Source organism: Hermetia illucens, chromosome 4, assembly GCF_905115235.1.
Source record: "Hermetia illucens chromosome 4, iHerIll2.2.curated.20191125, whole genome shotgun sequence".
Lineage (NCBI taxonomy): Eukaryota > Metazoa > Arthropoda > Insecta > Diptera > Stratiomyidae > Hermetia > Hermetia illucens.
Window position 1 is genome coordinate 29,994,957 of NC_051852.1, and position 144,179 is coordinate 30,139,135.

The following is a 144,179-nucleotide window of genomic DNA, read 5'->3' on the forward strand; positions in this document are numbered from 1 at the left end:
CAAGTTAAGGGTGAGCACTTTTTTACTTTTACTACAATTTTCCATTAGTAACTACAAATTGGGAGAAAGTGTTTGTTCACGCACAACTGCATACATATATTAGTTCCTCACTGCAACTAATCTAATTACTAATTGCTTGCTAGTTGAATAATTACTCAATTAACCAAGTGATTAATTTCGGTACAACACTGACCATGACTTCGGTGATTATATATGATTGCGTGATTATGATTATAGTAGTTGCAATTATATGATTCCGTCCGTGAGAACATTGAACGGTAAATTGCAGTTATTGCAGTTCAGGTTGGAAAAGTTGAAGGAAGCTTGGATCAAAAACAAACATCTCACAGCACTTAACAAATTGGCAAACGAAATGGAACCTCTCAGGAAGTATACTGAGGAGCATGAGATATTTGAAAGTATAGTGCTCGGCTATTCGACGATATTCTGGGAAAAGATGGGCATTTTTCGATCTGGAGCCACATCAATAGTCATCGTGCAAGAAATCAAAGCGGGCCGATTAAACAGTTGGTTCTCAGTCCGCTAATTCCAAGATTCCTTACGACACCATTATATGATTATCATTTACCCCTTGGTAGGATATAGTGTGTCAATCACAACAACCCGTCATCGTTCGTTGTTATCTGAAATGCGTTTCAGCTCCCTAAGATTTCCTCAGGCGTGTGTATGAGTGCCAGGCCTGTGCGCCAACTAAATTCTTGGTTTGTGATAGTATCAGACCAGCGTACTCCGATCATACGATCTAAACAAGGATTCACGAAGGATTGCAGCTTTTGAGTAATAGTGATGGTCACGTTCCACGTGGTACTTACTACCATATAGTAACACAACAAGAGCACTAGCACAGAACAGTCTCAACTTGATTTTGGTTTTGAAGTAACTGCATTTCCAGATTTTAGATAGTGCAGCCAAAGCGGATCTAGCGCTGTTAATGCATCGCCACACTTCTTAGGTATACAAATTGATCCAAACCTTCGATGCTCTGCCCATTAATGTCTATCTTCATCTCATCTCATCTACAGAGAGGGCGGTGACTCGTCAGATTAATAATATTGATTTTGACTGTATTTATCTTCAGTCCGACTCTACTTGCCTCTCTTTCCAAATCCAGAGCCATTGGCAAAGATCCGTGATCCGGTGAGAAAACAAACAGTTGCCAGTGTAGTGTAGTCGAGCTATTTCAGGAAAAATGTCATCATCTATTGAACTCCTCTGCCTCCTGCGGACAAGGCAGCACGAAGAACGCCACCGATAACAAAAAGTAATAGTATCGGAAGAAATAATATTGGTGACAAGATGCAACCGGAACTCCGCTTTGAACCTCAAAATCCTCTAAGATTTTACCACGGTGCAGCACATGAAATTTTTCATCATATGTCGTTTTGTTAATGACCATTCGTATCTTCCAAATGTCTCTCCTACGTTCAGCACTCCAGATATACTCTCTATTCGCACTATCCAAAACTTTCTCAGAATTGATGAAGAACAGATGCAACGAAGACCTAAGCTCCGCCCAGTGTTACAAAATGATCCGTAGGTTGTTGATCTGGTCATTGCAGGTTCCGAAGCGGAAACTAGCCTGCTCTCTGTTGATCAAGCCTTCAAATTGTTCTTTATTGCGTTCCAGAATTGTTATAGTTATTATTTTTCCGAAGGTAGGGAGCACGTAGATACACTTCCAATTGTCACATTCAAGACGAATGCCCTTCTTTGGAATCTCTCACCATCATCCTCTTCTTTCATTCTTCGTTTCGGATTCATAAGATTTCCGTACGAGTGAAAGTAGCAAATTTATAATAACTGCCGGTGCAGCGATAAATAACTCTGCGGAGAGACCGCCAAGCCCAGCGGATCTACTCCGTTTGAGTGCATTGATGGCTGAAATAGTTTCTCTTCTGATTGCAGGAACAGTCCGCGCCCTCAAGTTACGGTGAGTAGCCATTTCATCCGGATGTGATACGGTTAACAACCGTGTTGAAGTGTTCTTTCCACCTCTTCATTTGCTTGTCATCGTGGATGAGAAGTCTATCATTAACATCTTTAGCAGGACCATCGAAAGATTTGCGATCAAATGCAAACTTTTTCGTGATACGGTATACACTTCTGAAGTAATTGTGTTCTGCAGCATCGTCTGTTTCCTTGACGCGCGCAATAGTAAATTTCCTTTTGTCACGGCGTTCACTACGCTAACCTCAGAATTTTGCTCGGTATCGGAGATCAAGCACCTTAGAGCGATAGAGCCTTCAACCCCTTCCGTTTATATAATAAATCCGCTTCCACAATTTCACAGTCAGCCAGATCTTATGACCCTCGATTGGGTAGTGGCCGATGACCTGTGTATTACCCGAGAAAAGATCATTTTTTATGGCAGCTCAATTCTCATCGACGTTCTCAGGCGGGTTACTCAGTGTCTCACTGTCGTCCGATCAGCGAGATAGTTTTCCTGCTATCTGACGATAGCTGGTTTATACAAGCGGTCGATGTTGAATTTAGGCAACTCCTAAATCCATTGTTGATTGCAAAGTGATCAACCTAATTTGCTCATATGGTGACGGTCATCAATGTAGTCAAATTTGAAGCTGCAAAAATCCACAAACAGCCCTTCATTATCCATACGCTCGGCAAGACCGTGCTTCCCTATCACATGACCGAGCAAAGTGTTGTCAGAGCCCACCTTGGCACTTAGCTCACCCAATCACAATGTCACTTTTATTAAGGCTCTCGTGAATTGTGTGAAATGGCTTATAGAGAACATCAGCAAATGCAATGCAATAAATTCACATGAAATAAGAAAGTTTGACCTCTTGTAACTTTGTTAATGGCAGTTGTATTTCCTCCAAACTTTCCTGAATCGTGCCTTATATTATCAATTATAATGACTTTGTACCGCTAAGAGGGGTTTTCGTATAAATTTCTAAAATATGATAATTTGGAATGATTAACTTGATTTGAGAAGATGAAGGAATGAGGTATACTTTGAGGCCTAGATTTTGTATAATGGATGGGTTAGCACATTACTATGAATTGTATTTTATAAAGAACAGGTGAACGCGGCCCGAAAAGATGAGGAAATTCCACCTTGCATTTGACTGCAGAAAATATATTAGGCGATTTGACAGCAATATCCTATTTCAAAGCCATGGTGCCACGGGTACAATACGGAAATGAAGCAACAATGAATAAAGTTTTTCACTTCATTCGGGATTTATGTTGTATACAAAGGAAAAATGAGAATGCCATGAGCCAATATCAAAATACATTAAAAAGGATCAAATAACAAAATCCATAAACGGAGGTGGTTGCACTTATTCGAAAGAATATCTTCTGAGAAAATGCTGTTAATTCAGAAAATTATTTACTTTTCGTAGAATTGGAAAGGACGAATTGCACATGGTAGATTTGATAGTAGATGGAATAACACTTATTCAACGGATTGAGAGTCGATAAAAATATGAGGAGTGATCCAACACACACAACTGCAAAGAGAAAGCAACTCCTATATTAAATTATTGTCCGAAATAGAAGGTATATAAGAGAATGAGGATTACGTCAAAGGCAGCTATGATGCCCAAAATTTATGGATTTCCAAAGATTCATAAGACAGATTGCCCGCTAAGATCGATTGTGTCAAGCATATAAATCCTCAACAGTTCTAGCGCATACACTCTAATTTTAATGCCAAGAACCCCGTGGAATTCCTAGAGAAGATTAAAAAAAGTTTACGATGGATGGGGCTGAGGAGTCTACATTCTGCTTCTAGTAGCATAAAGAGAACATTAGCGCAGAATAACCACAAATGGATGTTGGTATTGCTGTACTTGCATTTTAAGGTTTTGAACAGAGTCGGGTTGATACAGTTAATGCATAGACATTGTTGTTTGTTGTTTCCCCCAATGTAAAGTACCTGGGTGTGACCCTCGATTCTAAGTTGGAAATTGAACATAAAACTGAGGGTTAGGAAGGTTTGTATAGCCTTCTATGCAACGCAAGGAAGTGAGGTCTCTGGCCGAGGATGGTTCTTTGAATGTACATAGCCGCGGTTCGTCCCATCCTAAAGTAGGATTTTATTGTGTGAATGCAGGCGTTGAGCAAAAGTACAATAGAACGAAGCATAGCAGTATTAAAAAAATCGCATGCGCGCGTGCTATAGGACCTCTGAAGTCCTGCCTTCTCCCTCTAGACCTCCACATTAAATACACTGTAGCGACTACGTAAGTTCGGATGTTGGACAGTGAAGTTATACGGCTGGGGAAATCTTAGACGACGAACTTCGAAAATTCAACGTGTCGCAAAGCTATGACACGGTATTTTCCACCGACGGAAGAAAGATATGGTGCCGGCGCAGGAGTTTTCTTGGAATTGTGCAACGCAGCAAGACGTAACGTCTCCCAGCGCCAGTGTATTCCAACCGAAGTACTGGCGATTCTGGAAGGTTGGTGTCGATTGGGAAATAATCCGAACCTCAAGCGTAACATAGCCGTTCTCACCCACAGCCAACGGTTACTAAGGCGTTGTACTCAGTGGGAAGATTCTTCAGGCTGGTGTGACAGTGCAGAAACGCGCTGAACAATCTGGAGAGTACACTCCACTGCGTTCTAAGACATAGGAACCTAGAGGGAAATGAGCGGGATGATGGGCTGTCCAGGCTATGCTCTTGCCAATCCCTCGGGAGGCACAGTTTGTGTTCCGCTGGTGACTATTAAAGGTGGAAATTACTCGCACTACTTAGTAGCCGTTGACTTTGGATGGCGTAGGCTAAACGCCGGCGCCAAGTCAATGAGAATACGGCCCGCCTTTGTGATTGCCTAGCTCTAGCTAGAGCCACGCTACGGACACTAGTTAAACCATTCTTTGAGGACCTTAGAGAAATCTCTAGTTGCAGGGTGGGAGAGCTGCTTTCCTTCGTGAATGCTAAGGGCTGGCTCTCTAGGTCTATCATCCTACAAATACAGGTTGGGTTTTCCAAACCTCATGGCTCTTGCAGCAAGGAGGACAATACTCTACGCTTGTTTCACTTTTCACAATATTAGCGATGGTGATAAAGCTCATGTTCGTACAAAGGTCGAGATGGTTGAACGCAAATCTCTCGATCTCGTTACTCTAAGTTCCAGTTGCTATAGCCTTATCATTTATACAGTATAAAGTGTGATGATAATGAAACTGAAATATAGTCTCGTTGGAAAAACTGAAACTCTAAAACTCATTAAGTGTCCACTATTCTTTAGACCGTTCTAAATTTTCCTTGACGCAAAATTCAACAAAGTTCTCCTTAACATCATAATGTTTCTAAGTATAAGGAAGAAAAATGAATGAGATCAAACATTTCCAATAATTTACTAAAACTAATTCTGCATATTATAAATGTGTAAATAAATTAATGGATTCTGGAAACTTTTTGATCAAGGTAATATTTTGGATGTATATATTATGTTCGAAAACTAACTGCCACGTTGCCCCGAGCGAGCGGTGATCTGCCCGTAAGTTCCGTGATCAGCTACGCGTAGGTCAGGCTTCAGCGAACTGGGATAGAGATTTTGTCCCGAAAGGCACAGCCGTTCCTGACTATTGCGGCCGCCTCCTTTGCGTACGATGCGCTGGTGAAATTCCCATGGAGAACAAAAACAAAACAATTCCAAAAATCAATGAAATAGCAGTGAAGGAGGAAGAATTTACTGTTTGGGCGCCGTATGAAAATGCATCGCTCACCGCAACGCCCAGTGGAAGAGACAACGATGCCTGAAACACTCGGTGTCACACCAGGACGCCCAAATAGAGAATAAGCCTTGAAAATTTACGCGACTGCTGGTGAGGGGAGGGTAACTCCAATACCCAGCAGTGTTCCTATTCCGGAAAAAGCACAGTCAGAAGCGAGTGGAAATGCAGTCGACTGTCCTAGCTCGAGCTGAAGAGAAAAGGCCCGTTAGGAAATGCGCGACAGTGGTGAAGTCTCTGCGGTCGGCAACGTTCTTCCAGAAGAACGTCATCAAAGGCCTTAAAAACGGGCTGACGGAACTGGAGGAAATACTGGACCGCATTTACTTCTATAGACGAACATGAACATGATTCCGATGATAATACTTTAAGCGCCAAGCGAATCGCACAGTACACTGCAAAGCGAACAGGAAAAAAGCGAAAAGAGGAAGACCCGCCTGAAGGAGAATTTATTCAAGTAGTTCCCATGGCCCTAAAAAAAAAAATAAAGAAGACTAAAAGGAAACAACACGCTGTGCCGTTGGAAACTCGTATGCCCAAGGACAAGGAGATTACGAACAGAAAAGATGTGGAAGACGGTCTATGTTAAAACGTCAGTTCTGGTCATCAAACTGACAGAAGGCGAGACAATTGTGAAAGTTCTCAGTGAAATCCGCTACAATATGAAACATAGGCTGAGCTGAAATCAGGGTGAGGTTGACTTTTTCTTTACACAACTTCTAAGTGGACATGGAAGTTTTTAGTCTCCCCTGCAGAAGATCGAAAAGGCAGAGTTTCGTCCGCAACTTTAAGCAAACAACGTCAGAGAGATGTTGAGGAGCGCTGGGAGATGCAGTCGTGTTGCGCATTACGTCCGGGTTCTTTTTTTGCAAAGAAGATTGACCTCGACCGGAGGAGAAACCGGATGGGGGGTTCCTGGAAATAACAACTCTCTTCCTCCTCTTCCTTTCCGTTGGTGAAAGAATTTCCCTGATTTGAAGGTTCTCTAAACCGGGAGAGCGGGAATGCTAGCCCGAAAGATGTGTCAAACGATTCCTGGCTAGTACTCTCAAACGGCGTGGCGTTGCAGGACTCCAATAGTTTGTGCGTAACCGCATTCACCTATCCTACTCCAAAAACAAAAACAAAACTATTTTTATTGTCCTGTGTTCTAAGGAGCTTGCAACCACGGTATTCTCACTCATGCTGAACTCTAATAATAGCTTTGAGGAGTAGAACAGAGATATGTCGGATGGGGGAGAGCATCAAACTGCTCACTTTATAGTTGCAAAATTCAGATGACGCAGTGTAGTCCGACTGAAAATGATCAGATTTAGTCATCTTTGTTGCTTTTTAATGAGAGTTGACGTGTTTCTTTCCTCATATTTCAGTATTTTGCATCATCAAATTCACCGGGGGTTAATGGCTGTTGCATCCTAATCCTGATAAGTTGCTTTTAGATTCTGACTGACCTTGTAAGAAATCTGATTTCTTGAATTGTTCACAATTTATTCGTAGAAAAAAAGCAAGAGTCCAATGCACTAAATCTTGGTCACACGTGTCGATAACCATCTACCATACTACAGAGTAATTCATTCTGCGCCGATTTTTACCTTCTCGGGGATCTCGATAGCTTCTTACTCTGTAACTGTATTCAGTTCAGATTGAAGATTTGAAAGTTCTTCTTAATTAAACTCTGCTTATTAACTTACTTTAACTTGAAATAGTTTGAATTTTAGTATTCAAATGATGTTTCTACGCTTAACAGTATATGGTCTGATTTGTATGTCTTTATTGACTATTCTGTTAGAATATGCTTTCGAAATGTTTTAGTAAAATTAATTTATCTTAACATTTACTTATACCGTGAAAAAAAAACAACAAAAAACATGCCCATCTGATGCTGGCTCAAATATTTCAATTTGTCTAAAATTGCATTAATAATTTGCTCAATATTGAAAATGATCGTAATGTTTCGAACCGTTTGTTTAAGCCAACGTCGTAAAGGGCTTCATCGCTGTGCATGTTTATTTAAAAAAAAAAAGAAAAAAAAAGTCACTTACCTTAAATGGACTCTCTCATGCATCAGCGGGATCTAGAAAAAAAAACACTCACGGACGGTTTCTACCAGTTATTGGGGTGTAGGGTTAATAACGACCGTAGGTGATTCGATTATTTGTTCCGCAGAAAGGATTGCAGTATGATTGACTTCTTAGCCCGAATTTAATGCGCAAAACAACGATTGCGAAAGTGCGAGAAGCAGATATATAAAATGTGGATCACCGAGTCCTCCTTAACTGGCTTAGTCAACGCCGAAAGGTTGCATATGCATGTGTAAACGTCATGTCTACGGTGTGGGCGGCCCCTAATCATCCTGAATTAGGGTGAAACTGCAACAAAACAAGTCATTGCAACAGCTTTATGGGAAAGATATTTACTTGGCCTTTATGTTACCAGATCATAATTTTTTATGGGATTTATGTAGCCCTAATGAGTATTTAGATCTCAGTTTGCTGCAGGCAAGATTAATAGAGGTGTCACGTCTACACATTCAGACCAATAGGCGACGAAACCCTAAGCACATAATCCGATTAAAGGCGACAAAAGATCGGTGAAACGGATAAGGACTCAGTGATCTTGATAAGAGAATAAAATAGGGAGTTCTACTGGCGATCTGATAGTCCGACGCAAGGACAAAGTATTGGTGATGACAGTAAGGACAGGTAAATCTAAATCCCACCAGGAACACAGTTGATCACACCACATTAATTTTGCCCAAAGCCTTTTGCCAGATATCGTAAGCTCCTATACATTTCTTGACGACAAAACCACCTCCAAAATGAAACTTTTCCACTGTTGGCGAATACTCCATTAGAAGTGTGCGGCCTACTGGAAGGTTTGTGTAACCGGTCAAGGGTTCTCTGAATCCTATTACGTTCACATTCGGAGGAGTCTCCGCCCGTGCACAAAAATGTATAACGTGTGTCGTTTTCAGCTTAACGGTAACATAATGCATGATTTAGCTGCAGATGATGTCGGTTGAAAACCTACGTTTGGGTAAGGTAGTAGTGAGTGGTTAGAAGATGAAACTGCAGTGAAGAGAATCTGACTATATCGATTCACATTTTGTATTTTGGTCAGAAAAGGCAAACAATAAATAGAAATGAAGATGTTAAGAAACATACACTGATTACTTGAATTTGGTGAAGAGAGAGAAAAGAACCACGATATAGGGCTTCCTATGCTCGACAAATATGTATTTTATTCTCAATGACTCTATTCAATTTTTTAGGATCTCACAGTATCTTACAGCGTTGATGGTCTCTCCCTTAGCCAGACAAACAATCAAAATTATGCTTTTACGGACTAAAACACGGATGCAATGATTTTCTGTTGAAATTGAAATTTTGAATTTTTTGACGGAAGGTGAAAAGATGTGACGCTATTGTTGGACAAACCACATAAACACGTTTAACCTCATTAAAAATCTCAGTGAGGTCGTGGATGACGGCGCAGATTTCGAACTTGGTGGGAAATTGAATCGAACGGGTTAAGATTTTTCAGCATAATCTCTAGTTGGTTTCAGTATGGATGGGAGACGTCAGGTTTTTCGGCAGCGTTGCCAATATGTCGAAAGTCATTCCCTACGATCGTAGAAGCCCCAATACACTTAGTTCCTGGACGTGCCTCGTACCTCACCAGTTCTTCTGTATGTATAGATCAAGGAGAATTCAATAAAAGGCATGTACTCGATAGGCGTTACTACTAAATTACATGACCAACAGTTTGTGTGAGCGAATTGAGAGCAATCGTAGCCGCCAGTGACTGAATGCGTATCGGCGTACGTTTTGTTAATGAGTAAAATAACGTTTTTTGCCTGCTCTTTTGTCACGAAATAGTTAGTTTAGTGCTTAAATAGAAAATTTTGCTGACTTTTCTGTTGTTAAAAATTCTTTATAACGGGAACAGTGTTGGCGCCAGCGTGCGGAAAACATTAAACTATCTCGGCCTGTTAAAATTACTAAGTCAAAGACAACCACGTGAAAAAAACTGGGCCCGTGTAAGAAGAAAATTAATAATCAAAATAAAAGAATAGCTTTCCCGCCCTCAATTGGGGGCGCCTTCCAAATCGTAACGCGTAACGCGCATGGTCGAAGGCGGGGCAACGGACGTCAACTATGAATTAGCTTCCCTCAGGAAGCAGAATGAAGGTCTATTGGGTAAGTGGAGACCCTAAGTAAGAACAAGTCCTGAGAAGACTTAATCAGAACCTTGCAATCGACAATTACTTCGCATGAGGTAACAACTAAATCATCGTATGGTGGTTCTAGCCTTAAATAAAGCAACTGGGCTTACGCAGACTAGAATCTCCAATGCCGTCACCACAGTTGGAAGGCTCCAACCATCAAATATTCTTTAAATCCAAAGAGGGCTACACTGCCACGAAAAACCGTCTCATGGAAAATAAGGCGAAGTTCTTTACGTATACCTTCCCTTCAGAGAAAACTACGTCACTCCTTATTCCTGGGCTGGATCATATATACTTCGCACAGGAGGTTACTGAGAATAGGAAAACCCAAGGCATCTCCAGCGTGCTGTGCGTCAAACCTTTCCTCACCTCGAAAGCGAAACAAGAAGGCCGTAAATTGAGCCTATGGCTAGTGACCCTTGACGCCTCTCACGAGATCGATGATATCGCTCCAGTTAATCGATCGATGATCTCACTGCAGTTAGGGCACTTTGGTTCGCTTCGCACCGAACTGCTAACTTCAGCATCGCTGTGTCAAATGTGACGGCACGAACGGGGCAGGTGAGTGTCCTAAGACGCCTGACGAAATTCTCAAGTGCGTAAACAGTGGGACCAGCACACACATTCATTTGGCCACTGCTCTCCACAGCCCCGGATTTTAGAAACGCCAACAGGAGGGACAAATTTTCCTAGTTCCAACTTCCACAGAATCAGAAAGTTTCCAACGAGACCATTGACCGTGCGGTTCATCAATATACTGAAGCAATTCAGAAGGTGTGTGACAAATTAACATCCCCTACATCAATAAGATAAGAGCCCAGGAAAGGCAAATCTTCAGCCACTCTACCGTCATATTCAAAAATGACGATGGTACGAAGTATATATCTAAGCAAATCCTCTATGACACCTCCAAAACACCACGAATCGATGCCTTCTTGGCGAGACGCGCGGTGAAATTCTTTGAGAAGTGCCCACCACACCCTAACCCCTTAGTATCTGGGGAGTGAAGTCAGCGAAGAAAGTCTCCTGGGCTCGAACCAATTTCCACAACTTCCCCTTTCCTATAAAAGTGACAACAGTCTTTTCGACAGGAAAGGTAGATCAGTTTTCTGCACAGGTCGTTTCCATATTTATTAATAAAAATGTTTCATAAAAAAAATGAGAACAGAATTTTTGAATAGTTGTGTCTAATTCGCTTGGTTTGCAGCAAGTATGCACTAGTGAACAGAACAGACTGAACAAATGCAAAAAGCATGGAGAAGGGTGGCAACCTGGGAATGATTGTAAATGAAACTTCCTAACACATACTATAAGGAGGAATACATCCCAGTAAAAGTGAGGTAATGAAATATAATTTTCATTTTTACTGAAAGGACCACAAAGTTCTTCAGTTGATAAAATTTCGAAAGCTCCTATGAGCCGTCCACGTTTAACGACTCTAGAATATCCAAAAAGATATTTAAAGGGAATAATTGATTTTTCCAAACGGGTAGGGTAGCCGAAAAGAAAACAATGAGATGACTTAGTTTACGTCCACCACCCTTCATTATTAGATATACGGAACTGGTCATCAAACTGAGAGAATTACAGATAATGCTTCCGAAAAATTAAGCCTGAAAACGGTCTATAGCGTTAGCCCAAGAGCCCCTCGTTTTGCGTTGCCTTCCCAAGCCCAGTGATTTTACTTCGCTTGAGCACGTTTATGGGAGAGATGATTTCGCTTTTATTTGGAGCTGCACTCAAGATAAACCCCACCAAAACCAAGGTACCCAGTTTGAAGGGCCATCGTACTCTCCTCCAATCTGCATTATCTAGGAAGCATGGTTTTGCCGACGACGCCACCGAACTGGGTGTTACCCGACGTATTAAAAGCGCTAGATCTCCCTTCGCTGCACTGCCCAAAATCTGGAAATCAAATTATCTCAACACCAAAGTTAAGTTGAGACTGTTTGGTGCTAGTGTTCCTTCTGTGTTGCTATATGGGAGTAGCACATAGAAAATGATGCCTCACTGTTCACCCTCTCAAAAGTTCCAAGCTTCCGTCAACGCTTACCTGCGACGTATCATTGGAGTATGCTGGCCTGACACTATTTCAAACGAAGAACTTGGTCGGCGGCACTCGTACGCCATGTGATCGAAAGATGGAGCTAGAAGTGGATAAGTCACACATTAAGAGGAGGCGAAAATTTCATTTACCTTGAAACCGATAAAGTCAGATTTGATTTCGGAAATTAAGAAAAAATTGAAGGACGGATATTCTCACCGTCAAATTTCTGTACAGCTTGGTATATCAACTAGTACGATCAGTAAATATCGGGCAACCATCATAAGTGAAAACTTGGATACAATACCACAAGCACGAAATGAGCCGCCACCCAAATTATCCGACGTAAGGCTGTGTAAAATTATGTGAGTGATAAGGGCTGGAGAAGAAAAAAACATCTTCATAATGCACCAGAGTCAGACATCAGACCGGTAATATTAATATTAGTGTAAAAGCAGTGGATAAAGTTTGATACAAGAGTCGTTTACAGAGTCCCGTAAAGGTTAAAAAATCGATGTTGATCCAACGCCTTAGGAAACTAAGGCATAGCTTCGCAAACCAGTACAGGCATTTTACTATAGAGGACTGAGAGAGTGTTGTTTTTTGAGACGAAATGCATAGCGCATTGTGGGAGGAAAATCGACACCACATATTAAGTTCAGTGGGGGTAATGTGATGATGTGCTTGACGGTCGGTATGTGCGTATATGGGAACGGATAACTGCGCAGGGCGATATTGCAATCTTTTGGGGGTCTTCGGAAATAGAGGAAAAAGTGCTTCATATTCCAAACATGGTTACAAAGTTAGGCCTTTGAATTGTCCGACTGGGCACCACAATCGCCGGATTTAAATCTGGTAAGTCCGTTTGGTAACGGCGAAGGCGAAAAATGTTTGCAAGACCTTAAAAGAATGCTACAGCCGTTTTAAAGGCAAATGGCGGATATGCAAAATATTAATACAGTATTACACTAAATTTAAGGAAAGTCACAAGATCATTTTTTAGATATTATTTTTTCATATTTTTCTTCAATGAAACTGAATTATGTTTTTTGTTTGTATACTTTCCAATGCATTTAAAATTAAAATATAAAAAAACCTTGAGTGAAACTAAGATTTTTTCATCTACTTTCTTAATCGCAAACATTCGATCGGACCTCTGAGTCACTGTGTGCTACGATGATTTGTCATATTATCCATGGAAGGTGGAATTTCACTGGAAGTTATATGATTGATAGAGGCAGACCGACGAGCCTAAGAATACTATATTCCCCGCGTTAAAATACGAAAAAGGCAGTGTAGTGCACATTTTCGGAATTTCACTATCCTGTTGCTCGGGAAGTATTATACAAGCTGCGGGAAATAACGTGAGGATGAACAGATGAATCAATCATTTTGAAACAATGTTAAAACCAAGGCTTGACTTAATAAACATTATTCGAACTTGGTACCAGAAAAATCAATCGTTCAGAAGTGGTTTGCTAAGTTAAAACAAGGCGAAATGAGCACCGAGAACGATGCACGCGTTGAACGCACCAAAGAGGCTGTTATCGACGTAAACACCAAAAAATTTCACAAAATAATTTTGCGCGACCGCAAACTGAAGCTGATCGAGATAGCTAAGGCTCTAAAGAGCATGCATATTTGGGTATGCGAAAGATCTGATCAAAGTGGGTGCCGTGCGAGTTCACAATCGACCGAAAACAACAACGTGTTGACGATTCTGAGCAGTGTTTAAGGCTCTTCCTCCTTAAAAAATCCCGAATTTATGCGTCAATATGCGACAATGAACGAAACATGGCTCTACTATTTCACACCACAATAAAAACGATCGTCATCTGAGTGGACTGCACGTGGTGAATCGACTCCAAAGCGTGCAAAGACGCAAGAGTCGGCTTGCAAGGCTATGCCTTCGATATTTTGGGAAGCGCATGGTATAATATTCATCGACTATCTTGAGAAGGGGAAAACCATCAATAGCGGCTATTATACAGATATATCTCGACTTATTACACTTCGACTTAATTTTTGACTTGATAACACTCGAAAAATTAAGAATGCTTGGCAAAACGCTGGATAAGGTTCCGTTGCATGTAAGCAATCTGTCCAAATAAAGTCTGAAAGGGTCGGACGTTGCAAATATTGAAATCCACCCATGCTATGTGTATCTGACACATAAATAAAAGAATCCTCGTTAGTTTTAATTCAATCTTGGTAGCAGAATAAGACTAAAGGACGCCTAATACCATATTGGTTTGATTTCGAATAAGAAATTAACGACTAAAACTTGGTAAGAAACTTTCTTTTTAAACGAACTTTCATATTCTAAGCGACAAAATTGTTTTAACAGAAACAGGATCAAAAACCCACATAGCAGTATGGATAAAGGATACAGCCCCTCTAACAAGAAGAGGCAGAGGCAAGTTATTAATTTAAAAACAAGATAAAACAGAGATAAACGTTTGAACGAAGGAGAGAGGGCCGAGCAAATTGCTGTTTCCTTATGATTGAAGGCATGTGATATCAGACAGAAAAAAAGGAATGCGGAAAAAAATTCGCGAGCATATTAAGGTGGACATTTCTTCACCAGGACGTACCATAATACCGAAACACCGACCCTTTGTATGTATAGGAGAAGACGGAAAAACTGCTATATGACTGGATTCTCGACATGAACCAGAGAAACATACCAATTTCAACTGCAGTCATCCAAGTAAAGGCGAAGAGTTAGTTCAATATCATCAGAAGGGAAAACGAAGCCTTCGAATTTAAAGCAAGTCGAGGTTGGTTCGGCAAGTTCAAATCAAGATTTGGTCTGCATAATTTAAAATTGACTGGAGAAGCGAAAAAAAATCCCGACTTGCTTAAAAGTATTATTGATGAAGGCGGTTACAGCCCGAGACAAGTTTTTAATATCGATGAGGCACGATTTTCCTGGAAGCGTTTACCATCACGTACATTTATTTCTAAGGAAGAAGCTACAACACTAGGCTTCAAAGTCTGTGAAGACAGGTTTACACTTGTTTTGGGAGGAAATGCCGCTGGTGATTTCTAACTGAAGCCTCTATTGGTGTACCATTCGGAAAATCCAAGGGCCTTAAAAAATATTTAGAAAATCACGCTGCCAGTTATTTGAAGACATAATAAAAAGGCTTGGGTTACTTAAATAAATTAGTTTAAATAAATTATATGTTAGAATGATTAAGTGAATCCTGCGTGAGGAAGTTATTGTGCCGTTAAATTTAGTGTGGTGTTAAGTTGCAATTGGAAAATCCTGCCTAGCTGAAAAGCGTAAATATTGAACAAGGTGTTCGCGGAAGTAAGGAATTGAATAAATACGAAAGAAGGAAAAGTGTCAGTGACTGACGTCACTTTATCGAAAACGCGCGCAAGTCAGGTACAGACTAGGTCCAGAAACAAAATTACCAAAATGGCTTCGGTAGGGAATGATATCTATGATAAGGTCATGGATATGGTGATAAAGATCACCGTTCCTCGTTCCGGAGCTATCTAAATTTGTAGACTGCGTGACGGAGCTTTATGAGCGATTACCAGAGGACCATGAGGTTGTTCTGTTTAGTTGCATCAAATACAGGGCGGACTGTATAACAATGAGAGATTTGGAATTGACTCTAAGCAATGCGTACGTCCCAAAGAGATCACTAGATGGCTTTCGAGATGAACTTAGAATATGCAAACAGCGGCCCGGAGAGGAATTGGAGGAATATATGCAGCGGGTTAGCTTATTGCTAAAACGGACGCAGGATGCCATTAGCGTGAAGTTTCCCGGCGGTGACGAAGGTCTTAGAAAAGAATTTGAGTGCGATTGTATTGGTGGTGGTAAGTGTATTGAATGATGATACAAGAGAGCATCTGGTGGGTAGAAGTTTCACAGCATTAGAACAATCTAAAGCAGATGCCATTTGTTATGAGGACGACTGCCGGAGGCTTTTAGGTTATTCGCGTTACAGCGATCGCCCCTTCGGACAGTTTCCAGGAAGTAGCTTTGAAGATACCAGCAGGGTTCCTTTCGGGAGTATGTCATATACGACCGGGTCTACTATAAGCCACCTTCGGAATCTGAACAGTACCCTCCGGTCTCTAATAATGTCAGTAGTCACAATAATAATTTTTCTTGCTCGGCTGGACAAGATCCCCGACAATGTCCTTCACCGAGTTCAGGACCGCCTCTTGACAGGAAAGGGAAAAATGTAGATTGTTTCAATTGTGGGAAATTCACGCACCGGGCGAGGGAGTGTAGAATGAGACAGGTTGAGTCTTTTTGCGTTCACTGCCGGAAGTACTGATATACCTCGGGACAATGCTCTCGACAGAAATCTCCCCGGTCGTCCCAGCAGGATCAACGCAGCGTCAACTTTGTAGGTTTACAGGATGATGAGTGGGCGTCACATGTTAGCGAGCAGGGGTTGCAACAGTATTGCGACTTTCGCGCTACGCTGGATCACGGCCCTTCGAATTACTTGCCCAAGTACCTGGCGGAATAGAGCCAATCAAAAAACGAGTAGAAGCCGTCCTTGGGGGTGATGAGACGAAGAGTGAGGTTCAGGAAGGAGCATTTTCAGGAGTTGAAGTGGACTGTGATGGAGTGGTTGAGGTTGCCGTTTATATAGGAATTAGAACAAAACTATCATTACTTGTAGACAGGGCGCCGTGTAACTTAATAAAAAGTTGAGTAGTGAGAAAAGGAGCAGTTTTAGATATAACCGAACAAATTAAGATAAGCGGACTGTTTGGGGAAGAAATGAAAACACTTGGCAGATGTAAAGGTCGGGTGAAACTGGGTTAGGAATGGAACAATTGTGATTTTAATGTGGTTGAGAGACCCTCTTATATGATGAAATTTTGGGGAGGGACTTCTTGCAGGGGCGCGCCATCATTGATTGTATTTCAGGAATTTTAGTGGTATCAAGGAAGATTTACGGACAGGTTAATAAGCATCGTGGAGTATGTGATTCTTCTCAGAGGATGGAGAAAGATACTGAAGAAACCGACGAGGACGAACTGGACGGGAGAGTATTTCGGTCATTGTTTGGCGAAGGCTGTGAAAGGAATTTTGAAAAGTGTCGAAATAAGGAATGAGGACGTTCGAGTAGGCTCGAAGCAGCTGCACGGTAGGAGTCCGGAAGCCGTGACTGAAGATACACGAATAACAATAGAAGAGCTGCATAGAGATAATGCACCGTGCATCACAAATCAATGAAAACGATGGCAAAATTTTATGAATTGGGCTTCGAATTGCTTCTGCATCCTCATATTCTCCAGATCTGGCCCCCAGCAACTTCTTCCTGTTCTCAGACCTCAAGAGAATGGTCGCTGGAAAGAAATATAATCGTTGAAACTGAGCCCTATTTTGAGGCTAAAGTCAAATCGTACTATAAAAATGGTATCTAAAAATTGTATGATCGCCATAATCGTTGTATCGCACAAAGGCAACTATATTGAATAATAAAACCAAATTTTATCGAAATTTCCTTTCCTATGCCTACGAATTTTTTAGCCTACCTCGTATATGGAAAAATCACGACATGAAATATCCTTTGATTGTTGTTGAAAATTATATTAACGGGAAAGGAAAAGTTATGTTCACATTAGAACGAGACTTGGAGGGCCATTGGAAGTGGAACCGGCGATGTGCAAAAGTTTAGTAAGAATGATCTGAATTGAAAAATTATCAGATGAAGGAACATACACAATTTAACTGAATAAGAACAATGGGATATTTTGACGTTATCAACCCGTGCAGATAAGATCTACTCACGGATGTTGTTGTTGCAGCACACGATATAGTGTTTGTGATTGCAATAATCGTAGACACCGAGCAAAAATTCATAAAGGTAGTAAGACCAGTAGACATGAATTATTACAGAGGATAAGAGATTTATTTAACGCCAAGGCGGGGGAATTCTTCGATACAAAGATTGAATGTGAAAATAATGAAAGTAATTAACAGATACTATAGAAGGGACGCGATTCTCTGGCAAAATTCAAACCATGGGAGCCAGGCGATTGTAACAGGGACAACAGGAATATGTTGCCCACTCGCATAGGGGATAGTAGTCAATGGCAAACTCCCTCTTATCTTTCATGTTTGATATACTGAATTTAAATTGAATTATTGAATAAATATTTTTATCAGCAACTATGGGCATGTCTTAGCTCTCGAAAAAAAAAATATTCCATAGAACTATTTTAATTAAGATTATATTTCTATATAAAGCATATTCATATGATGGAGCCTTATATGAGTAACTTCATAATATTTTTCTTGTTCCGGGTATATGTGTATGTGTTATATCTTATGCTATTTTTTTAAATCCATATTCTCTTTGCGATAACTGGCAATTATGATTTTTGCGTCATTGAAAAAAAAACTGTTAATATTCCAAAAATCTTTCAAATTTTTGCTAAATCTAATCATAATATCGTTTGCATACGTAATTTATATAGTTGATGGTTATGTTTTAAAGAACGTGTATATATTGATTATCTTCCAGTGAATCTAACATTTCTACTGTAATCTACTGCATCTTTAAAAAAATCATATTCATTTGAAGAGAAAAAAAAAACAACAGCGCTGAGTTGACGCTGACTTGACTGGAATTTTGTGGGCGCTATTCACCGATCTCCTTTCAGATATTTGTAAATATTTCGATATAAACTATGAAGAAATTGAATAAGATAAAAAGTCAATCTACAGCCATTCCCGAAAACCAAGGGAATTGTAGACGTGCATTTTTAAGATTCACTACAACCCTCCATTGCACCAAGTGTTTTGCAAAAGAAGCTACAAAGCAAAATTTCCTGTTTGTGGAAAGTCTGCACCCCATCACCTTATATCTGTTTATTATTCGGTATCAGACTTTAAGGGTCCTTTTTTATCCCAATGTTCGACGCATATCGGAACGCAATCTTGTTGACCCAAAAGCTTCACACTCGAAGAAATTTACAAACAATAAGAAAACAATAAAAGAACAAAAAGGGGAAATAGTCGGAACTAGACTGGTTTTCCACTTCGAAATAATTAAATTGTATATAAGGACGAAGATTGTATTTTTATCATAATCTGCTATGGTGAAATATGGAACTAACTATTTTCATAATCACATAATTTGAAACAAAAAAAAAAATCGCTTCGGATTGTATCCTTTTTATGTAGCATATTTTAGCATAAATATCATTTTTTCTAGGATATTTCCAACACTTTAAAACTAAGAAAAAACTGATCAGCAAAGTAATAGTAGTTTCTGATCGGTCTATAAATTATCGCGATATAATAATAATATATATTCTTGTCCTCTTTTTTCTAATATTCTTGAAATTCTCTGCTCATCCCTATTTTTTTCAAATTGTAATATGGACTCTTCCGATAATAACTTTTATTATGTGCCTGCGATTTTTGATCTTCGTGAAAACTGAAATCTTATCATCGTTTTTTTGACCGTTTTATTCCGTGTGGTGGATTCTTTTTTTTCATGTTGTATTTTTCATTTTACTTGTTAATCATTTTATTGGGATGACCATAAGGATGATTTTGAAAACGAAATTTTTGTCTACCTCTGTGCATTACGTTGTTGTAAACGGCAGTACCAGGTGGCATTGGGAATTGATGAGGGACAGCATTCGCTCTCTGTTTTCCATGCTCTTCGGCAACACGTACCGTTAAGGGTTGATTACCACCTTCTGGTATAACGTTATTCAACGCCGAAATGGCTTCTTGCGCTTCTTCACGTTTATTGAATCTGAAAAGAGAACACAAATATCATTTAGTAACTTTTACAGAGAAAACAAAACAAAAACCATTTCGGATTTTTAAAAAATGCGAAAAAATTTTTCAAGAAATAATGAAAGCCTCTTCCTGGACAATACTCACCTAACAAAAGCTACACCACGTGGTTTGCCAGTCATTTTATCTCTTAAAATATTTTTTTGTACAATAGTTCCATATTTTCCAAATATTATATCTAGTTGATCTTCCGTTATTGTTCGTGGAAGATTTGTTACGTACAAATTCGTGTCTTTAAGATGATCTCCGCCGGGACGGGCGTATGAAACCTATGAAAAGAAAATTTCATTACAATTATAGTTTGCTGGAGTCTATAATTGAAACAAAAATGGTAGAATTTCAGTGTTTCATATATTCAAAAGATACCAAATATGATATAAAAATAAGATGGTCTGCACTTTGTAGTGTATAATGGAGAAAAGCTGCGGCAACGACGTTGGCAGAATATACAATTATCCTTTATAAAATAGTAAAAAATCCAGCTGAGACCAAAGTTAAGTTAATTTTATTTGATTTCACATTTCCGCGTCTTATCAGATAGACGGACAATCCTGGGAGAAGTTACCAGGCCTCCCAACAGACACAAGCTTAGATTCCTGATGTGTAAATCAAAATGGTTATTATGGCTAAATCAAAGTGGAAGACGAAGGAAGAAATGTACTGTTCAGGATGATGTGAAAGGAGAAAGTTGGCCGAAGAAGGGCGGCTCTTGACATATACCGTATTTATTCAAGAAGGGGGGCCACAGCAGAGGTACTCTAGGAGTGGGAAATAGACCCATTCAGAAAAAGCTCGTTAATTCTAAGATTTCTTTTAACGCAGACGATGGCAAAAGGTAAAGCTCTGGGAAGGAGGTGGGTAGGTATCAATTGCCGGTCCGGAGTATTGCTAGTACCTCCGCTTGAAATATATTGGCGAATCCTGAAAAACCGTACGACTCGGTTACTCTGTGTGTACCATAATTTGACATACACTACCGGTTTCAACTCTGAAGCTCGGCTTGCGTATGGCGCAATCCCGGAATGCCCAGAGCTCCTTAGTAACTTCGTCCTGTTTGGAAAGTTCACAGCAAAGTTTCTCGTGAAGTTCAGATTGCGTGTAGTCTAGTCCTTGCGGAATGCACAGATTTCCAGAGGTACTTCGTTTAGGATGTTACTATGGCCATAGGGTTTCGCTCTTTCAATTCTAGTAAGCCTGGTTCGATTGCACTTCTTGTTCAGCGCCTGCGATCACACAAAGAACTGCATGTTAGGATAGGGCGAACTAGGGATGTGAAAATCTAGAGAACTATTCTCAAGGAAGCTCCGTGAGCACCATTAAAGTACAGTATGTTCATTAAGATCGTATGCACCATAATTTCCCTATTTTAAAAAGATAGTGAAGAGGTAATTAGGATTTGAATCCTCTAGCATAAAAACAAGGTCGTAACTGTTTCAGTCCGTGTTAAATTCGGAAGTAGCTAGCTATTTAAAGAGAATGAGCGTCAGGTGCAAGAAACGCTTCGAAACGCTATTTTTTGTCAGTCATAAATTAAGCCCAAAAATGAGCCAAGAGCAGGTAGCTAGCAACCTAAAAGTTTCAAGGATGTCGATAATCTACCTACAAAGGGACCACGTGGCGGAATCACTAAAGCCCAGAGCAAAGGCATTATCGCTTTGTTGACGAAGTTTCCAAAATTATCTTTGCGTACAGCCAGAGAAAAATGACGGAAAAAGAACATTAAGTGTCATTAAACGCAATCAGACAAAGACTTCGAGAATCCGATATTCCTCACAAAAGTACCACGAGAAAACCTGCACTGTCAGCGAGGCACATCGAAAAACGTGTAAATTGGTCCAAAGAAAATATCGACTGTAATTCGAGCAATGTAATATTATATTTACAGACGAATCAACTATTACAATTAGTAATTGCTGGAAGCGAATTTGGTCAAAAAAAGGAAAAATGACTTTGCAGGACGATTTTGCAGGACGTTTAAACATCAAGAAAAGGCCCATATTTACGGAGGCTTCTATCAGCAAGGATTCAGTACACTTCATAATTTCATCAGAAATCTGCAGAGCTTATGGTGAAGTTATACCAGTGAAGTTAGAGTTTGCTGGATCGTTGTATGAAACAGATTCGAGCGAATTGATTTTGCAAGGGGATAACGATCCCAAACATTGCAGTTGTGTATCCGCTGGAAAGAGGAAAATGGCACCATCACATTAGATTCACCTGTTCAAAGCCCAGACGCCGATTCGATTGAAAACGTTTGAGCGTTGATGAACGTTTTTCTTGATGAAAATAAAAAAGCAAAGTAACGTTAAAACGAATTTGGAGACAGTTTAGTTATAACGATGCAGAAAGTTAGTGCAAAATATGGGGGAAAGGTGTGAAGGCATTATTCGTAGCTAAGGAGATTGGACACCAAACTCCGCCATGCTATTAACACAGCATGCTGGCCCCAAGCTCAGGTAAAGGAAGAGGGTTTAGGCAACGTACTTTGTACTATCCTCAGTAAAACAAAAATAAAATGTTGATATCAAGGAAAGACATAAATAAAATTTAGTTAGAATTATTCCACTATGCTAAATTCTACCTGATCTCCAGCGACAGGCCGACCAAAAAATGCATCCAATGTCGTTAGAAACAACACAATCGGATCGAGTAATACGCCTCAGAAAAATGCTAGGACGATCTCAGTCGACGCGACAGGACGGGCACCGGTCTTGTCGAGATGCATGGACGGCGTCACGACGTAAGTAAGTTAGTCCGAGCAAAGCAAATACGTGTCTGCACGGTAAATGTTGCCACCCTAACTGGAAAGACCGAGGAACTCGGTTTCCGTGATGCCATTAAAGAGGTCGAACGATTTGATGATCGGCTAATGAAGCTCATCATTATATCAGCTGATCGCACTATTTACTTCTTCCCCGCGTACCCACCACAGATAGGTCGACCTGATGCCGAGGAAGATGTTTTCTGGTAACTTCTCGATGAACAAAGCTGCAACGTGCCTGCTGATGACTGGGGGTGGGTGAAAAGGCAGACGATAACAGGTGTCATGGGAGAAAGGGATTTGGAGCGTGCAATGAGGGTGGCGAGCGTATAATCAATTTTGCGGCCCCCCATGACTTGTATTTATGAATACATGGCTCATCAGACGATTGTCTTATCTTCCTACATTTTATAGTGGTAATAGTAAAACGCGAATCTATTATATTCTCAGAAGACACCGACATTTTACCACTGTCCCTGATTGCCAAGCCGTTTCATATGAGACCATCGTACTTCAACATCGGCCGTTGATTGCCGTCCTGCGAATCAAGCCATCGATAAAACAGCGTAAGGAACGCATTGGCCGGCGAGCATTAAATGGTGTCGATTCCGTGAGAGGAAAGAAGAAATGATTTCGCTTACGCGATCACCAACCATTACGAATGTGGAAGAATCATGGAACCAAATTAAAGACACAATCCACAAACCTGCCTCTGCAACTCTCGGGGTCGCCAAGCCAGGTAAGCGCTACATCAACCGAGATACTTGGCTTTGGAATAACGATTTTGAAGTGAAGGTCTGCGAAAAGAAACGCCTTTACCACAAGTTTCTCGACGATAAAACGCTCGCCAATTGGTAAATTTATAAGAATGCCAAACGGGAAGCAAAGAAAGCAATTGCTGTCACCCGAGCATCGGAATCGGGATCATCGGGATGGCGAGAGAGATCTATATCGACTTGCAAAAAGCCAAGACGAACGCACACATGATATTGAACACTTCTGTTGCGTTAATGACAAGAACGATTCTTTGCTTACCGACCGTCGAGTTTCAACTGAAGAATTGGCTCATCCCCCACTTCCACAATCATTGCCGACATTTGGAGCAGTTCCACCTGTCAGCGTAATTACGTACTCGAGAAGGGCGATCAGGCTAGAGTCTGCAAAGAACTACTCTGAAGTGGCTCTTGTCACGAAGCATCATCGGAGATTATCTGGTACCATGGGAACTGAGATGGCCCCCTGAGAGCATATGCTTCAGGAGAATTCCTGGAGGATGCGTTCTCGGCCCGGTTATTTGCGATTGGTAGATAGGTCTTGCATCCACGGGAATGAACGCTGAGTCTGCACTCAGCATAAACCAGTACCAGTATACCCCACATGATCATATTCTGTGAAAAAAATTAGACCTATATTTTGCATGTGGGGTAGCCTTCCTTAGCCCCAAAGTGAAATGATGCTACTCGTTGTATATCGAGACTCACAGAACACATATTTCCACCAAATTTCGTGGCAATAGGGCCAGCCGTTTCCAAATAAATCGAGTGTGACGGACATACGGACTTACAAACAGACATAAGAGAGATCCGTGTTTTGCCGCAACTGCGGAAAAAAGGTCACATTGCTAAGGATTGCGATGAAAACGCAACTTTTTGCTCTGCAAGCAAATGAATAACATCAATAGCGCCCACATCACGGGCAGCAGCACGTATCCGATGTTTAGAAAAGCGATCACCACTATGCACAAATGATGCAAACGACCAAAACTCTAACATCATAGCTGGTGATTTTAACGCATACACCAAAGAATGGGGTAGCTGAGAAACCAACGCGTATTACTTGAAGCTCTTTCTGATCCGAATCTTGTTCTAGCAAACATTGGATGGGTCGAGAACTTCCGAAAAAGGGAAATAGGATCGGTGTTAGATGTCACATTTGTTAGTGACACTTTAGCTAAGGAGCTCTAAGTGAAAGTTGCACTCACAGTGATAATCAGGCCATAATTTTTGAAATCAAGCAACAACTTACAAAAATAAACTGGTACTGGAAGACAGCTGTAAAATAGGCAGTCAACAGATTTGAGGAGGAAACTTTCAATGAGATCCTGCCGCCAGATCGCGAAAAGTTACGACCATCATGTCAAGGCATATTGGTTTCCAGAAACAAAAACTGAATTTCTGGTAGAACCCTGAAATCAAGAAGTACGGCAAGAACGCAGTGAACGAAACAAAAAGCGATCTGGATACGAGTAGCTACATGAACAATTCGAAGAGGCGCGGAGAAAATTGCATGGGGCTATAGTAAAAGCGAACACTTCAAGTGGCTGCGTAAGGATTAGCACCTCTGGGGTGGCGCCTACAAAATAACAAACAAAGGCAGACGCTCTCCACCGATTAGCTCCCTATCTTGCTATACGAGATAGTGACTTTTTCCATAAAATGTGAACATCGCTTGCATTCTTATTGCCCAAGTGCATCCTGTCGAAATTCCAATGGCAAACGAGCAAGAAATCCTGGAAGTTGCAAAGAAAATAGCAGAGAATAAGGCTCCTTGGCTTGGGTAGTATTCCTAAAGCTCTTAAGGCAGCAATGAATATAACGCCAAATATCATAGTTTTCCGAAGTATTTACCATATATTTCAAGGAAGGAGCATTTACAAAGAGTGGAAAAATTAGAGGGTAATTCTTATTTCCAACCAGACAAACCTCTGGGTGAACCTTCGTCCTATAGACCGATGTGCCTTCTAAATAATACTGGCAAATTATTTGAAGGAATAATCTACAACAAATTACTTCAGAATACTGAAAAGGAAGGTGGTCCCTCTCAGAACCAATTAGGATTTTGAAAAGCCTACGGTGGCTAACATGGCGGAAGCCGCTCTGGAAGAGGACAAATGCTGTGCAGCGATAACATTTGACGTGAAGTATGCCCTCAATTCCGTGATATGGAACATAATGTCAGAGGCACTAATTAACAAACAACATGTGAAGTTCCCCAGGGGTCCGTTCTAGGACTACTTTGCGGATAATTATGTATAACAGGGTGCTGGCGTTAGATCTTCTTAACGACATTGCCAACATCGTTTTCGCGAAGGACAGTGAGCTGACGGTTATTACACGCCTCCTTTACGACAAAGAAACAATTTACGACATTAAGACCTGACTACATATCTGCCAGCAGTGAGATTTGCAACGTTACCTTCCACTACGGCAACCTGGTCTAGACGAAAAGGCAAGTTGCCTGTTTTTTATGAAAAAGGAGCAAGAAGCAAGGCCAAATGGAAAGAGGGGAATGAGGAAAAGAAGTGATCGAAAATTTATTTGAAATCGCGAGAATTCATATAGTTGAACCAATTGGAGCGCTGCGGTGATGAAAAAATACCACTCCTTTACATTTCTGGCGTTCCTCCTCCTCGTCCTAACAACACCAAACGGATTCCTTGCAGCTGAGAGATCCCGTTCAAAGGATAACGCCCCCATAGGCATCTTATTCAGTGGATGTTGGATACCACTCGACACAACTGTGAATGAATATCATAGTCAAATCGCGGTAATAATCTCTGACAAGCGTAAAGGTGAGCACATTGTTTCCTACAGTGTACTGTAGTCTACCCTTACGATTTTGAATGAAGTGCTTCTACATGCTCCAAGGCTCTAAATCCAATTAATTATCGCGCCCATGACTATTATTATTAACTATAGTATGTCGTTTAAGCCTATAATTGACAGGAACTTTATTTTATTCTATTCTTTCAAGTGTTTCAACCTGGTAGCTGGTATTAAATACTCTCCCAGTTGCCTCAATCTACTTTGCACAAATGCATTCCACTGCCCCCGAACATGTGTGGAGATTCATCACTTTTCTCACCAAGTCTACAGGCTGTGTCCGTAGATATCCCTAGCTTCTCCAGGTGATAATTTAGCCTGCAGTGACCAGTGAGTATTCCTACTATGATCCACAGACTCTGGTCCGTGAAATTTTAACAATCTTTTTTGTCCAGTTCAACCGACACCTCATTGGCTTCTAACTCGATGTGGCCTGGAATCCGGAGTATTCAAAACTAAATAACTTGGCTGGGTCGAAATAGCTGTCGGTTAGAATAGAAATGCTCTGCCCTGTATGGTTACTTTCGAGGTTGAAAGTGGCATATTTATCTATGGCATATATTTCCGCCTGGAATATACTACCATTGGTTAAAAATAAGTTTTCTTTGGATCAACGACCACGGTGCCAGCTCCCTCTGCTGCGAAGGATCCACCAGTGTACCAGGTAATTATTTGGTGGTCTAAACCGAAGGTCCCTGTCTCCTTGTTTGCCCTTATCGAAATCTTTGGAAGGGATAAGATGCCTTGATATCAGTAGTTCAGTATACCTCCTAGAAAGAATAAGAATGTCTTCCTCGATTTAGGCAGCTCCTTTCCTCACTAATACTTTGGACTTTTAGGCAGCTGCCTTCCTCACTAATACTTTGGACATTGTGAAGATCACCTCCCTTATCTGCATCGTATATTTTCAGAGGGAGACGAGTCAATTCCAAAAAGGACCCCAGGGACAGAGGATTCCAAAAGGACCCCAGGGACAGGGGATTCCAAAAGGACCCCTGACACACATGCAAGACAGGCCTTGGAAGTTTGTGTAATTCCCTGGCTATTCTGCTGAGTTCAGCTTGGCCTGCCCAGATTAACGTCTCATAGGTTATCTTTGGCAGTGTAAATCCAGTAAAGCATTTTTGATATGAATCCGCATTTTTTCCATTTTCAGAATAGTTTTTGGTTTGCTGTGATTCCCAAATGTTTGAGCTCTGTTATTTGTTTCACATCTATGCCATATGATTTAATGGGTCTCAGGTGATTCGAGCTTGGAATGAGAATGGCTTGGCTGGATCAATGTGCAGTCCCACCTTCTTGCACAAAGTACTAGTGATCCGTAGTCTAATTTAGATTCTACCACATGGGTTATCTTCATACGCCTTATAGATTAACACAATGCCATGATTTATGTATATAGTAAGGTCTTTGAAATGAAAACTTGATTTGAGTGCTTTACAGCAGGATGAAGATCTAATAATTGATGTAGAAACTAGTTTGAAAGGTGCAGGTTTCGTAAGAAACGTGCACTTCCTGGAAAACGGCGTTTAGAGTCCCCCGAGTGCTTACTATTTCCAACATAAATCCTGTAACGGTTTCCAAACCGATACTTCAAAATAATGGCTAAAGTTAGCACCTGTACAATGTTTTACATCAAGGGATATGTTTAGGAAAATCAAACTAAAAATCGTAATAGGGGATTTTAAATGGTGAATCAGCATGCTCGACGGTAATCGTCCTAGAGCTACTTGTCGCAGAACAGTCGAGTCAAGGTGCAAACGTGACTCCAGATACTCTGGAAATTTATTGGAAACCGACACCTACTAATATTCGATGTTGTAAATGCTATTAGTCATGATGATGATTAGCCACAATCCCAAATTATCCCATCTTTTGAATTACTATTGCAGAGGCTAGTTCCAATTTTTTTTTTAAATTTTATATTTTTGACCGTGAGGTTTCTTAAGAACCTGATAATTGATTGCCTGGTCATATCAACCAACTGAAATAAAGTGCGGTTTTCATCAAAGACAAAACCTTCCTCCCCACGGAACGTTACCTATTAAAAATAGGCTAATTTACACGACAACCATCATTAAATATTACATCCTACATTTTTCCTCACAACGGTGATATCTCCTTCATAAATTTCAAGAGCTCTGTGTTTAATTGCAAAATGTCAACACCACAATATACACACTCCTCCTCGGCTTTAAAAAGCACTTTTTCGCCCTCCAGGCTATTTACACGCTACACGTTATTTGGCCATGGTATCAGGATGTTGAAGATATCTCATGTAAGGTCATCTTTGAGAATTGTTTTCTGTCTCCTCGACATTCTGGGTACCATTTCAACGTGGTTGTTGCGTGTTGTCACTGTATGCATTTCTGTGCGGAACGAATAGCTTGTGCACAGCCCCACCCCCTCCGACTAAAAGGAAACCTAACTAACCGAACAACCTACTTTCTCCGCAATTGGAATGCAACTTCACAACTCGTTCTTTTGGAATAATTTTTGAATTTTAATTGTTGTCGTGGTTGTTGCCATCGCTGTCGACGCCTTGAGATCCTAGGGAGAAAGAGGTTTATACGGTACACGTGAAGAAAGTTGTGGTGGAGGAGAAAGTGTGTTTCTGTCGTTGAGATGTTGCCTAGAATAGATGATGATTACAGAGTTCTAGGGCAAAGTGAAGGAAGGTACTTGTGTGCTAGGAGATTACTTACGCTTGCCTTAGAGCTTGCTTTCTGCTGGTTTTCTTTTTCTAGGAGTTAAAATATGATGTGACATACTTTCACGTTTCTTCGTTGTTCTGCTCGAAGAGGGGTTATTTATAGGGAAATGGAAGCATTTATTTTAATGTGGATGGTTTGTATATTTAGGCATTTACTGACAGCTTATCTTTCGAAAGGAAAGATTTTAAATTTATCCGCTCGTCCTAGAAGATCCTACTTACCTTTAATCGCTTGTTACGAACTGTGACACCGTTGAGGCTTTTTATCGCTCGGGCTGCATCGTCATCCGAACAAAAATTTATAAAACCGTACCCATAACTGTAACCAGTCTGAAAATGAATGAGAAAGCAATTCCTTTATCGATTACAACTTGAAAACGGATTAGGGACTTACCTTAAAATCCCTCATTATTCGGCAGGTATCGATAGGTCCCATTATCCGAAAGAGAGCGTATAGCTCACGATCAGTCATATCTTGTGGAAGATAATTTATGATTAGATTACTTCCTCCGCCAGGACCCGCTAATGAACTTGTACTCGACGATCCCATATGACCAACTGTTGCTAGGGTATTACTCGTTGGGAAATCATTATATGTTCGTCTTGCTGTCGGATACGATGATGTAAAATCTGTGTCCTGCGGTGAAAACGCATAACGTGACTGCAATTTTCAAAGAATTTGAAATTTGGACGCGATGCTTTTTTTGAGATAAGGCGGGGATGGGATGCACTAGAGATTCTGATCCATCTGATACACACATACAACAAATATTCTGTTTGACTCTATAATAAGAAAGCAGCAGCAACTACATCTAAATTCTAAATAGACAAAATATTTACATACATTACGCGACAACAGAGGGGCACATAAAAAAGTTGAGTCTAGAGTTACTTTGTCTTTTGGGTTGTGTTACGGTTTTCAACTAAACAAAACTCGTACTTACGAAAAACTTAAGAAAAAGCTTCTTGAAAATAGCCATACGAGCTCGGAAATAAATAAATAATATACAATCCCTACTGTTGCCTTAAAAAACAATTAATGGATGACTATTGACTAGGTAAGTATTAGTCAGCTCTGCAAACACGATGGGAGTATATTAACCAAAATAAACAATAATTTAAAAAAACATCTGATTTAAATAAAACGAAAAACAACAGCGCCTAAAATAATTTGATCTTTTCAATCTAAAAGGTGACATAAATATAAAATATCCAAATTATTTCGTTGCCCAGGGTGCTGGGATTGACGTTTGATAGGCCTAGTAGGAGAAACGTAGAGTGTATAACCAAGTGCAGACTTTGCAGGGACTCATCGGAGAGCTCGCATGCGGGACGATTGCGTTTACTATCTTATTTGAATGATGACCAAATGGAGCCGTGATTGCACTTCCATTCTAAATATGCTTGTCAGAGCTTTCACTCTAATCATGGAAACGTTCATAGCAAGAAAAAATTCTTTTTCCATTTTTGGCATGTTTGGTGGCATCCGACAAACTATCACTTAAAGATCTTCAATCGTTGCATTCATCTTTTAGGCTAAGGCCAAGGGCAACGTAAAATAAACTTATTCAAGTATAGTCTTGCTTCAAACAGGCAAATTGGAAACTCTGAAATTTAAACATTTTTTTATTAATTTCGGAGACGAATCTGTTAATCATTCAACGATTTTAAGAGAAGAAAAATGAAGCCTTCTTCAGACTTTAGCCAATACGATACTAAGAAGTCTATTAGATAGACTTCGTTTTTAGATAAGAGCCTAGAACTTGTATCTATGTAGCTTGATAAATATGTGGTTATCATTTTACCCTTTGGTATGGTATAGCGCGTCAACAACACCGATGACCTTCAGCTCCTCTCACGATTTCCTGAGACGCCCGCACTCCTTATTTAATATTCAGCGTCAAATTCTCTGGGGGCAACCCATTCGTTCGTCATCTTGTGAAAATATATTCCACTGCGTGGCATAGCCAATAATGCAATTCTTGCCCGTCCTCAATATGTGGTCAACTGCCACTCGGTCTTCCGATTACGCCAACCAAGTTCTTCGTTTATGATAGTATCAGGCCAGGGAGGCCAATGATACGATGCAAACAGGTATTCATGAAAGTGAAGCTTTCAAATAACAGTGGAGTTCACATTCCATGTGCTATTACCATATAGCAACACTGAAAGAATACTAGCCCAAAACAATTTCAACTTGATGTTGGTGTTGAGATAACTCCATTTCCAGTTGAGGATGTTGGGAGTCCGCACCCACTTGGTGACGGACCGAACCACTTGGGAAGCAACTTACATCTTCTTTTGTAGTCCACGGACTCCTATTTTTTGGGTTAAACAACTAAGTTTTCAAAAAAGAACGAAAAAATTGACTGACGGTTTTGTCCAGGGCAGAGGCAACTCATCAGACGCTGCCTCACCTCTGCCCTGGGAGCAGCATGACTGAAAATAACGACAGATGGTAATCGCTCCACTTAAATATAATCGCAAACACGTAATAAGTACGAATAATATTCAAGTGAAATCCGTCATAAGTCCCAGCATTCTCAACAAAAAATGTATTTCGGCCTGGCTTAGGTTTGAACTTATGACGAATTTTACTTGAATATAACTCGTACCTATTACGTGTTTGCGATTATATTTAAGTGAAGCGATTACTATCTGTCGTTACTTTCGGTCACGCTGCTCCCAGGGCGGAGGTGAGGCAGGGTCTAATGAGTTGTCTCTGTCCTGGACAAAACCGTCACTCAACTTTTTCGTTCTCCATTTCCAGATTTTAAACAGGCAGCGAAAGTGGATGATAGTGATGTTGATGCCTCGGGCAACATTCAGTTCTCCGGCAGAAACCACACTTCCTAGATGTACAAAGTGATCGACGCTTTCGTTCGTCGGCAGAAACCACACTTCCTAGATATACAAAGTGATCGACGCTTTCAATGCTCTGCCCATTAATGCAGATAAAATGCCATGATCCGTCAGACAGAGAACGTTGATTTGGTTGGTGTTTATGTTCTGTCTAACTTTCCAAACCCGGAGCTATTTAGGCAAGGCCCATGAGCTGGTGAGCGGCCAAGCAAATGTCACCAGGGTAGTCGAGGTGTTGAGGAAAGATGTCATCGTCGGACAAAGCAGCATGAAGAACGTCACCGATAACAAAAATAAATAAAATCAGTGACAATGAGTCCGCCTTGGACCTTTGAGATTTTACCTCGGTGCAGCAAGTGATCAATGCAGGAGGATCTAGAACGGAAACCAGTCTGCTTTCTGTCGTTCAAGCTTTCGAGGTGTTTTTAACGCGTTTCAAGATTATTTTCACTATTATCTTTGCGATGGCAAGGAGCATGGAGATACTCTTCAAATTGCCACACTCCAAACGGGTGCCCTTCTTTGGAATCTTAAAAATCGTTTCCATCTTCCACTCTTTGGGAAAGGTCTTCCGTACCAGGTGCAGCAATACAAAACTCCACGGGAAGATCGTCAAGTCCATCGGCTTTACTCTGTTTGAGTGCATATAAGAACAGTCCGTATCCGCAATTGACGGTGACTAGCCATTTCATTCATAAGAGGAGGAGCTTCACCGGATGATACAGTTGAGAACCATGGTGAAGTGTTCTTTCCATCTCCTCAGTTGCTCGTCATCATAGATGAGAAGTTTACCATTAGCGTCCTTCACAGGACCATCGAAAGATTTACAACCATATGCAAGCTCTTTCGTGATGATAAATTTATGAAATAATTGCTTTCTGTGGCATCTTTCACTTGCCTGACTTGCATAATAGCAAATTCCCTTTTGTCACGGCGCACACTACGCTGAACTTCTCGGGATTTCTCTTGGTATCGCGCCACGCCTGCCATCACTCGCAGCGGTAAACAGAACCTTCAATCTCTTCTGTTCATCGATCCGCCTCCGTGCTTCTGCAGGCAGGATCTTATGACACTCCTTTGGGACGTGCTGACGACGTGCGCAGCGCTCGGGAAAAGAGCATTTTAGATGGTGGCTCAATACTCTTCGATATTCTCAGGTGGCTTACTCAGTGTATCTGCCACCCGATCAGCAAGATAGCTCTTCCACTGTCGAGAGTTGTATCATTCAAGCAGTCGATGTTGAACTTGGGAGGTCGCAGCTCACCAAACCTTCAAGAACATCAGCGACCATCAGATGGTGATCCATTTCGAGGCCGATGTCAGCGTCCCTCTTGTTACGCACATCCAGGAGACAACTTCCAAATCTACTACTTATCGCGAAGTGGTCAATCTGATTGGTCGTAGGGTGCCGGTCAATTGAAATCCAAGTGACTTTATGGCATCTACCAATAACTAATGAAGCTGCAGAAATTGACAAACTTCCCACATTATTGTTACCGTCATCAAGACCATGTTTCCTCATCACATGTCCGAGCAGGATGTATTCAGACCACCTTAGCTTTTCATCATGACCACAATGTCACCTTTAAGAAGCCTTCCCTGAATTGCATCGTTGGCATGGATTAACTGCAAACCTTGTGACTCAACCCAGAAGATACGTTTCTAGATCATCTGTCTTTAAACAATAGACCATGTCCTAGTGATTAGGGATATTTCAGGCAGAGCCTAGGCGGTCAAATATATTTTCTCTTCACTCTTTCAAGAGTATAATGTATTCGCACAGTCTCTCTGCTGGTAATATTCAAATTCCTACTTCATTGTTAATTTGACAAGTAAAATCAACGGTGTTAAGTCCCCATGACAAACAAAAATGTCTATGACTGGAACGAATATTCGAAGAGGGGATACTGTTTTAAGCAGTATAAATCTACCTCATGTCACCAAGCAGAAAATGGTATAGTTTATGTATAGTTGTTATAAACGCCTTGCTTATGACGAAAATTTGGGGACTGGCCAGCAGACAAACAATTTACTGCATTCATCCAAATCGAGCAGGCAGGACGAGATCTTGGGCTGCACATCAATCAAGGCAAGACAAAATATATGATGGTAATGACAGCACTAAAAGCCAACTAACCAACAACATCAGATCACACTGGTCAAATGAGAGGAATAAAGACAGAAGACTAACATTTTGAGACCGTTGATAATTTCGAATTTAAGGTCGAAAATCACAACCGTTAAGAGCTATGACGATGATCCGCGTACGGTTGTTGGCAGCAAACAGCGCCTATTTCAGCTTACAAAAACTGTTTTTACTGTATGAGACAATGATCTTGCCAGTCCTCATGTACTCCTCGGAAACGTGCAAGAAAAATTGCGAACTCTTGGCCCCGTTCGAGACAAGAATCCTCCGAAGAATCTTTGGCCCCCTACATGAGGATGAACGATACCATGACCGTCTGGTTGTGGATAAAATCCGGTTCAATAGATTGCGGTGGGCGGCTCACTTAATCCGTATGAATGAAGATGATCCAACTCAAAAAGTCTGTAAGGGCAATATCTATGGTAGAAAAAGAAGACGAGGCTGATCCTGCCTGACACGGAGTGGTGGCCAGACAGCTTTTAGGGATATCGAATTGGTGGACCTTTGCACCGAGGTCGGGATGTCTGCAGTCCCTTATTGAAGGCTGCAGCGGCTTCCGGACAGCATCCGTCCTGACTAGGACGTGCGTGCACGTGTCCAGTTCATTGGGCGCACAGACAGATGCGGACGAGTGTCGGGTGGGAAGTGTAGCTTTGATGCGTCGGAGATTGTCTCTCAGCAGACGCACCAACCCCGACTCTGTGAGACCCGATCTCTTGTCGAAGACCGGATCACTTGGGAGTCCTGGGTTCTTCCCGTATACCAGCTCCGCGGGGCTGGCAGCAAATTCCTCTCGGCGGGTTGTTCGTTGGCCGAGTAGGACGAGAGGCAAGACTTGAGTCCAGGACGGATCGTCGCGCGTCATAATGGCGGCTTTCAGCGTCCAGTGCCAACGTTCTAGCATTCCATTGGATTGCGGGTGGTATGCAGTAGTCCGCTGGCGTTTAAATCCCAGGAGTTTGCCTAACTCCGAGAAAAGGGTGGACTCAAATTGCATTCCCTGGATAGTGATGACCATTGCAGGGACGTCAAAGCGAGGTATCCACTCTCGGCAGAGGGCTTCGGCACAAGATTGCGCTGTAATATCTTTCAGAGGTACTGCCTCAGGGCACCGCGTAAACCTGTCGATGATTGTGAGGCGATACTTCTAACCGTGCGAGTCTCGCGAAGGTCCTTCTATGTCGAGGTGTATTGTGTGGAACCGCTTGGTAGTGCGGGGGAATGAGCCCACTTCTTTCCTTACATGCCTGGCGACTTTACCCTTCTGGCATGCGATGCACTCTCTGGCCCAGGAGTTGGCATCCCTGTTCATGGAGGGCCAGAAGTATTTCTCGGTGACTAACCGATTTGTTGTCCTGATGCGCTAAGTCGTGAACCGCGTTAAACACTTCCGTGCGAAAGGTAGCCGGGGTCCCATTTCCGAGTATTCGCAGCAGAGAGAGAGGTTCGAGCCGAAGATGGGCAACTCCCGAAATTTGTATTTGAGGCTCTGAAGTACTGCGTCATCCTCCTGCGCCTTGACCGAGAAGTCGAGTGAGGTGGGTATGTTAACTTCGCAGACACGAGACAAAGCGTCAGCAACTATGTTGTCCTTGCCGGACACGTGCTGGATGTTTGACGTAAACTGGCTCATAAAGCTCAGGTGTCCAAGCTGACGAGGGAACGCTTTTTCGGGTTTTTGTTTCAAAGCATACGTGAGAGGCTTATGGTCCGTGAACATTGTGAACGGCCTGCCTTCTAGGGAGAAGTGGAAGTATTTTATGCTCAAGTACACCGCGAGCAGTTCGCGATCGTAGGTACTGTAGTTCCGCTGAGCGGAGTTCAACTGCTTAGAGAAGAAGCTCAACGGCTGCCAGACCTGATTCACCTTGTGGTGAAGAGCAGCACCTACTGCAATGTCAGAGGCATCAACAAAAACGGCTAGGGGTGCATCTTGCAGAGGGAATGCCAAGAGTCGACCAGTTGTTGACGGGATTTGTCAAACGCGAGGACAGCCTCTTCAGACCACACGATCTCTCGTGTGTCCTTTGTTTTTGGGGCCAGACAAGTACGCGTTCAAAACGGGAAATGACGATAGAAGTTTAGCATACCCAAAAGCCTCCTCAACTCCTGCACTGTCTTCGGACGCGGGAGACTTGTAATCGCTTGCACCTTGTCTGGGTGGGGCTGTATTCCTTCAGGGTAAATGGAGTGGCCGAGGAATCTCACCTGTTTTTGAAGGAATTTGCATTTCTCAACGTTTAGGACTAACCCGGCCTCAAAGAGACGTTGAAAAATGCACTCGAGATGGGCTAAGTGCTCAGACTCAGTGGAAGAAGCGACCAAAACATCAGCAAAGTATCATCATCACCATCAACGGCGCAACAACCAGGATCCGGTCTAGGCCTGCCTTAATAAGGAACTCCAGACATCCCGGTTTTGCGCCGAGGTACACCAATTTGATATCCCTACAAGCTGTCTGGCGTCCTGACCTACGCCATCGCTCCATCTTAGGCAGGGTCTGCCTCGTTTTCTTTTTTTATCATAGATATTGGCCTTATAGACTTTCCGGGCTGGATCATCCTCATCCATACGGATTAAGCGACCCGTTCACCGTAACATATTCAGCCGGATTTTATCCACAACCGGGCGGTCATGGCATCGCTCATAGATTTCGTCGCTATGTAGGCTACGGAATCGTCTATCGTCATCATCCAAGTATACGAAAGAGAAATTGAGGTTTCGCAGGACTGAGTGAATGAACCTTTCCGGGTGAACTCGAAGAGTCCAAAGAGTGTGCATATTGCCGTCTTTGGTATGTCTTCTGGAGCTACAGGGATCTGATAATAAGCCTTGGCTAAGTCCAAGGTCGAAAAGATGCGGCAATTCGCAAGGTGATGCGCAAAGTCGTGGATGAGTGGAATTAGATATCGGTCAGAAACAGTCTGTGCATTTAGCCTTCTGTAATCCCCACAGGGGCGCCATTCACCGTTTGGCTTAGGGACCATATGGAGTCGGGAAGACCAACAGCTGTTTGAAGGTCTACAGATACCCTGTTGAACAAGTTGTCCAAATTCTTTCCGCGCAATAGCCAGTTTCTGGGGTGGTAGAGGACGCACCTTCGATAAGATCAAGGAACCAGTGGTGTTAATGTGGTGCTACATATTGTGCTTTATTGGTTTAGAAAGACTACACTCGGTAGTAATCTAGCTGAACTTTTGGAGAAGTGCCCGAACACGAGAGTCGGTAATGTCTTCTAAAAGTACGGAAAGATTGTTACCTGGATGAGATCGCATTTGCCCCGACGAATTAAGGTTCGTCGTGGGATCTATGGGAGACTTGTTTTGCAAATCCACCAGCAACTCATAGTGATACAAGAAGTCTGCGCCTAGTATGGGGAAGCTGACATCCGCCAGGATGAAACGCCACGAAAACGTCCTACGCAAGCCACTTGCCTATACCCGTAAGTGGTGATATTGGAGGAATTTGCTGCCGCCAATTTTAGTGGTTGTGGAAATAGCCGATGGTGCCTGGGTACGGGAAGAACCGAAACTTCCGCCCTAGTATCCACGAGGTAGTTGCGCCAGCTGAGGGGGTCAAAAATCGTTAGGCGACGTGGCGCTACGTTCTGGGTGGCCGTCGCCAGGACCCCCCGCGGTCCTAGTTTTTTGCGGTAGGCACGAGTTTACACGGGAGCATAGATCTGGTCGCTTTATCGCCGAATCTACGATGGTACCAGCAAATGCCTCGGTCCGTAGGCTGTCCTGACGACCTGCTACCCGATCGCCCTTTTCGAGTGGCAGACTGCGAGCGAGCTCGAGACCTGGCGTCCAGCGTCGCCCGCATTTCGGCCATACTGGCTGTTAAGGTTAAGGTGTCTCACGCTTTAAGTCGCCGACCTCGTTCGACGGCTGTTGAACGGCCGCTATGACCGGGCGTGCGTGCACTTTTTCTGTCGCAGCTGCCAGTGCTTCCAAAGAACCAGAGGCACACGCGAGGACCGCCTGGATGCCTTTCGGGAGCCGACGCAACCAGAGCGATTTTATTAGGTCATCGTCGATCTTGCTTCTACCCAATTGCCTCATTTCGCGCAGCAATTAGCTGGGAGTTCGATCACCCAATGTTAAACCCGCCAGTAAGTGATCCAATTTTGCTGACTCCCTTACCGACAGGCGCCTGATCAACTTGATTTTTAGGGTCGTATACGATACCGATTTTACAACGTCGGACACCAGTGGGATAGACTCCTCATCTAGGCCGACCACCGCGTAATTGAAGCGAGTCGCGTCCGCCGTTCTATTGTTGGTGCCCTATTTTTCTATAAATTTTCAACATAATTTAAAGAAATAAGAAGACTCAAATTATCTATACTATTTCTCAATGGAGTGTTGGAATTAAATTTTTTACTGTAGCCCTAAGAGGAACTGAGGGTTGTTCTTCCACTAAAAAACAATTAAATTTAACATAAAAGATTTATAATAAACAACTAACATTGACATACTAGCGGGGATTATAGCACCGAAGTATCAATTTATATCAGTTTATCTACATACGATAAAATTCACTAAACAATTCTGCGACAAAAACTTTTAAGGAGCGATAAAACTTATAGAACAATAAACAAATCTAAATCCTAAAAAAAAAAAATTATACATCAACTTTTTCTGTGTTTCTGCGTGGAAGTTTATCGGGTATATTTTGTATCTGATTTTCAAAGTGGTATTTCTACGGTGTCCTGTTCTGTATTCATGTGAAGTGTGTATGCCCCGCATTGTCACGAAAAAAGATAAGCGCTATATTTTTTCTTGTAACTCTACCCACAATAAGGAAAGATACATGTTATATTCAAATAAAATAGAATGAAACCACATCGAAATATAATGTACAAACCATTCCCGAGGGTAATGAATGAGACATCCCCCACATACGTCCACCGCTACTGAAAAGATAAAATCGGGAAAAATGGCATATATTAAAGAGTCTTTAAAATAATGTTTGGATAATTCAATTAATCTATGCAGTACGCATGAGTTAACGTGGGTTTATGAAAGGTTACAAAAGGGATGAGTTGTGTTGTATCCAAGCGACTGAGAGATTGATTTTTTATTGAATATTTAGACTTTTCTCAATCAAATCAAATTTGTATACTCCAGTGAGTTCAAAATGATTGAATATGACATCAGATGGCCTTTTCGGATTGTTTTTGGAATATCTTATGGTTTTTTTTCTGGGTGGGCTTGACCTATGTGAAGAATATTGGCGAGGAGCAGATTAAAAATAGGATATACCGCCATACAAATTTGGAGAACTGTAACGTCATGAATGGCAACAAAGCTCCTACTTATAAATCTGTAGGATGAATTCACACTGACATTACTTTAACTCACCAATTGGTAAATAATTGGACACAAGTCCTTCGAGTGGAAGTGGCAGGTGGATAATACTCCAATCGTTTGTGGGATGCAAAGAAACTCCGAAGCCGATTCATGAAGGGATTATTTCCACACTGAGTGGGACTTTCGTTGTTTCTATGGGTCAATGAATGCAGATGTTGCATAGCAAACTACGTATAGACAACTCCTACCTTACTTTGAAGTTCGCTATATAACCAGAGAATGTTTTGCAAGCCTACAACAAGCAAAGAAATTAGGTATCTTTATTGAGCAATTACGGTCCCAATTTGCATAAGTTGCGGATTAAGGGGCGTTGCGATAGGTGATTTCGTGTTTACTTAGATCCCAACTAATTCTCTTATGAATTTCTAATGAATGCTCCAAGATATCGGAACAAAAATTAGAAGACTGGAGGAATCACTATAATCTGGCGTCACGTAATATTTAAGCTCCTCAGGAAGCAGGAGGAATCTCTCATAGTAAACGGCGACTAAAAGATATTGCAATTTGTGGGCTAGTAAATTTCCAAACTAAGTCGGCAGGTTATTGATGTTTGACTAGCAAATACTGATTTAGATGGATTATTGGAAGGTATGCAAAATGTTTGCCATTTTTAAGTTATGCGAGAATTTCAGCAATATCGGTTGCTCCTTTTCATTCTAAGAGAACACTGGACAGTATTCCTTTCTGGGGCTCTGCAGTCCTGTCCGCCAGATACTCTCAATGCACTCCTGCATTTCCTCCCCCTAAATCTCCACATTAAATACGTTGCAGCGTGCAGTGCCGTCAAACTACGTGAGTTCGGATGCTAAGCAGCGAAATCCTACGGCATCAGCAGCACCCTCGATGAAGTACCTCGGGAAATCTGGGCATTCCCCACGGACTACGCCACACGCAAACTGAACTTTACGAGAAACTTTGCTGTGGACTTTCCAACCAGGGCAAAGTTAAAGACCGGCGGCGTGTTGCAAGGATTTGACTCATAATTCTTTATCGACGGATCAAAGATGGTCTGTCGATTCGGCGCGGGGTTTTCTCGAATACCCACAGTGTATCCAAGTCTTATGGTTTCCCAGGTTTCGCCAGTGTATTCCAGGCCGAAGTACTTGCGATATTGGAAGTCTGTCGATGGCTGGAGCGAGATTCAAGCCCCAAGCGTAACATAGCCATTTTGACCAACAGCCAAGTGGCCATCAAGGCTTTGTACTCAGCGACGACATCTTCCAGGCTGGTGGGGCAGTGTAGAGACACGCTGAACCGTCTTGGCGACACGCTCAAGGTTACTGTTCTCTGGGTTCCCGGGCATAGGAACATAGAGGGGAATGAGCGGACTGACGGATTGGCCAGGCGAGGCTCCGCTCTTGGCAGCCCTTCGGTGAATACAGTCGGTGTTCTGCTGGCGGCTGTCGGGGGTCGAGTCTACTCGCACTACCTAGCAACCGCAGGCCTAAGATGGCGAAGGCTTATCAGCTGTGGCAAGTCAAGGAGAATTTGGCCCGCTTATAACGTAGCCCGATCATGAGAGCTCCTGTGCCAGACGCGTGCAAATGCATTCAAATGGCGGTCTGCACGAGGCGCTGGCATATAGGGGACCATGCCGCCAGGCTCGACCCACCCTACAATTCGCCTACATTGCTGCAACTAAAGGGGGGTTTTCCTGCCAATTATTATAGTAATGTGCTATTATTAACTTTATTTATTTTGGGGCCTAGGCACCATACAGTGGCAGCCTCTTGACTTTTTCAGATTTTTCAGTTAAGTAGTTTCTGAGAATGGGTCCGTTAAAGATATTATCACTTTCCAACAAATGTCAAAATTAAGGCCGGCTTTGAAAAGTACTAACCGAGACCTTTAATTTGACACCCCAAATGGCTATATTTGATGAGAAAAAAATTGCAAATGGGGGTGTTGTATGTATGGGGAACCCCCTTAAATTTGACGTAAAAGGATATAGCTCACTATATGCGTGAGCGTTCACAGTTCCCACCTTTCTACCAAATTTGGTGTCAATCGCTACAACCATCTCCGAGAAAAATGCCTGTGACAGACAGGAGGACAGACAGTAAACCGATTTTAATAAGTTTGTGTTTACACAAAACCTTAAAAAGCTGTGGATGATAAAGCGAGTAACTCGTAAAGTGGCATTTAGTGTCAGCTCTTCCACGGAGCACCAGCGCTCTAAAGTGACTAAATTGGATTGCAAAAGAGCGCAGTCTAGCAGAGACAAAACAGAGGCAAATAATTTATGTTCGCTTGAGGCACGCTCGGGAGGAGAATTAAGGAAGGTCATTGATAAAAAATAGAAGTAGTAAGGGAGCTAATATAGAGCCTTGTGGAACTTCAGAGGAAGGACAGAAGAAATAGAATGAATAACTATGGAGGGAAGCTCTGCAGGAACGGCTACAAAAGTAGGAGGTGTATTATGAGGTAATTGAGGAGGAGTAGTAGAGTAAAGAGATTGTGGAGAGGAGTATGTTGTGGTGGTCGGAAACAAAGTTTTTAGAGAAATCGGTATAAATGATGTGTACCTCCTGCCGTAAATTAAGACATTTAGCGACGAAGTAAATGAAGTCGAGAAAATTAGAAGGTTTCATAAAGCTATGTTGCTGTTTCGCTATGAGGTGACCAAAGTGCGCAAACAATCCGTAATTGATACATCTCTAAAGAGAAGTTTGGGAACAGTAGGAATGAAGTACGGTAGTTTGAAGGATATTCCTTCTTGATAGTAAGGATAATAAGGTCCGCTTTCTAGAGGTGTGAAAGTATCATTCTACGAGACTTATGTTAATAATTGTGCATAAAAAATTGAACCAGAAAAGGGGAAGTGTGAGCGATTCAGAACAGTTTTCACGTAGAACATGCGTAGAGGAGACACGAGGGCGAAAAGGATGTGAAAGAGTTCAATGAATCATGAAATATAAAATAATCGGGTTGAGTTATATAAATGCCAATAAAACCCACGCTAATCACCCTTTTCTTTATCAGCATCAATGTATTTTGTCAAAAAATTATAAATGTATTATCTGAATATATATTTTGGCTGACTAAAAAACTACAAGGAATACCTAAAGTGGACGGATGAAAGAGATATTCACATGTCTCTGCTCAAAGGCAAGGTGGAAGGCAAATAACTACGTGGAAAACTACGGAGCAAATGAGAGCACAACATGAGCCATGCACTGCTCGGCCTCGTTGTTTGAAGGACACCATCGCTTGGTTAAGAAGAAGAGAGGAGAATACGTGGGAAGCTTCGGAGATTTTCCGGTGAGTTGCCTATTTGGGTATGCGGGGGTATTTCACTTGAGACGTTTGAGATTGTCACACAAGCACTTATGTCTCTTCTCTTTCGGAAAAGAGGTTTCACTTTCTATCCTTGATTTGATTCAAGCCATGATGTTAAATGATATTAATGGCTATGAAATGCTGTGGATTATTCAGTTAGCAGTATCGCACGAAATGGTTGTTGGAAGTACCTGGTTTGCACGGAAAGCGATCCACAAACATACATGGGTCTCTCCAGACGGGACCACTTTTAATGAAATTGACTACGTGCTAATCGAACGCCGCCACCTCTCAGCTTTGATGAATGACAGATCATATGGGGGCCAATATAGACTCGAATCATTTTGTTGACAAGATGCTCCGGTCTCGAGCTACATCATCGCCTAAAATCCCCTCTGACAATCGGGTGAGAGTGAATACTGAGCCATCCACAACGAAGCCCTCTGCAACACCTATAGGGGGGAAATGGATGCCGCAATTACCGTAGTTGACAGATGCCCCGGACATGAAGTATCAATAAATGATCTTCACAACCACATCAGGAGGGTATCAATGATACGGCCACAAACGTACTTGGCTGCAGCTGCCAAAAAATTCGGAATGGCTGGTTCTACGATGAATGTAAGCTAGCAACGGAACGGAAGAATGCTGGTATACCGGGAAATGCTACCCTCTCAAAGAACGTGGGCACGCGCAAAGGGGTATCATAAACTCCGTCGAATGGACAAGTGACTTTACAGACGGAAAAAAGAAACCTGGAATAACCAACAGGTCTGCGAACTTGAGAACTACAGGGAGCAACCGCGCCAGGCGTGAAAGTTTTACCAACAAGTCAGCATGATGAAGTTCTACACACCTCGATGCTCATTCTACTGAGATAACGAGGGAAATTTGATTTCCGACAGTATGGGCATATTGCCTAGAACATCATCGTCCCATACAAAAGAGTCTTCACTCCAGGCAAAGCAGCATAAGATCAAATTTTCTTTCTGTGACAAGCGATGAAAAAACTGGTGGAATATGGCCATCAGTTGCCTGTCAGTCGATGAAACTTCAAGGCCGCCTATGATAGCATAACCAGGGTAAAACTGAACACGAATATGCGTGAATTCAGTATCCCAGCCCAAATTGATAAGACTTACTAACCTTACTCTGACCAATGTGCGAGGCCAAATAAAAGCCGCAGGATCACTTTCGAGACCATACAACATCAACAACAGTCATAAGGGGATGTCTTATTATGTATCCTCTTTAACCTGGCTTTCGTGAAAGGGATTCGCGATGCAGATGTCAATGCAAGAGATATCCTATTTACGTCCATCCAACTATTGGCCTATGCTGACTATATTGACATTATGGGAAGAACAATCTGAGATGTGCAGATCGAGCAGGCGGCGATTGGCGCAAGATTTTGGGTTGCACTTTGATAAACGAAGTACATGATGGCAACTTCAGCGCCAAAAACCAAAGAACCAACAACATCAAATCGTACTAGTTAAATGAGAACAATAAAGATACTAGACTACAACTTTGAGACCGTTGAGAACTTCTCCAATCTATGGTCGAAAATCGCAACCGACAATAGCTATGATGATGAAATCCGTGCACGGTTGCTGACTGCCAACAGAGATTATTTTAGCTCGAAAAACTGTTTCGCTCGAAACGTCCCACTGCAGGATCGAACCTCCTTCTGAACAAGACAATGATCTTGCTAGTCCTTATGTATTCCTCGGAGACTTGGGTTCTTGGCAAGAAAAAATGTAAACTCTTGGCCGCGTTCGAGAGAAGAATCCTCCGAAGAATTATTGGCCCCTTACATGAAGGTGGACGATTCCCATCATATCTATGAGCGATACCACGACCGTCTGGTTGTGGATAAAATCCGGTTCAACAGGTTGCGATGGGCGGGTCACCTAATCCGTACGGGTGAAGATGATCCGGCCCGGAAAGTCTACAAGGGCATTATCTATGGTAGAAAAAGAAGACGAGGCAGACCCTGCTTCAGATGGAACGATAGCGTAGGTCAGGACGCCAGGCAGCTTTTAGGGATATCGAATTGTTGGACCTCGGCGTAAAACCGCGATGTCTCCAGTTCCTTACTACGGCAGACCGAATACCGCGCAATAAGCAAAGGTTCTTGACCGGCGATATATATCAGTGTTTGCACGGTAAATGCTAGTGCTTCCACTTGTAAGATGGAGGAATTCACAAGAGCCTTTTGGAGGAGGGGCGGTGATATTTGTGCATTGCAAGAAATTTGATGGTGTAGTGACAAAAGCTACAAAATAGAACGCTGGCGCTGCCCAATATGGTGTGGGTATTGCCGTCTTTGAGGGCTTTCATGACGCCTATAAAGTTCACTCAGCTGATCGTATGATTCAATACCGAAAAAGATGCTTTCTGGCAACTAGTTGGCACAGGTTTTTTTATGTAACGTGGATGCTGACGACTATATCGTTATTGCAGGTGATGTTAATGGTCATGTCAACGAAAAGGCGGACAGTAACCTGTGGCTTTGGAAAACACACACATTGTGGATTTTGCCAAGACTTCTTGCACTTGTTAAACACATCATTTATTAAACGGTTCATCTTCCTATATTTTATAGTGGGAATAGTAAGAGGCAAATCGACTATATCAGCATAGAATACCGTAATTTTCTCGCTTTACTGACAGCAAAGCCGTTCTCTATCAGACTATTGCACCTCAACATCGGTCGTTGATTGTTGTCTGCCGAATCAAGCCATCTGTGAAACAACATGAGAACCCGAAAAGCCAACTGTTGACGTTTTCTAATTCTATTTTCCTCCCGCATCTTGTGGATGAGGAGCAGAGATTTAAGGGAAAACTGGACCATAAGCAGTTTAGACGAAAACTCACTGAGGAAGAGGAACTGGTTCTCGAAATACCAGTATATGAGGAATAAAAAACTCACTATTCATCATTTAAAAAATTAAATTTTTCTTTTTTTTCATTATAAGCTGAAAAAACGACACACACAACCGAAAAAATAAAATAATAATAATAAATAAATAAAAATAATAAATAAAAAAAAAAGCCATTTTGCGAAAAAGGGGAGAAATCATTTCACTTGAGCGACTGTCGAAATGTAGAATCAAGCTAAAAACCCGGTCACCAGTCCTGATGAGCGGTCCATCAACCTGGCTGTCTACTTGGCTTTGGAATGACGATGTCCAAATGACGGTCCATGAGAAGAAACACCACTATCATTGGCTTCCCGTGCATAAATCGCCGACCAACGAACAAAGTTATAAGAATGCCAATCGGGAAGCAAAGAAAGCGCTCGCTGCTACCCGAGTCGCCCATTAGAAGGATCTTTATAATAAACTAGACACTCAGGAGGGCGAAATAAATCTATACCGACTTGCCAAAAGTTGACACCAACAAGCACAAATATTGAAAAATTAATAACAAGAACGGTATATTATTTACCGACTGGGGAGCCGCGACGGACAAATGGGGGAAACACTTCGAACAGATTTCGGCGAAAGAATTTTCTTATTTACCACGTCGACAAATAATGCCAGCATTTGGAGAAATTCCATCTGTCTATGCGGCCGACGCTGAAGAGGCGATCAAACGAATGGGATCGGGGAAAACAGAATAACCTCACTTCGCTGCAATTGATCTTTGGAAAGCAAATACCTGGGACCCACTTCTGATTCAGTGAATTCTTCCATCGTGTTATTGAGGAGGGTAGAGTACCATCTAACTGGCAAGAAAGCACGATCGATTCATTGTAGAAAAGAAAAGGAGTCCAGGAGAGCATTCAAATTACTGTTCCTTTCCGTTGTTATCAGATATAATAAAGATTTTGGAAGCATCCTCGACAGTCACAGTCGCTTCATCTTTTAGCACCCTCTCGCCACTTGTATTAATTCAGGCGCTGCACCTCAAACACTGATGTACGCAAATGATGTTTTCCTAGTATCTTACAATAAAGTGGAATGGAATCCGAGGAAAACAGAACTTTTGAAGACCGATCCTAATGAAACAGGCACAAGGAAAAATGGCTTAGTATCCTGGATCAACGCTATTATCCCTCGGTGAAGTTTGCTATGAATTTTGTTCACGCATCAGCGCAACTTGAATGCATCAAGAGACGCTCTTTGTGATGACCAATTACCAATAGCAATGAACTGCGCCTCGCAATAATGGATACAAAGATGTTCTATTAAATCACTGACATGGTTTATTTATGATCACATCTGAAATAAGAACATTCGCTATTGGTATGAGGGTGCGTCGAAAATTTGTGAGAGAGGTATATTCAATAGTATGGACGTGTACTTCGCGCTGACGAGAACTTATTTGATAAGATTAGTCTGAGCATTGAAGTCGATGGGAAACGGCCAAACCGCAGACCGAAATAACAATGGCGCTAGATGGAGATTTGAGATCATCTCAACTCCACCCAGATCAGGGCTACGACTGAGGAAAATGGCGTAATCGAGCGAGGCCGAGACAAAAGTTAGAGAAAAAGAAGAAATGTTGGGTGCATATCATTTTTAGAGTATCAACATACAACAGTTGTGGAGATGTTTGTGATAATATTACGTATCCATTAGATATCAAAAGGATGGAACCCTAGACTTTAATCTCCGTGGAGCTATAGAGTATTCAGTCTTCCAACGTTTTCCCGCAGGCAATCATTCTTCGATCAAAATAAATCCATTGGAAACTTTAGTGGAAAATTCTATAGCCCTGACCTATATCTTCATTAACTCTATCCCAAAGAACTTTCCCGCAATGTAGAACGCATAGTAGTGACGCTTTGTTGCTTTTATATTTAGATGATAAATTTTAGATAATAACTAGGCCATGTACTACAAAAACAATAAAACGTGCAACCATATGTATCCCCATAGTCCTGAATGCCACGTGTGACCTATACCATAAATTTCCCCACAAGATATAATGATATTATTTTGAATACTATAGTTTCAAGCTGTTGTTTATTGTGTTTAGAATGAACATTCATATTAGCAAAAACCATGCAGAGCAACTCTATGTGCGTATGTGTTCAAGGTTCTGGTCGTTCCATGGAAGATGGCAGTTTACCAGATAATATCTCCCAAAATGATTGCTATCTGACTCCCCTCCTAACTTTTTCATAATTTATTTGATAAAAACTAAACCATCTATGAACCCCCAGTGGAAACCATGTCATCGATTTAGTATATCATTCATAATGCACATACACGCATATCTATATAATCATTTTGATTAAAAACGGAATGGCAAGAAAATAATTATGGCAAGTTTGGTAGCTCACTGGAAACATTCAGATGATTTATGATGTGACAAACTCAAACTCTAAACCAGATCTGAATAGGCGCCAGTGTGAATCTGATGGTCAGACTCAATAAGGACAAATGAGTCCTGGCTCTTGTTGTCGTTGCTTTTTAGTTTTTCTTGGCAATCATAAGCACACGCGTAAAGTTCATTCAGGGAAGACTAAAAAGTGATGAATGGGAAATGGGCAGGGATCAATTAATTCCCGAGAAGTCAGTTGGTAATCTAGAGCTTTCGTCGAGCAATTTCTTGGATTATCTTAGAATTGGTGGTAAATGTTGTCCGCTTTAAACCCATCAATGGAACACGCATTTCTAGCACAAGGGCACGCTTGACAACCCTTTCTCATTAGGGCCAGAAAAAAACCAACATCTTGAACACTTTTTGTAAGAGCAAATGGTAACAAAAAAAGAAAACGGAAGGACGTTTCCCAATATAAAACTCTTTCGCTTTTGCTTGTTACCAACACAAACGCTAATTAGAAAGTTCTACATTTCTTTTATCCATGCCTCAAGTCCGGAACTACAAGTGTTTCTCTACAGTCCAATCTCTTATGAGCTTCCCAGCATTATTAGCCGCTGTAACATGTTGACGGAATTTTTGTTGTTTTCTTTTACAGAAAGAAAGTTCTCATCAGAAAATTAGGATAATGCCGGTTCCACAAGTAGACTCTGGCTTGACTATTCTGAGAGGATTTCTTGGAATGGCCGTGGGAGTTAATTTGATGGAATTTTTGGGTTCGTATTTCTGTTTTTTTTTGTGTATTTTGAGTTTTTCATGTGATGATGACTTTGGAGCTTTCTGGCATGTGAAGAATGTTGGGGTTAATGAGAGTTAGGGATTCTACCGTGGAGTGAGGAATATAATTGCCTATGTTGTGCGTAGGACAAGATAGACTCACTATGATTCATACCGAAGGGTGCCTCTGGGCTTATACTTCAGGAAATGTTACTCCAGCCGTCGTGTGTACATAAAATCTCCTTAATTTGATATTGACTAATGTTTCTTATAGATACCCGCGCCGTCGTCGAGGCATTACAGCTGCCCGGGCCTTGACATTCAGAATGTCCTTCCTCTAACCACATCGATCCATCGATTGCGCCCTCCAATTTTGAAGTCCGAACAGTAATGCGTTGTCTTCGTCAATAGAATCTGTCCAGCGTTTTTGGGGTCTTCCGGTCTTCGTCCTTCTGCCCTCCCTTCGAATATCCCTTTAAGTATCCGAATTTCGCCCAAAAGCTGAACGTGGCCAGCTCATTGCGTCCTCCGAAGTTTTATTAATTTGGAAACTTCAGGGTCGTCAAATATTTAGTAGAACTCATGGTTGTATCTGGTTCGCCATTAGTCGTCCTCTCGTTTAACTCCTTTTATTCTCCTCAGGACCATCATCACGAAGGTATTGACCAGTTTTTCTGAATTTGTGTTAGGCCAGTTTGGTATGCTCGCAGCTTCGCTTGGCTTCTAAAATCGGTAGGAACAAGCAAACGGTTCTGTTTGCGAGCTGGACTCGCCGTTTTATTTCGTCAAGTTCATTTCCACTTTTTGTCAGTTGTACGCATGAGTATATAAAGTTGGCGGTCAAAGGGTAGTATAGGTCCCAAGGAGAAGCGTGGATTGGTACCCACGATGGAGCATAAAACCTGGGAAACGCCTGCTCAACCAACACCAACAGCTCTACTATCAAACCCTATCTCCAGCTTCATGTGGTGATCGCTGGAAGTTCTTTATTCATGAAAAACTGCAGACGGAGAAGAATGAAGGTAAGTTTTCCCGCCTAAAAACGGGACAAAATGTACCAATTGATCCTCCAGGTTGGTGGTTGGGTAAGGCTGACAACCTTACACGGAAAACCGAAGTTACGAAACCACGGACAGAATAGATTTCAAAACGACGAACCGGCAATGACAACGGAATAACGATTTGTGCATTTTCTCATGGAACGTGCGTTCCCTGTTCAGACCGAATGCTGCGGAGCAGCTAGCCGATACCCTGTCTCAATATAAGGCTGATGTCATAGCATTGCAAGAGATCCGCTGGACAGGAACCGGTGTCCTGGAGAAGAGTCGCTGCACTATATATTATAGCGACCATCCAGTAAACCACGTGCTGGAAGTAGGTTTCTTAGTCAGCCAAAAAGTGAAACCTGCTGTTATCGACTTTGAAAATATAAGCGAAATGCTATGTACTCCGCGTTTGCGAGGCAAACTTAGAAATATAAGCCTCATAAACGGTCACACTCCCATAGAGGAGCCTGCAGAGTCGGAGAAGGGTACCTTCTACGAGGCAGTTGAGGGGACCCTCGAAGCCTGTCCCAAGTAAGATCATACTTGGAGATTTCAACATTCAAGTAGGGACGGAGGCCGTATTCAGGCGATACGTTAGCCCCCATAGTTTACATAGGGATATCAAGGATAACGAACTGTGGATTATTCAGTTAGCAGTATCGCACGAAATGGTTGTTGGAAGTACCTGGTTTGCTCGGAAAGCGATCCACAAACATACGTGGGCCTCTCCAGATGGGATCGCTTTCAACCAAATTGTCCACATGCTGATCGAACGCCGCCATCTATCAGCTTTGATGAATGTCACAATATATAGGGGGCAAACGGGGCAACGAATATTATCTGTCTCATACATAATAAGGGAGATATCACGCAGTGCACCAATTTTAGAGATATTACATGCTGAGTACCATCTATAAGATATTCTCAGCTATCTTGCTAGGTCGGATAGCCCCATACGCCCGAACCTAATTGGTCCATACCAAAGAGGCTTTACTCCAGGCATATCAGCAACAGATCAGATTTTCTCTCTGCGACAGCGATGGAAAAACCGTTGAAATATGGACATCAGTTGCACCATCTTTTCATCGACTTTAAAGCCGCCTATGACATAGGAGAAACTGTACACGATCATGAGAGAACTCGATATCCCAACAAAATTGATAAGACTGACTAGGCTGACCCTGACCAACGTCCAAGGCCAGATTAAAGCCGCAGGATCACTCTCGAGATCATTCAACATCAACAACGGTTTAAGACAAGGGAATGCCCTATCATGCGTCCTCTTTAACCTGGCTCTGGAGAAAGTGATTCGCGATGCAGATGTAAATGCGAGAGGCACCTCCATTTCAAGTTCACCCAACTATTGGCCTATGCTGACGATATCCACATCATGGGAAGAACAACCCGAGATGTACAGTCTACTTTTATCCAGATCGGGCAAGCGGCGCGAGATCTTGGACTGCACATTAATGAAAGGAAGACGAATTACTTGGTGCCAACGTGAGCGCCAAAACCGAAAGGACGAACAACATCGAGTCGCACTGGTCAAACGAAAACAATGAAGATAGAAGACTACAACTTTGAGACCGTTGAAAATTTCTCCTATCTAGGGTCGAAAATCACAACCGATAACAGCTATGACGATGAAATCGGCACTCGGTTATTGGCTGCCAACAGAGCCTGGAAAGAGCTGTATCCATAATAGTCAACTTTATACGCTTCAAACTAGGAGTTCAACATTATTAGCGAGTTCGTAGTAGTTTACCTAAAACTGCTACATGAAGCTCGTCGCCTCAGGTATAACAGGCTTTGTTAATTCTTTATGTGGGAAAATTTTTTGTACCTGATTACGCCATTTCATTTATACATTGCTCGTGATGTATATACGTTGAATATACAACATATTCAATTCAATGTGATACTGACATTCTATCTCTTAGAGAATAATAATTTGGCACGAAAGGAACAACTTTGACCTACCATAACTTTGATAATAATAGTAGGATTTCCACCAAACTTTCCAATCTGATGCTTCATATCAGAACCTATAATACTGAAACGGACCTGGACTGAGCTCAGGCGATTTCGTAGTAAATTTTCAAAATATAATAATATAATTATTAACTTTATTTGATACCATAGATACCATGCACATAGCCACCATCTTTTTTTTTTTACATTTTTCGACTAGATAGTTTTTCAGAATGGATCCCTGAAGTAATTGACACTTTCCGAATTTCTTTCGGCACTCCTTCCTTTTGCCAAAAAGTTTTGAACTTCAGCACTTATTTCTATGGTTTTAGATGCAATAAACTCTCAGGGAATTGATGATTTTGTGTACTGTAAATTCGAGCATTCCTTCCGCTTACTCCCCTATTTTGTGATTTACGTCGAAACTAAAATCTGCTTCGGAACGTATTAATTGAGATCTTCTATTTGATACCCAACACGGCCACCAGAAAAAAAATGTAGATCCTGCAAGGAACAATTAATCGCCAAGGCCAGGAATAAAAATATGATATCAACTATATGAGGTACACATTATTGAATTGTCGCAGTAACCACAGAGGAAACAGTCCCTGTGAAACAGGGAAGAAGAACTGAAGATGAGAAGATCCAATCCCTAGTCAGTGTGGGGAGGGTTGAGTTATGACGGAGGTAAAAATGCAACCCTTGGTGGTATATAGCACGTCAACGACACCTATGACATCGCTTGGGGTTATCCGGAACGCGTTTCAGCACCCAGACCACTACCCGACCGCACTCCCTGTCTACTATTCTGCGCCAAGTACAATTCGGGCGACTCTCCCGTCAGGTATATTGGGAGAGTGCATTCCAATCTATGGCGTCGCGTGACTTAACCGCTGTAGACATGTGCGCCGACCAAGTTCCTCATTAGAAGTATCAGGCCAGTGTACTCCGATACTATGACGCAGACAGATGTTCACGGACCTTTCCAGTGACAGTGGAAGTCACTTTCCATGTGCTACTCTCATATAGGAAAGAACATTAGCAGGGAACAGTTTCCACCTGATTTTGGGGATGAGAAAAAGCGGATCTAGTGCTGTTAATGTGTAGGAAACCATCTAGTTCGGTGTCACCGTCGGCAAAAACCACGCTTCCTAGATATACAGATTGATCGACGCCTTCAACGTTTTCCCCATTAATGCGATGACCCGATAGGCTGAGAATGTTGGTTTGCTTGGTGTTTATCTTCAGTCGAACTCTACTTGCCTCTCTGTTCAAATCCAGAGCCACTTGGCCAATGTCCATGATTTGGTGAGAGAGCCAACAGGCGTCATCAGCGTAGTTGACGTAATTGAAGAACGACGTCATAGTCCATTAAACTCATTTGCGTCTTCCGGACAAGGCAGCGTGAAGAATGTCACCGATAGCAAGATGGCGGACTTCGCTTTATTTACCGTGACATTTGGTTGATTTCGATGATAATATTTATTTATATTTATTTACACGCTAGATACACTCCCTGTTCAAGCTGTCGAAAGCTTTCTTGAAGTCGATGAAGTCCAATGCTTAGCGATATTCTCAGGCGGGCTACTCAGCGAAGCTCCTACTGTCGAATGACAGCAGGATTATACAAGCGGTCGATGTGCACCCTGCGAGACGTGGCAGATGCAACAAGCAAGCGAATGTAAGCAACCATTAGACGGTGATCCCTTTAGAGGCCGATGTTTCCTGTTTCGTACATCCATGTGACAACTCCTAAAACTGCTGTTAATTGCAAAGTGGTCAATCTGTTGCTCCTTTGGGGATGATCAATTGAAACCTAACTGCCCTTATGGCAAACTCTGTGCTCGAACAATGTGCCACTAATGACGAGGCGGTGGAAACTGCAGAAATCCATAAACGGTCGCCAAAGCCGTGTTTCCCCACTACATGTCCGAACCCATCTTGGCATTCGGATCACCCATTACGGTCACAATGTCACCTTTAGGAAGCCTTTCCTGAACTGCGTTTATTTGCTCGTAGAAAGAATCTTTCTCCACTACACAGGATGTCTCTATTGGTGCGTAGCGTTGTAGAATTGTGATGCTTCCTAACCTAGACTGGAATCTTGTTGTCAGAATCCTATCAGAAAACGGCTCCCAGGACAAGAAAGCACTCCCTGCAATCTTCTTGTTCTTCAGCCTTTGTCCCGTTCACAAGTGGGACTGACTCGTCATGCTCGGTCTCGCTATTTGGTTCTATCAAATGCTTGATTTGGATGCAATCAGGAGGCTTTCAAATCCCCCTCCAGCGTATCAAGTTACCGTTATTTCGGGTGGCCTTTTGGTCGCTTACCATCGACTTCGATGTTCAGACTAATCTTGGTAATAGCCGTCAGTAACAACGCGACTCCGGATTCGCGTCTGCTATCACTTAGCTTTTTAGAGTGCAAAAGCGCATTGCCATAAGTATGACAAGAGGAAGAGGAGCACCATCTTTCCTCGCTTAGGCCCAGTTTATTTCTTTGGAATTCGAATTGGAGCGGAGAAAGCGAGCATTCTCAGGACCCTTGCTATTGTTGTCGAGAAGCGTGTGCACGTTCCAGAAACCAGTCGTAGTACGTTTTCGGTAGACAAAGGTCGTAGCCTTCAGGTCAGTCCTTATCCGAGGCGTTGTGGTCCTCTTAGGACAAACAGGGAAGGTCGTAGCCTTCAGGTCAGTCCTTATCCGAGGCGTTGTGGTCCTCTTAGGACAAACAGGGAAGACTATGGGTGTATTCCTAAGCCACAAAACAGATAAAAACCGTTGGGGGGAAACTATAATTTTCTAGTTGAACTAAATCTGATGGAAAGACAGAGATGGCTAGGGCCAAGGGTAAGCTCATTCGGCAACTGCTTTACAACCAACGTTATGAACGGGTTTAATTTTTTCTATGTAACTATGTAAGCGAGCAGTTTGAGAAAGACTACTGTTATCTCAAAGAACTCCATCACACTACAATTTTAAGCAGTTCCTCAAAGAATATAGAGACTATTATATCACTTTTAATTTGATGATTCTGCGAATTGTTCTAGATGTGGTAGTACGGCGGAGAACCTAGAACACGTGTTGATATATTGTTCCACATTCGATACTGAGAGAAAGAAGGTGAACCTATGACTCAAGTATGTATTTGAACAGAAGCTTAAGTCAAAGGAAAGGTGATTATCTTTGCACGGGCGAACTATCTTCACAACCACCTGAAGAACGTTATCATGGATACGGTCACAAGCATACTTGGCCCCAGCCGCAAAAGGAGTCGGAACGGCTGGTTTGACGATGAATGTAAGCTAGCAACGGAACGGAAGAATGCCTCATACCGAGTAATGTTGCATTCTCAAAGAACGCGGGCACGCGCAGAGACTTATCACGAACTCCGTCGAGTGGAGAAGCGACTTCACAGACGGAAAAAGGAAGCCTGGGAGAACCAACAAGTCTGTGAACTAGAAAAGTACAGGGAGCAACCGCACCAGGCGCGAAAGTTTTACCAACAAGTCAGCAGGATGAAGCCTTATACACCTCGATGCTCATCCTGCCGAGACAAAGAGGGAAATCTGATTTCCGACAGAATGGGCATATTAGAGCGATGGGGTGAGTACTTCGATGAGCTGCTGAACAACCAGAACATCGGCGAATTGGAGGTCCCGCCAACTGAAGACGACGGACAAATACTGCCACCACCAAGTTTAGGAGAAACAGTCCGTGCAATTCATCGGTTAAAAAATCATAAGTCGCCAGGAGCCGATGGAATTACAGCCGAATTGGTTAAATATCTCCGCGACCAGTTACACCAAGTGGTTCATCAACTTGTGCTCAAGGTATGGGACAGCGAATCAATGCCTGACGATTGGCAACGAGACATAATCTGTCTCATACATAAAAAGGGAGGTATCACACAGTGCAGCAATTATAGAGCACGTTGCTGAGTACCATCTATAAGATATTCTCCACTATCTTGCTAGGCCGGATAGCCCCATACGCCCAGAACATCATTGGCCCATACCAAAGAAGCTTCACTCCAGGCAAATCAGCAACAGATCAGATTTTCTCTCTGCGGCAGGCGATGGAAAAACTATTGGAATATGGACAACAGTTGCACCATCTGTTCATCGACTTTAAAGCCGCCTATGATAGCATAGCCAGGGTAAAACTGTACACGGCCATGAGAGTATTCGGTATCCCGACTAAGACTGACTAGGCTGACCCTGACCAATGTGCGAGGCCAGATAAAAGCAGCAGGATCACTCACAAGACCATTCGACATCAACAACGGTCTACGACAAGGGGATGCGCTATCATGCGTCCTCTTTAACATGGCCCTCGAGAAAGTGATCCGTGATGCTGAGGTGAATGCAAGAGGTACGATCCTTTACAAGTCCAGCCAACTACTGGCCTATGCTGACGATATCGACATCATGGGAAGAACCACCCGAGACGTACAAACTGCCTTCATCCAGATCGAGCAGGCGGCGCGAGATCTTGGGCTGCACATCAATGAAGGCAAGACAAAATATATGGTGGCAACGTCAGCACCGAAGACGAATCAACCAATAACATCAAACCGCACTGGTCAAACACAAACACGAACAAGAATAAGGATAGGAGAATACAACTTTGAGACCGTTGACAATTTCTCCTATCTAGGGTCGAAAATCACAACCGATAACAACTATGAAATCCGCGCACGGTTGTTGTCAGCCAACAGAGCCTATTTCAGCTTACAAAGACTGTTCCGCTCGAAACGTCTCACCATAGGGTCAAAGCTCTTACTGTACAAGACTATGATCTTGCCAGTCCTCATGTATTCCTCGGAAACTTGGGTTCTTAGCAAGAAAAATTGCGAACTCTTGGCCGCGTTCGAGAGAAGAATCCTCCGAAGAATTTTTGGCCCCCTACATGAGGATGGACGATTCCGTAGCCTATACAATGACGAAATCTATGAGCGATACCATGACCGTCCGTTTGTGGATAAAATCCGGCTCAATAGGTTACGGTGGGCGGGTCACTTAATCCGTATGGATGAAGATGATCCCACCCGGAAAGTCTATAAGGGCAATATCTATGGTAGGAAAAGAAGACGAGGCAGACCCTGTCTAAGATGGAGCGATGGCGTGGGCCAGGACGCCAGACAGCTTTTAGGGATATCGAATTGGTGGACCTCGGCGCAAAACCGGGATGTCTGGAGTTCCTTATTAAGGCAGGCCTAGACCGGATACCGGTTGTTGCACCGTTGATGATGATGATGGGCGAACTATTGAAGGGGATAAAAGCCACAAAAGCTCAAGGGTCCAAATGATGAGACCCTAAGATCAACCTCATCGTAGAGAGTAATTTAAATACCGTCACGTGGGGTAAGGTCAGAGAAGCTATTTAATGGATGAGGATCCCACAAACGTCCGTTCCAACCCCGGTGGCGCCTCTAGGTCCTGGAACTGAAGTAGATGTGACTTCTTCAGTTTTTGACACCTGCATAACAGTGTAGACTTCATGGAATTCTGTTTACTTCCTCTGGCCCTTAGCATGCATGTGTTATTTCGCAGCAAGTTAACTAGGCTTTTAACTTGTGCGTTAGTAGTAAAGGGGATGAAATCCTGCATCAGTATATTCGAAATTTATGTCAGAAGGTGATACATATTCTTAAAACAAGGAAACCCGCCCACCTGCTCGCGAAGTTTCCGACCGTACTTCCCTTCTACTAAAGGGACTGGGACCAATACTAGATCGTCACTTTATTATAGGCAGCAGGCTTTTTCAAAGGGGCAAATCCAGGGATACTACAAGATCAGGAGGCTAATGGAGAGTTTCGTTTGTTTTGATGTACGGTTGTATCGTCGAATAACGGAGGCTAAACTTTGGTAACACCAGGAAATTGCTCGCAACAAAACCAAGGACTGATTTGTTGTTTAACGTATCATTCAAAAAGAAGAAAAGTTACCACAGGGCCATATGCCTTTCGAGGTGAAGGGAATAGTAATACCTAGCAGGCAAGGACAGCTATAAATAGGGAATCACCCTTATGATATAATAATATTTTTAGAAAACCTGAGAATTGAATGGAGCCAATATATCTAAGTTTAATCGGCTAAAGGAAGCGTTGACGCTAGATACTCTAACAGGGATTGCCAAATTCTCACGCCAAGGGTTTCGTTCTACAGTAATGGGGCTAGACCCGACTTTTGACATCATTCCTTCCGATATTAGGGCCCTTTTGGAAAATGAGCTCGCAACTATTCACATAACCATCCGAGTAATTTGAACTCCTGCTAACAGGTGAACATTTTTGTTTAGTAACCTTAAGCCACTAAACTGACTGCCTCTCAAGAGGGTCATGAAGATCATGGTAGATCTCCTAATGGAAGACTGCTCCTTAAACTATCATCTAGACAAAACGGACTGGTAAGTTCTGTAGCCAATGTTGGGAAGAGGAGAACACAACTCTGTGCTTCATAAGCAACTGACCAAGATCAATATAGCCTAGTAGGGTCCTTCTCAATAACAAGTCCGCATGATATCTGCCTTTAGATAATTTATACAAGGCTACCTTCTAGCGATTTAACAATGTGCGTATCGTGACCTGGGTACTTAGAAGTACTTATTATTTTTTTTATAAGCTAATCTTAAGTCAAAACTAAGCCAGAACGAAGGCGGAGGATTATGCGAACATTTTCTTCGAGCTGCAGATATAAAATTGCTTTTTAATTAAGTCTGATTGTAAGTTCCCAATAATGTAGGAAGAATGAGAGGAGAGAGGGTATTGAATAGAGCGGTTACGACTTACATCTCCACAGCTGGTCAAGGTACCCTGGGTTTTCTTGCGGCATATTCAAGAGAACTTTTGAACAATTAAAACTATTTCAAATATCCTGTTAGCGTACGGGTTGGAATTATCGATTATTATTATTATTTAATAATGAATGGCATATAAATCAGTAGGGAATAATACTGGAAATCGATTCCAGTGAAAATTCTCTTTCACAATATCGGATGACTGCTAAGTTGGCAAACCCAGTATGGTTCCCAAATAAAGATCCTGTGTTGTTTCGTAATAAAGGACAAATTTGCGATTAAAAACACAGCTATGCGACATCGCTCGCGGTCCGCTGAAATGCGCTTCAGCTCCCCTAGGACTTCCCGAGGTGTCCGCACCCCTCCTCTACTGCTCTGCGTCAAATTCTCTTAGGGCGGCCCACTTGTCCGCCATCTTGGGAAAATAGGTTCCCCTGCAAATGCAAATGTTGCCTTTCCTTATTATGTGACCTATTCACCGCAACTTCCGCCTTCTGATCACATCGCGTACGGATGATAGGCCTGTGTGTCGAACATGTTCTTCGATTGAAATAGTATCAGGCCTGAGGAAATATACGCTACAACCTAGTTTCATTACGAACCCTGAACAATATATATATATTGGACCATTGCGCTAAGTTGTCCGGATAGCTGAGTGGTTAGAGCACAAGGCTATCGTACGAAAGGCCGCGGTTCAAATCTCACTGGTGGCAGTGGTATTTGGCCGTCGGATACCAGTCGACTCAGCTGTGAATGAGTACCTGAGTCAAATCAGGGTAATAATCTCGGGCGAGCGCAATGCTGACCACATTGTCTCCTGCAGACTATTCTGTAGTGTACCGTTACGGTCCTGAATGAAGTGCTCTAACACACTTCAAGGCCCTGATCCAATTGGATTGTTGCGCTAACGATTATTATTATTATTATTGCACTAACAATGGTATCCTGCTTATAAAATGCTGTTACGGACGAATCAAGAGGGTCAGCATCATGTCACCTGCATTCAAGATCTGCAACCAATCAATCTCAAACTTATCACCAGCAGCAACCAACCCTAGCAGATATCCTTCATACTTCTTTCAGCACTCTCTGATTCCTATATCAACATAGTGCCTTACAATGCTTTTTTATCTTAAATCGAAAAAAATCTAATTATTGGCACCGTGGAGCTGAATAAATATATAGATTGGATTCGTAAGATAAAACACCATCCTCATCTCCTTTCGAATCAAGTATAAAACTTCAATGGCTAAGGTAATTAACTCAAGCAATTGTGAGGAAACAAATGCTGAATAGCATTCAAAAAATCTTATCCAGCATTTTATTCAGGTTTTAAGAACAAATTGAGAGCCATAAACATTCTCAGCGCAAGATCCGAACTGAACTTTAGCCCGAAATTTATGACGCGAGACATGGCAAACGTTCAGGGTTCATTAATATGGAAAGCGCTTGGAACGATATTGCGACACCATTGACATACTTCATGGAAGACGGGAACTATACACAAGCTGGATGAATGTAATTAGAGGCAGCTGTTTAGAGTTGACGGGGATGTGAATGTCAACAAAGGCGCAGCACTTGAAGTCATGTGAAATATTCATTAAAATCTTGACTTAGTTGTTTAGATGGTTACTTTCGATACTAGAGTCAACGAGGGTGTGTTTTGGGGTTGAAAGGAGCTGGTTTTGCATAAGTTCACATTATCCCGAGAATGTTTCAGTATATACATTGCTAGAAGGACGCTATTTGAATTTTGTACCTTTTGTTTAGTTAAGATTTTAAGGCTCCCACCAAATGTCACTTTCGTTAAAATTCTTGTTCGAGATATAGATATACTGACACATCAGATTGGAGATGTTCTCGCCTAAATCCAGGCATTTAATACTGTCAATGATATGTATATTAGATTGACCGCCATTCCCAGCCCCACCGTTTTTACTATTGACAGGTAGTTAGTTCTCCCATCAGCTGTGTTTCCGGAGAGCACCACCTGGAAAGTTATTAATACTGTTACGGGAAACTCCAAGTTTATGTTAACATGGCCCGACACAATCTAGACCGAAAAACTGCATCGTTGTTCGGGTCAGGTACCGGTAGACGTGTTGATCAGAAGTGGGAGTGGATAGATCACACTTTAAGAAATGGCGGATAGGTCTATTGTTAGCTGTGACATGCAGTGGAAACCATTATTTCAGAGTGATTGACGAGTGGATCAACCCAGAAACAAGTGGCATAGGATAGTATAGGAGTGTAGGCTTTCCGTAAAGACTGAAGCTAATCCCCAAAAGCCAATCGTGATGGCGTGTAGGTGTGGTTAAGGCAATTTGCTCCATTAAGCGGACATTGCCAACCATATACAGAAGAAAAGCTAGGATTGCTACCAACATGGGGCGATGGCTAACAACATTCAAAGTATCCCCCAGAGTGGAAGAATTGGAGAATGCAATGGAAATTATAAGAGTCCGAAATATAATGAGCAGGACATCATGACCGATCGGAAGCAGAATTTGTTTGTGTGCAGTACTGATTGGGTCGTCAAGTGATGTATGATGTATGCTCACAGTATGTTATTAAAATATGGTTGGAGGAATACTGCAGAACTGCGGACCGCACATTTTCATGCAAAACAGCTTTAGTAACAATTTAAAGAACAGTCCTATCATTTTGATTGATAAATCTCTACATTGCGAACGGACGGAAGCTTGTCAGCATCTGCGACTTGACCTGTAAAAAACCATGAGGACGAACAAAAGAAACCACTTTAAGGAACAAGAGAATATAGGAGAGCGGAATTACCCTCTGGAGAATACTTTACAGAGTAATACCAGTTCTCTTTCAACGAAAACAGTGCGCAGTGGTCCTATTCAATGACTGTGCGCATGCGTTTTTCTGCAAAACTTTTTAGATATGTAGCGGCCATTTTGAGCACTATGAGGTGAATCAATAGCCCTCCTCATTTGCCTAGAGCACCTTGTTGTGACCAATCTTTAGAAATCGCACTTTTTGCAAACCAATTATTATATATCGTCACAAAATGGAGTATTCTAAAAGCATTTCTATCAAGGTTTTAATATCCTGTCCAAGAAAATTACGAGGCTTTCCACTGCGCCAATGGTTTACCTATAAAGTTCTGGTAAGAAATCGATCGTGGCGAGAGCTGTCATTATTAAAAATCGGGAAAAATTGAAAGAACCTAAATAGGCGGCTCAAAATTATATTGAACACAATAAAATATAAATGGAAAGTAGTCGACTCTATGGAAAACTAGCTTTCAATCATCTCCACGCAGATTGAGATGATTAGAAGGCTTAAAGCGAGGAGACTTCAAACAATTTGAAACAGAAGAAATACCACTCAAAACAGTTGAATTGGAATTGGAGATGACTACTGTTGACTATCAAGATAACTATTTTGCAAGTCCAATTTAAAAGGAGAAACATTTCTAATATCCCTGCGTTATCTTCAGGAGATTTTGAAAACATCTTATCCTGGTAACCACTCGCAAAATATGTTTTTAGATATATTAAGGTTAGTTTGGCCTGTCATCTGACCTACAATGAGTATCGCCGCACTTGGCATTATTGAACCCTAATTTAACTTAATTGATCTTTAAACGGGACATAGCGCATCGTCACTGTAAGGTCCTGGCAATGAATTTCAGTTCCTCCTAGGAGTTTCCGAGCAGCTTGCATTCTTCTTCCATTGCCCTGCGCCACATAGCTCAAGTGCAACCCAGTTTTTCCACAATGGAGATGTGATCTATCTCCATAACTTCCTACCTCTGATTAACACGTCTACTTATATTTGGCCCATATATCACCTAGAGCTATTTCTCAATCTGATAAGGTTTTTAAAGGGCAAGAACAAAACACGCGCACAAAGGATCTGTCCTTCAAGTATAATTATTTCTGTTGCCTAGCTTGAACGAAGATCCAGGTGCCATACACTTCGTCACTAACTAACTTCTTCAGGTGATCTCTTTTACGCTGGCTCTACCAACCTATAGACAAAATTGTGTACAGAGCTATGAAATTGACAGTCTTAATAGAATATGTAAGGCCGCACATTTATTACAAACGTTTGGCCGAAGCTGCGTCGAATTCAAGTAAGCCAGTTCGTATTATAGTTCCCACCACGCCAATTCTAGCGCCTTCATTTCAATTCTTCTAAGTCTTGTTCCAGTGTAATACGTTACTACCTTTTGAATATTGATATTTTTTTATATCCACTCATACGCCCGCAGAAATTAAATTAATCCAACAAAGGTCATTTTGGGGTAAAGTCTATAAGCTAAGTTAAGAGATTGAAAGCAGAGAACCACAACGTCACAGGCAAGGTAAAGATACGTTGGGCCATGTGCAGATTCAGCTTTTTTAAAGAAATTCTTTAGAAACTTAAAATTTGGCCACTTAGCAGTAGACAGTTTAATTTTAAGTAACCTCAATCAAATTGAAGTAGTTCAGGTCCTGATATTGTACAGCTTTCGTCGAACATTAAAGTGCAGGAGATGCATGGTGTAACACCACGATACGGTTATATGCAAAAAGCCCATTCGAGAAACCGTTCCCGGCAGTTGAGTTTTAGCTTTCATATCTACAATTGCCACTCCCTTCCTCGAGAAATTCGAGGGTATGCTGGCCAGTTTTCTGTTTGATGATACAACTTACAACCCTGAAATAATTCCTAGCGGTTGGATTGTGTGACCGCAGAATGGGATAGCCCGTTCGCCAATACGAATACTATGGGCAGATCCCAAATAGTATTGTACGTTAGGGAACAGTGCTCACTGAACCCCTACTTACCGTGACTATCAGGGAATGGAAGACGTTCTCTCAAACACCTGATCGCAAGAGCTATTGTGCTCGACACATACTATGTTAATGCTTACAAGATCACTGTGGTCTGCACAGGACCCGGGCCAAACTTGGTGTACCTTACAATTCGTATCGCCGAAGCTGCGAAGAAGATTGAGAAATCCTCAAGCAGTTCCTTTGCAATTGCCCAGCTCTAAAGCCAGGTTACGGGGACTAGGTAAACCATTCTTTGAGGATCTTAGGAAGATCTCTAACTGCAAGGCGGGAGAGCTGTTTTCCTTTGTGAATGCTACGGGCTGGTTCTGAAGATCCTCACATAGCAGTCATGGGGTTAGGAGTTTATGGCATTAAAACGGCGTCCCACTGCGCTAATTGGGTTCTTCGAAGCGGCCCAAAAGACAACCTTCAAAAGAAATCAAACGATAAAGACTTTTATACCCAGATATCTGTAACAGGCAGGCTTTATGGGTGAGGAAGTTAAAATGCTACTGGAAATTGTCTGTGTGAGCGAATACGAAGACATGAGGTAATGTGCACGTATCCAAAAATCGTAATAAGTGATCTATGTGTATAACGACCACTTTTCCACAGCAGGAGAAAGATAAAGCTTATTTCTCAGCTCAATGGGAAATCATCTTTATTCGTAGTTATGGAGAAGGAACTATGAGAGATCAGCTAACCTATGGGGGAAGCCAAGATTTTTGAATTTAAAGATAGAGAGCTCTCAATCTAGCTGTCACTGCCAGACTCATTTGGTTCATTAGAATTTTTGAGCCACGAACGATAGAAAGAAAATTTTCTGCTTAGTGGAAAGGACACAAATTCGCTTTACTAGTAAAACGCCCAGAAACAATGGGCATACCCTATTCAGATCAGTCTAGATCTCTTTTTGCCAACATGGAAAAGATGTTTGAGAGGATAATAAACATTGGCCGTTCCTATTCATTAAGAAAATCGACGATCTATAATAGTTGAAGGATCTTGACAGGTGGTGCGTTATAAGATGACGTCAGACAAAAAAATGCCTTTAACTTGACGAAGTGAGTCATGTGTGGCCAAGATGATGCATAGAGATACAACCACCAGCTATGCATGTAGCCAAAGTGATGCAATCCATCCTGATATATGCGGCTCTTATTTCAGGAAGAGCACTAGACAGCGCCCCAGAGAAAAAATGCATTTGACGTATCAGCTAATTGCACGAAATCGAGTAAGACGGTGTGACTTATTGCGACAATGATTCTACAGAGCTTCTAGCAATTGATCACTTCCTTTAGGCAGGAAAAAAAAAAAAAAAAACAATCCGGTGTGACTACGGTGGGCTGAAGTGGGTGTCGATCTAACAACGGAAAAAATAAAACGCTGCGCCCAAGAAGATATGCTCTGGCAACTTCTGTGGAGTATGCTGATCGACTCACAACTATGCGTGGGTGTGCTTACTGTTCTCAGGACGATGTAGAAATATACAACGATGTTTGCTTATACAGTCGTCGTGTGGTGAGACAAAAAAGTTTTTATTGTAAATTAGTGCGACTAAAAAATTGTGTTTCAGGGTATTACCGATGTCATGAGCACAACATCGGGCACAGCTCCAAATGCATTACTCGCTTCGCAGCCTAGGACATATTTATTCAGAGCATTGCAATCAGAGCAGCTCATAGACTAATGGGGGACACAAAGCATTCAAACAATTATTTCCAGCACTGAATCCTGTTCTTCTCTTAACTTCGCCATAGCTTGTCCCAAGCCAAGATTTAGAAAAGAGAAGGGGGACAGCTGAAGCCTGAATGGCTGAGTTACACCTAAGCGTCTTAGGTGAGTAGGGTGTCACGAACTATGTAGCAAGACCTGCAACATAGTTGTGTGAGTTCTGGCACGTTTCGAACTACCTGAAGGATTGGACGATAAACGACGACTAATGAACTATTCTTTCGGAGCCTGGAATGTACGCTCCCTGTACTAACCAAGGGCCGTCAAGGCCCTCCTTCAACTGGTCGAAATTTACAAATTCAGTATGATTGTAGTTTAGCTTGGCTCATCGACTTCATCAACCAAAGGTTGTGTGCGATTCGCATCAGGGCTCGTTTTTTCAATCTCTAGCTCATCAACCTACACATCCCGACTGAAGTCAAGGAAGATGCAGTGAAAGATGAGTTTTATGCACGCCTGGAGACACTGTTTCCCAATGTCCCCGATGTCAAAATACTGTTGGTGGATTTTAATTCGAAAATCGGAAATGAAAACTGGCATCGAGGAGTCACTAGAGGACACAGTCTTAATGAGGAATGCAACCTGACGGTTGTCGTTTAATTGACTTCGCCAACAGTAGAAATTTCGTCGTAAGCTCCATATGCTTCCCGCACCGACGCATTCGTTAAACTAATCCTGCAAATCTGCTGGGAATATAACGTTGACGTATATCAAATCTTTGTCGACTTTAAGCAAGCATACGACATTATAGATCGTGGAATACTGTACATAATGCTACAATTTGGTATACCAGCTAAACTAGTACGACTGACGAAGATGACTATGACCAACTCCATCTCACAGGTCAGGATCCAGAACAGGTTGACTGATCCTTTTAAAACACGTACTGGTTTGAAGTAGGGCGATGGATTGGGGCAGACGCTCTTCAATCTAGCACTCGAATACGCTAGCAATTGATACCACACCAGCGGGACGCTACTCATTAAGCCGACACAATTGTTAGCGTACGCAAATGACATCAAGATCATGCTTCGAAAACTGACCGACGCAGAGGAACTTCTGCATACTCTGGATACTGCTGCGAAAGAAGTTGAACGCATCAATAAGGACAAAACAAAAATAATGAGGCAATCAAAAAGTAGCTCATCAGCTCATTCGAACATCAACGTAGGGGACCTGAATATCGAATTAGTAGACAGTTTTATATATTTGGATAGCAACCTAAAAAGGTTATGAACGGACGACGTGTCGATGGAGCGAGATTACGAGGAAGATCGAAAGCACAGTATATACGGACGCCGAGCAACTACTGGGCTTCCAAGATTGGAGGATGAGGTCACGTGATCGAGATAATTGGAGCACAACGATCCAGGTGGCCAGGCCCAGACATCGGGTTGCAATGCCACGATGATTATGATGAATCCAGTTCTTGTAATCCCTTCTGATTCTCGGGTCCTTGTACATCTGTTTGGTGGAAAATATGAAGTTATCCTGAAACGTGAACAGAAAAGAGTTCCAGAGGAATGCGTGGTGGGATACACGGAGGTTGTCTACATCAATGAAAACAGAAACGGGGTTCTGGAGACGGACTCTACCTCTCGAATAAAAGCGAGAAGTGGGCTTTTCCTTCGGCACGATATGCAACGATTTTTCTCGTCGAAGTATTTGCGATTCTAAGGGCGGCTACTTGGGTGACTGACGAGCCTTTAAAAGGCAGGCACATCACAATCTGCAGCGAAAGGGAGGCTGGACTGAGGCATTGCTCAAGATTGCAGAAACCGTTTGAAACCTATTTCTAGATTCAATACGGGGGAGCCACTCTGGGTATCTGGTGACTGTGTTATAGAGTGAAATGAAATATCGGATGTTTAGCAAAAGAGGGTTCAATCTCCCCATGGAGTGACCACTAACAATTGGAGTATTAGTAGCATTGGCTAAAGCTCTTTTCATAAACTGGGAGCAAGCTTCCCATTATGATAGGTGGCAGAGCCTAAAGGCTGTTAGACACACCAAACTTTTTTTGTTACAAAATAAACCAGTATAACGCAAACTTTATCCTGTTCAAAAGCAAGAAGTCTTGCAGGAGAATTGTGGGCATTCTGACAGGCCATAATTCATTAGTTGGGCCGCTGTAATGAGAGAGCGGAATCTACGAAGCATTTTCTGTGTGAATGCACATCAGATCTTTGATGCTGATGTGGTCCAGTTGCAACGGGTAGCACCAAATCCACTAACAGAAATCCTGTGATACATAAACGAATCCGGGAGATTCCGTTGGAAGGGCTAGTCGCCACGGTCTGAGTGCTCAGAGGCTATGCTTCTCCCCCACCATAAACACATGTTACCATCCGACAATTCTTAATGGAAAACCTGAATTATAGCTAGTGTTTGCATTGCTTGGGTTGGGTGAATCTCCCGACTCTTTTGAATGCGCCGCTACAACTGGGGACTCGGAGTATATAATCTTCTATTGTCCGTTCATAGAGGGGAAGATGAACGTCATAAATATGTACATAAAACCTCGTCTCGCGGCGATAGAGGCAGGAGAAGACTGAGAGTATGAATCACACACTGCAACCTGTAGAAACAGTATCATTCTAGGATTTCTACTTCCATTGGTTTGTTGGAATGATTGCAGATGATAAACTAGGAAATCGTTGAAGGGTTCAAATTACACTTTAATCTGCAGCCTTAGGTTGAAAAAAATCTCCAGGTCCCTATCTGCTGTTATTTTCAGATTTGTGGACCGGGCTTAGAAACCAAGACGATTGAAGGTGATTTATCTTGGAGGTTAGAATTTGAACGGAGCGAGCGAGATAGCATGAAAGCTTAAAAGCTCTATCGTGCTATCTCAATCTAACACACAGAACCTATTGGGAGAGTATCCCACTTACTACTGAGGTTCAGTCTTTTGCTGTCACGCCACTGATAATAATCTAACCAAAGTGATATCCATGCAGATATATTTTAGAAAACTAGGGGTCCTTGATATAAATATCCTTGTGCTCGTGATCACATATTTTGATTGATATTATTATAAAATAGATATGACATGTCGTGAATTTCGCCACTATTAAAACGACAAAAAAGTTGGAAAACTACAACCAGCACATTGCAAGTCCTTTCTCAGCAAGGACATTACCATATAAACTCTGCAGTAGCAACGAATAATTGCATCCTACTTCGATAAAATTTGGAGATTGCATGATTCAAAACATGTCATTAACCCAATTCCTCCACAGCCCTTTCGAGGTCACAGCACTCACTTTCCCGAACCTCTACTTAAAAATCGCTTAAAATGGAAGCGGAAAATTCTGTGAAAAACAAGACAATGAGGAATTAAAAATCTAGAATTGAACCTCTACATGTATACCAATATCCGCATGTATGTACATACAAGATAAAGTACAAGAAGTTGTAAAAAGATAAATAGCCCAGCAGATTGCTTTCTTCGGTCGAAAAGTTTTATCGATGTTCAAGTACGTACGATACATATCCTCGGATGGGCATTGTCTTTATCTTCGAGCCTATTGCCAACGTTGTTCGAGCCTAGCATAGGATGGAGCGGGGAAAAAGGCGGCGGGTAGTCGGAACTAACGCTACACAAATCCGTAGGAAGCTACGAAGCCCATGTGGCTCTGTCAGAAATAGGAGCATGGAACGGATTTCAAGCCCACAAAAAGTCTTTCTCGCAACGAGAGGTACACGGTCGTCTTGGAAGCATAAATTTAATCCACCTTTCACTATGTGTAATCGATTTGGCTAGAAGCGGTCTTGGCCTTCGAGTGGGCGACTAATGCCACATGCAGTCGGCCCCACCCCCTAGTTCACATCGTTCGAGTACTGATATTCCATGGCATTTTCAATAGCATCAATTCGAGGTGTATAAAATGGAAAGGGAGCTCCGAGGGAGCAGGAAAGTCTTGCGGCTTTGACATACATAACTACCCGATAAGCCTACTTTACTGTTAAGCTTACATACAGAGGGTCTGTGACAACTATCACTACTTCTGAGACTTTGCTGTTTGCACAACAAGTGAAGTAGCAGCTAAAGATTGCCGCGAAGTATCTGAAAAGTCTGGGTGGGCAGATGGTGCGGTTAACACGAGTGTATGCACTAACAAATGGGGACACTGTGTCAAGGTCGTGTCATGCTCTTCACCGCCACTGGTTGGTGGTGAATTCTTTCCTTTACGGTACACATCTATTGGGTGGCTTCCCCTCTCCTCCGGGCGAGGAGTCTAAAACCACAAACGGCAATGGAGCGCGCATGGTGGTAGTACGAGCAACATCAGCATCAGTTTAATTCCCAACATTCTTCTTTTGCAAATACGTTCGTTCTCTCTTTTGTTCTAAGGATTGCACATTATGCGGTGATAGTACAGTTGTGCCTGCTCTTCCGGTGTTGGCTGTAAAAAAGGAATTTTTGACTAAGAATTCCTATTCTAGGGATACTGAAAAGCTGATGTTCATTTGTTTCCTGTTATTCTTTCTCGGACAATTTATTATGTGAGATTTGTGTTGTAGTTATCCTCGTACTGTTCTGGATTTCATGGAATGAATTCCACTGTTTGAAATCTCGGCAAGGATATGCGGTTGATGTGATGCCACAATATAAGGTTATCGCAGTAATGGAACAATTTGGATTTTCAGGTTTTAAATTTAGGAAATTGTGGGATGAGTTGATTTTGTGGTTGTCTTTTTTCCACTTTCGTTTTACGAAGATAATTTTTGGAAGAGCCAACCGAGGAGAGGAGACTGGGATTGAAATTTTGAGCAGGAATTTAAAGACAGAAGCTTCAGAAACTTCAGTGATTATGAAAAAGGAAATGTCATGTTGGAAAATGATAAAAAGGCAAAAAGTGCTTTGTGGACGAAGCGCTACATCAGATCAACTAGAAAACCCAGCAACGAAACAATTGCAGGAATATATATATAATGTGACAGGTGACCTTGCCAAATTACTTACAGTTCCGGAGCAACTAGATGACTCTAAATCAAAACTGACATTTATTCAGACAAGCGACTAGCTTGGAGCTGACGGCATAAGCAGATTTGACAATCACAACGTAAAAAGTGGAAATAGGATGTGACCCAGCTTTCTCATTTGAAAATATAAGCAGGAACTCCGTTTTGATTTTTACATCTGCAGGAGGCGAGTAGAAATCGCATTTAGAGAGAAAAACATCAAATTAAGGCCACGTGTTCATATTAAGGAAGAAGTAAAAGATTGAGACAATGTAGGGAACGAAAACTAATGGAAAGTTATATGTCAAATGACTTAGTAATAAGATGGTTCCTTTGCAAGGGAGGGAAGTAAAATGTCATTAATCTGACTAAAGTTTGAATTCAGTTTTATGCAAGAGGTGAAGACAAACTCTGCGACCCCGAGGCAACTGTTAGAGCGAATCTACCAGGTTAACTAGACAACAAGATATTGCCTAAATTGAACTATCTTCCTCGAGCTGTTGCCCCTTTCATTTTGCGGCGACTAGTCTTGCTCGAAGTAGGTCCTTTTATTCGTAATATCATGAGTTATTCGGATTTTATCCAGTATTTGACTTTGTGATTTCGATTTTCTCAAAAAAAGTCGCGATGTCCTCTTGAAAGAAGGACCAATCTGTATTGATTGCCGTTGAAAATCCCGTCACCACTGAATTTATTCCTTTCTTATTAAACTTTAACTAATATCTCATCATTTTGGTCACCCGCTTCTAGCTTAGCTCATTGTATGCTTTTTATACTCTTCTCACTTTTATGAACTGCCCAAATAGGCTCGTCTACGGATATTGTCGAGCAGGTGGATGCGTGTAAGTGCATGCTAAATCGGAAAGAGGCCATACGGAAGTGCAGAAGATATTTTAAGCAGCTGTGTGGGAAAATTGACATAAACTCATAGGCGATAGAAGGGAAAGGCACTGAACAGGGAGCTAGGGAAATGATCACCATGTAACACGGTCTACGGATCAATCCGAAAAAAGCAAAAACAAGGTTCTAACGGGGTATGATCGCTGATAGTGAAAGCTAATCTTCCTAGACCTAATTACCCTAAGTATCCTGGAGCAATATTCTCAGCTGATGAAGAACGACGTCCCTTTGCATTTCTGGAAAATATGTTGCGCTCGATAAATGGCGTAACGCGTAACACATCCCAAACAAGGACTTCAGCGACATCACACATATCGTTGAAAAATTATCAGAGGCGAATGGTTACAATAACTTGTTGATTAAAATTGGCTTCAATAACTTAGTTAATCGAAACCGGCCCACAGGTTACCTGAAAACTGAATCCAGAGCTAAATTACAACTGGGAGCAGTTGCTATCTCGATTGGAGAAAGTGACCCGTCAGAAATGGATTACGTGGCGACCAGAATCAGATGACGACTGAACAAGCTGGGAATTCTGTCGTGGTTGGCACCGACCTTCTCAATTCGAGAAAACACCGAAATAGCAGATGTATGCCAGAGCTCAGTAGGTAATTAGAACATTTGTCGAAAAGGAGCCGTTCGTACATATGATCAACTTGGGGACGTCGGAATTAATGTGAGACAACCTAACCGAGGCCAATATTGAAATAGCTCTGCAAAAATGATAAAAACACCGCTCGCCCGAGAACCCTGAGTGAGAAAATATAAACCTTTATGATTTTAAATAAGGACCTTCTCACCCTACCAATTAACCACCAACACAACACTTCACTAGCACATGGCAATCGACGAGTGCAGCCGACATGACGCTTCAGAGCATCATGATCGTGGAAGCTTACCCCTGGGGGTAGGGAAAACAATGTCAACGTAAACAGGCTCTCAGCAGATTAAAACATTAATATATTTTTAGATAAAACAGGGAACTATGATTACTGTTTTGAATCTGAACACTGGAACTGCGGCTTCTAGAATAGAATTGCTCCAAACAAAAGATATGTTGAAGGGTGTGGAGAATCAGTGAAGCTTTATCTAGAGCCTAGGAACACGGCAACGAGGATAACAACGCTTATCTGATAGATTCTCTGGCCACTAACCGTATGACTATCCACCTGGATACAACTCGAACAGATTTGCAGATTGGAAAACTTATCTATACCCCTGAAAGACTTAACAGTGACATTGAGGTTCACAACGAAGACAGATGAATCAGGAGACTTTTCAACGTACCTGAATTACTACTCACGGTTAGAGCTTTACCCATACTCAGAGAGTAAGGCATATTACGAGCAAAAAAGGCAGTGAAAAAAGCAGAGATTTCGTTTGAAGACCGAGAGATCCCCTGTGAACAATGTGCTGACGGAAAAATGCTTATGAACGCTGTGGTATAACCATCTGCACCAATATCTCCGGCCATGATATAATTCTGAAGGGAATCGCTTTCCTTCTAAAAGAATACTTAGCTGAGGGTCCTTAAACCACAAGAGTGGAAGTAAGTTGCTTCGCAGTTGGTCCGGCCCGTATTCAAGGACTCAAGACTTCCTCAATTTCCAAAAAAAAATAACACTGCGGCCTAGTTCAGGCTTGAACACGAGGCGATTTTCAATTGAATATAATTCGCACTCGTGTCGTGCTTGTGATTATATATAAATGGAGCGATTACCGCCAGTAACCGCTATCGGTCACGCTTCTCCCGTCGCTGAGAGAATAAGTCAAAGAATTCTAGGGATGTGGATCAAGAGCTTGAGTGGTGGTTCAAATTTCCTGCATCAAGAAACCCATACAAAATGAATCATAAGCCGGTTCAAAGTGGAGGAACCGGCAAACTGTACGGGGTTAGTCAACAGCCTAATGTATCTCTCAGTGGCGACATGACCGGAGGTCACACACGCTGTAAACCAGAATGGAGAATCCATTAGAAGGCAGGAAGAAGGTTTCTCAAATACCTAAAGGGGACCACGTAGGTGGGTCTAGTTTTCCCAGTCAGAAGTACTGATCACTTGCTCATCTACGGTTATTGTTACGTCCTTAGTTGTTGCTGCCTGACGGATTGACGTTAAATAGTGAGACTTGAGTTTTAGCTTAACACTCTTCAGGATAATCCTATCGCCTGGGTTTGCAACACACGGAATCCTTTCAAAAGAAAAAAACAAATGTTCTAATTGTTACATCGTGTTAAGTGGTTTCCGCAAGAAATTAAGGGTTTTTAAGGCTTTGTTTGTAAAATAAAACCTAATTAAAATCGGTTCAATATCTATCTGTCTGCCACACGCATTTTTCTCAGAAACGGCTATACCGATTGATACGAAATTTGGTGAGAAGGCAGAAACTGTGAACTGCCACAAATGCAGCATGCGAAAGGGGGGTAACTTTTTTTACAGAATATGGTGATGTTGGCAATCCAATGGAAGGTCTCAATCAGTACTTTTCGAAGGCAGTTTTAGTTTTGACATTTGTTCGAAAGGCGGGGAGAGTGCTGAGTGTCGACAATAATGATTTCTTTAACGGACTCATTTTCAGAAACTACTTAAAGGAAAAATCTGAAAAAAATCATGAAGGTGCCTCTATATGGTGTCCATGCCTCAAAATACTGCCTTCATATCGACATCTGTTCAAATTAAGGCAACAATAGTATATTACTGTTGGGAAATCAACTAGAAACCTCCACCCCTTTAATTTATCCTGAGTTACAAAAATTAGTAGTAGAAGCATGATATTCCCAAGTTTCATCAAAATCGTACTATTCCTGATAAAGTTAAAATAGCTCAAAGTTGTCTTTTCCGTGTAAATTTACTGCAACCCAATATCAATATCGTATACCACTGCCGTCAGAACAGGGATAGTAAGAACCCTTCATAGTGCATATATACTGAAATCATGAACCACATAAGTTCTTCGTCAAAACGGATACAGAAAAGGATTCCAGTTGCTGCGCTTGGAAATCACTGGGGGAATGGAAGTACGCTGGAGTCTTTCTAAACTAGAAGACCACCCATATCATGAACAAGATTGCAAAGAATAAGGGGGCTGGAACTCTTGGTTTTCCAGGCATTTGTTTTTATGTTCAGTAACAACCGCCTGGTACTTAACCTTGTCCCTTTCATCAAGGGACGAGGTTATGTGACAGGCGGTTGTTATAAATGCATTGATGCACTGGAAAAGACGGACTATCAAATACGGATTGAAGTTAGAAACATAAAGGTAAACTTCCTTTCCTCCTCGAAATCAAATGATTACTTAAACCGCCAACGAGATGCTGGAATAAATGGAATTCTCAGAAAATTCTCGATTCACGACAATCGACACTACTAAAGGAGCTACTGCATTTAATGACCAGTACCATATTAAAGAAAGCTATCTTGTCATAAGACTAGACGGAAATCAATAAGCGAGGTGAGTTTGTTATGGATTTTGTTATTAGTATCAATCTACCTACGTGTACCAATTATTGTTTTCATAGCTCGGGGTTGAGAGAAGGTTCTTGATACAACCTTACTAATTGAAATGGGTCCTTCGTTTTAAAGAACTGGAGAGTGTTCAATTCAACATTTTTTCGGATCATGGAGCTCCCAAACCATTCAAAGATTCTAGGAGAGCCAACTTGAGAAAGTTTGGTGATGATAATTGAATTGAATTCGCTAGAGCTGCTAGCGGTAGCACACATGCTATACATAAAATCGGACCATAGTTCAGAGTTTAACGAAAGGCTTTCTATCGCCTCTATGGTTAGAATCTCGTGTTTTGCAAAATACAACAAAATGACACTAATACCGTGGGAGAATGAAGATCTGTCTAAACTGAGGAAGATGACTCGGGTGGTTGTCGATATACGCTCCAAGTGTAAAGGCCAACAGCCAGTCAGACTATTTGAAAATATACAAGAGCACCTTTAGGACTGCATTCCCTTCAAACGGAGGGGTGTGTGCTGGAATTCTGTTTGAAGTTATCTAGTCGCAGTCATCAGAGAAAATTGGATCGGTTGGATGGTTGTTCCGAGTCTGGTGTAAATTTATCAAAGCTGTGTTTCACTCGGATATGTATCATAAACTTGGTAACGGTGGTACGGACGGGTATACGAAATGAAAGACTTTAGGCCAATAAGTCATACCTTCTTTGTACAAAAAACGTTAGTGGGTGTCCTAGACATCGATTTAAGGGGGTCATCCCGTGTGAAGGCCGTTTTTTTTGCCTTTTTTTGAAAAATTATTTTGAAGGACTGGATAACGATAGAAACGTGATAAATTTTTCAGCTTGATTTCGTAGCTAATTTACGGAATAGGTGTTAATTTATGCACCCATCTCCAAAAAAAGGTGTTTTTCTGCTGCCACGCTGGAGGGCGCTGTGTTCCTCTGAGGGAAAAAAACTAAACGGCATTTTAATGTGGACAATATTCCACGGTCCGCAAACTAGGATAATTAGAAAATATTAAAAGGTAAATTTTTGGTGGGCTTTTAAACTTAATTTTTTGGATTTTGGTGTTTTTTACGGCTTTTCTTATGAATAAAAAAAAAACTACCAGTCCGATTGCAATTATCCTAGCTTGCGGACCGTAGAAATATGTACTAAAGAAGTCGTGAAAATTTCAAAGAATTTGGTTGGATAGATTTTGAGCTATGGTGGCAGCCGATTTTCAAGATGCAGTTTCGAGAAAAACGCATTTGAAAATTTAAATGTGATTATCAACAGTAAAATTTTAGCTCACCATTAATCTGCTATACCTGTTCCATAGAGAGCACCCTCCGTTTCTTCAAAAAAGTCTTGTAAGGCCGATTGTTGCTCTCTGGTGTCAATTGTGGCTCTTTTAGCGGGGTCAGTCGATCGTCGTTCGGACCGCCAAATTCGCGCTTCATTACGGTGGTCGGCATAAACCTGACATATGTGACCAACTTGACATCCCATTGTCACTAGGATTTTGAGAATGCCATTGAATCCTTCATTGAAAATAATTACAGCCAGAAAAGTGGTTATTTCTACGACCTTGGCCCCAGAATGAAGGTGTTTAGGACCGAAAGTTGAGATCAATGCATTTAACGACCCATTGTTATTCTGGGTCTCTGCTCCTAAACATCTGTTCAAGAGATAATCTCGTGACAAATCTTCGTAGATTGGTTTGATGACTGTTTGAACTTCTTCAGTCAAAGGTGCCTTCTCGTGGTGAAAACTATCCAGTTCTCCTTTAGCTTCCGCTTTGCGCCATTTGCACCAACTGTCCTCGCCTGCTGGACAATTTTGATGCTGAAGATTTTCGTCTGTAGAACATTTATGGAAGAAAGTTTCCCAAATTTCTTGCTTCATTCCTTCTATCGAATTTGCTTGTCGACGAATAGCCAGCCCAGGAAATGTAATGAGGTCCTTATCGGTAAGTTTTCCAGCCCCTTTTCCACCAATGCCTTTGTGATTCTTCTTTGCATTTCTAAGCCGCGTTCCCATTCTTTTCTCGACATGTCCTACGTATTCCTTTTTTACTACTACGTATATTTTATTATTTGCAGAAATTTGCAGAAATACCGAAGAAAACTCCAGCAAAATCCAATATACAATATACAAAACTTGTCGCAATTGGAACATCCATGTTCATGCTTGCTAAAAGTTTCTTTGCTGATGTTGATGCGAAGTCCTTTTTCTTCTCTGATAACTATCGATTCCCATGAAATATTCGTTTGTTAGTGCGAGCATGACGTTGAACGTTAAAGCGATCTCCTTTCGTACGATCCATTTAAAAAAATCACTGAACACACAAACAGCACAATACTTAAAACAAAATATAACTGATTATAACTTGAACGTCTTTCAGTGCTCACTCTAGACTGGATTATCCTTTTTATTCCAAACAGCAAATAAGTTTAGACAATTGATTGGTTTTCCATCTTTTTATATTTATACCTGTGTTCGAATTTGTAAGGCTCAGGTAAAAAACTAACAGGGAAAAAAAGATTCGATGCTCTTTCTCATCGAGTACTCTAGCCGCGGCTGCAAACTCCTTACCTGTTTAACCCTGTAATTTCTGAAGGACTCGGAATATCGGAAAATCCCTTTGCCCACATATTCTCCACTATATATAGATACAATTCATGCAAAAAAAAAAAATCGATTTCTCCAACCCGACACACGGGATGACCCCCTTAAGGATGATTACGAAAATATTTTTCTCACCTTTAGCATCAAAGGTAAATCTAGAGAGACTACAGGAACTGAGCACGATTGAGCGGACGTTATACCAGAAGCGTTTTAGCTTTAGTAATCTAATGAGACATGGGAGGCGGTCAATTTGAAAGAATCGCGAGCAAAGACATGTCTCAATATGACCTTTTCCAGAGTATTGTTCATGGATGAAGTCCTCAGAAAACTGTTCAGAGACGGGAGGATGATATGCCGACAACATGGTGATATCAGGAATCTTTTCGCAGTTGTTAGTGAGATTAAGGAGGCCTGTGGGTAGGATGCGGATCTAGAGTAAATAAAACCTATCGGGCGGTAATCTGGGCAAATAGAACTGAACTCAGCAAAACAGCTAGGAAATTACACAAACTTCAAATACTCTGCTCCATCTGCATACACAGATGCAGGGAAAGAGGGTGTCATCAGAATATCCAGGAGTATTAGTGACGAGGGAAGCTGCCGAAATCGAAAGAAGATTAATATTCTTTCTATAGGGTATTCCGAACTACTTTGATAGGAAATTCGAAACATACTGGGGCAGCGTCGCAGTGATCTAGCGGTTCAATCAGCAACTGATTACCTGGTACACTGATGAATCTCACAAAGCAGGAAGAGCTTTCATCGGGGTCATTGATTCAAGGAAAAATTATTGTGAACCAATGGGAAAGCACACTAGTATATTTCAGTGGAAAATATACACCCAAAATAGATGTGCCCGAAAGGAATGATAGGTGATAGAACCCATCCAGGTGAATTTTAAACTAGGTATGACAGACTGAATGTGTTCGGCACTCTCAATGTTCCAGGCCAGGAAAGGAGCATGGACGCCACTACACAGGACCGGAAATGATTTCATGGCAACGATGCTGAAAAACGAAGAAGAACGGTTGGGACCTGTACTGGACGAACCTACTAGAAATGGAACAGTCCAGGGTGTCCATGAGGGGATACGAGCTCAAGTGGTCGAAAGAATATCTAAATTTCGACAAGAAGAGCCTGGGGATCATAGTAGGAATGCTCACTAATCACTACAGGATAAATTATCAGCTGGGAAAGGTAGGGATATCAATGAACACAGTCTGCATATTCTGCATTTCACAAAAGTTCTGGAATAATGTCTGTAGGTTAAGCAGCTTAAGGAATCTAAGAGAATACTTAATACCAGATGTCAGGTTGAAACATTTGGAAGTAGGGAACATAATAAACATTCCCCTCTTAGCCCTGAATTTTACTAGGCGGTTTTTGTCTTGGTTATAATTCATATACATGTCAAGTTTTTTAATTTATATAAGGGAGCAAATACCTCGTAACCATTTTATTGACGTTGTACCCAAGGCAAAGATGAGGCACCGTGTGTTGAGTTGCCTCGGGCCTGGACACCGTAGTAAAGGGCACAATAGGTCTTCTAGGGCGCAATGCGACTTTCCTTGACAATATTATTTAGGGAAATTTTAGAGGCGAAGCTAAATTGGAAACTAAATATAAACTACGGATTAAGAAAAACGGTATAGCTTTCTACATTTGGATTGGAGTGAAGCTCCGTCTAAAAATGGTTCTATAGATTTGCACAGTTGTATTTTCATCATAAGGGAGTCATGCCGCCAGACTCGGCAAGATTGCGCAGAATACCAGAAATCATAAACAGCCTTTTTGATTGTCCAGCTCTTGCTAGAATCCAATGGCAGACACTGGATGGATCGTTTTTTGGCGACCCCAAGTAGTTTTATAACTGCAGCGTCAGACAGTTGATATCTTCTGTGAATCTAGGAATTAGAATCTGGCGGATTCTACTTCCCTTGCCACTCTACAATAGTTGGTTTTGGGAGTTATGCAGTAAAGCACCGCACCGTAGCGCTAATTGCGCTCTGCTTATAGCTGCATAGCAAAAAATTGAAGAGCAGGTGGGGAATTTACTAACAGAACATGTTGGAGAAAATCCTCTCGCCTCCCATGCTAGCTACCCGTGCCGCTGGTGTAGGATTGTGGCATTTGCGCATCGATATTCGTTTCCAGTTTTGTAACAGTTCAACACTCGATTTTTGAGCTCATCCTAAGGAAATGAAAGAGAGAGAAGGTTGAAAACTGAAAAACTGTCAATAAAAACAAACATTGACACAACATGCAAACTGAATCTTTCACAAAATAATAAAGATAAGATAGAAGAACAAGTAATATAAGACGACATACAGGACTAAACACTTGAAGGAGAGGCTTCCATAAGGCTAGATTAATGATCTTCCTGCATTGATACAAGGCAGAATGATTTCTTGTGTTCCAATGTATTTAAAGAGAAGATGAAATCCTGAATGTTAATTGTAATTGGTTTTATTCTCTATTTGGAAACGAAAAAGTCCTTGCACGAGATCAATATCCCGATCCCTGAAGGGGCCCAAAAATCCTTGTTCACACAACTTCCACGTTTATCTTTTCATTTCAAAAATAATATAGAATTTTTCCGTAGTGGTGAGACAAACAACTGATATCTCCATTCATACCCAATTTCCCAAAATACAAAGCATAAACCATCACTTTATTCGGGAATTTACGTGTTGAACGATTCTGATTGTTCGAAATATGCCCTTTCCATTAATTAGTAATGTGCCAAGTTGGCTCGGCGAAAGTTCCCATTTGACAACATTACAAATTCAGTCATGCATGAAGTTCCATCGTAAATCCAAAAGGGAAGTTTTACTAGCATCGGAAACTTTTCAGAACTTAACTTTCGCGTGATACGTACGAACCGAAATTAAATGGACAGTAGTAAGTTTGCGTGCCACCATCCAAACTAGGCTAAATGGCAATTACACCGTACATGCATACTTACTTTCGCGTATAAAGTTGATACAGACCCCGTTAGCGGCAGGGTAGCTCCGGGACTAGAGAGAATCTAGGGTGGCGGCATGACGCTGGAAGCAAGCTAACCCTACGGAATAAAGTAGGCACAAAGCCAATAAAGCCTCTACATGCTGTATGAAAACTGTTTTGTCATTCCAAATTGACGTTGTGTCATGCAGCACGATAGGCGCCCCGTGGTGGCTCAATAATCAAAGGCTTATCAGACGTTCCGATAATGGTGACAAATATACTAAACAAGATTCACGACAGGCTCGATCCACAGTTCCAATTTGGGAAATTTGCATTAATCGATTTACCATCGCTGCTTGATGTGTTTTAAAGTGGAGGATAATGGTGAAGGCAAGCAGCGGAAACTTTCTTTGCAGATCCCTTCATATTTTTGGCACAGTTTCGGGTGCCTGAATATCCTCGTGCTCCTTTTATGCTAGGTTGGACGGTGGCATCATGGAGGCTGGCGCCATATGATTAACATGTAGTTGACCTTATGTCGTCTCTATTTCGGCGACAGGATTTTTCTCTTTTCTCGTCACTCCTGTCCCTGCCGTATCTTTTTCGTCTGCCCTAGTGCCGCATGAATCAGGACAATCGAAAGGGAATGAAGCAAAAAAAGTTGGCAGCAGGATTACATTTTCTTGCCCTTTTTTCGGATGGGCCCCGAAAGCAAAGTCGTCGTCATTGATGCTAAACAGTGAACCGGAGAAAATGGATGGTGAAAGTTGAAATTGAGACTATAGGCGAAGGGATGTCCTGGTTGCTGTGCTGACTAACCGGCAGACCGGTGATTTTATGTCGTAGAAATGCTGGTTGGTCATGGCCGTCGTCGAATGGGAATGCCCTGCCCCTTCCCTCTTGAATGGATGAATGTACCATGTCTTGCGGTTGGTGATTTACTCGTGTCCTGCGAATTCATTTCGGTGATGCATCCTTAGGAGAGAAGGTTACTCTTGATAGTACTAATGGGGTCAGGTCATTAGAGTTGTAAATGATTTTCCTGTTCTGCTTGCAGATATTTGTAATTGTTGGAGTTATTAGAAAGTTTATGGATAGCGGAAAAATGAAGATGTAAAGTAATTCTTGAAAGGACTCTCTTTTGAATAAATTTAATGAACGCATCTGCAATCCTTAGTTGAAATGCGGAGTTGGATTTCAATGAAGTGGCACCATTTCGAGGCACTCAATAACTCACGAAAACTGCACTGGAATGAAAAATTAAGGGATGAACTACACAATAAAAAGTGCCACGCAAACAATAGCCCCTAAACGGGTTGGAAAATGCATTGAAGACTGCACTTTATTGATGTTTTTTTTCAGCCCTTTTCCACGCTCGAAAGTAATTTCATTTCAATTAAACCGACACTAAAAGTTCAATGGGTAAGGGTGAAAATGCTGAGCTTTAGGCTGGGATTATGTTTGGGTAAGCGGTTGAATAGATAGGCTAAAATGGGAACACAATGGGAGCCATGGTGGCCGGTGGACAACCAATCGATAGCTCAATGTATTAATTGTGGATGTGTGTTGTTGAAGTGTTGATTTGAATTGAAATAGAGATGAGAGATTGCATACTGAAATAGGGTGGTAGTGCCATTTTTTGCTATGGGGCTAAATAACCCGTTCGACACTAGGTGCAGTAGATTTGCTGCTCGAATTTACAATGTACATTGGCGAGCTTGATCAATAATCTCCCGTAGAATCTCCTGAAACATTAAGTCGAATAGGCTCAATTCTGGTCTATTTTGATAATATTATACGCTTCAGTAGATCTATCTAACCATATCGATTAGACCTACCTAACTTCCTTGCACTTCGGTAGATTACTGAACCCCGTTCATTCCTCTATTGTATTCCGAGTATTTGTTATAAAATTAATCTGTCGGAGATATGAATGCCCAGCAAGCAACGCTGTCTTAATGATTTCACTAAATATACAATACGAAGACATAGTTTCAGTCAGGACTGAATTGTAGCAATGGGATCTGCTTTGTGGCCTCTTGTTCCATCAAAATAAGTCATTCTGGGTCGGTAAGTAGATATAAGTGTCCGTTTCGAGGAACCCAACGCTATGCTGGACTAGAATGAAATGGTTATGTTACGCTTTGAGTTCGGGTCATGTCCCAGCTTTCGACGGACCACCAATATCACCAGTATTTCCACTTAGAATACACCGGCGAATCCTGGAAGACCGTACGACTCGACTATACTGTGTGTAACCGAGAAAACTGTCATAACTCCACAGAACATTTTTGATCCGTTGGTGAAGAATACTGTGTGCAATACTTCGCCGGTCTTCCACCCTGTTCCTCGTGAAGTTCGGCTTCTGTGTGGCGCAGTAAATCTAGGATGTTACTATGGCCATAGGACTTCGCTGTGCAACATCTGATAGCACTGCACTCTACAGCGTATTTAATGTGGTGAACCGGGGGAAGGAGGAGTACATTGAGAACATTTGCCGAGCTCCTGCACACGCGTTCCATTGAATCCTAACAAGCTTCGTCCTATTGCACTTTTTGTTTAGCGCTTGCCACCACACAATAGATCCGAAGGTTAGGATGGGATGAATCATAAATGTGTGTCCTGGGAACCTTCTCGGCCAGAGATCCCATTTTCTTACAAAATCCTCCTCCAGACGTCGAAGGCTAGACTAGCTCTTAGTTCTATGTTCAATATTTAACTTAGGATCCAGGATCACACCCAGATACTTTACATTGGTGGAAATAACTATTCATTAAGCCGCAAGAGGAGGAATTCGGGTACCTTTGGCTTGGTGGTGAAGAATATCAGCTTCGTTTTGGTTGGAAGTCGTCCTGATATACTACTGAATGTGACACATGTTGGGGCTCCAAACTTACTCGGAAAGTTAAGCTTTGCCTCGTAAACAGCTGACGGGCTCGAGGGAGTTTGTTTTGTTAGGACGAAAATTAATAGTTTGAGTCGCCTGTTACACGTCTTCTAACGAAACAATATAATAACACAAGGAATATTGGCCAATTCCTGTCAAAAGTAAGATGTTAGAGCCCAAGGATGATATCGGCTGATGATTCACATAGGAGATGCTCCGTGGATTCGGCTTCCTCATTACAGGAGGGGGTACGTATCATTTTGAATAATTCCTATTCTGAACTTATGTCCTGTTAGTGAATTATGACCTGTCAGACTGCCTACAATACTCCTGCAAGTCTTCCCGCTTTTCGACAAGATAAACTTTGTGGTACGCAAGTTCGGTTCTAGTAGCAAAAGTTTGGTGTGTCTAGTAGCATTTAGGCTCTGCCACCTGTCATTGTGGGAAGCTTGTTCTTAGTTTTTGGAGACAGACTTAGTTAATGCTACTGGTACTTCAATTGCTGGTTCCGGTGCCGGCATGGGGAAATTGAACCCTATTTTGCTAAAGCATCCGAGATTTTATTTCCCTCTACGCCACAGTGACCAGGTACCCAGAATAGTTTCACTGTATTGAATCTGAACGATTTCCGAGATGATCAAAGGGCTTCTCAACGCCCTCAATCCAGCTTGGCTATCACTGCAGATTACGATGCACCTGCCCTTCAACCGATCGTCAATCATCCTGTTGGCCGCCCTTAAGACTACGTATATTTGGGCTTGAAAACCCGTTGCATATTGTCCCTAAGGAAAAGCCCACTTTAGGTAAACTCCGGCTCCAGTGCCCTGTTCTATTTTTGAGTCATCGGTGTAGAAGACTTCCGTATATCCCGCCACGCATTCCCTTGGGACTTCCTAGTTCTTTCTACGTTTCAGGATAGCTTCATATCTTCTATCAACCATATGAATGGGGATCCGAGAATCGGAAGGCATTGTAAGAACTGGATTCAGTACCAGTAACTCTTCCAATACTGCGTGCCCCCCGCATCCGTCCTTAACCCACCAAACTAGAGATGTATAAGCGAACGTCGGCCTAATGATAGCAACGTATATCCACATTACCACATGAGTCGAGACAGAGGTCCGCCTGCAGTCCATAAACTGTGAGAGCTCGTTTCAACTCTTTCAGATTAATGGCACGTTGTACATTTCTACACACCGTTCCAAAATCCCGATCAACAGCAGCCACGTCATTAGCATATGCTTGAGCGCAGTCCACATAAAGATCGGCTGTCATTCGGAAATATATATTAGGTTGGTGAAAAAGTAATGTACTTTTCGAATAAATTGAACTGTATGTTTTTATTTGTTCAAATAAACAGAATCAAACGAAATATTGTCCATTATTATTGATGGTCCTTTGCGATCTTTCTGGTAAGGCCATGACCGTAGAATTTCTGTGGCTTGTGGGCAAAAAACTAGGACACGTCACTTTTTGAATTCAATTTCTTTCCCTGCAGAGAATTTTGAAGAGAGAATGAAAATTTATAGGTGCAAGGTCTGGACTATATAATGAATGGGTCAAGACTTCCCAGCCAAGCTCCTCCGGTTTTTACTGGGTGATCAAAGATGCGTGTGTTTTCGTGTTGTCCTGTTAGGAGATTTCGTCAATTCTGATTGGTTTTTCTTGATGGCTTCGCTTAGTCTCGATAGTTATTAACAATAAAGATTCGAATCAATAGTTTCGCCAACCTGGAGCAGCTTGTAGTGGATGATTTTTGACACATTCTCATCTAGGTTTATTTCGACGTGCCGAGTAAGTAGTTATGACCCCCTAGCTGGCAGTATACCGGTGAAGAGCGAACTGCAAATGGTCGGTACACGCTAGGACACGACGGGAGTCCCCGGGTCGTCGACAGTTCTCTGTCGATGTCGACGGGGTGATGTGAGCCTAGCTCGGGTAGTGTACATTGAACCGGTGTTAGCAGACCGCATTGCCCCGAGCGAGGGCTGATTCCTCCGTGAATTCTGGGATCATCTAAGCGTAGGTCAGACCTCAGGGAACTTTGTCCCCAAGGATATACCTGTTCCTGACTATTGCGGCTCGCTCCCTTGCACACGATGCGCAGGTAAATGGAGAATAAACCTAAGCCAACAAAAATCGCTAGTCGTGAGCAGGTGGATTCGGACACGAATCGAGTGGAATTGCAGTTGACCGTCCTAGTTAGAGCCGAAGAGAAAAGGCTCATCAGGAAATGCATGATAGTGGTGAAGCGTATGCGGTCGGCAACTGATCGAACTGGAGAAACTATTGGATCGCATCTCTTTCTGCAGGAGAACGTGGAGAGCAGCGGAAGACGATTCGAAATCAGAAACAGCCGCACTCCCGGCTGAGAACGCTGCTTGCACCAAATGTACCGCAAGTAGCCCACTGCAACGCGAACTGGGGAAAAGTCCGAAAGAGGACAACGTGCCTGAGAAGACTTTATCAAAGCAGTTTCCAGGGCCCAAAAAAAGAAGGCGAAGAAGGATAAAAGGAAACAACTGAATATGCCGCCAGGGATTCGTCTGTCCAAAAACAAGGAGGCTGCAAACCAAAAGCCAGTAGCGGAAAAGACGAGGAAACGAAGAAGGACTAGACCGCCGGAAGGCAAGACATTTGCCGTCGGAAGGCAAGACATTTGCCGTCGGAAGGCAAAACATTTGCCGAAGTTCTTAGTGAAATCCGCTACAGGATGAAACCCGAAGACAACGGAGCAGAAGTGTCTTCCATATGGAAAGCGAGGAGTGGCGGAGTCCTCGTCAAACTGGGCCTGAAGATGACTAGTAAGAGTATGTTCTGCGAAGCAGTCAAGGAGTTGAGTTATTGTTTCTAGTCTAGAGTCTATGTATTTGAAATCCCTGGCTCACAGAAAAGGTTGAAGTGGAAGGGACGATCAAGCGTGAATGTCCAGAAGTAACCAATGCCCAGATAGGTATCACCTCTGTAAATACTCGAGGTCAAAAACTCGCCGTGGTGGAAGTCAAGCAATATGCGAGGAAACTCCTTAGCAGCGGAAAAATCAAAATTGGATGGGTAGTATGCAGTGTACCAATTCGGATAGTCCGCATCAAATACTACAGATGCCTGGGCTGTGGACACACGTCGGTTACGCAGGCGACGTTGCGGTACCTGTTGCCGGACGCACTGTTGAACAGGCGCAAAGCAGACTTGACATATATATATATATGCGCTGGAAAAAAACCAAGTACTCATCTTGACCAGAAGGGGAATCCCGATCGTACGTCCCATATCGATCGGCGAGTTGACTGTAGAGTCAAAACCAGCGGTTAAATACCTCGGATTAATGCTCGACTCGAAGATGAACTTCTTCGATCAAATCAAAGCAGCAGCGGATAGGGCTGCAGCTGGAGTCTCGGCCTTGAGTCGGCTAATGGCCAATGTTGGGGGCCTCCTTGCCAAGGAGCATAAAGCTATCTACCGCCGTAAAGGTGAAAACTTGAGAGAGATGGCTGCCTGTGAAGAACGTCAACGCATCCTTTTCGAGTGGCAACTCTCTTGGCAGAATGACAATTTAGACCCATAGCTGAACCGAACGCACGGTGAGATTGATTACTTCCTTATCCAACTTCTAAGCGGGCGTGGAGGTTTTCAGTCTTACCAGATCAGGATTGGGAAGGCGCGATCTCTTGATTGTGTGTTCTGCAATGGAGAGGCCGCCGACGCTGAACACACCTTTTTCTCTTGCGAAAGGTGGGATGGTTTTCGTCAGCAGCTTTAGACAAAGGGAAGCTCTCTCCAGACAACATTGTCAGAACGATGTTGAACGGCGCTGGCAGTTGCAGTCGTGTTGCGCATTATGTTCGGGCTCTTCTTATTGCGGAGAAGATTGAACTCAACCGGAAAAGGGACCGGATGGCAAGGGGTTTCTTGAGCTAACAACTCTCTTCCTCTCCTCTCCTTCGGTTGGTGAATGGCATTCCCTGGCTTTAAGGTCAGGGAATGCCGGGAGAGTGAGAGGGCTAGCCCAAAGTAATGTGTCAAACGGTTCTCGGCTAGTTCTTAGGTCCTCCACTAACGGCGCCTGGAAGTTATTTTCCATTTTCAGAGAGGCAGAAGAAAGAAATTACCATCCCAATTAAATCCAAATCATCAAGATTATGCCACTAAAAATCGTCCAATACGTTCGATTTTTCCGAGGCTACAAAGGAACCGCCCTAAACTATTTTTTTATATTTTTTTTCCACATTTGGAAATATTCTAAACGGTTTCTAGTATATTAGTTCGATTTGACATAGTATTTTTCTAGAATATAGAACCAATCTCTTTCAGATATCGGCTAGGCCCCAGCAAAAGTCACAATTGGTAGTTTTGAGAATTCAATTTCCTTCCAAAACGTTAGTTTCTTATCGTGAAATATCCCTAAACCCAATTCTTACCCCGACAGCGCAGTTGGAAACTCAAGCTTATTGTCAATGGTCATAATTTCCCTTTCGCTGAACTATTCTACGTCAGTCGTTTCGCATCGTATCCCTTTCAATTTAAAACAGATCTAAGCTCTCCCATCGTTCCCTGGATATTCCTTATGGCCGCCAATAATTGGTACACATACAAGATACATGTTTTTCCATCAGACCAAACTACATTTGCATCTCAACTCCTCAACTACTAAAAGCCGACATTCTCCTCACTAGCAAGCCAATCCATTGATTCCAACCCTTTTAGCCTTGTCGTTTGTGTCGTAGAATTTGATCCTAGATATTATTTCAAATATTCGACACAACTTTTCCGCCATATAGTTCGGAATCTTTGTAAAGGTTAACCCATGTCATACCTTTCTCACATCGCCTCATTCCCTTCCAAGTAATCCTTTCAAGGAGAGATTTCCGGATTTACCACCCCGTTGTCACTGTCTCTCTCTTCGGTGTTTTTGGGGGGATAATCAATAAAGGCTGCTATTTGCATAAGAACCGGCAGCAAATAAAACTAAATTTGTAGCTTGCATTTGTTAGGAAGCTAAGAGTTTGATGAAGTGGGTTTTGTCTGGTCCTACCTAAAAGGCGAATGACTACACCCGCCGAAACCTTCGAGAGCTGAAAAGCAATAACATCTAATATATGGGTCGACATTTTCTCCAACACAATGAAGTTCCCCGCGGGCTCTTGCTTTCCTTCCTCCAAAAACTGATGGAATCGAGCCCAAGGTGGATTTATTTTTAACAATAATACCTTCGTAGCTTCCTAGCACCTAAATAAGACAATCTACAAATTCGTTGGTTGCAATGTATCAGGTTCTTGCCGACAGGATGAGAGCATTATCTCAAAAATATTTGCCATCATCAATTGCAGCAAATAGCTATCATCTATCATCGAAATCGATCGTTTGGAGATATATGAAGTGCCGATACCCCAGAAATAGATACTGCAATGGGAATTCGTGGGCACAGTGCATACCTTGAAAATGTTCAAATGCAGATTGTGTGCGAAATAGGGACCAAGTGCATTGTTGATTCGGATGGAAGAATGCACTCATACGTGAGTTTTAATCGATTGATTACAATCGCATTCTAGATAGTTATGGGCGGCAAGTTTCCACCCACCCAATCCTTTCCCGGATCCATTCGAACAATTACTCGTATATTGATGCAAATGTAGTCCGGGCAAACGAGTAAATATTTGAATGGATCTCGATGGGGATTTCTGTTTCATTTTTTGGAAGGTTTAAGGGTCAGTGGATTTTGTATTTATGAAAATTGATGATCAGGATTTAGTGAAAATTCGACTAAGCCATTAATATCGTGAAGGAACATAGGCTCGGGAGACCTATTGGATTTTCGTTAATCTGAGATTTGGAGAACTTCGTAAACTCCAGTAATCTCTGAAGAGATTATTATTATTCTGTTAAGGGAAAGTCGCACCGCGTCCTTGAAGAACTATTGTGCCCCTTTTACTGGTTATCGTGCACCTATTGATCATAGTATCTCAAGCAGGCCTGTAACCTTAAGGAACTTTAGTATGTTCCCTACTTCCAGATGTTTCAGCTTTGCATCTGATATTAAGTGTTCTCCCAGATGTCTCGACCTTCTTTGCACAAGTGCCGGACACTGTCCCAGGACGTGTACAGAGGTTTCGTCCTCCTCTTCACAAAACCTGCAGGCAGTATCCGTAGATATCCCTAGCTTACCTAGGCGATAGTTCAGCCGACAATGACCAGTGAGAATTCCCACTATGATTCGGAGGTTCTTTTTGGTGAGGTTTAAGCAATCCTTTGTGTGCATGGGTTCGTATCCTCCAATAAGCACCCTGGTAGGCCCGCCCAATATAGTTCCCTCAACTGTTTCTCTTCATTTCTTAGATTCATAGCCGTTTCCGAGTCCACAGAAGGGTTCTGGCCCTGGCCCTGGCCTGGAACCCAAAGGATCCAGACCTTGTTAGACGAGCCGAGTGTATTCAGTCTCTCAAGGCATTCCCATACCAGTTTAGAGTTCACCTGGTTGGACCTAAGTGCCTTGATCGCTGGGTGGCTATCGGTGAGAATAGCTGTGTTCTGCCCAATATAGTTCCTTTGCAGATTAAAGGAGGCACATTTGTCTATGGCGTATATTTCCGCTTGGAATATGCTAGTGTACCTGCCCATTGGCTCAAAGTACATTTTCCTTGGACCAATGACACCGGCACCCGCTCCCTCTGCTGTGAGGGATCCGTCAGTGTACCAAGTAATCAGTTGCTGGTTTAAGCCGTATGTCGCAGCCACGCTCTCCCAGTTTGCCTTGTTACTCCAACTTCTTATCGAAGTGAAACCTCGTTGTTATATTATCCCTCGGTATCAGTAATTCAGGATACCGCCCAGAAAGAATATCAATCTTCCTTCGATTTAGGCAGCTCCCCGCCTCACTCATACTACCGGCCATCCTGAATATTGATCTCCTTGCCTGCATCTGTATGTGCAGATGGAGAGTGGTTAATCCCAGAAGGACCTCCAGAGCGTTGGGCATGTCTTCATTGCCACTCTGATACACACGCAAGCCAGTCTTTGGAGCTTATGTAATTCCCTGGCTTGTGTGCTGAGTTCGGTTCTTTCTGCCCAGATTACCGCTCCATAGGTAATCATTGGCCTTACCATTGCAGTATGTATCCAAATTAGTATCTTCGGGCTGCAACCCATTTTTTTCCTGCTATGGATCTGCAAGTCATTAGAGCCCTCGTGGCTTTCCGACATGTGTCTTCCAGAGTAATTTTTGGTCTAGCGTAATTCCCAAATATTTGACCTGTTTCTCGTTTCACCTCCATATCATGTAATGTTATGGCTCTCAGGTGATCCAGCTTACGCCTCCTAGTGAATGGTACTATGGTGGTTTTGGTTGGGTGGATCCGCAGTCCCACCTTCCTGCACCAGGCACTAGTAACCCTTAATCCAGTTTGGATTCTATCACATAGGGTATCTTCATATTTGCCTCTACAGATTAAAACAATGTCGTCCGCGTAGCCCTGGACTTGTATTCCAGTATTTGTTAACACGTCCAGGAGTTCATCCACTACCATACTCCACATCAGCGGCGATAGTACTCCACCCTGTGGATAGTCTTGAGTGGTGTTCATGATAATAGAATTTGTACCTGTTTGTTGTGTATTTGTCCGCTTTCTAGCATTTTGCCCATCCAGAGTACCAGGGTGTTTCCCACTGCTTTGCGGCTCAGGGCATCCTGTATCTCTGTGTGCGATGTGTTGTCGAATGCTCCTTCGATATCCAAAAACGCGCACAGTGCAATTTCTTTTGTTTCTATGGCGTCCCGTAGTACCTCTGTCAGCTGATACAGAGCAGTTTCAGTTGATCGTACTGCCCGGTAAGCGTGTTGACAGTGATGTAGGGGATTACGCTTTAGAACGTTAGTTCTAATATGTTTGTCTATGACCTTCTCGACCGTTTTGAGTACGAACGATGTTAGGCAAATTGGTCTGAAAGATTTAGGGTGAAAAGGATCCTTCTTACCCGCTTTCGGAATAAAGACCACTTTTGCCCGTCTCCATGCCCTTGGTATGTAACCCAGTGCTATGCTCCCCCTTACCACCCTCAGAGGAGACAAATCTCTAAGACAACTCCTAGGTCTATCTGGATAAGTGCTGGGAAAATGCCATCTACTCCGGGAGATTTCATTGGTTTAAAAGTTCCCACTGCCCATCTTAGCCTAGCTTCTGAGCATACCTCTTTTGCTAGTTTCCAGCTCTCCTTCCTTCCCCTTTTATGCGTTGTTGGGGTGTCAGGCAGATTGTTGTCGCCTGCCACCAAGGGGTAGGACCCCGGGAAATGAGTTCTGAGAAGCAGGTGTACCCTGTCCTCCTCATTCTCGGTAAATTCAAGCAGACAGAGGATATTCCCCCATCTTTGGCTACAGCCCTGAACAGTCTGGTTGCTTCTGTGATCTGTTCAATCCCTTCACAGAATTCCCTGAAGCTGTTCCGTTTCGCTTCCCTGATCGCGTTGCTATACGCAGTCAATGCATTTTTATGCCTCTGCCAGTCCCCGGTTTGTTTTGCCCGGTTAAAGAGTTTTCGTGCCTCTGTTCTCATTCTGGCTAGGTTCTTGTTCCACCATGGTACATCCCTTGATGACTTGACTGTCTTAGCCGGACAGCTGGCCTCATATGCGTCAATGACGATTGTGTTGAGGTTTTCCACCACCGTTTTTAATTTCAGTTTGCTCCTGATGTCACCGCCCCCTTGAAGGTGGGCAATCTTGTTGCTCTGAAGAGATATTGCCTAATTTGTGTTCTCCTCCCTCCTCCCTCCATTTTCAGTTTGGTGTCCTGTTTTCCAGTAGAAATTGGGAGTTTATATAGGAACCATTCAGACATCTTGTGCATAAAATTGTTCACAACTCAAGAATTTGTACTTTTGATACCCTTTAATGCCTACAGGATGATCAAATCATTAGCCCGAGCCGGATATTGCCAATCAAGAGAACAGAGTTATTCTTCACTCTAAAAACTGACTATTCCTCCAATTTCCTTGCACAGCGTTCATTTTTGAACCATTACCTCAAACTGCTTTTCCGTCAGTTCGTGGGCATCCCGGTCGCTGAAAAATCGTTCGCTTCTTTGTTGGTCACCTCCGGAAAGTGATCTTGCATGCAATTCCACTTGCACACAGCAGATGTCCCTGGGGCACAGTCGTCCAAATTGCCTAGTGAAACACAGGCACAGAGAATGAATAAGGAACAGAGTCCTGATCTCGGAGAGGCGCTTTACTAGAGCTATTGGTTGACGAAGCCAAGTAAAAGGTGTACCAAGTAATTAAGGATACGATAAGAGTCATCACAATAAGTTCCAGAAGGAGAAGAAAGAACCGAAGTTTTAAAATTGCTCCCCCAGAGTAGCAGCCAGTCCAAGTCGATGGAAAAGGCCGATCGAAAGAGTGTCGGCTTCATACACTGAATGATGATTTGACATCCTCTTCAGTCAATCCGGACCAGCCTTATAACTGAGGAAAGTACCGAACTCGATCTAGACAAGTCCATCTCTCCCAAACGCGACGAAGGCTAAAGAAAGAAGAAGCAGTTAACACAGGGAAACTCACTGATGTAGAGATAAGCAAAAGGGTGCAAGGAAATGGAGAAAAACACCCAGGCAACCAGTGAACAGGCTAGAATAAGGAAACAAATCAATGATCTAAAGCTTGTCTGCGAAAGCAATAGATAAGTAAAGGTTTATGGAAATTTGGCTACATTAGATCAGTAAACAAAGCACTCAGAGAACGGGGGCCAAAATTTCGGTAGGAGAAAAGGTGGTAGCTTTGATGCAAACGCCAGCAAGTCTGCTGAAGGGACGAAAAGTGCATGAAAATTGTACCAAGGATAACTCAAACATTCCTCCAAAAAAAATGAAGATCTGCCCAGGAGGTCGTTTTATATAGACATGGAAGATCTAGGGGAAATGTCAGCAACTGAAGGAGATCGGCGAAAACCAAGCGGAAGGATTTCATAGCTAAGAAAACTAAAATTTGAGACGAGCGGAGCAAGCATGATGTTTCATACAATATAAGGACCTACAAGGGTTGGTCAAAATAATATGAACACCTGACGTATACACAATATTCATTGATTAATACGATGTTGGGCCAATTCTTGCAATTCTTCGCGGAATAGATTCGTAGAGTATCTGAATAATTTCCAACAGAATGTTGTCATATTCTTATACCAAAGCATCGGTCAATTGTTTCAATGGCGTTACAGGTGGAAATCTGTTCCTGAAGCTCTGAAACTCCCAACAAGGGTTCAATAATGTTGAGGTCTGGACATTTTTGTAGTGCTTCTAGAACCAGATCCGGACTTTTTTGGTTGTATGTATGAGGGCATTATCATCATGGAAGATGGCAGTCCTTGGCAACAGTATGCTAGTCGGCCTAGTGAGGAATACCACGATATAGTGGCCCAAATCATAGCGGCACCTCCCGCAAGCTTGACGGTACGAAGTAGGCAGTTCGGAGCGTAGCTTTCTCTTGGGGTCCTCCATACAAAGCCTAGTCGTTAGTCGGAAATAATGTGAACGATGATTCATCGGACCATACTACATTCTTCCAATTCTCAAGTGTCCAGGTTTTAAGCTCGTGGGACAGCTCCTTTCGCAGCTTAGCGCTGGCGTCCGTTGAGTGGTTTTGCAGTCCTTCCGTGAATGTTAGCTTTGTGGAGTTCTTGTCATATAGTTCGTATATGCCGACAGTCTTAATCAGGGTTAGGATCTGTGAGTTTTGCCGCGTTTTGTTTTCTGGTCACATGTTTTTAAGGTTCGTCGATCTCTATCCATTAACTTTGGCATTCGCTCCCTAACGTTCCTCTTCGCCAATGATGCTTTTTCTGTTCTCATGTTGTCATTTCCGTGGGGCGTCGCTCGGGATACGTTGCATAGTTCAGCTGATGTCGTTACAATCCTCTTTTAAAGCTGAAGGGATTACAATTTTAACCACTCTCGTGTTATGGCCGTCGCAGAACACAGTGCCTGCCGCACTAAAATACAACCTGCAAGACCTGCAAGATTGCGTATGACATCTGCATAGCAGCATTTACTCGGAAGCAGTAGTGCCACCAAGTACCTTACTGTACTCTATCGTATGGTGTTCATATTATTTCGTCTAACGCTAAGAGAGAATTTGCATTGGTCTGGTATCCACCAGAGTTTATAGAACGCGTTGATTGTCAGCTTCGGGGAAGCGTATGGTATCACACGGGCGGGGAAAATACTAGCAAAGGCAGCGCATAAACTGCTTGACTGTTTTGAACTGGACCAATGCAAAGGGTCACATCAGGAATGGTAGGCAGTAGAAAGAGGGTGTGGATGGCAGGCACATTACCGAAAAGGGCGTATCTGCAGTGGGAAAATGAAGTTGGTTCAAATCTACCGGTAGTAGGATCAGTCAGCATGATCCTAAAATTAGCATGCACTGGAGTGTACTAGCTCATCTAGTATTAATCAGCGAGCAATACCAGAACAAGGACCCGGCTTCAGCATCTCGACTTATCGGATACAGTTGCCATCTGGGTTCGGGACGGTATTCAAATTCGGGTTCTTGTTCAAGGTCGAGGGAACGGCTTTGTTTAGATTCGGTGTTTAGGGATAAGGTTTCTTAGCGTTTACCTAACGCCAAATGAGACGAGGTCGTGTTTTCAACGCAGGCTATATGCCCTGGAGGACGTCGTTTCGGACACGGGGGTGGTTTTAATGCTAGGGCCCAGTTTAAAGGTGGCTTTAATGCTAGGCCCTCCGAGGTAACTTTTGCGTCGGAATCTCTCTCCATCGGCGGACAGGTGGCGAGTTCTAGAAGACTCGGGAAGTGTCCACCAGTACATCGCGTTCGAAGTGACTGACGTTATTTTTAGGCGTTCACCAACCCGCCACAACTCCTGCGCGTGGGACGCTGCGAGCGTGAACATCGGGAGATGCGTACAAGCTACTGGAACAGGCAGAGCCGGACTGGAGCGCACTTAGGCGAATGGTAGTGTTACAGCTGACACTATTTGAATTCAATGATGAACCTGATAAAGATAGCTTGTGGAGCTTTTTCTATGGGATGACAAAAGCATAGCGAGATTGAGTATTTCCTCACCCAACTTCTAAGTGCACAAGATTGGGAGGTACGATCTCCTTATTGTGTGTTCTATAAGGGAGTGGCAAGTTAATGCAGACATAGGGGAACGCTCTCCAGACAACGTTGTCAGAGAGGATGGCAGATGGGGACGTATTGCGAATAACATTCGGGATCTTCTTGTTGTAAAGAAGATTGAACTCGATCAATGGAAGGAGTTGATAGCAAGAGATTCCTTGAACTAATAACTCCCTTATTCCTCTTTCCCCTCGTTGATGAAAGGAATTCTCTGACTTGGCTCCCTAAGCTGCGAAAGCAGGAGTGCTAGACCGAAGCAATGTGTCCAACGGCGTACCGCTGCGGAGGTCCATCACTCTGTGCTTAAACGCATTCTCCGATGCTATTCAAAAAAAAAAAAATGTAGGTTCATTCAAGATTTGATCTCACAGACCATTTATGAATTAGAGACGGAAATCGTCAGGTGACCCCCACAGAAACTTTGGTATGGTGTTATGGGCGTTCACCATCTGAGACATTCAGAAATGTATGAGCGTAAGTTCAATTTTGAAAACAACCAGTGCGGATTCCTTTAGAAGTTTTTACACAGAATGTTCAACCATTAATTATCGAAAGTGAAGAGAATACGTGCTGGAAAGCTCACGGATTTAACCTTCGTTAGTCTTGAGCTAGCTCACGATATGTTTTGGAAGGTAAAACTAACCTAACAAATAAGCCACGGGACTGCCCTTGATGCAAAAGAAGGAAGAAGACGTCAGACCAGACTGGTTTGCATAAGCAACGATCGAGTAAATATTTATGAAGATTTGGCGTTGGTATACGGAGTGTATAACAACGGTGTGTGACTTATTGATTTTGGGACGATGTTTATTCCCCAGTAGAAAGTAGAGCTTCCAAACAATTGAGACAGAGGACAATTTGTAAAACTGACCAGGTGGTGGAAGATCATACCTACAAGAAAGCTCGCAGGTGCTTTAAGTTTGCTACACAATGGAAAAGTAGGGGTTGCTTCAGACAAATCTGTGTAAGGCATAAGGTCCATGCCTGTTTTAGGAATGCTTGGCGCATAGAATCTTCCCTGAATTATGGAAATGACAATAGCTAATGCAGTTGTCTAAAGCTGGCAAACCTTTTGGCAAAATATCATTGTATAGATTTAAGGCCCTTCTAGATACGCTAAGGAGAATGTTGTTTATAGTCTGACAAAAACGATACCAGATAGAGTGGTGAGTTCCATACTGCTCTAGAGGCACCCCTTTCAAAAGTTGAACTCGTAATTGCTAGGCTCAAAGAATAAGTGTGGCTTACTGAAATTTTCTTAAAGGCCATCACCCACGGACAGGCCCATGCTTGAACAGTTCGCAGTTGACTTGCAGTAGGAACGTGGGTAGGACCTGGCTGACCTGTAAGTTTGAATTGGCCGGGGATCGAATGAAAAAGGATTCGCCCACCTGCCCGTCAGATAGGAGGCAACAAACTCGTACGTGTGTTCGTTAATATGCCTTCCGATGGTCGCCGCACAGACCGAATGCTTAAACACAAAAATGTCTCAAATTTGCGTCTGAATGTCTTTCGTGACCGGAGTTGAATTGATGATCCCCTCCAGGTTGCTCGTATGGTGATAGTGTTTTCAGTACAACAGGCTGCCCAATGGGCTATGCATTGCTCAGGCGTGCTTGAAAGGCTTACCGGATCGTGGCCTGTACGATGTCTAGTGCCTTGAAGATCGCCTCGGAGGATGCGACACGCACTATTGCTGAAATAATTGCTAATCAGCGTATCACCTCATGACGCGCATCTATATTGGCAAGCCTAGTTCCTCTGATAGTCACTTCAAAAAAGCAGAAAATCGCAAGTTAGGCGACAACAACGATGAAACAGATGGAAGGGAAGGTTATGAAGTCGCTGATCTTGAGGGGATAGGTAGAGCTAAGCCCCCTCACGGTAAAATAACTTATACTAGTCCTGCAAAGAAGAGGACAGTAATGATTGGCTGTTTAATTGGATAAAATTCACACCACTGGAGGCATATGGCCCAGCGCCTTCTAGAAGATTTTCTCTTTCGGAATAAAATGGCCGAACCTTCAACAAATTTATCTAAGATATTCTAAAAAAATTTATGTTGATATGTATATTTTGCTGCAGCAAAAGCTGCAGTAATGCTCAGATGTGTGGTAAGGCGTTCTTGAAAAATATTGATGAAAAGACGAACTAAAGATGGGAAATGCTACCTTTCCTTATCCAACCATAAACAATTATTTAGTCCTAGCTGCGTAATGACATACCTATTTCTCGTTGTAGGTTACCACTCATTTCAATTACATTTGGCATTTGGAGGAGTTTGGCTCTGTAAACTCTGTGGAACCATTTTTAGTACGATACTACCGAAGATCATACAAGTGATAGTACAATACTCAAGTTGGTTGATCTGTTTCTAGTTACCACTCAGAATTTGATCAGCTCACCATCACCAACGGCGCAACAATCGATATCCTTTCTAGGCATCTCTTAGTAAGGAGTTCCAAATATCCCCGTTCTGCGCCGAGGTCCACAAATTCGATATTCATAAATCCGCAGAAAAATACCTCAAATTCTCGTCTCGAGGTCTTCCACGTCCAGTGTTGAACTGCTGATGTTGCTGCTTACCGGTACGTGGATGGTACATTCAGTTCAACTGCGGGCTCTTCTGGCATAACCGACAGGCCGAACTGGATGTCGATGGTTTGCTTAAAATTTGTCTAGTAATGTGACCTACACTTTTGCTGCATCTGGGGCCGGGTCTGACACGTCTTCTTTTTCTACCATAGATAATGACAAATTGGCCAGGCGAGGCTTTGCTCTTGGCAGCCCTTCGGTGAACACAGTCGGTATTTCGTTGCAGCTGTCAGGGGCAGAGCCTACTCGCACTGCTTAGCAGCTGCGGGCCTTAGACGGCGAAGGCCTACGAGCTGTGTCAAGCCAAGGAGGCTTTGGCCCGCTTATAACATAGCCCGATCACGAGAGCTCCTGTGGCAGACGCGTGCAAATGCATTCAAGACTACGGCGGTTTACACGGGGTACTGGTCCATAGGCTATGCTACCAGGCTGCGCATACCCTACAATTCGCATTGCTGAAGCTGCGGAGAAGGAAGAGAAACCTTCATGCACTTTCTCTGCAACTGACCAGCTCTAACTAGAGTCTGGCTACGGGCACTAGGTAAACCATTCTTCGGGGACCTCAGGGACATTTCCTTCATGAATTGTGCGGGCTGACTTTGGAGATCCGATCCGGCTGGACTCTGCCTCTCTGCTCTCATAACAGTAGTCACGATCTTAGGAGTTTGTGACATCAAAACGGCGCATCACAGCGCTAATTGGGTTGCTCGGAGCAGCCACTGATACCTACCTTACCTCTTATTTAATCCTGAGATACCTAATTATTGCTTGATCATCAAACTGGCTTCGCTGGAGCGTGACGTACTTAAATGAAACGCTTAAAATCTCGTAATTCATTGTTGAATTTTCGTACTCAGTGATTTCCTTCAACAAATGAAAAGGAAGCAGATACACAAAAAGCATCTTTTCCGCTAAACAAAATCCAAGATTTGAAACATTTTTCTCATTGTCTGTAGAAAGACCTCCAACCTGCACACGAAAACTCCCACCTTCGGTGTCCTATTCTTTTTGATATATACTCGTGTTTTTCCTTTTTCACAGAGCAAGTCAATTACGGAGATGAAATACAATAGAATGGAATTTACTGAAAATACTTTTGTTACTTCTCTCTTCTTGCATCCCCTTATCCCCTCCGGCTTTCATCTTAATATCGATGGTCAGGATATTACTTATCTACCAGTGGAGCGTAAGAAAAATTCCCTGAAGTATTTCTTTAATAATAAAACGGGCAGCCTTCGAATAAACATAAATGATTGATTGGTTAGTTGATTCTTCAGAAGCGTGTGGTAGGAAACTGAGATGTTAACAATATGTGGCTTGTTTTTTTGGCTGGAAGAATGTGCGATGTGCGTTTGATATAGGAAATATTTTGTCGATGAAGAAGTTGGCAATGATATGCATAAATACAAATTTACTTATTAGTTTCATAAATTACCTGGGTCAAAGAGTAGAAACCCTATGTATTGAAAAAGTTTCACGATCATAAGCATTTCCTTATACTTCCTTTTTGGAGGAGTAAACCTCCTTAACAAACCCGCAATCCGAGGTGAAGGATTCGACCTGCCTGTCGGATAAACTGCAGTGACGTTACACTGTGTCTCAGCGGCTCCCCTCTAAATACCTTCCCTACCTTAGGAGGTAACCATGGGGCATTGCAACATTGGGGCTCTGTTGCAAGGCTGACTGTCCTCCTCACTACTCGTGAGAAAAAAATTGGGGATAACATTCCAAATTCTTTTGGCAGGACCCCAGGGACACGAAGACAGTACCCAACATGGTTGAGAGGCGCTCAACAACATCAGAGCGGCTCTTCGCCCTTGGATGTTTTGGCGGCTATGTGGTCAACCGCCAAGGAGGGAAGACCTAGGCGTCGTATGGTTTGGAGGAACTCTTTCAACGACTTTATCGTCCGTGCCTATTACTGTGTCACGAATTGAAAGCGGAATAACACATCGACTCCATGATGTGTTCCGAATCTGATTCCAAGTCACTTTCACAGAATATGCTGAGATTTTTCAAAATGCAGAGCCAAAGGTCCCAATACTAAAGTTTGCTTCGGCAGCTACTAATATTATTGGTGCCGTTGACAGAATTTTGCCTAGCGAGATTACTGCAACAGAGGTTCATAGGTTCACAGGTCTACGTTGTAGCTGCCACAGGTGTTCGTCTCAATAATCAACATCTTGGAGCGAATAACTGAGGTATGCGCAGGAGGACCTTACCTTTCTGGGTGTTTCGACTCAACAAAAGAGTCAAAAATTTGAAAAAGGAAATCGGCCGCGTCACGCAAGCATTTCTTGGAAATCCATCACCAAGAGTGCAAAGATACGTTGCGAACATCATTGGAAACAACCATCTCTCCAATGGTATGCCAGTCGAAGAAATCCACAAGGTACTGAAGGGGAAACTTGAGGTATGCTCCTATTGTATTCGTAGGTATCAAAAGAGCTTTCAGGACAGACAACACCTTGTTCTCCCATAACCGAACGGCATTTTATAAAAATCTCAGCAACTCGGCTCGGGAAAGTAACCTCGTTCTGGACCAGGCAGGAGACTTCTGGAGAAGTATTTGGAACCAACCCCAGCAATGGCAATTTAGAAGCAGCGTGGCTCCCATACCTTATGAGTTCATGTGAGGCCCTCCCCGAAGTGACCGTGCCTGATATAACTGAAGTCGACATAGAAGCAGCCCTTGAAATGGTAGATAATTTGAAGACGCTAGGATTTGATAAGATTCACAACGTCTGGTTAAATTAGTTCGAAAACGCTCACAGGGTATTGGCAAATCATTTCAATCAGACGAGTGCCAGTCCTAAATTATAATCCACCATTTTTGACCAAGAGGATAACTTTTCCCATCTCCAGGAACAGGATGTTTATTGTCCTTTAAAATGTCGACCAATTACTATCAAAACGTTTTGATATTCATAAATTGAGCTTGGCTTGGCTACTGAGACTGTAAAGCACAGCTTATAATCGATAAGGTAGCTGTCAAGCAGACTACAGACACCATCTCGACAGCCTATCCTTAGCCAATGGACTCGGAATTAAATCTAAGTTGCTAGCGGAACGGCGTCGGGATCTTGTCCTGAAAACTGAGCTGTTCGGGAAAAATAAAATCATGGCAATTAACACTTTTGCCATTCCCGTCCTTCTATGCACGTTCGGTGTGATACAATGGAGTAACACTGATTTAGAATATGTCAATAGCCGGATAAAGGTAGTTCTTGCGGAGAAACAGAATAGAGCTACCGAAAAATTGAGGATCAATATCCCTTATCTCCCATGTCGAACGTTACTTCAATGCAACAGAAGATCGACATATGGAAAGGAAAACCCATTCACGGAGGCCATATCAAAAATTTATTGCCAGGCATTGATTTCGAAGTCTCTAACAAATAGTTGACTAAAGGTGTACTATTTTATGAGACCAAAGCATTCCTAACTTCAATTCAGGATGCTTCGCTTCCAACAAGAAACTACAAACGATAAATTCTTCACGACTCCTTAATCACCAAGTCCAGTTGTAGGTTATGCAAATATGAAAAGGAAACCATCCAGCACATAAGATCTCCGTGTAGGATGTCGAGTAGTACCGGGTACACCAACCATCATAACTCCGTCTGCAAGATTCTTCATCAAAACCTTGCGTTTAAGTATGACTTAGTGGCAGTCAACGATCCTTATTATAAGTATAGTCCGCAGAAAATCTTGGAAAATGTTCGGGCCAAACTACTGTGGGATCAGACTATAACCAGCGACCACAGTGTTAATCACAACAGGCCCGATCTAGTTATGCTTCTCAAGGAAGAACAAGCGCGCTTCATAATCTATGTAGCCGTACCATTGGACCGAAATACTGTTGAAAAACAGCAAGAAAAAATCCGGAACTACGGCCTCTTGGCGGACGATATGAAGCAGACTTGGAGGCTAAAAAGATCAAAGTAGTCCCAGCGGTAGTTTCAGAGACGGGATTAGTCCCGCAAAATTTGCATAAAGCGCTGAAAACGCTCGATCTTAGGGCTGGACTGATCCTTGCAATCTGTGCTATAGTCCAAAGAGTCCAGTCCTGTAATAGTCTGACTCTTGTCTTGATACGTACTGCTTTCTACTAGAAGAATGGATTGATGGAAGCAATGGATTGTAACTCTCCAAGTGGTAAGAAGTCATCAACTTCGAATCCGCTCGTTACTTTGAGAAATCAAGTCGTGGCCGAGGTACTGATTTTGAAGGCTTCATCAGATTCATGTTCCCCCACGGAGAAATCTGTCGAAGTCAGGCTATCCACTTCAGTGAAAAATCTGTACCTAGTGTCTATACCGCGGTCAGCTAGAATTAATTAGAGACTAGCAGCGACTTGCTCAATGAGCAGAATTGGAAACCTGACTACGGCCGGTCTGTTGGTGACACTGCCGTCTAACTCTTCCAAGAAACGGGAGAAGAAGGCTCGGCACGAGGAAACTTCAGCGGCAAAAGAGAAAAGACTACAGGCTTGCCTGCAGAGCCTTCTCTTCTGTCTCTTCCAGAAAAAGTGGAAAAAGTAAGCTGGTTATGTGGACGCAACTGGTCTAATTTCAGTATGTCGAAACAGATCCATACAGCCTGTATACCATGAACCTGGAAGGACAACGGAACTCACTGCGAGAGAAGGGGAAGACACGGGCATTGCTACACCATCAAGTGCGATATTCAGAGAAATGGGACGAAACAAAGTAGTACTTTCGATGAATGGTGTGAGAACAAGCTGACAACCCCGGTGAGATCCACACTGAGCGGACTTTTCAGTTAGCGGCGGTTTTCACATTACACTATACTTATGTCTACAAACATAAAAGCTAATCAAATTAACCTGCAGCATTCCAAATCATCTTCCTATCTACCGGAAGCAAGGCAAAATTGCAGAACTGGCCTTATACATTTCTGGTCCAAGAGCCATGGGTTCGTGTTAACAAAATTTGGGGGATTGGATCAGTAAAGGGGACTAGGATCTTCTTCGATGAGAGATCCTCAAGACCAAGAATCTGCGTCCTGATGTCAAAATTGTTAGAGGCAATCATGCCTAGACAATTTGGTTCCTGGGATGTTGTTGCAGTAAATTTACGATACCAGGTAAATGGCAAGAGGAGAAGCGTCATAGTTGCCTCTGATTATTTACCCTATGATTCTTTGTGTCCTGCGCCGACGCAAGAACTTAAGGATCTGGTAGTGTATGCAGAATCAAATGGCTTTGAACTCTTAATAGGTTTTCATGCGAACGCTCAGCATTTTTGATGGGGCAGTAGCAAATGCAATCCTAGATGAGAGAAGCTGTTTGATTTTATCACTTTCACTAGTTTGATGACCGTGAATGTAGGGTGCGCCCCTACTTTCGTGGGGTCGTTGTCCTGTCCAGCTGTCTCCTTCGTCCATAAATTCTCTGATTCCTCAGCTAACTCCCCGCAACTATCTTGTGATTTACTCTGCCCCTACTTTTCCTCAGTCTATGTTCCCCCTCCTTCCTCCGAATCCCTCCTGCTAGTGGATGTAGCCTGTTCCGCATCACTTACCTTTCCCTTTCTTACATTTCTCCTTGTCGAGGATGATGCCAATGTCGGCCCTGGCTACGATGGTCTTCCAAACCTCGTTTTGCTCAAAACTGGCAAGTCCATCTCCCTTCCCCTATCTTTAATTATCAACAAAAACCTCAAAGAGAATCATTTTCCCGGCTTATGGAAAGAGGCTATCATCATCCCTATTCACAAAACTGGCGATCGTCTGCTTGTCGAGAATTACCGTTACATTTCCCTCCTCTCCTCTTCTTCCACAATCTTGGGAAGATATGTCAGCGACTGGTTGTCCGCCCACTTTGGCCACCACATAGTGAAAGAGCAACACGGCTTTGTGAAGCGTAGGTCCACTGCCTCCAACCTGCTTGTCTACCAACATTGTCGCCAAATGTCTAAATTCACGGCAAGGAATATATGCCTTCGACACTGTAAATCTCAAGATACTTCGATCCAAACTCTCGTCTCTAAGGGTTCCCATACCGCTTGTTTTATGGCTTGCCTCTTACCTTTCCAACCGATCCTACCGCGCCTCTTTTGACGGCTGTACTTTCCGCATCCCCTCCTTCTCTTCTAGCGTCCCACAGGGATCTATTGTGGCCCTTTGTTATTTTCACTTTTTATCAACGACCTTCCCCCCTCCTTACTTGTCCCTGTTCGCTCTATGCCGACGACCTTAAGCTGTTTTCTGCTATATTATCGCCTATGGACTGTTCTTTGGTGCTCGACTAATGGTTTAGTGCTAATCGTCAGAAAGTGTCACTCTATGTGCTACTCCCTAAAATCCTCACCCACTTCTTTCTCCTACTCTCTTAACGGACATTCCTTATCCTGTTTAAATACCACTCAACACCTCGGAGTCACTTTCGACAATAAGCTCCGCTTTGACACCCATTGCCTCGAAGTCACCAATTGAGCAGCAAAATTGTCAGGCTTTATACTGCGCTTCTCCCCTGATTTTGACTCCATCCAACCATCCTTAGTTCTCTTCAATTCCCTCATGATGAATACCCTCGAGTATTGCTCCGTGATCTGGTCACCTTCCCGTAACTGTGATTGTCTTGCTCTTGAAAATGTGCAACGTAAATTCACCCGTTCCCTCTTCTTTAAGAAAAGGTTCCCTCGTGTCGACTACCCCTCCCGCTTCTGCTTTCTGAACCTTCCCTTCCTACAACAGCGTAGACTATCTGGATTTATGCACATTTTTTAAACTTTCCTCGCGTCTGATGTACTGAAGCTAACAACATCACATGCCGTCCTGCGTCTTATAACACACGCAACGCAGACATTTTCAACGTGACCTTCGCAGAGCTTACATTCTCCGATTCCTAAGCGAAATTACAACAAATTGTAGTTTGGAGTAAGCTACTGGTCTATCAAACGTACAACAGCTTGGTCCTTTTAACTTCTCTACTTTAAGTAGTTTTAAGCATAGGATAAGATTCTTGCTTGCTCCTCCTCCTGAGGACAATAGTTGGAGTTTACTCTGTTTGCTGTCCTTTAAATAAACAAATAAATGATCATCCTTTGTGCCTCCCATAACTGCCGGAGGGAGGAGGTTTGCCCGAATTTGAAACATCTTAAATATGAAATCTGTCATGGGCAACATGAAACAGTGCTGCGCATTGATAAGAGTCAGCGGGATAGGGCTCCTGTGGAAGGAAGCACATCACACCACGTCGAAAATTCGTCCAGTTTGGCATGCTTTATTACAGTGCTTCCCAACGCAGTAATAAATGTCCGAGCAGAAATGGTCATGTTGTCGCCGTCCGCTGTTTGGTAGATCAAGGTAGCTAGAGCTCTTACATAGCGGAGAATCTGGTCCAGAAGTTACGGCACCGCAGGGAGAACACTAATGCGGAAATCTCGGGGGACAGAAATCGCGGGGGTTGGAGGAGTTTCTGCTCGAAAAGTATCCTCAATTGTTGGCCTGACGCTGCAGTTTGAAGACGGTGCAGAAATCAACACGCTTACTGCAACGAGTCGGTCACTTGTTTCCTGGCAAGACGTTAGCCGATTTGGCGACGGAACATGCGTCGCATGTCCCAGTGCTGTTAGGATCCAATATCTTGCCACAACTGTTCCTAGAAGGAGTTGCGGTGAGGGAGGGGTTCCTTGCGCAAAATACCCAACTTGGATAGGTAGTGTCCGGCCCTTCAGAGGTATCCACTTCCAAGGCCACTGTGGCTCATGTAGAATCAGAGAAATTTGAACAAAAGTTACCGAGCTTCTGGGAGATGCCGATTAGCAAGGAAGATGTAACTGAGCTGGATGAGAAACGATGCGAGAAATTATTTTAGTTGAAGTAATAAAAACTTGCTGTTTCTTTTTCGTTGGTGTGGATATTTATTCTTGCAAATACCGATATTTCGGGAACCACTTGTTCCCTTCATCAGTACAAACAACAACAAACAACTTGTTTGCACTGATGAAGGGAACAAATGGTTCCCGAAATATCATACCGGTTTTGCGCCGAGGTCCACCAATTCGATATCCCTAAAAGCTGTCTGGCGTCCTGACCCACGCCATCGCTCCATCTTAGGCAGAGTCTGCCTCGTCTTCTTTTTCTCCCATAGATATTACCCTTATAGACTTTCCGGGTGGGATCATCCTCATCCATACGGATTAAGTGACCCGCCCACCGTAACCTATTGAGCCGGATTTTATCCACAACCGGACGGTCATGGTATCGCTCATAGATTTCGTCATTGTGTAGGTTACGGAATCGTTCATCCTCATGTAAGGGACCAAAAATTCTTCGTAGGATTCTTCTCTCGAACGCGGCCAAGAGTTCCCAATTTAAATAAAACGAAAAACAACAGCACCTAAAATAATTTGATCTTTTCAATCTAAAAGGTGACATAAATATAAAATATCCAAATTATTTCGTTGCCCAGGGTGCTGGGATTGACGTTTGATAGGCCTAGTAGGAGAAACTTAGAGTGTATAACAAAGTGCAGACTTTGCAAGGACTCATCGGAGAGCTCGCATGCGGGACGATTGCGTTTACTATCTTATTTGAATGATGACCAAATGGAGCCATGACTGCACTTCCATTCTAAATATGCTTGTCAGAGCTTTCACTCTAATCATGGAAACGTTCATAGGAAGAAAAAATTCTTTTTCCATTTTTGGCATGTTTGGTGGCATCCGACAAACTATCACTTAAAGATCTTCAATTGTTGCATTCATCTTTTAGGCTAAGGACAAGGGCAACGTAAAATAAACTTATTCAAGTATGGTCTTGCTTTAAACAGGCAAATTGGAAAGTCTGAAATTTAAACATTTTTTTATTAATTTCGGAGATGAATCTGTTAATCATTCAACGATTTTAAGAGAACAAGTCGGGAAACCGGAAGTTGAACGCTTCAGGTACGAAAGGTTTTGTGTATTTCTTAGTACGTAGCACGTAATATATCCATATATTATGTGAGAGTATCCACTTTCGGGTGATATTGATATTCATAGTCTTCAATTTTCAAAGAAGCAAAAAATTTGAGGTATTATAACTTTGTTAGTAATAGTGCGATTTCCACCAAACTTGGTAAGATCATGCTCTATATTATAGCCTATCATCATTATCAACGGCGCAACAACCGGTATCCGGTCTAGGCCTGCCTTAATAAGGAACTCCAGACATCCCGGTTTTGCGCCGAGGTCCACCAATTCGATATCCTTAAAAGCTGTCTGGCGTCCTGACCCACGCCATCGCTCCATCTTAGGCAGGGTCTGCCTCGTCTTCTTTTTCTACCATAGATATTGCCCTTATAGACTTTCCGGGCGGGATCATCCTCATCCATACGGGTTAAGTGACCCGCCCACCGTAACCTATTGAGCCGGATTTTATCCACAACCGGACGGTCATGGTATCGCTCATAGATTTCGTCATTGTGTAGGCTACGGAATCGTCCATCCTCATGTAGGGGGCCAAAAATTCTTCGGAGGATTCTTCTCTCGAACGCGGCCAAGAGTTAGATAGATAGGAGAAATTGTCAACGGTCTCAAAGTTGTATTCTCCTATCCTTATTCTTCCTCGTGTTTGTGTTTGACCAGTGTGATTTGATGTTGTTGGTTGATTCGTCTTCGGTGCTGACGTTGCCACCATATATTTTGTCTTGCCTTCATTGATGTGCAGCCGAAGATCTCGCGCCGCCTGCTCGATCTGGATGAAGGCAGTTTGTACGTCTTGGGTGGTTCTTCCCATGATGTCGATATCGTCAGCATGGGCCAGTAGTTGGGTGGGCTTGAAGAGGATCGTACCTCTTGTATTTACCTCAGCATCACGGATCACTTTCTCGAGGGCCAGGTTAAAAAGGACACATGATAGCGCATCCCCTTGTCGTAGACCGTTGTTGATGTCGAATGGTCTTGAGAGTGATCCTGCTGCTTTTATCTGGCCTCGCACATTGGTCAGGGTCAGCCTAGTCAGTCTTATTAATTTCGTCGGGATACCGAATTCTCCCATGGCCGTGTACAGTTTTACCCTGGCTATGCTATCATAGGCGGCTTTAAAGTCGATGAACAGATGGTGCAACTGTTGTCCATATTCCAACAGTTTTTCCATCGCTTGCCGCAGAGAGAAAATCTGATCTGTTGCTGATTTGCCTGGAGTGAAGCCTCTTTGGTATGGGCCAATGATGTTCTGGGCGTATGGGGCTATCCGGCCTAGCAAGATAGTGGAGAATATCTTATAGATGGTACTCAGCAACGTGATACCTCTATAATTGCTGCACTGTGTGATATCTCCCTTTTTATGTATGAGATTGATAATGCCTCGTTGCCAATCGTCAGGCATTGATTCGCTGTCCCATACCTTGAGCACAAGTTGAAGAACCACTTGGTGTAACTGGTCGCCTCCATATTTAACCAATATTCATACCTCCTATAGATAAATATGTAGAAGGCATGCTTTTCGACTCAGTGGAAAGCTTGCATTTAATGCCTACCGCTAAGTTACAGTCCAAATCTACCCGCAAACAGAAGAGGAAGGCTTGGCAGAAGGGAACTTCTGCTACTGGTTTAACGCCGGTATGTGGAAATGGATTCAACTGGCCGTGAACCTGGAAAGGCGCCAAGCTCGCGGCAGAAGAAGGGCATGGACGTAGCTGTACCACTAGGTGCGGTAACGTCCAGAGAAATCGGATGCAAGGAAGCGGAATCTTCGACGGAAGATGGGGATAAACTGGAAATTCTGGTGAGATTCACACTGGATGCACCAGACTCTTCTGTCAGGGGTAATGCCTGCAAGAAGTGTAAGATCAACACATTCGTTGTGGCCAACGATTTATTGTGCTCCGCACCAGGGCTTACATCCACGGAAGGATGAGCATCGAGGTGTACAGGGCTTCATCCTGCTGACTTGTTGGTAAAACTTCCGCACCTGGTGCGGTTGCTGCCTGTATTTTTCTAGTTCACAGACTTGTTGGTTCTCCCAGGCTTCCTTTTTCTGTCTGTGAAGTCGCTTCTCCGCTCGACGGAGTTCGTGATCAGCCTCTGCGCGTGCCTGTGTTCTTTGAGAATCCAACATTACTCGATATGCAGCATTCTTCTGTTCTGTAGTTAGCTCACAGTTTCTTCCAAGGATGCCAAAATGTCAGATTTACCTCCGGGAATGCCTGTGGAAAAAACTCAAGGTTTTCGCGATGGGCTTCTCCATTTGGAGTGCAATGACGAGGTTGCATTAAAGTAGCTTCAGTAGACAATCCCGGCTTTGAGTTCCGACGGTCGGGTCTTTCACGATTATGAGCTACGTACGACAGAACATGTCGGATGTTGGTCACATGCTGGGTGAACAGAACCCGAGCATGGACTCTAGACACTGGAGGGTAATGCGATGAAGGACAAATCTACAAGCGTTTCACTGGAAGCACAAATTACGAGTTCCTAGATGTTTCACCAAAGGGCAAACTTTAAAGGTGCTGGTAAAAACACCAGTCCCTTGTGTCGGCATGCCCAAAAACAGGAGTAGCACAAGGAACCCCAGTGCTACTCAAAACTCCAAGCTTTTGTCAATACCTGTCTGTGTCGTATCATCGAAGTACGCTGGCCTGATACTATTTCAAAAGAAGAATTTGGTGGGCGCACAGGCTTGACACTCGTATGCGATATGACAGGAAGACGGAAGTGGCAGTGGATAGGTCACACATTAAGAAGAGCGACAAAGCATTCCGAGCACTTGGCATAGAACAGTAGAGGAGGAATGTGAGCGTCTTGGGAAGCCATGGTGGGAGGTGAAGTGCATTTCAGGTAACCTGAATCGATGGTGCGTAGGTTTGATTGGCGCGCTATACCGCACAAAGGGGGTGAAAGGCAACCACACATAAATGAACAGCGTGTATTGCGTTAATTGTTCCTGACAAATTCATGATCATGTCACGAATGCGGTCGTAAAGAGTACTTCCTTTGAAATTCAGTCCTAGGTGAACCTCGGAAAGGGGGAATACTGGTCGTAATTGGATAAATTTTATTCTAGCGATTCTTTATCACGTGAAGAGAACAGGATATAGCCAAATTGATTATTTGATTACTCGGCTAACGGCACAGGATTCCCCAAAACGAATAATAGTTAATGACCTAAAACCTAAATTATTGAGAAACTTTGGCAAATCCTAGGGGCAATAGCAGAAAAGCAGAAAACATCTATGACCCCAAGGATACCTAAAACACTGGAACGCATAATTACCGATACATGACTGCGGGATGTCTGCACCTTCGACGCTCCAATGGAAATGTCTATCGACTCTGTCTCTAATTACTAATTCAATTTCACACAACTTGGCCTCATTGCCTGCTAATCAGATTGCGTGCGGCGGAAGCTACAAAATAATTCACTGCCATAAACCCAAATTGATCCTACAACGGCAAATTAAAGATTCCAAGCGATAATCGCAAGCAGCAAAGCGAAATCCACGGAGCAAGCATTGTCCCGACACCAAAACGCCTACGATGCTGCAATACTGGACGCAGCGCGCCACACACTCCCCCAACAAATCAGACGCACGTCCCGCAGGCGAGCGTGTGGGCCGCATTTTGAGGTTATGCCGTTTAGTGTTTCTGTCAAAATCGATTTTTCTAATTTTTCCGATAGTACACAAGCCCCAGTCGCGGGACGATGGCAGCCGGAGCGCCGTCCCTATTGGGACGCGCTCGGCCCGCCTGAGACGGGGCCCGTGCGCTACCGCCAGTGCAATCCCGGGTTCAATATTTACCTCGATCTGTACGGCCCGCCGCCGTACCCATTCATGTTATTGTGGTACATCCTCTCCTGCGAGAACTCTGCCAGGCGCGATTTCAATTTTTCACCAACTGAGGAACATGCGAACCTTGTCAAAGCACAAAACACATGCGGCTCGGCTGCACGTCGTGCGGGCGGGCAAGCCGGGGGCGCAAATCGCGGTTTGGAGCGTGCGGGCAAAGCGAATCACGCGAAACTCCACCGTGCGTGCGTGCACTGTGCGAAGCTTGCGGGCGGCCAGGCGCGCGGAACAACAAAAACTAATTTAGCGAAGCAGCGCCGCGGGGACACTCGGGGCGACAGCAGCTGTCAAGCGAATGGCACGCAGCCGAGCGAGCAAGCGGGGGAGGCGCAGCGAACCAACAGAAGAAAACACAAGGCGAAACCAAAAATATGCGAACTGCAAGCAAAGGCGCAATCTGCCAGGTCCGTTGTCCGCTCGGCCGGAACGCTTTGCGCTGCGGCCAACTCGGCGCTAATCAACACTTTCTCACTGAAACAACTCCTCGAACTCCGTCACGAAACAGCTTCCAACTCCACTGGGTCACTCGCGAATTGCTTGGCGGACGAAAACTCACTTCACTGAGGACATTTTCTCGCTGGAGGACTCGTTGCGCGAAAAGTCACTCGCGTTGGGGTTCTGATTTCAGTTGAACTGAAAGTCGTCCGGATACTCCGTGCGAAATGAGCAACGAACTGTCGGTGCACTCGAATATCGACAGTAAACCCGCGTGCGGAACCCGTAAAATGAGAATAAACACGAAAAACGAAAACCACCACCTTCACGGGACTTCAATCTCGACGGCGATGAAAAGTACGACGAAAAGTCAGTCAGTTTTCAAGTTGACTGTTGCGCGATTCTGATGGTCTGTTGTCCAGGGAATGACAGTTGGGTGATCTTAGCAGTGTAGGATGATTATTTTTTTAGGGGATTTTCGCAAGACGGTTATCTTGAAAATTCATATGGACGTTGGTGAAGATTATAGATTGAATGCAATCTGCAAAATGCTTTAATGTAGAGACGCAACTCGTACATTTTATCCTGTAGGTTAAAGGAAAATTATATACAGTTGGATATAATATTAACTCCGCCATGCTATTGACATTGCCTGCTTGTTTCAAACCCAGGGAAAGGAGGGGGGTTTGAGGCAACGTTCTTTGCACTATCCTCAGCAAAACAAAAACAAAATGCTGAGATTAGGGAAAGTGATAAATAAAGTATAGTCGGAGTTATTCGCCGACCAAGAAAGTGCATACAATGTCGCTAGAAAAAAACATGATCGCATCGAGTAATATTCTTCGAAAAAATGCTAGGGGTTCCACCTCAATCGATGCGGCAAGACGGGCCTCAGTTCTGTAAAGAAAGGGCAAGGGTTCTTGAGGAATGGACGGCGTCAGGACGTAAGTAAGTTAGTATAAGCAAAACAAACACGTGTCTGCGCGCTAAATGTTGGTACTCTAATTGGACAGACCGAGGAATGCGCAAGAGCCCTTCGGAAAAGGCGCATTGATATCTGCGCTCTGCAAGAAACCCGATAGTGCTGTGCCAAAAGCGAACGCGAAATGGCTACATACTTCCCTTTTTTGGAGAGAAGCTCACCATTGTATCAGCTGATTGCACTATTCACTTCTTCACCGCGTACGCACAGACAGGTCGACTTAACGTCGAGAAAGATGCCTTCTGGGAACTTCCCGATGAAAAGACCTGTGACGTGCCTGCTAATAAGTACATCATCATTGCCAGCAACCTTAACGGCCATGTGGGTGAAAAAGCAGACGGTAACAGGGGCCATGGGGGGAAAAAGATTTGGAGCGCGCAATGAGGGTGGCGGCGGTCAAACGTTAGTATAGGTCCCAGGGTGAAACGGGGATTGGTACCCCCGATGGAGTACAAAATCTGAGAAATGCCTGCTGAATTAACACCAATAGCTCTACTACCAAACTCAATCTCCACCTGCACGTGGTGAATGCTGGAAATTCTTTCTTAATCAAAACCTGCGGACAGAGAAGGATGAAGGCGAGTCTCCCGCGCCTAAGAACAGGACAAAAATGTACCAACTGGTACTCCAGGTTGGGGGTTGGGTAGGGCTGACAATTCTACACGGAAAACGAAAGTTACGAAGCTACGAAAGGAGTTTCGAGCGATGACGAACAACGGAATAACGATTTGGGCAGTTTCCCATGGAACGTGCGCTCCTTGTACAGATCGAATGGTGCTCAGCACCTAGCCGATACCATATCCCAATATAAGGCTGATATAACAGCGTTGAAAGAGATGCGCTGAACAGGGACCGGTTTCCTAGAGAAGAGCCGCTACACCATATATTATCGTGGTCATCCATTAAATCATATGCTCGCAGTAGGTTTCCTAGTCAGCCAAAAATGAGACCTGCTGTTATCGATTTTGAAAATATAAGCGAAAGGCCATGCACTCTGCGTTTGCGAGAGAAATTTACAAATACAGGGTGCGGCAGCATAACTTCCTTTTTTCAAAACTCAATAAAAACTATTGTATGCATCGGAAAATATTTATTTATTTTTTATAATGTAGGTACATGTCAAAAGTTTTTATTTACATTGTTTTGAAGATCAAATCTGTTAGGTGACGTTCCCCATTCTCCATACATTGCGTAAACCGATTTCTGGCGTTTGTCATGACTCTTGTTAGCATAGCAGGTGTTATGTTGGCAATTTCTTCTTGGATGTTGGTCTTCAAATCTTGTAGGGTTCTTGGACGGTTCACATAAACACGGGATTTCAAAAAACCCCATAGAAAAAAATCACAAGGGGACAGATCGGGAGAGCGTGCCGGCCATTCCAAATCGCCTCTAATTGAGATAAGGCGCTCTGGAAAGTGTTCCCTCAAAACAGCCATTGATGCTCTTGAAGTGTGTGCTGTTGCACCGTCTTGTTGGAACCAAGTGTCCCCCAAATCCAAATTTTCTAGCCGTGGGAAAAAGAATTGTGTAGCATGTTTACATACCGGTCCGAATTCACTGTCACTGTAACCTTATTTTCTTCAAAAAACCAGGGAACGCCGTGGCGATCGCAACATTGACGTTCTCACTGCTTCCATGTTCTCAGGTGATCTAACGGGCCGAGGGACTCCAGTCCTTCCTTTTGTCGCACTTGCAGTTTGTCTGAATGTAGTGACCCATGTAACAATTGATTTGCGGTCTCGGACGGGAGCCAACGGGGCTAAATTAAAGCGATTCCGAAATGCACGCTGTTTTGCAATAACCGAACATCCGCTTGAAAAGTAAACCTCAACGGCAAAGGCACGCTCCTCACTATTCCAACGCATGATGGCGACTGAACTGTGTCGGGACAAAACTTTACAGTATCTCCTCTTGAACGAGACCACTAGCGCTCCGCTATGACATCAACTAACTGAGTGGCGCGCATTTTAAAAAAGGAAGTTATGCTGCCGCACCCTGTATAAGCTTCATAAACTTTCACGCCCCTACAGAGGAAACTGCAGAGTCGGAGAAGGATACCTTTTACGAGGCAGTTGAGCGGACCTTCGAAGCCCAATTATGATATCAAAATCATACTTGGAGATTTCAACAGTCAAGTAGGAACGTAGCCCGTATTCAGGCGATACGTCGGCTCCTATAGCTTACATAAGGATAGCAATAATAAGGGAATGCGGATTATTCAGTTAGCGCGGAAAGTCGTACACAAACATACGTGGGCCTCTCCAGACGGGACCATTTTCGACCAAATTGACTACGAGCTGATCGAACGCCGCCACCTCTCAGCCTTGGTGAATGTCAGAACATATAGGGGACCCAATATAGACTGATAATCAGGTGAGTGATGCCATTCACAATACAGTCCTCCGTAACACCGATAAGAGGGAAATGGATGCCGTAATAACCGCAGCTAACAGATATCCCGGAGATAAAGCATCAACAAATGATCTTCACAACCACCTGAAGAACGTTATCATTGATACGGCCACAAAGATACTTGGCCCCAGCCGCAAAAGTGGGAACGGCTGGTTTGACGATAAATGTAAACTAGCAACGGAACGGAAGAATGGTTCATTTTCAAAGAACGCGGGGACGCACACGTCGAGTGGAGAAGCGACTTCACAGCCGGAGTGGAGAAGCGACTTCAAAGCCTCACCACCTCGATGCTCATCCTGCCGAGACAAAGAGGGAAATCTGATTTTCGACAGAATGTGCATATGGAATGAGTATTTTGATGAACTGCTGAACAACCAGAACATCGGCGAGTTTGAGGTCCCGCCAATTGAAGACGACGGACAAATACTACCACCACCAAGTATAGAAGAAGCAGTCTGTGCAATTCATTGGCTTAAAAATCATAAACCATGATGTATCATATATCATATCAATATGGAGGCGACTAATTACACCAAGTGGTTTATCAATTTATGCTCAAGGTGTGGGACATCGAATCAAAGCCTGACGACTGGCAACAAGGCATTATCTGTCCCATACATAAAAAAGAGAAAATCACGCAGTGCAGCAATTATAGAGGTATCACGTTGCTAAGTACCATCCATAAGATATTCTCCTCTATCTTGCTAGGCCGGATAGCCCCATACGTCCAGAACATCATTGGACCATACCAAAGAGTCTTCATTCCAGGCAAATCAGCAACAGATCAGATTTTCTCTCTGCGGCAAGCGATGAAAAAACTGGTGGAGTATGGCCATCACGGCGACTTCAAAGCCGCCTATGATAGCATAGCTGGGGTAAAACTGTACACGGCCATGAGAGAATTTGGTATCCCGACGACATTGATAAGACCGACTAGGCTGACCCTGACCAATGTTCGAGGCCAGATAAAAGCAGCAAGATATCTCTCAAGACCATTCGACATCAATAACGGTCTAAGAAAAGGGGATCCCCTATCATGCGTCCTCTTTAACCTGTCCCTGGAGAAAGGGATTCGCGATGCCGACGTAAATGCGAGAGGAACCATCCTTTTCAAGTTCACCCGACTACTGGCTTACGCTGACGATATTGATATTATGGAGAGAACAACCCGAGATGTACAGACTATCTTCATCCGGATCGAGCAGGCGTTCAAGATCTCCGGCTGCACACCAATGACGGCAAGGCAAAATATCTGGTGACAACTTCAGCATCAAAGATCAACCAACCAACAACATCAAACCGCACTGAATAAAGATAGGAGACTACAACTTTGGTACCGTTGATAATTTCTCCTATATAGGGCCAAAAATCACAATCGATAACAGTTACGAAGATGAAATTTGCACATGGTTGCTGGCAGCCTACAGAGCCTATTTCAGCTTACAAAAACTGTTCCGCTCGCAGCGTCTCACCATAGGGTCAAACCTCTACAAGACAATGATCTTGCCAGTTATGTATTCCTCAGAGAAATGGGTTCTTAGCAAGACAAATTATGAACTCCTGGCCACGTTCGACGGAAAAATCCACCGAAAAATTTTCGGCCTTCTACATGAGGATGGACGATTCTGTAGCCTACATAATGACGAAATCTATGAGCGATATTTTGACCGTCAGGATGTAAATAAAATCCGGCTCAATAGGTTGCTGTGAGCGGGTCACTTAACTCGTGTGGATGACCCAGCTCGAAAAGTCTACAAGGGCAATAACTATGGTAGAAAAAGAAGACGAAGCAGAATCTGCTTGAGCTGGAACGATGGCGTAGGCCTGGACGCCAGACAGGTTTTAAGGATATCGATTTGGTGAGAAGAAAGAAGAAACGGTCTCACTCATACGATTGCCAACCATTACGAATGTGGAAGAATCATGGAACCAAATGAAAGACACGATCCACAAAGCGGCCTCTGCAACCCTCGGGGTCACCAAGCCGGGTAAGAGGTACATCAACCGAGATACTTGGCTTCGAAATGATAATGTTGAAATGAAGGTCCGTGAAAAGAAACGCCTCTACCACAAATTTCTCGACGATATAACGCCTGCTAATTGACAACCGGGAAGCAAAGAAAGCGGTCGCTGTCACCCGAGCGAACCATTTCGAAAATCTTTACGATAAACTGGACATTCGGGATGGAGAGAGAGATCTGTATCGACTTGCTAAAAGCTGTGATGAACGCACACAGGATATCGAACACTTCTGTTGTGTTAATGACAAGAACGGTACTTTGCTTACCAATCGTCGAGCCGCAACGGATAGATGGCGAGAATACTTCGAGCAGATTTCAACTAAAGAATTTACTCATCCTCTACTTCCACAATCATTGATGACATTTCTAGCCGTTCCACCAGTTAGCGCAACTGAAGTCGAGGAGGCAATAAAACAAATGAAATCGGGGAAAGCAACAGGACCTGACGACATCGCATCTGAGCTCTGGAAAGTGAAGAGCTGGGACCCAACACTGTGGCTCAGTGAATTCTTTAATCGGGTTATTCAGGAAAGAAGAACACCATCTGATTGGCAAGAAAGTACCACTGCTCCAATATGGAAAAAGAAAGGTAATCCAGTAGAATGTTTAAATTACCGTCCGATCCGGTTAGTTTCCCATACCATGAAGATTTTTGAACGCATTCTTGACAACCGTATTCGCGAAATCGTTGAAATAAACGTGAATCAAGCAATACATGCTGCGCGGTTACTCATGGAGAAACACCGTGAGAAGCATCGCCCTCTTTACGTTGCCTTTCTGGATCTAGAGAAAGCGTTTGACCGTGTACCACACGAACTCATCTGGTATGCTCTACGACAACACTTCGTGCCAGAAGAACTCGTGCGCTGGGTTCAATTGCTCTACCACGATCCGAAAAGTAAAGTTCGAAGTATGGCGGGTGTATCAAAACCGCTTCGTGTTTCTGTTGGCCAAGGAAGCGCCCTCTCACCATTCCTCTTTGTTCTTGTTATGGACACCGTCACACGGGATATCTAACGTCCAGCGCCATACACACTGCTTTATGCAAATGATGTTTTCCTAGCATCTGACTGCAAAAACGATCTCGCGCAATTTGTTCAAAAATGGAATGATCGCCTTATGAAACACGGTCTCAGATTGAATCTAAACAAAACTGAATTTTTGACGACCGATCCCCATGAACCAGGCACAATCATTGTCAGCGGCAGTGATCTGCCCAGAACTGAGCGATTTAAATACCTCGTGTCAACGCTATCAGCCAATGGAGAACTGTGTTATGAAATTGCTTTACGCATTAACGCAACCTGGATGAAGTGGCGTTCTACAACTAGTGTTCTTTGTGATCGACGTATCAACGAACGTCTCAAATCTAAAATCTACCGCAATGTCGTCCGTCCAGCCGCTCTCTATGGCTCTGAGTGTTGGCCGACCATAAAAGACAATGAACGGCGTCTTGCGGTAATGGAGACGGAGATGCTACGTTGGACTAGTGGTGTCACACGTTTAGATCACATCCGAAATGAGGATATCCGCGATCGTGGAAAAGTTGCGAGAGAAGCGTCTTCGATGGTATGGTCACGCAATTCGTGAAAACGAGAATTCACTTGCCAATATTGGTCTGAACATCGAAGTCGATGGTAAACGACCAAAAGGCAGACCTAAACAACGGTGGCTTGATACGCTAGATGGGGATTTGAAAGCCTCGAGATTGCACCCAGACCTTCCACCTGCACAAAAAAATCAGAAGCATTCCGATGCTCAAAAGCTAAGAAAAAGGAAATTTCACGCCCCCAATAAATTTCCTATTATGGACTCGTTTAATTCTACCAGTTCTAGCCCACCCAGCAACCTTTATGCACGTATAGATATCAAGCTGACTTGGTGAAAATTAATTCGTGAGTCAACACTAAAGTTGGCTTTGAGGGAGATCGTAGAATTGTCAAGCTTCTCTTAAGTGGGTCCAGAGTTGGTTTCTGCGACGTTCTACGACCAGGTGTACATAGTCACCAAACTGTGAGCCGAAGAAGGCCCACTCTGTGAAAATTTGTTCGTGTCTTTGCAACGGGTGTTCTCGTAAGTGATTTTCTTCTTTTCCTTCAGCCTTTGTCCTGTTCACAAGCGGGGTCGGCTCGTCGTGATCGGTTTTGCCATTTGGCTCTATCGAATGCCTGATCTTCATGTAATCTAGAGGCTTTTAAATCCCCATCCAGCGCATAAAGCCACCGTTATTTCGGCCGGCTTTTTGGTTGCTTACCATTGACTTCGATGTTCAGACCAATATTGGTAAGTGAATTCCCGTTAGCGCGGATTACGTGACCATACCATCGAAAATGCCTTACACCCAGTTTTTTCACGATCAGTGCACTCCATATCGGTCGCGGATATCCTCATTTCGGACGGGATCAAAACGTGTCCCGCCACCAGTTCAATGCAGCATCTTCGTCTCCATTACCGCAAGACGCCGTTCATTGTCTTTTATAGTCAGCCAACACTCAGAACTATAGAGAGCGGCAGACGGACGACATTATAGTAAATTTTAGATTTGTGACGTGCGCTGATACGTCGATCACAATGAACACCAATTGTGGAATGCCACTTCATCCAGATTGCGTTAATGCATGAAGAAATTTCAAAACGCAGTTCTCCATTGGCTGATAGCATTGACCCGAAATATTTAAATCGCTCAGTTTTGGGCAGGTTACTGCCATTGCCACTGAGCGATTTAAATATCTCGAGCCAATGCTATCAGCCAATAGAGGACTGCGTTATGCTCTTCACAAAACCTTTTATACCTGAAGCGTCAAGCTTCCGGTTTCCCGATTTGTTTTTTATTTTCCAGTTTTAGCTCGCGTTCTGGTTTTTTTTCGTTAGGCCGTCGTGAATTCCTTCGTTTGTTGTTTATTTTGACCCACGCATCGGTATAGACACGTTAATTTTGTATTAATGACATGTGAGGGATCAAAGCGCTCAAAGGACCCCCCCCCCCCCCCCACACATTCCCGAGCCTGGCTAGCACAGACGCGTGCAACAACGTATCGACCGAGCACTTTGATGGAGCTTCAGTCTTTGTGGGCGGACCTTCACGGTCAATTTCGCCAACTTTTTAGGTTTCTGGGATAGCTCTTCCCTCTAGGTCGTTCTCGACCACTTAGGATGATCGTCTGATCCTCCTATTTTCCTTAAGTTCATTACAAAGTTTTAATCTCCCTTTTACCCCCATATTAGTTTCTTGTTCTGGGTGTCCTTTCCATAGCCATTTTTATCGACGAAGTGCACTGTGGGTAAGACGTTTTCGCTCCACCAAACAAACCATCGGCCATCCTAAATATATCCTTTCCTATGCACTGATGGTTTTCGCATAACGTGGTCATTTTGAGGACAATCTACTCTGGATATTTTGCCAGTTATTTATTCATAATCATCTACGGAGCGACTACCGGTGTCAGGTCTGAATTTGTCTCAGGAAGGGACACAAAATATGTACGTTTTGTCCTGAGGAGCACCAATTCGATGTCCTTAGAAGCATTTAGTATATTAGATAAGATCTAAGTAGATTATTCTTGTAGGGTTTTTTCTCTATTCTAGAAGGTTATCATGTAATCCTAAGATCAAGTTGCAACGATAAGAACCAATGGCAATGGAGAATTGAACACCTGCAGCAAACGCAACCTTATCACAAAAAAATCGCACCAGGAACCGCAAATCAACCTCGAGTTTCTACCGCTTTTCTGTCCGCGGCTGAATCTCCTAATCTAGGTCTGAATGAACTGGGATCAAATTTCATCAATGGTTAAGTTGCTCTGTACTCGTTAGTTTCACTCAATTTAGTTTGTTTCCTTCAAGATATGCACGTTCGTAGGCAATTCCATCTAATTGCCTATGCGTTATCGCTAAATGTTTTTTTGGTAAATGCTACCAAGCCAGATAAATCTAAATGCGATAAATACCCCAAGAAAGTGAATCTGGAAGTTAGTATCAAGTTAGAGTTGTTAGGAGTGCCACTTGGGATTACTTGAAAGTGTTTGAGTAGTGGGGGTGAGTGAGTGTCTCTTGGTGTAGTTGCACATTTTGTATATTCAAATTTCCTGATAATGGACTACCGGAAATCTACGAATCAGCATTTTGAATGGATTAACCGTTTGTGATCTGAGGATGGAGAAAAGTGAAAGTGGACGATTGGACTAGGGAGCAATTTTGGGACTATAATTTTCCACAAACGACCTTGGATGCATCCTAATGACAATGCCTTCGAGTACCAAATTGCAGTGAATCTCGGCGTAGAGGACGTTGGCCAAGATGTTCGAGATAACTGTGGCGTCTTGCGGGCGTACTATGACAGTGCGATAGTCAGGGTGTCAACTTCGTGATCTAGATCACGTTCCTCGGGTTCGATTCCCGGCCTCTATCGAGAGTTAGTGATAGGCGATAGTGCAATGGACCTACGTAGACATGGTGCCTGCAACTACGGTCTATCTTTAAAAATAGGGCTCACTATTGTCAGGCCCTTAAACTATCTGCAGATCTGACTTTTATGCTTCATGATCATCCCCTTAGGTCTTATGGATGTGATTAATTAGTTTTATAATTTTTTTTTTCAGTTCTACAATGCTGCTGACCGCTGCGTTAGTCATTCTTTCAATCCTTATTGTGTGGGATTATGTTAAGAAACGGACACGTTATAGGCTTACAGCCAATATTCCAGGACCAAGAGTTTACCCTGTTCTGGGCAACATATTCAAATTTAAGCAGAAAAATACCGAGGGTAAGTATTGTATTGAAAGGTGAACGTTGGTTCGCTTGCATAGAAATCTAATCATTCCCATTTTCTTTTTGCTTAACTTTCTTTTATTGTCCTAATCTTGAGTAGCAGAGAACGCATCTATATCTGAACCTGTACTACTGTGTTCGCTCATTCATTTCTAATCTAGTAATAAATCTTATCAAGTCAGAAAGATATGATTTCATTATCTGATGAACTTGATCCTGAATTATTTATAAATAAGTGAGTGCATATGCGTGATATGAGATACAATTTGAACGTCAAACAAATACGCGGGTTTTCTGAAAAGCTTGACTTCAAGTGCTGCTTCAAGTGCTGGGCCTATGCATATAGCTGGAGTTTGCAAAAGGGCATGACAGAAGCACTTTGTGTTACAAGTGCGGTGAACCCGGGCGGAAAGAAGGTGTTGCTTATGCTCCCGGTTTTTGGCGGTTCCAGGTCTTCAAAGAAGTAAGGATTCAAAGACCAGGATGCACATACTGCATACGAGTGTAATTGTTCAAAGTCCGATGCGGTAGATTGCCCAAGAAAGAAGCGCTGAAATATTGTTCTACAGCAAGTAGTACCGAGATAGGAGTATACCATGGCGGTATGCCGATGTATCTGGCACTGCTGTCGTCTGGGTTAGAGTTTTTTTACAGAGTGCTGCACTCTCGCCACGGTACACCGTCGGACTGCTAACTGAACATCGCCCCATCGTCAGAGAGCTAACCTGGAACCGTTTGTTACATTACATTTCATTTACTACTACAAATCAGGGAATTCCTTCCGCCAACGGAAAGGTGGTGGAGGAAGCAAGCTGTTAGTTAAAGAAACCCCTTCCCATTCGGTCCTGGCACCGGTTGAGCTCTATCTTCTTTGCATGGATAAAAACCTGAACATAATGCGCAACACGGCACCACCTGTCAGCGCTCCTCAGCATCTCCACGACGATATCGTCTGGAGAAAGTTCATCTGTTCTTATCTATCTCTTATCTGTTCTATCCTACCTCCCGCAGGAAAATCGGTGTTGTCCATAATCCCATTTCTAAACACACAATCAGGAAATTGTGCCTTCCCAATCTTGTGCAGGTAAGGCTGAAAACCTCCATGCTTTTCTAGTACAACGTTGAAACCATAAGCTGTCATCCATGCGCTTACCTGCCGCATCAATATGCCACATAACCGACGAGGTACGACTCTTTTGGCATGTGGATTATCGTAGGAAGTGTCCGACCCTAGGGGTGATACCTGCACTACCCCTAACGAGATCTAAATCCTCCTCTGAACTTCTCCACTCCCCTAGCGTATCATAGAGCAGGGAGAGGTTTCTCAGATAATTAATATCGGTAAAAGGTAGCTCAACACGTGGAAATTATTGTCTAGTGTACCTAGAAGGTCTTTCTCCATCCGTCGAGCTCGGCGACTGTGTGCCTCAGCTCGATGGACCTCATTCACGACTTGCATGACAGAATCCACTGCGGGTTTCCCTGCTCTAAAACCGAACTGCCATGGGGATAAGTCCTGGCAGCACGTATCACTTTAGCAATTCTACTTCTGATGAGTTTTACGTGCACTTTCCTGGCCGTGTCAAACATACAAAGTGGTCAAAATGCAGACGGCAGCCCAGGGTCGCCTTTCTCTTTGCTGATCAGTGCATTCTTCGCCACCTTCCATTAGGAAGGAAACCGTCTCTTTCAGGTAAGCGTTGAATTCGCCGAGTAATAGGTTGGAGCACTATTTTGTATACCTCTTCCGGGATACGATCGGGTCTTGGTGCTTTCTTGTTTCTCATTGACTGCCTTTCCCAACTTTTTTATAGAGAAGCGGGCAGTCTGGCGCCGTTCACGCTGTTGTCATCAACCTGTACGGGATATGTAGGGAATAATGCGCGTACAATACGGCTTATCGACTCGGCCTTAAGTGAACAGAGTTTCGGCAGAGCCCCGATTTTTCGGGTTACCAGTTTGTAACTGAGTCCCCACAAGTCCCCATTCACCTCGTCGTCCAAGTTTTGCCAGTAGTGAGCTTTGTTTCTTTTCATTGTGCTAAAGAATCTCCTTTTGGCTGATCTCTACTCTGTTATAATGGTACAGCCCTGCTCTTGGCCGTGTAAACGCAGAGTTTGTGGTCCTCCTTCCGGAACGGGACAATTTCTGCCGTCCACCATGCATAGAAGGGTTGTCACGTTTTGATGCTTTCGTGGGCATGGAAGCTCCGCAGACTGTCGGCATCAGGTTAATTGAATTTACGACAGTGCTACCACCCTCACGAATGCCCTCCAACGTGGCCCACCTGTTCTAAGAGCATCGAAAAATCTCTCCGATTTCACCCTCGCGAAATTTCACCCTTAGAAAGAGTTTCGGGGCGGTGCACACCGAAAGGTTACGTCAACCACTTCGGACGCGATGTATTGATTCACTTGTTTTCCACAACTCGGTACCTGTTCACCAGTGACACGAGTGATTTTGAGGTTACGTAAGGAATTCTTCCCGCGCGGACTGGGCGCCAGGACGTTTGGATCCGGTGTTTAAAATTACGAGTCCTGTCCTCGCTGCTATTTCGTTTCCCTCTGGAGTCGGGTGAGACATGGCTCATTCAAGTGCCCTGACATTGAACAACAGGATCTTCCACCTCCTTCGAAATAGTATCTTTTAGAGCATTGTCTCATTCGTTGTTAGACACTGAATAATCTTACCTTTTAACAGCGAATCTAGACAAAGCCATGCCCTCGGCCTTTGGAAAGAACCTTAAGGTGGGGGGAGACCAGATGGCAGTGGCACTTAATACGTCGGGGTGCCATGAAATTGAGTCCTTGTTTCGCCCCGAGCCCGTAGTGTGCACAGCGCTCCCATCAGTCGCGCCTCGATTCCTGCATAAAACACAATTCTCCTCTTCAGGTATTCGCTTTATGACGCCTTTGTGATATGTTGCCCTGGTCGCAGTTGTAGCATTGCCTTCCTGTCAGCTTCTCGGCAGGTTGCAGCGTGTGTCCATAATTTAAGCATATGTTATATTTGGTGGGTGCGGCCCGAATTCGGGCCAAGCGATTATGATTTTCCCGCTGTTAAGAAGTTTCCTCGCGTATTGTTCGGCAACTTCAACTACAGCAAGTTTTTGGCCTTGAGAGTTCGAAGAAGTGATACCAATCCGGTCATTGGTTATCTCCGGATGTTTTCGCTTGATGGCCTCTTCCACTTCGTTCTTTTCTGTAAGCCAGTCAAGATGTCGGATTTTTAGAGCGCATGTGGGTTCTAGATTAGAAACCAAAGCTTTCTCGCCCCCTCTCCTCCTCTTGACCGCTTCACAGAACGTGCCTTTATTTGTTGTCTTCGTGCTAAATTCGACGGTGATGTCAAAACTCTTCGTTTTCTGAATGACAGACACTTCTGCTCCGCTATCTTCGGGCTTGATCCTATGACGGATTTCGCTGAAGACTTGCCCAAAGGTCTTGCCTTTCGTAGGCTTCACAAGCAAAGCTAGTAGTCTAATCCTTTTTCGTCTCCCCACTCCTTAATCTTAGGCAGGGAGCGCCCCGTTTTCTGAGCCCTTGACACTAACTGGGTGAAGTCTCTTCGATTGCTTTCACTTTTCGCGCATCTTCTTTGGCTCTCCATGTCTGCCTGTAGTACGAAATACAATCCAGCTCCATCTGCCCGTTTTTTACGTATCTGCTGACGTTTTTCTGGAGGAACATTGCAAGCCGCATACGTTTCACAACTGCCGCGCATTTCTTGATAAGCACTTTCTCTTCGGCTTTCGGCGATAGTTAATTTATCGAGTAATAGTGCGTTCAGCACCACTGCCGCCAGAGACAGCAATACCCTGATAGAAAGATTGTTTGACAAGTTCGAACGGTGCAGGTGGGAAGAGGACGATGAATCGTCCGGTCGAGAACTTTTAGTCAGTTAACACGCGATCTCCGCCGCTTGCAGATTTCGTCCAATTATCTGAGGTCAAAAGTTGCAAGGTTTCTGTTTATCTTCATGAGTGTTACGTCACTTAAGGAAGAAAGGATCCTTTTCTCGAGGTCTCCAGATTTACTTTTGCCTATTTTTGTTCGAGAAGTAGATCCCCTTTTATTGTCTTTCTATTCTCGTCAAGTTATGGGCTTGGTCCTTCAGTCGTAGCTCCTCTGCAAATCTGAGTTCATTCTTCCTTCTTATGTGCCTTTGGTAACATTCACCGCTACAGTATTCTTGGTTTTCCACATCGTTTTTTACATTTATTTTTTTCCTTGTTTTGCCATCAAGCCAAGTGCCGGCCAAGTGTCCGGCCTTCAGCTGACATTTTCGATTTTTTCACGAATTTCTTTTCGCTTCGGGGGTGGCGCACAGAAGATGGATGGGACTTCGGTGTCCCGTTCCCAATTTTAAGGCTTATGAAGTCAATAACTAGGTATGGCTTATGGTTGATGAAATTTGGGAGGATCTTTTCAGTTTTTCACTTCTTCTTCAGTCGTTGCTGATGCTTTCCAAAAAAAGGTTTAAATGTATTCTGCTGAATATCCTAGATTCGTATACACCTATATCCCAGAATTTCTGTTACCCGATGATATGCTATTCACTACAGCTTGCTATCCCCCTGGCAACAGATAGGAGGATGCCTTGGCATACTGCAGGTTAATTTGGCCAACCTTTATGTTTTCGACATAAGCTTCTCATGCCTCTGGTTTCCCTTTCTTCCGCTTGCTCCGTAAATGGTGTAGGAGACGTTACTACCAAATAGGATTTATTCTGTAGTCGCTTCGTCAGTGCAAGCTCTCATACGGGGGTTCCGCCATTATGTACACTATCCTCCGCGCACAGCTCCATTGCCGGGAAGCGCACCGAAAACGCTACAATTTGATCCATTTTATGCGAGTTGAAGGTCATCATTATTCTTCGCTCTCAAAATGAAGATGATGCTCTACAGTTTTCTGATATGATTGAATTTGAATCTATCGAGGAAAAAGTGAAGCATCATATGTCGACTCTCTGACTTCGTTGGCCCAGTTCGAATACCAAGCTGAAGCCCTCCACACTTGTTGATTGGTCTTTCCTGGCATTCATGAACTTTAACCTCCAGTGTCCGAAGTCCCAGGCATGGACTCGGTTCAATCATCATGCGAATGATGTCGTCAGTCTTCCTTCCAGGTGTTCAGTATTCGATTTGTTCTGTATTGCACAGCTCGCCAGACCTCAAAGCTGAAATTACCGGCGGTAGCCACTTTAAGGCAGCCTCATCAGTGCATTCCAAATGGAGGAGCCAATCGCGAAAACCTTGGCTTCCTTTGGCTTTTTTCCGAGCTCCTTCATTGTTTTCTCTGACATTTTGCCATCTTTGGAGGAAACTTCCATGACAGCGGTCAGAAATGAGGTTGCAGGTTGTGCATACGTCCTCTTCTTTATCATCTTCGTGTCCGTTGATTTGATCATCTTCGGGCACACTGTTCCACATGGGACACAAGAAAGCGTTGCCCACCACAGATATGCTGGTTTTATGTTTCTTTCGCGCATTACCGCTGAGAGACAAGTTTGCTGCATCCACAATGGTCCTCACCAGGGTTACCAGTCTAACCCCATATTCTGTCGAAGCTTCTGCTTTTTTTCGTCTTATTTCTCTGGATATTACCGCCCCTTCACTTTCTTCCGCAGTATGTTCCTCTGCGGCCTTCTTGAAGTCTTCCTAGGTTCATGGTGTCTGGGCTAAAGTGCATAATTCGGTTTGAGAATAGGCAAATATCATTTGAGATATTTGACGAACTTTGCCGTGGTTCATTCAAACCGTCTAGTTCGTCCTGTTTGGGTGGCATGAAGAACATCATTGACCACAAGTAGAAACGCCTCCCGTGACAAAATGCAGTCCTGGTGGTCTCCGTTTTGGATGTAAAATTTGTTGGAGATTTGATATTGATGCAAAACATGATATTTGACATTTTGTGCCATCAATTGAAATGCTCTTCCTGTATAGAGCACTCCAGACATACCTTATGTTCACTGTCGAGCCCTTCTATGTTCCATGAATATGGCCGACAGCTTGAGTAGGATCAGAAAGGAGAGCACTTTTGATGGTGTCCAATGCTCATAATTATTCTTTTGCGCCGGTCCGACATACAAAGTATTTCCCTCGGTGTCTGACTACATCCGCATTTCGAAAGCGGTATGTGTTAGACTTGGGGGAGAAAACTCTCCGAGGCAGTGTGCAGATTATCAAGTGATGATCGATTCCGGCGGTGAAAGGGTAGTATAGGCCTCAGGGCGAAAGGTGGATTGGTACCCACGATGCAGCACAAAACCTGGGAAATGCCTGCAGAACACATATCAACAGCTCTACTACCAAACCCTGTTTCCACTTCCACGTGGTGATGGCTGCGAGCTTTTTTTTTTCATGAAAAACTGTAGATGAAGAAGGATGAAGGCGAGTCTTCTGCGCCTAAAAACGGGACAAGTTAGCCCAACCGATCCTCCAGGTTGGAGGAGGCTATACACAGGCACACACAGGAGACTGCAGAGTAGGAGAACCTTATGCGAGCCAGTTGAGCGGACCCTTGAAGCCTGTCCCAGGTATGATATTAAAATCATACTTGGAGATTTTAACGGTTAAGTAGGAACGGAGCACGTATTTAGGCGATACGTCGGTTGCCATAGCTTACATAAGGATACCAATGATAAGGGACTGCGGATTATTCAGTTAACAGTATCACTCGAAATGGATGGTCCACAAACATATATGGGCCTCTCCAGACGGGACCACTTTCAATTAAATTCATAACGTGTTGATTGAACACCGCCACCTCTCATCCTTGATGAATGTGAGAACATATAAGGGGTCCAATATAGACTCGGATCACTAGCTCGTTGGCATAGTGCTCCGGGCTCGAGTTACAACTCTCCCTAAAATCCCCTCTGACAATCAGGTGATTGTGGATACTGAAGCTATCCGCAACAAAGCCCTCCGTAACACCTATAAGGTGGCAATGGATGCCGCAATAACCGCAGCTAGCAGATATCCTGAAGATGAAGCATTAACAACTGAAGACCATTATCATTGATACGGCCGCAAACATACTTGGTCCCAGTCGCAAGAGAAGTCGGAATGGTTGGTTCGACGGTGAATGTAAGCTAGCAACGGAAAGGAAGAATGTTGCATACCGGGCAATGCTGCACTCCCAAAGAACGCGAGTAGGCACGAACTTCGTCGAGTGAGACGCGACTCCACAAACGGAAAAAGAAGTTTGGGAGAACCAACAAGTCTGTGAACTCGAAAAGTACAGGGAGCAACCGCACCGGGCGCGCAAGTTTTACCAGCTAGTCAACAGGATGAAGCCTTATATACCTCGATGTTCATCCTGCTGAGACAAAGAGGGAAATCTATTTTGATTAACTACTCAACAAGCAGATAATCGGAGGAGGTCTCGCCAACTGAAGACGACGGACAAATGCTGCCACACGCCATACGCCTAGAACATCACTGGCCCATAAAAAAGAGGCTTCACTCCAGGCAAATCAACCACAGATCAGATTTTCTCTGCGCAGCAAGCGATAGAAATCTGCTGGAATATGGCCATGAGTTTCACCACCTATTCATCGACTTCAAGGCCGCCTATGACCAATGTGCGAGGCCAGATAAAAGCAGCAGCATCACTCTCGAGACCATTCAACATCAACAACGGTCTAAGACAAGGAGATGCCATATCGTGCGTCCTCTTTAACGTGGCCCTGGAAAGTGATCCGTGATGCTGATGTTAATACAAGAGGCACCATCCTCTTCAAGTCCATTCAACTACTGGCCTACGTTTACGAACAACTCGAGATGTACAGTCTACCTTCATCCAGATTGAGCAGGCGGTTTTGGCACGAGATCTTGGGCTGCACATTAATGAGGGCAAGACGAAGTACATAGTGGCAACGACAGCGCCAAAAACCAAAGAACTAATAACATCGACTCGCATTTGTCAAACGAAAACCATAAAAATAAGAGACTACAACTTTGACACCGTTGAAAAGTTCTCTTATCTAGGGTCGTAAATCACAACCGATAACAGCTATGAAGATGAAATCCACACACGGTTGTTGGCTGCCAACAGAGCTCATTTCAGCTAACAAAAACTGTTTCATTCGAAACGGGTCACCAAGCTCTTGCTGTAAAAGACAGTGATCTTGCCAGTCCTTATTTATTCTTCGGAGACCTGAGTTCTTAGCAAGAAAAATTGCGAACTCTTCGCCGCGTTCGAGAGAAGAATTTGTGTTCCCTAAAAGAGGATGGACGATTCCGCAGCCTCCATAACGATGAAATCTATGAACGATACCACGACCGTCAGATTATGGATAAAATCTGGCTCAATAGGTTGCGGTGGGCGGGTCCCCTAATTCGTATGGGTGAGGATGATCCTGCCCGGAAATTTATAAGGGCAATATCTATGGTAGAAAAAGAAGACGAGGCAGACCCTGCTTGAGATGGAGCGATGGCATAGGTCAGGACGCCAGACAGCTTTAAGGGATATCGAATTGGTGGACCTCGGCGCAAAACCGGCATGTCTGGAGTTCCTCACTAAGGCAAACCTTAGTGAGACCAGATACCGGTTGATGCGCAGTTGTTGATGGTGATGATTCCTATAAAAGACAATGCCTATACCCTTCATTGTGAAAGATCGTTGCATATCCTCCCAAGGAAAATGCCCACTTTCCTACCAAAAAGATTTATGGAGATTCGTCTGTGTCCTTATTAGTATATTCCGTTGTCATCGGTTCCCGGTATTCAGCTTCATGGATCTGTTTCCACATGCCGGTATTAGAACAATTGCGTCCACATCACCGACCGAAGAGAAGGTTTTGGCAGGGAAGATTTAGCCTGTAGTCTCTTTTCCTTTGCGGCTGAAGTTTCCGTCTGTCGAGCCTTCTTCTCCTATAATTTTGAAGGAATTGGCAGAAGTGTCACCGTCTTCTCTACAGAAATGGAGAGTATGACTTCCAAACATTTCTGCGTGGGAAACATAATTCTGATGAGGCTTCCAAAATCCATGCCTCAGCTGTCACTTGATTGCTCCAAATCGCAGATGGGTTCCAAGTCAGCGACTCCTTACCACTTGGAGAGTTACAATCCATTGCTTCCAATGCTTCCGTCTTCATGTTTCTTGGGTACCCTTAGTGTAGTTGTAAAACACGACAAGGTGGTGTTCAAGGGGAAGGCACTTACTGGGTTACCGTGAGCTAAAAAATATTAACAGTTGTTGTTTAAAAGGGATATTGTCTAAAATCGATGGGCGTGGAAATTTCCACTTCCATGTCCATAAATAAATGAGTTTTTGAAAAAATGTTTGAATTTGTGTCCTTTTCCAGATGTTATCAATATCATGGTCCAGCAGCTCAGCCAGTATGGTTCCACAGTTAAAACCTGGGCCCTGAACCAACTGATGATCATATCGTCTGATTTGGAGCTTGTTGAGGTCCTTCTGAGCAGCCCCAAGTACATCCGTAAAAGTTCCTTCTACGAAATTCTCAATATCTGGTTGGGCGGAGGCCTCTTGATAAGCAACGGAAGGAAATGGTTCCAGCGCCGTAAGATCATTACACCCACTTTCCACTTTAAGATTCTTGAAGAGTTTGCCGAAATCTTTGACGAACATGGAACAATTTTAATGGAGAAGCTAAAGGAACATGCCCATGGGATGCCAATCAACATTCAGCCGCGTCTGACGTTGGCGGCGTTAGATATTGTATCTGGTTAGATTTTATTGATTTATAATTTGGAATCGTTATCAATTCACTGATAATCTTTCTGGTTTAGAAACTGCCATGGGAACCAAAATAGAGGCCCAAACAAATCCGGATTGCGAATATGCGAAAGCCGTACATGAGTGAGTTTTTGCGCACTTTGGTTTATCAATTTTGATAATTATTTTTATTGGTTTATTTGTTGCTAATTTGATTTGATTACAGAATGTCGGATATACTCATGACCAGACTGGTGAAAATCCATTTAACAAACGACTTTATTTTTAAACTGGCTGCACCAGAGATGTACGCGCGACAAGAACACGCTAAAAGGGTGTTGCATGATTTCACTGAGAATATCATCGAAGAGCGCCGTCGATCTTTGCTGGATAAAAAGATGAACGATAATTTTGAAGGTCAGATAAATGTTCATCAATCTATTTTACCAGATACTATCTAAACTTCTACCGATTTTAGAAGTCGACGATTTGGGACGAAAACGCAAAATGGCATTTTTGGATGTCCTTCTGCAAGCTAGTGTTGACGGTCGCCCACTTACCAATGATGACATCCGCGAGGAAGTCGACACCTTTATGTTTGAAGGACACGACACCACCACCGGTGCGATAGGCTTCACTTTGTTCTGTATCTCTCGTCACCCAGAAGTTCAGCGGAAATTATTTGAGGAAATTCGGGCGGTTATAGGAGACGATAAGACAACCTCTGTGGGCTTTCGAGAGCTCAATGAACTCAAATATTTGGAACTGGTCATCAAAGAGTCCTTAAGATTATTCCCTCCAGTACCACTTATCGCTCGACGATTAGAGGAAAACATAAAAATCAATGGTGAGTTATGATAGGGTCAATAGAGGTGCTCCCAGTTCAACACCCCGATTTATCCTTTAGGAGGCAAATCAACAATTCCTGCAAATTCTGAGGTGGTCATACCAATTTTCACAATGTTGAAAAATCCGGAAATCTTCCCTGATCCTGAGAAGTTTATTCCGGAACGACATGTTAATACGGAGAAGGCGAATCCTTACTTGTATATTCCGTTCAGTGCTGGGCCAAGAAATTGTATTGGACAGAAATTCGCATTGGTGGAAATGAAAAGTTTGATTACGAAGTTCCTGCGCTACTATGAGTTATTACCGATGGGCCCTGCTCCTAAGACAGTATTGAATGTTATTTTGAGATCAAAGAATGGAGTTCACCTGGGACTGAGGCCGAGGGTTTACGAATAAATTTTTAAAAGTAGAAAAACTAGCTTTATATTTCGGAAGGATTATGTAGTATTTAACGGACTAGATTTACACTTAGGTATTAGTCGTGCTGTACAGCTTGTTTACAAAAATAAATTTTCCATTGGGGTGAGGTTTATTTTATTTTTAGTTATCACAATTTCGGCGGATGCCGGATTTTACCTAATATTAGCACTAGGTGCCAAGCATTTAGGCTTGGACGATCCTACTTACTTTAAAGATAAAGTGGCGTTGGTGGTGGTGGCCGGTGGTAGGTTAGTGAGAGAATCCGTCTAGAAGTCCCCACAACATCGAACACGTATGCACAATGTATTAGTTTGAACTGGACTGTGTGAGAGTCCCAGGATGTCAAGGGAAGGACTTAGGTACAATACTTATAGCTGTACCTATTATGGGGGATAACAATATCAATAATATAAGCAGAGAGCCCCCGGCCGTCGAACCAGGCAACTCAAGTAACGCCGGTTCAAAACACAAACAGGGAGAAACCGAGGAAGAGGCTGCGCGAGAAGCTGAATGACTCAACAGGCCAGCAAACCCTGAAAAGAAAAAACGGCTCAACTCCCAAAAAGGCGGAGTTCATAAAAAGTACGTCTGAAGCTGCCAGTGAAAATATGGCAGTGGCTACCTCGAGAAAAGGGATCGAACCTTCAAAGGCAGATGCGGAAGCTTGGAGGAAGGTAGAACCGCGGAAAAGAAACGATCGGAGGAAGATAAGACCGGAGGTGATTTTCACTTCCAAACGAGGCGAAGGGTCATACGCCGACATTCTCAGAAAATTGAAGGCAGACCCCGAACTCACCCATTTGGGGGACAACGTCAGCCGCATTAGACGGTCCCAGAAGGGAGATCTTATGTTGGAGCTTAAGAAATCCAAGGATGTAACCACGGACAAATTCTTAAGCCAAATGGGGAAGACTGTAGGGCAGGGAGCCGACATAAGAGCTAGCAGGCCGGAGGTGATAATAATCTGCAAAGATATGGATGAAACCACGACGAAGGAGGAGGTTCGCGAAGCGTTGGAGAAACAGTTTGATCTTGCCGGACTACAAGAGTCAGTGGTGAAAACGCTAAGGAAACCCACTTGGGGAACACAAACCGCCATCATCAGCCCACCAGTGGAGAACGCGGTTGGTAGCGTAGCGTTTGGGTCAAAGACCAAACGGGCCAAGCAGCGCTATGGACTTGTGGAGAACAAACCTTTGAGGAAATAATGGAGCACCCGGAGGAGGGCTTCATCAGAGCGAAGGTGAAGGGCATCCACATCTACAGCTGCTATGCTCCACCCAGCGTTACACTCGTCGAGTATGAGCGGATGCTTGCCGCTCTTGTTTTGGATACAAGAGGATATTGGCCGATCATAATAGGAGGCGATTTCAATGCGTGGGCTCTTGAATGGGGCAGCCGGATAACTAATGTCAGGGGACGTGTTCTCCTCGAAGCATTCGCGGAGCTAGACGTGATACTGGCGAATGTTGGGTCTTCGTACACCAGTGAGGATTATACTCACAGCGACCACCAGGCAATCTGCATAGAGATCAAGGGCGGATCGAGCTTGAAAAAGAATTTTCGCAGAATGCCGGGTGGCATTCTTGGCTGGACAGTGCAAGTTTATGAGGGGGACACGTTTTCCGCGGTGCTTAAATCCGACATATCCCTGAATGGTACGGCTGGAGAGAAAGCCACTCAGATCACCCGATGGGGGACGGAAGCATGCGATGCTACCCAGAAGGCGATTGCTCCCCAGTAGGCAACCCAACTACTGGAGGAACAACGAAGTCGCAAGTTTGCGAGCCGCATGTTTTCGGGCAAGGAGGCTTTGCCAGAGGCTCTGGGGAAAACCCGGTGGCGACGGTCGAGAGGAGGCACGCAAGCAATTGCGTGGCTAAATGATGACATAATACCGCCTGTAACTGTGGAGGAGCTGCGGGAAATATGTGGTAGGTTCGGTGACAACAAGGCCCCAGGTTTGGATGGCATCCCCAACTGGCAGTGAAGACTAGGCCCGACTTTTTCGTCAACACCTTCGAGGCGTGCCTAAAAGAAGGAATATTCCTTGCCCAGTGGAAAAAGCAAAAGTTGGTGTTGCTTCCGAAGCTGGGCACAGACCTGGAAACCCAGCGTCGTATCGTCCTATCTGTCTGTTGGATACAATGGGGAAGATGATGGAGAGAGTCATCTACAACAGACTCCTACCCATCGTCGAAGCCAGCAATGGTTTGTCGGAACGCCAGTTTGGTTTCCGACGTGCCCACTCTACGGTGGACGCAATTAACATGGTGGTAAACCTGCCAAAAGGTGTACTGATTTCTGGCGGCTGCTGTGCCGTGGTGGCGTCGGATGTGAAAAACGCATTCAACTCGGCTAACTGGAAGAGAAATAAACGGGCGTTGGCTGACATAGGTGTCCTCGGATACTTAGCGAATTTGGTGGAAAACTACCTCTGAGAGAGGACTCTCTGGTACGGGACGGATGAGGGCCCCAAAGAGTACATTGCCACAGCCGGGGTACCACAGGGATCGGTACTTGGTCCCCTGTTGTGGAATATAATGTATAATGGGGTGCTTGCTCTTCCCGTCCCAGATGGGACTACGATTGTCGGCTTTGCTGATGACCTAGCTGTGGTTGTCGCAGCAAAACACCCAGAAGATGTGGAGGTTTACGGAACGGAAACAGTGAGAGCGGTAAAATCCTGACTAGAAAAGGCCGGGCTGACCTTGGCGGACGCGAAAACGGAAGCGGTCTTAATAACGAACCGCAGAAAAAATAACACTGGGAAAGTGGGGGTTGGTGGACATACGGTCGTATCAAAGCCGGCTATTAAATACCTGGGGGTAATAATTGATGCCAAATTGAGTTTTAGGGAACACCTAGAGTATGCATGCCAAAAGACAGCCACTGCCACCACGGCACTTACAAAAATGTTGCCAAATATTGGTAGACTGAAACATTGCCGGAGGTTGGTGCTAACTGGAGTGGTGCGCTCCATTCTGCTCTACTCGTCGCCTGTGTGGGTGGTGGCGCTTGTAAACTCTCAGAGACGGAAGCAGGTGAACTCGTTTTACCGGCGGATGGCTTTGAGGGTTTGCAGTGCTTTTAGAACCACATAAGATGAGGCAGTATTGGTGGTGGCAGGCATGATCCCAGTTGACATCCTGGCCAAAGAAATGAGTGTCCTGTACAATGCAAGATGTATGGAGAGGCATGCACAGCGTAGAAATGCGGCAAGTTCAGAGTCGCTTGATCTCTGGCAACGCAGATGGGACGAGTCTACGAAAGATCGGTGGACGCACAGGCTCATTGCCAACATTAGGGTGTGGCTTGAGCGAAAACATGGGGAGACCAACTACCACATTACCCAGTTCCTCACGGGACACGGTGGTTGCTACAGGCAGTATCTGCACCGCTTTGGGTTGGATGATTTTCCGAACTGTCCCAGATGCGATGGCATACCGGAGGATCCAGAGCATGTGATGTTTCACTGCCCACGATTTGCGATGGAGAGAAGGAGCTTAAACTGGTGTTGGGCAGGAGCGGGACCCCGGAGAGCTTGGTTACTGAGATGCTGGAGCCCGAGGAGAAGTGGCTTGCGGTTGGCTCTGCAATCATCCAAATGCAGGAGGAGTTGCTGAAGGAACAAAGAAAGAGGAAAGCTGCAAATAGGAGAAAGATGAGTGCCTAAGAACAAACCTACCCCGCGAAGTAATACCTCAATGGTGGTCCCGCGGGGCTGGGGCTGGAGAGACCGCGGTGGTTTTTAGTGGGTTGGAATCCCACACGCGCCCGCTGTTGTTACGGCGTTCGGGTGGCGGAGCTGCGGTGGACGTGTCTTTCTAAGATTTTCCACCTCCGTGTACACACAAAAAAAAATATATATAAGCAGAGAGACCGGTCTTCCCACCTAATTGCACGTTAGGCTCGTTGTGTAGTATGTGGCGATCAGTCAGACTTTGCCGGTCCCAATACATGCTGCAAGAAAGAAGAACTATTAAGTACTGCCTCTGGTATCATTCAGTAGCCATGAAAGGAGGTTTATTGCCATGCAAAACAAAAGGACACTTAGCGAACCCCTTTGGGAGATGCTTCTCCATATAGGGATAGGCTCTGAGGTGCTAGTTTCCTCAGACGAATGGTGATTATCATCATTATCAACGGCGCAACAACCGGTATCCGGTCTAGGCCTGTCTTAATAAGGAACTCCAGAGACCTCAGTTTTGCCCCGAGGTCCACCAATTCGATGTCCTTAAAAAGCTGTCTGTCGTTCTAACCTACGCTGTCACTCTATCTCAGGCAGGGTCTGCCTCGTCTTCTTTTTCTACCATAGATATTGCCCTTATAGACTTTCTGGCCTGGATCATCCTCATCCATTTGGATTAAGTGACCCGCCCACAGCAATCTGTTGAGCTGGATTTTATCCACAACCTGACGGTCATGGTATCGCTCATAGATTTCGTCGTTATGTAGGCTACGGAATCGTCTATCCTCATGTAGGGGGCCAAAAATTCTTCGGAGGATTCTTATCTCGAACGCGGTCAAGAGTTCGCAATTTTTTGCTAAGAACCCAGGTTTTCGTAGAATACACAAGGACTGGCATGTACATCTCGGGTTGTTCTTCCCATAATGTCAATGTTGTCAGGGTAAGCTAGTAGTTGGCCGGACTTGAGGAGAATGGTGCCTCTTGTATTTACGTCTGCACCACGAATCACTTTCTCCAGGGCCAGATTGAAGAGGATGAATGACAGGGCTTCCCTTTGTCTTAGACCATTGTTGATGATGAATGGCCTCGATAGTGATCCTGCTGCTTTTATCTGCCTTCACACATTGGTAAACGTCAGCCTAGTCCGTCTTATTAATTTCGTCGGGATACCGAATTCTCTCATGGCGTGTACAGTTTTACCCTAGCTATGTTGTCATAGGCGGCCTTAAAGTTGATGAAGAGATGGTGTGCAGAGAGAAAATTTGATCTGTCGCTGATTTGCCTACCCTTTTTATGTATGGGACAAATAAAGCTTCGTTACCAGTCGTCGATTCGTTGTCCCACACCTTGAGCATTAGTTGATGAATTGCTTGGTATAGTTCGTCGCCTCCATATTTAACCAATTCCATCAAATTCATCATGTCCCGGCGACTTATGATTTTTAAGCCGATGAATTGCAGGTACTGTTTTTTCTATACGTGGTGGTGGCAGTATTTGTTCGTCGTCTTCAGTTCGCCGATATTCTGGTTGTTCAGTAGTTCATCAAAGTACTCAACCCATCGCTCTAATATGCCCATTCTGTCGGAAATCAGATTTCCCTCTTTGTCTCGGCAGCATGAACATCGAGGTGTGTAAGACTTCATCCTGCTGACCTGTTGGTAAAACTTCCGCACCTGGTGCGGTTGCTCCCTGCACTTTTCACAGACCTGTTGGTTCTTCCAGGTTTTCCTGTCTGTGAAGCCGCTTCTTCGCTCGACGGATTTCGTGATAAGTCTCCAGTTCTTTGAGAATGCAGCATTACTCGGTATGCAGGATTCTTCCGTTCCATTGCTAGTTTACATTCATCGTCAAACCAGCCGTTCTGACTCATTTTGCGGATGGGGCCAAGTGTGTTTTTGGCCGTATTTATGATAACGTTCTTCAGGTGATGTGAAGATCATTTCTTGATGCTCCATCTCCAGGATCTCTGTTGACTGTGGTTACTGCGGCATCCATTTCCCTCTTATAGGTGTTGCGGAGGGCCAATTGTCAGAGAGGATTCTGAGTGGTGTTGTTATTTGAGCTTGGAGCACCATGCCAACGAGACAGTGATCCGAGTCTATATTGCCCCCCCTATATGTTCTGACATTTACCAAGGCTGAGAGGTGGCGGCGTTCGATCAACACGTGTTCAATTTGGTTGAAAGTGGTCCTGTCTGGAGAGGCCCAAGTATGTTTGGGGACCGCTTTTCGCGCAAACTAGCAACCATTTCGTGTGACACTGCTAATTGAATGATCCGCAGTTCGTTATCATTTGCATTTTGGTGTAAGCTATGGGAGCCAACGTATCGCCTGAATACGGCCTCCTTCCCCACTTGGCTGTTAAAATCCCAAAGTATGATTTTTATATGATATCTGGGAGAGAGTTCGAGGGTTCGATCTATTCTCTCGTAGAAGGTATCTTTCTCGGAGTCCGAAGTCTCCTCTCTAGGGGCGCGAACGTTAATGGCGCTTATATTTCTAAATTTGCATAGGTTAAGTTTTCAACACATAACAGCAGTTTTTTATTTTTTGGCTGACTAGGAAACCTACTCCGAGCATATGGTTTACTGGATGGTCACTATAATATATGGTGTAGCGACTCTTCTCCAGGAAACCGGTCCCTGTCCAACGCATCTCCTGTAACGCTGTTACATTAGCCCTATTTGGACAGCTTCATCTTTGAACAGGAAGCGCACGTTCCACGAGAAAATGCGCAATTCGTTATTCCTTTGTCATTGCCGGGTTCGTTGTTGTGTTATCCGTCTAGTCCGAGGCTCCTGTTGTGGCTTCGTAACTTCGGAAATATTCCGTGTAGAGTTGTCGGCCCTACTCAACCCCGAACCTGGAGTACCAGTTGGTACAATTTGTACCGTTTTTAGGCGCGGGAGACTCGCCTTCATCTTTCTCCGCCTGCAGCTTTTCGTTAAGAAAGAGCTCCCAGCGGTCACCACATGGAGGTGGAGATAGGGTTTGGTAGTAGAGTTGTTGGTGTTGGTTCAACAGCCGTTTCCCAGGTTTTATGCTCTATCGTGGGTACCAATCCACTTTTCGCCTTGGGACTTATATAATATTACCCTTTGACCACCAGTTCATACAATATATCCCTGTTTTAGGCGCGGGAGACTCTCCATCTGCAGCTTTTCGTGGTGGCCACCACGGGGAAGTGGAGATGGAATTTGGTAGTAGAGTTGTTGGTGTTGCTTCAGCAGGCTTTGCGCACGTTTTATTCCCTATTGTGGATACCCTTACTACCCTTTGACCACCCACTATTTAGAGATCCATAAATAGAAGCATCTATTGTAAACGTGGTCCAAAGGTGTTGACAGTTATTGCCCCAGAGGTGGTGCATGAATAGAACTTGGGTTGATAGGGTAGTAGATTGAAAAACCATATCGAAAACCTTCAAATATTTTTCGAAAGCTAAAGGATCAATGAATGAATTTTTAGACATATTGGATTGGATACCCTAGTAAGCCTGTGAATTGAGTGTATGTTTGCTGGAGCAGCATGACGGCCACTGCCTTCTCCGTTTATTTTGCTATAACTTCAGTTGAGTTATCTAAGTGCATCGAAGGAAACTTTCAAGCCTAATTTCAGGTGAGACTTCTCTGATTGTTAAGCGATATACTAAAAGGAATGATACCAACAAATATATTCCCACAAATAAGTAAATAGATAAGAGGAAAAACAGGATATTTACAGGATCCTTTATTTACGTAAAAAAATCTTTGCCAATTAGACTAAAAGTAGAGATACTGTAGCTTTACATGATTTAAAATTATTTTGATATTAGAGATTTACAGACGGAGCCAGGAATCCACGACACACCCATCTAATATAAACAGGACTATCCCACAATTTGCTACTAGACTGCTCGATGAGTAGTTTTTCGGTACCGGACCTTGCTTCCCGAGGGTTGTCTATGATTTAAAACTAAATGAACTCAACTAATTTAAGAAAATAGATTAATTATTTAAAATGGATTTAAATGAAGCCTTGGATATGCATAACTACCCAAAATGAAGTCAATTTGTTATACGACAACGGACAAAAAAAGTGTCTGCTTCGAGGTGAAGCTCAATTTAATTTCTAAACTTGATCACGACCCTAATCTTTAATTCCTTAAATAACCTCTTCAGGTATCTTGTTAAGCGCAGCACTAGGTTTCTTATCCTGGCTGCATAGTTTCTTCCGTTGGTTACAACGCATACGACAAGAAAGGCTAGTGGGTTGCCTCGTCTTCTAATGGAAGTGGTGAAGGAGAGCTCCCCTCCTCTGCTAAATCGACTGACCTTGTCCCTTCGCAGTCGGGATTGCGCCGTGGCAATCAATGATCCTGTAGAGACGAGATTATTTATAGCAAACTAACTTTTTTAATACAGAATTCTACCGTACTTATCTGGTCTATGGGGAGTACACTTCTCCTGGCTCCAAGTCTGAACCGATTTACCTTACAGTAGCGTAAAAAAAACATCGCCAAGTAAAGAAATGCAACTAGCGGCCAAATCCACCACATTTTAGATAAATTGGATGAATAGCCGGCGAAAACGGGAGCAAGTCGTCCAAACACAACAGTTTCACAGCACCGAATGCGAGCAGGGAATTTCAGATGACCTGAAGTCAAGCCGATTTTAGATAACAGTATCAGCACTAAACTCGATTGAAATACATAGTTAGAAATTTTTAAAAACCGCTATGAGTGTACATAATGTAATAAAATGGAAGAATTGGCCGAATTATGAGTTTGCGCTTGACTGAAGTTAGCCACTAAAACTCGTCTAATTCTATTACTAGAAAACGATATTGACAGAGTTGAACGATGCACGTATTTTATATTGGCATACATTGTGTTGGCACCGTGAATATTTTCATGTATTCCAGTCAAGATTGAAATTATTTACGCAAAATCATCGCATTAGACCTACCAACTCAACAACATTTACCTCCGTCAAAAATGCACCAAGTTCACAGCACTGCCCCTACTCAACACTTCCGTCACGGCTTCATAAAAAGATGGGACCGCAGGTGAAACGGCTCCCGTGCTCCTCGACAGAATACCGATAAAGCCTAAACATGTAATAAAAGATATTGACTCCTCAAATGCTAACAAGTCACACAATTTACGGCCGCTGCAAAACTGCATATCGGTTTGGGGTCTGGGTCCCAGGAAAATTGCTGATTTTGCAGGAATCTCGGGAAACAGTTTAAACGCTTTTATTTCCCTTAATATTGAGAATTTCGCAAAAAGGAGTTTAATTCGTCATCACTGCTAACGGAGGTCTGAGTGCCAGGAAAATTGCCGATTTTTGGATTAATCTTGGGGAAAACTTTAAACGTTTATCATCATCATCAACGGCGCAACAATCGGTATCCAGTCTAGGCCTGCCTTAATAAGGAACTCCAGACATCCCGGTTTTGCGCCAAGGTCCACCAATTCGATATCCCTAAAAGCTGTCTGGCATCCTGAGCTACGCCATCGCTTCATCTTAGGCAGGGTCTGCCTCGTCTTCTTTTTCTACCATAGATATTGCCCTTATAGACTTTCCGGGCTGGATCATCCTCATCCATACGGATTCAGTGACCCGCCCACCGTAACCTATTGAGCCGGATTTTATCCACAACCGGACGGTCATGGTATCGGTCATAGATTTCGTCATTGTGTAGGTTACGGAATCGTCCATCCTCATGTAAGGGACCATCGTAGGATTCTTCTCTCGAACGCGGCCAAGAGTTCCCAATTTTTCTTGATAAGAACCCAAGTTTCCGAGGAATACATGAGGACTGGCAAGATCATAGTCTTGTACAGTAAGAGCTTTGACTCTATGATGAGACGTTTCGAGCGGAACAGTCTTTGTAAGCTTAAATAGGCTCTGTTGGCTGACGAAAACCGTGCGCGGATTTCATCATCGTAGCTGTTATCGGTTGTGATTTTCGATCCTAGATAGGAGAAATTGTCAACGGTCTCAAAGTTGTATTCTCCTATCCTTATTCTTCTTCGTGTTTGTGTTTGACCAGTGCGGTTTGATGTTGTTGGTTGATTCGTCTTCGGTGCTGACGTTGCCACCATATATTTTGTCTTGCCTTGATGTGTAGCCTAGTTATCGCCTGCTCGATCTGGATGAAGCCAGTTTGTACGTCTCGGGTGGTTCTTCCCATGATGTCGATATCGTCAGCATAGGCCAGTAGTTGGGTGGACTTGAAGAGGATCGTACCTCTTGCATTTACCTCAGCATCCCGGATCACTTTTTCCAGGGCCAGGTTAAAGAGGACCCATGATAGGGCATCCCCTTGTCGTAGACCGTTGTTGATGTCGAATGGTCTTGAAAGTGATAATGCTGCTTTTATCTGGCCTCTCACATTGGTCAGGGTCAGCCTAGTTAGTCGTATTAATTTCGTCGGGATACCGAATTCTCTCATGGCTGTGTACAGTTTTACCCTGGCTATGCTATCATAGGCGGCTTTAAAGTCGATGAACAGGTGGTGCAACTGCTGTCCATATTCCATCGCTTGCCGCAGAGAGAAAATCTGATCTGTTGTTGATTTGCCTGGAGTGAAACCTCTTTGGTATGGGTCAATGATGTTCTGGGCGTATGGGGCTATCCGGCCTAGCAGGATAGAGGAGAATATCTTATAGCTGGTACTTAGCAACGTGATACTTCTACAATTGCTGCACTGTGTAATATCTCCCTTTTTATGTATGAGACAGATAATGCCTCGTTGCCAATCGTCAGACATTGATTCGCTATCCCATACCTTGAGCACAAGTTGATGAACCACTTGGTGTAACTGGTCGCCTCCATATTTAACCAATTCGGCTGTAATTCCATTGGCTCCTGACGACTTATGATTTTTTAGCCGATGAATTGCGCGGACTCTTTCTCCTATACTTGGCGGTGGCAGTATTTGTCCGTCGTCTTCAGTTGGCGGGACCTCCAACTCGCGGATGTTCTGGCTGTTCAGTAGCTCATCAAAGTACTCAAACCATCGCCCTGATATGCCCATTCTGTCGGAAATCAGATTTCCCTCTTTGTCTCGGCAGGATGAGCATCGAGTTGTATAAGACTTCATCCTGCTGACTTGTTGGTAAAACTCCCGCGCCTGATGCGGTTGTTCCCTGTACTTTTCTGGTTCACAGACTGGTTCGTTCTCCCAGGCTTCCATTATCCGTCTGTAAAGTCGTTTCTCCACTCGAACGAGTTCGTGATAAGTTTCCGCGCGTGCCCGCGTTCTTTGAGAATGCAACATTACTTGGTATGCGGCATTCTTCCGTTCCGTTGCTAGCTTACATTCATCGTCAAACCAGCCGTTCCGACTCCTTTTGCGGCTGGGGCCAAGCATGCTTGTGGCCGTATCCATGATAACGCTCTTCAGGTGATTGTGAAGATCATTTGTTGATGCTTCATCTCCAGGTCCTCTGTTGAATGCAGTTATTGCGCCATCCATTTCCCTTTTATAGGTGTCGCGGAGGGTTGTGTTGTGGATGGCTTCAGTGTTCACTCTCACCTGATTGTCAGAGGGGATTCTAGATGGTGTTGTTATTGGAGCTCGGAGCACCATGCCAATGAAATAGTGATCCGAGTCTATATTGGCCCTCCTATATGTTTTGACATTCATCAAGGCTGAGAGATGGCGGCGTTCGATCAACACGTGGTCTAACTCTTGACCACCACGCTTATATCTCCCTTAATATTGACAATTTCGCAAAACGGAGCTTAACTCGTGATCACTGCTATTGGGGGACGGTCTGACCTTCAAAATGGAATATAGGTTGGGGGTTTGAGTGCCAGGAAAATTGCCGATTTTTGGAGGAATCTTGGGAACAACTTTGAACGCTTATATCTCCCTTAATATTGAGAAATTCGCAAAAATTCCATCCCTTAATGTTGAGCATTTCGCAAAAAGGCGCTCATTTCGAGATCCCTACTATCGGGAGACGGTCTGAGCTGCAAAGTGGTATATAGATTGGCGGGACTGAGTACCAGGAAAATTTGCAGATTTTTGTAGGAATCTTGCGAAGAATTTTTAAACGCTATATCTCCGTTAATATTGAGAATTTCACGAAAAGGAGTTTAATTCGTGATCACCACTATCGGGGGAGGATCTGAGCTTGAAAATGGTGTATAGGTTGGGAGGTCCGAGTGCCAGGAAAATTGCTGATTTTAGGAGGAACCTTGGGAAAAACTTTAAACGCTTATATCTCCGTTAATATTGAGAATTTGGCAAAGAGGAGCTTAATTTGTGATCACCACTATTGGCAGAGGGTCTGAGTTTGAAAATGGTATATTCGTTGGGGGGTCCGAGTGCCAGGAAAATTGCTGATTTTTGGAGGAATCTTTTGAAAACTTTAAACGCTTACATCTCCTTTAATATTGAGAAATTCGCAAAATTGAGCTTAATTCGTGATCACTACTATTGAGGGAGGAGGGTTGAGGATCTGATCTTGAAAATGGTACATAGGTTGGGGGGTCCGAATGCCAGGAAAATTGCTGATTACCATTTTGAAGCTCAGACCCTCTACCAATAGTGGTGATCACAAATTAAGCTCCTTTTTCCAAATTCTCAATATTAACGGAGATATAAGCGTTTAAAGTTTTTCCCCAGATTCCTCCGAAAGTCTGGAATTTGCCTGGCACCTAGACCCCTCAACCTGAATA

At 43.3% G+C, this 144,179-nt stretch overlaps 2 protein-coding genes and 1 long non-coding RNA gene across 11 annotated transcripts; 1 reads left to right on the forward strand and 2 right to left on the reverse strand.

The window, feature by feature from the left end:
• Positions 1-18,208: 18,208 nt before the first annotated feature.
• LOC119654593 (sex-lethal homolog) lies at positions 18,209-111,045 on the reverse strand. 6 transcript variants are annotated; one of them, XM_038060058.1, is made up of 6 exons: positions 110,195-111,045; positions 38,760-38,805; positions 29,277-29,543; positions 29,105-29,212; positions 19,894-20,075; positions 18,209-19,762 (listed from the first exon to the last, which is right to left on the reverse strand). In XM_038060058.1, the coding sequence occupies exons 1-6, from the start codon at positions 110,242-110,244 to the stop codon at positions 19,513-19,515; spliced, it is 903 nt and encodes a 300-aa protein (XP_037915986.1). In that variant the 5' UTR covers positions 110,245-111,045; the 3' UTR covers positions 18,209-19,512. The 6 variants fall into 6 exon arrangements, with proteins under 6 accessions (XP_037915986.1, XP_037915985.1, XP_037915988.1 ...); XM_038060057.1 differs by having other exon boundaries at positions 38,760-38,808; XM_038060060.1 differs by having other exon boundaries at positions 29,277-29,519; positions 110,195-111,044.
• Positions 111,046-120,002: 8,957 nt separating this feature from the next.
• LOC119655910 (cytochrome P450 4d2-like) lies at positions 120,003-131,924 on the forward strand. Its single transcript, XM_038062072.1, has 7 exons — positions 120,003-120,127; positions 120,691-120,854; positions 130,172-130,555; positions 130,620-130,689; positions 130,772-130,962; positions 131,024-131,392; positions 131,453-131,924. Exons 2-7 carry the CDS (start codon positions 120,698-120,700, stop codon positions 131,788-131,790), a joined length of 1,509 nt encoding a protein of 502 aa, XP_037918000.1. The 5' UTR covers positions 120,003-120,127; positions 120,691-120,697; the 3' UTR covers positions 131,791-131,924.
• A 7,291-nt stretch (positions 131,925-139,215) lies between these two features.
• On the reverse strand, positions 139,216-140,483 carry LOC119654820. Of its 4 annotated transcripts, none has more exons than XR_005249850.1 (3): positions 140,469-140,483; positions 139,921-140,139; positions 139,216-139,861 (listed from the first exon to the last, which is right to left on the reverse strand). It is a non-coding gene; the product is annotated as an uncharacterized LOC119654820 (long non-coding RNA). The 4 variants fall into 4 exon arrangements; XR_005249849.1 differs by having other exon boundaries at positions 139,921-140,175; XR_005249851.1 differs by lacking the exon at positions 140,469-140,483 and adding an exon at positions 140,451-140,465.
• Between the last annotated feature and the right edge of the window lie 3,696 nt (positions 140,484-144,179).

Bases quoted from the DNA above. Each gene is read 5' to 3' on its own strand.
- LOC119655910 (XM_038062072.1), top strand. From the start codon at position 120,698: ATGCTGCTGACCGCTGCGTTAGTCATTCTTTCAATCCTTATTGTGTGG. The intron at 120,855-130,171 runs GTAAGTATTGTA...GTCCTTTTCCAG, and splicing joins TAAGCAGAAAAATACCGAGG to ATGTTATCAATATCATGGTC. The intron at 130,963-131,023 runs GTCAGATAAATG...TACCGATTTTAG, and splicing joins GATGAACGATAATTTTGAAG to AAGTCGACGATTTGGGACGA.
- LOC119654593 (XM_038060057.1), bottom strand. From the start codon at position 110,244: ATGTACCACAATAACATGAATGGGTACGGCGGCGGGCCGTACAGATCG. The intron at 29,213-29,276 runs GTAAGTCCCTAA...ATTCATTTTCAG, and splicing joins GAATAATGAGGGATTTTAAG to ACTGGTTACAGTTATGGGTA. The intron at 20,076-29,104 runs GTAAGTAGGATC...TTCTTTTCATAG, and splicing joins TTCGTAACAAGCGATTAAAG to GTTTCATACGCCCGTCCCGG.